This window comes from Tiliqua scincoides, chromosome 5 (genome assembly GCF_035046505.1).
Source record: "Tiliqua scincoides isolate rTilSci1 chromosome 5, rTilSci1.hap2, whole genome shotgun sequence".
Classification (NCBI taxonomy): Eukaryota; Metazoa; Chordata; class Lepidosauria; order Squamata; family Scincidae; genus Tiliqua; species Tiliqua scincoides.
In genome coordinates, this window is record NC_089825.1 from 115,063,900 (window position 1) to 115,207,762 (window position 143,863).

Below are 143,863 nucleotides of genomic sequence, written 5' to 3' on the forward strand. Positions count from 1 at the left end.
ACATAATCCCATGCTGTTTCAAGAGGATGGGGGTGTAAAAGTGCCCTTCTTCCTGTCACCTCTTCCTCTCACGCTGCGGACAGGAAGTGGTAGGGTCCTATCCTTTTCAGATTTGAAATGAGTGGGGAACATCCTGCTCTTTTCAATACTGCAGTCAGCAATCATTCAATTAGGTCTGTGTGCACATACAGGTTGGCCCTCCTTATCTGCAGGTTCAGGACCCAAGGATTTGACATTACGCCGGTTCTAAACTACATCTGGGGGACCTCCCAGAACCTCCCAGATGCAACTGGAAGTACCTTCCAGCTGTGCCCAAGGAGTGCATGTTCTGAGGCACAGGGAGGCTGCATGGGGAGGCTTCTGAGATGCACTTCCAATTTGGCCTTGCATGGCCTCCCCACAACTCTGAAGACCTCCGGAAGGCACTACCGATCAAGTCTGAATGTCCTGCAATGCAAAGGCCCTCCTGTGCATCTCAGTATCCACAGGTTTGGTATTCATGGGGGTCTGGGAATGGATTCCCTGCTGATGTAACCTGTACAATATAACTTGCAGTGGTGGCATCAGAGGTTGACCACATCAGACAACAGTGAAAGGTCCTGCCAAGTTTTTTGTATGTTTGTTTATTTCTGTGTAATTCAAGGCATGCAGGAGAAACACACTGAAGCATGAATACATGAAAGCATAGAACACATAGAAGGTGCTAAGCACCTGCCTGGAGAGCGAAGGACCACACAGGCACCATGACTATTAGAAGAAATTCTGGGAAGGGGCCACAGATCCACTGGCTATGAAGGTCACTTTTCTGACCATTGGAAACATACCAACCTAACACACACAAACACACACACATTCAATTCTGAAAACTGTCCAATCACATCAGATGGTCCATCCTGGACCCTGCATATCTGAGGCATTCGTGTCACTCAATGTGCTGTCGGAGGCAGGAGGGAAGGTAGTCTTCATAACTGACATGAACCAAGATTCAGACGGACATGTCCTATGACAGAACACAAAACAAGAATTATGCAGAACACATCACATATTCTTTGTTTTGTCACTGATGTCCAGGTGAGCCAATGAACTCTTTGCCTCCATGCTGGGTGTTACAGTTTAGCTGCTATTTTCCTTTGACTGGGTCATCATGAGCCTACTTGTCATGCATGTCCTACAAAAAAAAATAATACAGAGAACATCAAGAAACATGTTATTCTCTTTTACTTCATCTTCTGCAGGTCATGTCTTGCACACACAAAACTCTAGGGAGATGATGTTCAGCTCTATCATTATCTCAAAGTCATAGGATTCTACCTCCTGCTTTCCAGACTCCTAAGACCATAATAAACACTTAAGACTCAAAGCCTATAAAAATTATCCAAATGTCATTTTGCACTGCATTGAATACCTCTGAACAGGTGGGGTGAAGCTCTACAGATATTTGAGAATTTCCCTCCACCAAGAAAACAAAGCCACTGAAGACACTGTATTGTATCAATGGAGATGTTTGGACTGAGAGACTGAGGGCCCAGTTTATGCCCTCAGTGCTAGTCCTCCATCTGTGCTGAGTCTCATCAACATGCTCCAAGGCGCACCTGTGATACCTACTGCTGGGCTGGTGCTGAAGCCAACACTGGTGCTGACTCAGTGACAGCCCGCCGTGAGCCAGCACTGGCTAGAGGCCCATCGTGTGCCACCTGGAGCTATGCATGATTTCTAGGTGGTGGTGAGTTGGGTCAGAGGGGAGGCATTATGTGGCAGGGGAAGGGCAGAGGGAAGGTAGGGTGGGGGGAGGGAGTGGGGTGGGGACAGCAAGCTCTGCTTCATCAGATCCAGGCTTCCTGACCCACCACAGAACCACGTTACTCTGCATTATCTAAATAGCCAGTTCAGAATCAAGTAGCCCCATTGCAGGGCATGCACCCTTATCTGTGGGAAGGGGACAAATGTTCTCTTCTGATGGGGAGCTGCAGGAAGCTGCTTGGTGTCCATTGGATGCAGCAGCAGTCATTTTGGCACTGCTGCTTCTCTGGGTGCCAGGCAGCTTGGATTGGGCTGTCAATGAACTGGGTAGTGATGAAAATTATCCATATGCCACCTAGAGCAAGGATGAGAGGCTCCATACCCAGCTGATGTTTGAGAATCTTGCTTTAACAAGATGCTTTAACAAGAAATTGTGCTGTACCAAGGGAGCTGTTGGATGACGGAATCTGAATATTCGGGGTGGCTGGTTCGTTTTGTTGCTGTCTCTTTCTGAGATTGTTCATTTGTCGCCAAGCAACAGCAAGACAGACATGGGGATGTGTAGCATGATTGACCCCTTTCAGCTCCCATATACATGTTACCAGATTGGACCCCTACTCATTGGGATGATTGCTACTCAGTTTGGCTGTACATTTGATGACATATCTTTCCGTGAACATCCTGAGGCAACATTTGTGGATGAACTTGTGTAAGTAATTCCTTCCTCCCCCACTCTACACCACTCAACAGACCACATCATGATTTGGGTCACCCAAATCAGACACTAGCAACAGATCCATACCCACCCAAGGGCCCACCCAGACTGATTCACCTCTCTACTAATATGAGAGTAATGGTGGTAACACCCAAAATGCCATAGGTGGGCAATTTTTGAGGCCAGTTCAAGGCTTTGCCAGAAGCCCCCTAGTAACCTGGGATCAGCACTGTTCATAATCCATAGGAAAGGAGCATAAGTGCTTGAATGCTCCCAAAACTGTATATGATATTTTTAGGATGTGTTGAGGCCTCCCAGCAGCCTTGTAAAACAGTGCATTTGTGATTGGCTAGTACATGATGATCTGGGTATTTTCCATATGCTGTTGGCAGGGATGCTTATTATTTTGAAGTCTCTCTTCTTTGGCTTGCTTGGTGATACCTTGAGGTGGAACCATGTTCCCAAAAACACATGGATTTTAAATCCACCCACCATAACAAAATGTGACTGGGCAGATCTGCCCATTGTAAGCATATCTTCAACCTGGACATTACAAATAGCTCTGTTTTCAAATACTAGGGAGGACTGCAGAACTTGAGATATATCTATTTTTGCTTGTCTTTTTATCTTGTGCTTTGAATTTTTATTAGCTTAAAACCTGGGGGGGGGAAGTAGCTGTAACTACCGTATTTTTCGCTCCTTAAGACGCACTTTTCCCCCAAAAAAAGTGGGGGGGGGAAAAGTGTGTGCGTCTTATGGAGCGAATACTGCAAAAAAAAAAAGAATACTCTGCCCGCGGCCCCGCCCCCTGCCCGCTCTGCTCAGCTTCCCAGGAAAGCGTGGGTGGGGTGGCAGTCTTGCTGATCAAGCCCATGTGTCTACTCAGAAGTAAGTCTCAGAGTCACTGGGGCTCACTCCCAGGAAAGCGTGGGTGGGGTGGCAGTCTCACTGCCCAATCCTGTGCATGCCTACTCTGAAGTAAGTTCCATTAGAGTCAGGGGGGCTTACTCCCAGGAAAGCCTCTCCCCCCCCCAAGCCCCAATATTTTTTTTCCTTGTTTTCCTCCTCTAAAAACTAGGTGCGTCTTATGGAGCGAAAAATACAGTGTGTATGATGTAGGATACTCTCAGATATAAGCTACATGGACCATCTTATATATATTGTATTGCTTCCTTCAGTGTATTCCCAAAGAAGTATCAGAATATCTTGTCCCTCAAATTTGCTGTAAAGGAGATCAATGAGAGCCCAAAGATTTTGCCCAACGTCACTCTTGGTTTCCGCATTTATGACAGTTTTGAAAATGCAAGGATGACTCAACAGAACACCCTGAAACTTCTTTCCAGAGGGAAAAGGATTGTCCCCAATTTCAACTGTGACATGCAAAGTAATCTGATAGCAATCATTGGGGGAGTTGATTCTGAAATCTCACTCTACATGGCTACTCTTTTAAGCATCTACCAGATTCCACAGGTACAGTAGATGTGTGGACTATGAGACTTTTCTTGTATGATATTTAACCTTTGACAGCATATTCAGGACTTTTGACTTTCATTCACTCTTTTTGGAAGTGAGTTAGCTGTGACTGATAGAAAAGAGGAATTATCTGTGGGTGATGTTCTGCTCCATGCATTTCATGAGTTCACAGAAAATTCATGTCCAAATTACATATCTACGGATTCCGTTATCTGCTATTCCATGTATACCGGGGATGCCCTTTAAAAAGTTAGAAAGTGAAGGAGAAGGCTAAAAATCACTGTTCCTACCATAGCACAGTGAAACTACTGCATTGTAAAGGCTGCGGGCAGTCTTCTGTGTTGACTGCAGACTCTTCCTGATTGCACCAGGGTGCCTCCCTTCCCCCAATGTCACCCCAGAATGCATCCCAATGCATTCTCTTCCTGGTCACAATGTATTCTGGAATGACATTGAGTGAATGGAGGCGCCTCAGAGTGACCAGGAAGAGGCTGCAGGCGGCTTGGAAGACCAACTGCAGCGTTGAACACACATTGGTTTAGCTGCACTATGGTAGGAACAGCTATTTTTAGTCTTCTTCACTTTCTAAAGCTTTTAAAATGGTGTCCCAGGTATTTGTGGTATCCACTGGGGGGTTGATTGGAGGATGCAGTGTTCACTGTGTTGGCATGGCTGCATTAATGCTGGAAAGTTGAATAGGATTGGGACCTTAATATATTTTTTTTAATGTTTGGAGGATAAATTTTACTCCAGGTTTCATTTTTGTAGATCGCCTACTGTGTTTTTTCTCCATTGAGGAGTGTTAAAATCCAGTTTCCTTCCTTCTACCGAATGATTCCCAATGAAGAACATCAGTACGTGGGAGTTGTCCAGCTACTTGTGCATTTCCAGTGGAAATGGATTGGGATCATAACCGCAGATGATGATGATGGAGTGACATTTGCACAAACTGTCACGGAAATGCTTTACCAGAAGGGAATCTGTACTGCCTTCAGTGAGAAAACACCACTTATGTCCCATACTTTTCAGATACTACAGTCATTGGAATCAATTCAGGCCAAAAGGATTTTGATTGCCAACTCCAAGGTGAAAGTTTTGGTTGTAAATGCAGAGACTCAGACCACAGCATGGTTGATTTGGTTCATATATTTCCATTCAGTCAGTGAAGATATTGCAGTCACTTCCATAACAAAGGTATGGATCATGTCAGCCCAGTGGGATTTCTCATCCCAGTCAATGCACAGAAATTTTGATATCCGAGTCTTCGGTGGTGCCTTGTCTTTTGCAATTCATTCAAATGAAGTGCTGGAATTTCCAGAATTCCTCCAGATCATCCATCCTCAGTTAGAAAATGGGGATGATTTCATTCAACTCTTCTGGGAAAAGGCATTCAACTGCTTATTTTCTGATTCTCCCGCGTTTAGTGAAAGCAGCAATATTTGTACTGGTCTAGAAAAGCTGGACAGCCTCCCTGGGATTCTTTTTGAATTGAGTATGACCGGACAAAGCTACAGCATTTACAATGCAGTCCATGCCATAGCACATGCTTTACATAGGATGTATACATTCAGATCCGAACTTAGTACAAAGGTGCACAGAGCTAGACTGAATCCCCGGGATTTTCATCCTTGGCAGGTAATCTTCCCCACCCCACCAGGAAGCCTCTATTGATTTAGGTGTCACCAGTGTCCACCAGATCCAAACCCCTATCCCAGGCTTGACACACCCCTGGCAGGCTCCTCAGATCTATGCCAGCAGAACAGGTGGAGTAGATCTGAGGGCTCTCATATGACACCCTGTTGTGGCTGCAAAGTGATCTATGGAAAGTGGAAGGAAAAGGATAGTTTCCTGACTCAAATGAATGCACAATTGACAAAGGCATAGCAGGCAGAGCAAGGCAACAGCCAATTGGAGGGACCATTTGCTAGACTGAATAGGAACAGTTGCTAAACCTTCCTAACCATAAGATATGCAACGCTTTAAAAAGGTGAAACTGCCCAATTAGCAGAATTAACACTACCTAGTAGTAACTATTAATGTTTAAATTCCATTCTTTAAAGAAGGATCTTCCAAGGGAAGGACAGAATTTGGTGGAACCCTCTCCTGCCATCCCCTTCCCCTTCCCGAGGTTTAACCACCCCCAGGCCATCATCCCCCGCCCAGTTTAACCCCTCCTTGCCTTCCCCCACTTTCCTCCTGCCCTCCCAGCCCAGAAATATTTCCCTGCCACTCGGTGAAGGACTTCCAAAAGGCATGCTTCCAACCAACATGGAGGCCCAGGATCAACTGGCTTTGGCTGCCCTGATGGCACAGTTCATCTCCCAGCCTCTTCAACATGCCTTACAAAACATTTATGAGGGCCTTTGCCAGGGCAGCAAGTGAGAGACTGACTGGCAATAGAATTGGGCTGTCATTTCTTTTGTCTGTAAACGCATTAATGGCAAGTCATTCTTTTTCCTATTACTTCATACTATGAGATTCTGATTAGGAAATAAGTGAAGAAGAGAAAGTTAGAGTTAGGTCAGACCAAGAACTAAGAAATAAAGTATCTAAAGTATTTGGGATGGTGTTTGTCTTAAATAATGCAAGTACACAAAACCTTCAAGGATTTGATGCTTGTCAATATCAGTAGGAATTACTGCCCTCCCTCCAATTTTTCATCACTTTTTAAACTGTGTTTTCTCTCCCTCTAGCTTCACCATTTCCTGCAAAGCATCTCATTTAACAACAGTGTGGGCGATCTGGTGTCCTTTAATGACAATAGAGAATTAGAATCTGGATTTGATGTTATCAACTGGGTGATTCTTTCAAACCAATCCTTCTTAAGAGTCAAAGTAGGAAGGATGGATCCACAGGCTTTAGCAGGCCAAGAATTCACAGTTCGTGAGGAGACCATCACATGGCATCGCACGTTTAATCAGGTGAGAGGGGACCAAGTGTTCAACCGTTGAAAATTATGGCAACTGCTCTGTTACGAACCTTTGATAACCCTCCCATTTGGTTAAGGTATTCCACTTATTACCATTCTGAACTGCTGAGAATATTTTGCCACTATTGGTAGGACGAAAAGAATTTTTAAAAAAGTTAGTTTATGATGAAAGTTAAAAGTGTTGTCAGTTTTCACATGCTCCAAAATGTGTGGAAATTGGAATTTAAGGTGGTCACCTTGCTTTCCATAACAGTGAAGACTTTGTACTGTTGTCTGTGTTTGGAAATTTGGATCCATTCATCCACATTTTACCTGAGACCTTCAGCTCAATATTGGGAAGGATTGGGAAGGATCGGTGGCATCCCTAGAGGGGGATGCAAAGCACTAAGTTTGGGAGCCTCACTGCAGTGTGCAAGAGGCCTCCCCTTCTCAGCCATTTCGGGGGGGGGGGATACAGAAGCGTATGCCACTGGGAAGAATGCATCCAGGCTGAAATTCAATGACACAGATGACCAAAGGCCCAATCCTATCCAATTTTCCTGTGCCAATGCAGCCATGCCAATGGGGTATGAACTGCATCATGCGGTGGAAGGAGAATCATAGAGGCCTCCTCAAGGTAAGGGAATGCTTGTTCCCTTATCTTGGGGCTGCACTGCCACTGCATCCATGCTGGAAAGTTGGATAGGATTGTACCCCAAATCATTTGCAAGACATATTCCTGATAAATTTCAGCTTGTGCACTTCTGTAAGACACAGCACTGCTAATAGTACTCACTACATAGTGAAATATCCAGGAAGAAATTCCGCAAGAACGACACCACAATGATTTGCCAGAAACAGACTGGTAAAGGAATGTGCCATCAGACTGGGATCTGACACATTTCATTCAGTAATCGTCATCAGTTACTACAAGACAAGCGGCTTGAATGCTGTCGTTGTGTGTTGTTTATAAGACAGAAGGCCCAAGACTGTTCCATTTGGTTTCTGTATAGGTGCGACCCATTGCGATGTGTAATGACCACTGCCATCCAGGCTTCAGCAGGAAGAAGAAGGAGGGGGAATTGTTCTGTTGCTATGACTGTGCTCCGTGTCCAGACGGGAAGATTTCTGACCATAGAGGTAGGAGACACAAGGTCAAATACCACATGCAAAGCATCATTCCAGTATTGTATCTTTTCTTTACTACCAGGTCAAGTCTCCCAAAAACAAAACTAAAAGCACAAAGCCAACCAACCTATGTCTGGGGGAATTTTTACTGCTGGAAGTCTCCTTGTTTGTTCCCCTTGCATCAGGTTAAATCCAGAAGCTGCAATGGGTCAACTCTGACCTGCACTGGCGGTATTGTTGGTGCAAATCTGAATTGATCCATTCATGCAGATAGGCCCAGGAAGGGGGATAAGATATGGTGAGTGCCGGCACTGCCAATATTGCCCCACACTCCAGTCCATTTTGCAAACCCCCACACTCATCCACACCCTCTCTTGCCCCATTCCACACAACCCCACCCTCTTCCACCTCTGTGCTGGATTTACCTTGTCCGGTGGTCCTTCTTGTAACTGCCGGCACACACAAGAAGGCTCTGGCCTTCTCGCCCTTGTGCTGACTAGAAGTGCTGTCCGAAAGCACTTTATGGCACCTTTGTGACAGTGCACGTTGGTGGAGTGTGCACTCTACTTACAAAGTGGGGGGACAAGAATGTCTCCAAAATGACTCGGTTTTCCCATTTATTGCAAGTTTCCTTGTAGAAATGAATATTTATCTTAAAACCTGCAAACTGTCCTATAATTCTATTATGTTTTACTGTGTCTAGAAAGAGAGAACAGTACCAGACATAGATAAGCACAGTTAATGTTTATATAGATTGATGTTTACTAGCAAGTGTGGAAGATTGCCAGGGACTGAGATCTGGGAAGTCTTGACTCTTTTGATCAGTGTAAAGCAGTGAAATGAACATGCATTTTGGAGGAAGAAGCCCTGGGACTGGGATGACAATCATTTTGATTCTGATGGAAGAGAATATATGTAAGGAGAAAAATCTTGTACAGATAAATGGTTGACGTAGGATCTCGCCTATTCTCAGATATGGACGATTGTTTCCAATGCCCTGAGGACCAGCATCCAAACAGGAATCGACAGCAGTGCATCCCAAAGCTTCAAAACTTCCTCTCATTCAAGGAACCCCTGGGGATCATTTTGAGTTTCGTAGCTCTGTCATTTTCCCTGGTCACAGCACTGGTATTGAGACTTTTCATCAAGAATCAGAACACACCGATTGTGAAAGCCAACAACCGGGACCTCACTTACTCTCTCCTCATCTCTCTATTGCTTTGTTTCCTTTGCTCTTTGCTCTTTGTTGGCCAGCCTCAAGCAGTGACCTGCTGTTTAAGACAAACTTCTTTTGGAATCGTCTTCTCAGTGGCTGTTTCTTGTGTGCTGGCAAAAACCATCACTGTGGTTCTGGCTTTCTTGGCCACCAAGCCAGGAAGCAGGATGAGGAAGTGGGTGGGATCAAGACTGGCCAACTCCATTGTTCTTTTCTGCTCCCTGATCCAAATCATGATCTGTGCTTTGTGGCTCTGCACTTGTCCCCCGTTCCCAGATATTAACATGTACTCGCTTGCAGGAGAAATCATCATGGAATGCAATGAAGGCTCAATCACCATGTTTTATTGTGTACTGGGGTACCTAGGAGTTCTAGCTATTGTCAGCTTCACTGTGGCTTTCCAGGCCAGGAAGCTGCCACATAGTTTCAACGAAGCCAAGTTCATCACTTTCAGCATGTTGGTCTTTTGCAGTGTCTGGCTGTCCTTCATTCCGGCATATCTGAGCACCAAGGGGAAATCCATGGTGGCCGTGGAGATCTTCTCCATCTTGGCCTCTAGTGCTGGATTACTCTGCTGTATCTTTTTCCCCAAATGCTACATAATTGTCCTGAGGCCTGATTTGAATAGTAAGGACCAGCTCATCAAGAGGAATTAGCAAGAATTTGTTTCTTGCTACTCAGATGCCAGTGCCCTTCCCTGCTACTGCTCCTGTGCACATAGTGCTCAGTGACATACTTCCACTGCTTCTGGAGCCCAGGTCTACCTGCCTGGAAAAGGTGGCTCCAGAGGGCAGTCTCAGAATGAGAGCCCAGGTCTACTCAGCACATAGTTCCGTGCTTCAAGTACGGGCACGAGCCCAAGTCTACCCTTCTAGAAGAAGTGACTGGGAGCCCCGGTCTACCTGGCAGGTAGATCTGGGCTTCAGGTCTGGATGGGAGTCCAGGTGTACTCAGCACATAGTTCCGTGCTTCAAGTCCGGGCACAAGCCCAGGTCTACCCTCCTGGAAGAAGTGACTGGGAGCCCAGGTCTACCTGGCAGGTAGATCTGGGCTTCAAGTCAGGATGGGAGTCCAGGTCTACCTGCGTGGAAGAAGTGGCCCCAGGAGGCAGTCTCAGAATGGGAGCCCAGGTCTAGCAGGCAGGGTAATGCAACAATGATGTAAGGGAACAAACATTGCCTTACCTTGAGGAGGCCTCCGTGATTGTCCCCCAACTGCAGGATGCAACACATGCCCTACTGGCACAGCTACACCAGTGCTGGAATATTGGTTAGGACTGTGGCCGAAGTGACACCAAGTGGAGAAGCTGTCATCAGGAACTGGAAGGACAATGGGATTGATATTCCCTCCCTGAACACAATCCCCACAACTGCACCATCCAGGAACAGCTTTCAAGGAAATGAGCAGCAGGAAGAAGCAAGTAGTCATTGCACAAGTAGCCCCTTCTGCCCACTTACACACCTCCACCTTCCCTCTAGGCCCTACACTGGTGGGTATTAGGATCAGTAGATCCAGTCCTCCGTTCTATCTTGGCCAGGAAAAGGAAAAGGATTGTGAGCAGAAGGAGTGCTTAGTACCTTGATCTGGGCTTCAAGTCTGGGCAGGAGCCCAGTTCTACCCAGCCAGTTGAAATTAATGTAGTGTTCATGCCCCCCCCCCAAACACAAACATTTATCTGTCCCTTTGACACCCCACCCCCAGCGGAGGTGACACAGGTTAGCAAGGTTAGTATCACCTTACTAACACCTTATTAGTTCCATGCTGTATAATAATAACTCATTGGCTCTTTGAATAATCAGTCTCATTGATAGTGGAATGCAAGGAAGCTCTTTCATTATGTTTTACTGTGTGCTGTGTTACCTGGCATCTCTGGCTTCCATAAGTTTTGCTGTGGCTTTCCAGACCAGGAAGTTGCCAGACAGTTTCAATGAAGCCAAATTTGTCACCTTTAGCATCTTGTTCTTTTGCAGTCCTTCATTCCAGCATATCTGAACACCAAGGGAAATCCATGGTGGCTGTGGAGGTCTTCTCTATCTTGGCCTCTGGTGCTGGATTACTGGGTTGTATTTTTCCCCCCAAATGTTATATAATTATTCTGAGACCTTATTTCAATAGCAAGGACCAGCTCATCAAGAGGAAGCAGCAAGAACTTGTTTCAAATTATTGCTTTACTCCATGCTATAAATTGAACTTTATCTGGAGGCCATTTCAGAAGTGGTTTTTCTGTTATTTCTCCTACTCTTGAGGGCTGTCTCTAGCAGGACTCCTTTTATTCTGGGGAAAAGGACTGTGTATATTTAACAACCATCTTTTTGTTCTCTTCTTTTTAATTAGTATCATTTGTTTTCATCTACATACTGCCCAATTCTAACAATTGTTCCACAGTGATCCAGTAGGGCCACTGCAGACTCTGCTGCATCCAGTACATGTTTAATGGCTGCTGGTTTACAATACTCTATGAAACCCTTGATTTGGGGTGGGGCCTTGAAGATGGTTTGTGGCACACATAGAGAGGTGAGATACCTTTTGTAGAAGATTTTCTACAACGTGTCTTATGGCACGCTTGCGACAGTGTGCAGCAGCATGAACTCTATACACAGTATCTCTAAAAAGACCCCAAGATGATTGGGATCAGGTTGGTGAATTCCTCTGTGTGCCCCCAACAGAAACCACATAATCCAATGCTGTTTCAAGAGGATGCATGTGTAAAACTGCCCTTCAGCAATCATTCAATTAGGTCTGTGTGCACATACAGGTTGGCCCTCCTTATCTGCAGGTTCAGGACCCAAGGATTTGACATTACGCTGGTTCCAAACTACATCTGGAGGACCTCCCTGAACCTCCCAGATGCACCTGGAAGTACCTTCCAGCTGTGCCTAAGGAGTGTGTGTTCTGAGGCACGGGGAGGCTGCATGGGGAGGCTTCTGAGATGCACTTCCAATTTGGCCATGCATGGCCTCCCCACACCTCTGAAGACCTCCGGAAGGCACTACCAATCATGTCTGAATGTCTACTGAAGGCCCTCCTGTGCATCTCAGTATCCACAGGTTTGGTATTCATGGGGGTCTGGGAATGGATTCCCTGCTGATGAAACCTGTACAATATAACTTGCAGTGGTGGCATCAGAGGTTGACCACATCAGGCACCAGTGAAAGGTCCTGCCAAGTTTTTTGTATGTTTGTTTATTTCTGTGTAATTCAAGGCATGCAGGAGAAACACACTGAAGCATGGATACATGAAAGCATAGAACACAAAGAAGGTGCTAAGCACCTGCCTGGAGAGCGAAGGACCACACAGGTACAATGACTATTAGAAGAACTTCTGGGAAGGGGCCACAGATCCACTGGCTATGAAGGTCACTTTTCTGACCTTTCATTGGAAACGTGTCGTACCAACACACCACACACACACACACACACACACACACACACACACACACACACACACAGTTCAATTCTGAGAACTGCCCAATGACATCAGATGGTCCATCCTGGACCCTGCATATCTGAGGCATTCGTGTCACTCAATGTGCTGTCGGAGGCAGGAGGGCAGGTAGTCTTCATAACTGACATGAACCAAGATTCAGACCGACTTGTCCTATTACAGAACACAAAACAAGAATTATGCAGAACACATCACATATTCTTTGTTTTGTCACTGATGTCCAGGTGAGCCAATGACCTCTTTGCCTCCATGCTTGGTGTTACAGTTTAGATGCTATTTTCCTTTGACTGGGTCATCATGAGCCTACTTGTCATGCATGTCCTACAAAAAAAAAAATAATACAGAGAACATCAAGAAACATGTTTTTCTTTTTTACTTCATCTTCTGCAGGTCATGTCTTGCACACACAAAACTCTAGGGAGATGATGTTCAGCTCTATCATTATCTCAAAGTCAAAGGATTCTACCTCCTGCTTTCCAGACTCCTAAGACCATAATAAATACTTAAGACTCAAAGCCTATAAAAATTATCCAAATGTCATTTTGCACTGCATTGACTACCTCTGAACAGGTGGGATGAAACTCTACTGATATTTGAGAATTTCCCTCCACCAAGAAAACAAAGCCACTGAAGACACTGTATTGTATCAATGGAGATGTTTGGACTGAGAGACAGAGGGCCCAATTCTATGCTCTCAGTGCTAGTCCTCCATCTGCGCTGAGTCTCATCAACATGCTCCAAGGCGCACCTGTGACACCTACTGCTGGGCTGGTGCTGAAGCCAACACTGGTGCTGACTCAGTGACAGCCCGACGTGAGCCAGCACTGGCTAGAGGACCATCGTGTGCCACCTGGAGCTATGCATGATCTCTAGGTGGTGGTGAGTTGGGTCAGAGGGGAGGCATTATGTGGCAGGGGAAGGGCAGAGGGAAGGTAGGGTGGGGGGAGGGAGTGGGGTGGGGACAGCAAGCTCTGCTTCATCAGATCCAGGCTTCCTGACCCACCACAGAACCACGTTACTCTGCATTATCTAAATAGCCAGTGCAGAGTCAAGTAGCCCCATTGCAGGGCATGCGCCCTTATCTGTGGGAAGGGGACAAAGGTTCCCTTCTGATGGGGAGCTGCAGGCAGCTGCTTGGTGTCCATTGGATGCAGCAGCAGTCATTTTGGCACTGCTGCTTCTCTGGGTGCCAGGCAGCTTGGATTGGGCTGTCAATGAACTGGGTAGTGATGAAAATTATCCATATGCCACCTAGAGCAAGGATGAGAGGCTCCATACCCAGCTGATGTTTGAGAATCTTGCTTTAACAAGATGCTTTAACAAGAAATTGTGCTGTACCAAGGGAGCTGTTGGATGACGGAATCTGAATATTCGGGGTGGCTGGTTCGTTTTGTTGCTGTCTCTTTCTGAGATTGTTCATTTGTCGCCAAGCAACAGCAAGACAGACATGGGGATGTGTAGCATGATTGACCCCTTTCAGCTCCCATATACATGTTACCAGATTGGACCCCTACTCATTGGGATGATTGCTACTCAGTTTGGCTGTACATTTGATGACATATCTTTCCGTGAACATCCTGAGGCAACATTTGTGGATGAACTTGTGTAAGTAATTCCTTCCTCCCCCACTCTACACCACTCAACAGACCACATCATGATTTGGGTCACCCAAATCAGACACTAGCAACAGATCCATACCCACCCAAGGGCCCACCCAGACTGATTCACCTCTCTACTAATATGAGAGTAATGGTGGTAACACCCAAAATGCCATAGGTGGGCAATTTTTGAGGCCAGTTCAAGGCTTTGCCAGAAGCCCCCTAGTAACCTGGGATCAGCACTGTTCATAATCCATAGGAAAGGAGCATAAGTGCTTGAATGCTCCCAAAACTGTATATGACATTTTTAGGATGTGTTGAGGCCTCCCAGCAGCCTTGTAAAACAGTGCATTTGTGATTGGCTAGTACATGATGATCTGGGTATTTTCCATATGCTGTTGGCAGGGATGCTTATTATTTTGAAGTCTCTCTTCTTTGGCTTGCTTGGTGATACCTTGAGGTGGAACCATGTTCCCAAAAACACATGGATTTTAAATCCACCCACCATAACAAAATGTGACTGGGCAGATCTGCCCATTGTAAGCATATCTTCAACCTGGACATTACAAATAGCTCTGTTTTCAAATACTAGGGAGGACTGCAGAACTTGAGATATATCTATTTTTGCTTGTCTTTTTATCTTGTGCTTTGAAGTTTTATTAGCTTAAACCCTGGGGGGGGAAGTAGCTGTAACTACCGTATTTTTCGCTCCTTAAGACGCACTTTTTCCCCCCAAAAAGTGGGGGGGGGGAAAGTGTGTGCGTCTTATGGAGCGAATACTGCAAAAAAAAAAAAGAATACTCCGCCCGCGGCCCCGCCCCCTGCCCGCTCTGCTCAGCTTCCCAGGAAAGCGTGGGTGGGGTGGCAGTCTTGCTGAGCAAACCCATGTGTCTACTCAGAAGTAAGTCTCAGAGTCACTGGGGCTCACTCCCAGGAAAGCGTGGGTGGGGTGGCAGTCTCACTGCCCAATCCTCTGCATGCCTACTCTGAAGTAAGTCCCATTAGAGTCAGGGGGGCTTACTCCCAGGAAAGCCTCTCCCCCCCCAAGCCCCAATATTTTTTTTCCTTGTTTTCCTCCTCTAAAAACTAGGTGCGTCTTATGGAGCGAAAAATACAGTGTGTATGATGTAGGATACTCTCAGATATAAGCTACATGGACCATCTTATATATATTGTATTGCTTCCTTCAGTGTATTCCCAAAGAAGTATCAGAATATCTTGTCCCTCAAATTTGCTGTAAAGGAGATCAATGAGAGCCCAAAGATTTTGCCCAACGTCACTCTTGGTTTCCACATTTATGACAGTTTTGAAAATGCAAGAATGACTCAACAGAACACCCTGAAACTTCTTTCCAGAGGGAAAAGGATTGTCCCCAATTTCAACTGTGACATGCAAAGTAATCTGATAGCAATCATTGGGGGAGTTGATTCTGAAATCTCACTCTACATGGCTACTCTTTTAAGCATCTACCAGATTCCACAGGTACAGTAGATGTGTGGACTATGAGACTTTTCTTGTATGATATTTAACCTTTGACAGCATATTCAGGACTTTTGTCTTTCATTCACTCTTTTTGGAAGCGAGTGAGCTGTGACTGATAGAAAAGAGGAATTATCTGTAGGTGATGTTCTGCTCCATGCATTTCATGAGTTCACAGAAAATTCATGTCCAAATTACATATCTACGGATTCCCTTATCTGCTATTCCATGTATACCGGGGATGCCCTTTAAAAGGTTAGAAAGTGAAGGAGAAGGCTAAAAATCACTGTTCCTACCATAGCACAGTGAAACTACTGCATTGTAAAGGCTGCGGGCAGTCTTCTGTGTTGACTGCAGACTCTTCCTGATTGCACCAGGGTGCCTCCCTTCCCCCAATGTCACCCCAGAATGCATCCCAATGCATTCTCTTCCTGGTCACAATGTATTCTGGAATGACATTGAGTGAATGGAGGCGCCTCAGAGTGACCAGGAAGAGGCTGCAGGCAGCTTGGAAGACTAACTGCAGCGTTGAACACACATTGGTTTAGCTGCACTATGGTAGGAACAGCTATTTTTAGTCTTCTTCACTTCCTAAAGCTTTTAAAATGGTGTCCCAGGTATTTGTGGTATCCACTGGGGGGGTTGATTGGAGGATGCAGTGTTCACTGTGTTGGCATGGCTGCATTAATGCTGGAAAGTTGAATAGGATTGGGACCTTAATATATTTTTTTTTAATGTTTGGAGGATAAATTTTAATCCAGGTTTCATTTTTGTAGATCGCCTACTGTGTTTTTTCTCCATTGAGGAGTGTTAAAATCAATTTTCCTTCCTTCTACCGAATGATTCCCAATGAAGAACATCAGTACATGGGAATTGTCCAGCTACTTGTGCATTTCCAGTGGAAATGGATTGGGATCATAACCGCAGATGATGATGATGGAGTGACATTTGCACAAACTGTCACGGAAATACTTTACCAGAAGGGAATCTGTACTGCCTTCAGTGAGAAAACACCACTTATGTCCCATACTTTTCAGATGCTACAGTCATTGGAATCAATTCAGGCCAAAAGGATTTTGATTGCCAACTCCAAGGTGAAAGTTTTGGTTGTAAATGCAGAGACTCAGACCACAGCATGGTTGATTTGGTTCATATATTTCCATTCAGTCCATGAAGATATTGCAGTCACTTCCATAACAAAGGTATGGATCATGTCAGCCCAGTGGGATTTCTCATCCCAGTCAATGCACAGAAATTTTGATATCCGAGTCTTCGGTGGTGCCTTGTCTTTTGCAATTCATTCAAATGAAGTGCTGGAATTTCCAGAATTCCTCCAGATCATCCATCCTCAGTTAGAAAATGGGGATGATTTCATTCAACTCTTCTGGGAAAAGGCATTCAACTGCTTATTTTCTGATTCTCCTGCGTTTAGTGAAAGCAGCAATATTTGTACTGGTCTAGAAAAGCTGGACAGCCTCCCTGGGATTCTTTTTGAATTGAGTATGACCGGACAAAGCTACAGCATTTACAATGCAGTCCATGCCATAGCACATGCTTTACATAGGATGTATACATTCAGATCCAAACTTAGTAGAAAGGTGCACAGAGCTAGACTGAATCCCCGGGATTTTCATCCTTGGCAGGTAATCTTCCCCACCCCACCAGGAAGCCTCTATTGATTTAGGTGTCACCAGTGTCCACCAGATCCAAACCCCTATCCCAGGCTTGACACACCCCTGGCAGGCTCCTCAGATCTCTGCCAGCAGAACAGGTGGAGTAGATCTGAGGACTCTCATAGGACACCCTGTTGTGGCTGCAAAGTGATCTATGGAAAGTGGAAGGAAAAGGATAGTTTCCTGACTCAAATGAATGCACAATTGACAAAGGCATAGCAGGCAGAGCAAGGCAACAGCCAATTGGAGGGACCATTTGCTGGACTGAATAGGAACAGTTGCTAAACCTTCCTAACCATAAGATATGCAACGCTTTAAAAAGGTGACACTGCCCAATTAGCAGAATTAACACTACCTAGTAGTAACTATTAATGTTTAAATTCCATTCTTTAAAGAAGGATCTTCCAAGGGAAGGATAGAATTTGGTGGCACCCTCTCCTGCCATCCCCTTCCCCTTCCCGAGGTTTAACCACCCCCAGGCCATCATCCCCCGCCCAGTTTAACCCCTCCTTGCCTTCACCCACTTTCCTCCTGCCCAACCCAGCCCAGAAATATTTCCCTGCCACTCGGTGAAGGAATTCCAAAAGGCATGCTTCCAACCAACATGGAGGCCCAGGATCAACTGGCTTTGGCTGCCCTGATGGCACAGTTCATCTCCCAGCCTCTTCAACATGCCTTACAAAACATTTATGAGGGCCTTTGCCAGGGCAGCAAGTGAGAGACTGACTGGCAATAGAATTGGGCTGTCATTTCTTTTGTCTGTAAACGCATTAATGGCAAGTCATTCTTTTTCCTATTACTTCATACTATGAGATTCTGATTAGGAAATAAGTGAAGAAGAGAAAGTTAGAGTTAGGTCAGACCAAGAACTAAGAAATAAAGTATCTAAAGTATTTGGGATGGTGTTTGTCTTAAATAATGCAAGTACACAAAACCTTCAAGGATTTGATGCTTGTCAATATCAGTAGGAATTACTACCCTCCCTCCAATTTTTCATCACTTTTTAAACTGTGTTTTCTCTCCCTCTAGCTTCACCATTTCCTGCAAAGCATCTCATTTAACAACAGTGTGGGCGATCTGGTGTCCTTTAATGACAATAGAGAATTAGAATCTGGATTTGATGTTATCAACTGGGTGATTCTTTCAAACCAATCCTTCTTAAGAGTCAAAGTAGGAAGGATGGATCCGCAGGCTTTAGCAGGCCAAGAATTCACAGTTCGTGAGGAGACCATCACATGGCATCGCACGTTTAATCAGGTGAGAGGGGACCAAGTGTTCAACCGTTGAAAATTATGGCAACTGCTCTGTTACGAACCTTTGATAACCCTCCCATTTGGTTAAGGTATTCCACTTATTACCATTCTGAACTGCTGAGAATATTTTGCCACTATTGGTAGGACGAAAAGAATTTTTAAAAAAGTTAGTTTATGATGAAAGTTAAAAGTGTTGTCAGTTTTCACATGCTCCAAAATGTGTGGAAATTGGAATTTAAGGTGGTCACCTTGCTTTCCATAACAGTGAAGACTTTGTACTGTTGTCTGTGTTTGGAAATTTGGATCCATTCATCCACATTTTACCTGAGACCTTCAGCTCAATATTGGGAAGGATTGGGAAGGATCGGTGGCATCCCTAGAGGGGGATGCAAAGCACTAAGTTTGGGAGCCTCACTGCAGTGTGCAAGAGGCCTCCCCTTCTCAGCCATTTCGGGGGGGGGGGATACAGAAGCGTATGCCACTGGGAAGAATGCATCCAGGCTGAAATTCAATGACACAGATGACCAAAGGCCCAATCCTATCCAATTTTCCTGTGCCAATGCAGCCATGCCAATGGGGTATGAACTGCATCATGCGGTGGAAGGAGAATCATAGAGGCCTCCTCAAGGTAAGGGAATGCTTGTTCCCTTATCTTGGGGCTGCACTGCCACTGCATCCATGCTGGAAAGTTGGATAGGATTGTACCCCAAATCATTTGCAAGACATATTCCTGATAAATTTCAGCTTGTGCACTTCTGTAAGACACAGCACTGCTAATAGTACTCACTACATAGTGAAATATCCAGGAAGAAATTCCGCAAGAACGACACCACAATGATTTGCCAGAAACAGACTGGTAAAGGAATGTGCCATCAGACTGGGATCTGACGCATTTCATTCAGTAATCGTCATCAGTGACTCCAAGACAAGCGGCTTGAATGCTGTCGTTGTGTGTTGTTTATAAGACAGAAGGCCCAAGACTGTTCCATTTGGTTTCTGTATAGGTGCGACCCATTGCGATGTGTAATGACCACTGCCATCCAGGCTACAGCAGGAAGAAGAAGGAGGGGGAATTGTTCTGTTGCTACGACTGTGCTCCGTGTCCAGACGGGAAGATTTCTGACCATAGAGGTAGGAGACACAAGGTCAAATACCACATGCAAAGCATCATTTCAGTATTGTATCTTTTCTTTACTACCAGGTCAAGTCTCCCAAAAACAAAACTAAAAGCACAATGCCAACCAACCTATGTCTGGGGGAATTTTTACTGCTGGAAGTCTCCTTGTTTGTTCCCCTTGCATCAGGTTAAATCCAGAAGCTGCAATGGGTCAACTCTGACCTGCACTGGCGGTATTGTTGGTGCAAATCTGAATTGATCCATTCAGGCAGATAGGCCCAGGAAGGGGGATAAGATATGGTGAGTGCCGGCACTGCCAATATTGCCCCACACTCCAGTCCATTCTGCAAACCCCCACACCCATCCACACCCTCTCTTGCCCCATTCCACACAACCCCACCCTCTTCCACCTCTGTGCTGGATTTACCTTGTCCGGTGGTCCTTCTTGTAACTGCCGGCACACACAATAAGGCTCTGGCCTTCTTGCCCTTGTGCTGACTAGAAGTGCTGTCCGAAAGCACTTTATGGCACCTTTGTGACAGTGCACGTTGGTGGAGTGTGCACTCTACTTACAAAGTGGGGGGACAAGAATGTCTCCAAAATGACTCGGTTTTCCCATTTATTGCAAGTTTCCTTGTAGAAATGAATATTTATCTTAAAACCTGCAAACTGTCCTATAATTCTATTATGTTTTACTGTGTCTAGAAAGAGAGAACAGTACCAGACATAGATAAGCACAGTTAATGTTTATATAGATTGATGTTTACTAGCAAGTGTGGAAGATTGCCAGGGACTGAGATCTGGGAAGTCTTGACTCTTTTGATCAGTGTAAAGCAGTGAAATGAACATGCATTTTGGAGGAAGAAGCCCTGGGACTGGGATGACAATCATTTTGATTCTGATGGAAGAGAATATATGTAAGGAGAAAAATCTTGTACAGATAAATGGTTGACCTAGTATCTGGCCTATTCTCAGATATGGACGATTGTTTCCAATGCCCTGAGGACCAGCATCCAAACAGGAATCGACAGCAGTGCATCCCAAAGCTTCAAAACTTCCTCTCATTCAAGGAACCCCTGGGGATCATTTTGAGTTTCGTAGCTCTGTCATTTTCCCTGGTCACAGCACTGGTATTGAGACTTTTCGTCAAGAATCAGAACACACCAATTGTGAAAGCCAACAACCGGGACCTCACCTACTCTCTCCTCATCTCTCTATTGCTTTGTTTCCTTTGCTCTTTGCTCTTTGTTGGCCAGCCTCAAGCAGTGACCTGCTGTTTAAGACAAACTTCTTTTGGAATCATCTTCTCAGTGGCTGTTTCTTGTGTGCTGGCAAAAACCATCACTGTGGTTCTGGCTTTCTTGGCCACCAAGCCAGGAAGCAGGATGAGGAAGTGGGTGGGATCAAGACTGGCCAACTCCATTGTTCTTTTCTGCTCCCTGATCCAAATCATGATCTGTGCTTTGTGGCTCTGCACTTGTCCCCCGTTCCCAGATATTAACATGTACTCGCTTGCAGGAGAAATCATCATGGAATGCAATGAAGGCTCAATCACCATGTTTTATTGTGTACTGGGGTACCTAGGAGTTCTAGCTATTGTCAGCTTCACTGTGGCTTTCCAGGCCAGGAAGCTGCCACATAGTTTCAACGAAGCCAAGTTCATCACTTTCAGCATGTTGGTCTTTTGCAGTGTCTGGCTGTCCTTCATTCCGGCATATCTGAGCACCAAGGGGAAATCCATGGTGGCCGTGGAGATCTTCTCCATCTTGGCCTCTAGTGCTGGATTACTCTGCTGTATCTTTTTCCCCAAATGCTACATAATTGTCCTGAGGCCTGATTTGAATAGTAAGGACCAGCTCATCAAGAGGAATTAGCAAGAATTTGTTTCTTGCTACTCAGATGCCAGTGCCCTTCCCTGCTACTGCTCCTGTGCACATAATGCTCAGTGACATACTTCCACTGCTTCTGGAGCCCAGGTCTACCTGCCTGGAAAAGGTGGCTCCAGAGGGCAGTCTCAGAATGAGAGCCCAGGTCTACTCAGCACATAGTTCCGTGCTTCAAGTACGGGCACGAGCCCAAGTCTACCCTTCTAGAAGAAGTGACTGGGAGCCCCGGTCTACCTGGCAGGTAGATCTGGGCTTCAGGTCTGGATGGGAGTCCAGGTGTACTCAGCACATAGTTCCGTGCTTCAAGTCCGGGCACAAGCCCAGGTCTACCCTCCTGGAAGAAGTGACTGGGAGCCCAGGTCTACCTGGCAGGTAGATCTGGGCTTCAAGTCAGGATGGGAGTCCAGGTCTACCTGCGTGGAAGAAGTGGCCCCAGGAGGCAGTCTCAGAATGGGAGCCCAGGTCTAGCAGGCAGGGTAATGCAACAATGATGTAAGGGAACAAACATTGCCTTACCTTGAGGAGGCCTCCGTGATTGTCCCCCAACTGCAGGATGCAACACATGCCCTACTGGCACAGCTACACCAGTGCTGGAATATTGGTTAGGACTGTGGCCGAAGTGACACCAAGTGGAGAAGCTGTCATCAGGAACTGGAAGGACAATGGGATTGATATTCCCTCCCTGAACACAATCCCCACAACTGCACCATCCAGGAATAGCTTTCAAGGAAATGAGCAGCAGGAAGAAGCAAGTAGTCATTGCACAAGTAGCCCCTTCTGCCCACTTACACACCTCCACCCTCCCTCTAGGCCCTACACTGGTGGGTATTAGGATCAGTAGATCCAGTCCTCCGTTCTATCTTGGCCAGGAAAAGGAAAAGGATTGTGAGCAGAAGGAGTGCCTAGTACCTTGATCTGGGCTTCAAGTCTGGGCAGGAGCCCAGTTCTACCCAGCCAGTTGAAATTAATGTAGTGTTCATGCCCCCCCCAACACAAACATTTATCTGTCCCTTTGACACCCCACCCCCAGAGGAGGTGACACAGGTTAGCAAGGTTAGTATCACCTTACTAACACCTTATTAGTTCCATGCTGTATAATAATAACAACTCATTGGCTCTTTGAATAATCAGTCTCATTGATAGTGGAATGCAAGGAAGCTCTTTCATTATGTTTTACTGTGTGCTGTGTTACCTGGCATCTCTGGCTTCCATAAGTTTTGCTGTGGCTTTCCAGACCAGGAAGTTGTCAGACAGTTTCAATGAAGCCAAATTCATCACCTTCAGCATCTTGTTCTTTTGCAGTCCTTCATTCCAGCATATCTGAACACCAAGGGAAATCCATGGTGGCTGTGGAGGTCTTCTCTATCTTGGCCTCTGGTGCTGGATTACTGGGTTGTATTTTTCCCCCCAAATGTTATATAATTATTCTGAGACCTTATTTCAATAGCAAGGACCAGCTCATCAAGAGGAAGTAGCAAGAACTTGTTTCAAATTATTGCTTTACTTCATGCTATAAATTGAACTTTATCTGGAGGCCATTTCAGAAGTGGTTTTTCTGTTATTTCTCCTACTCTTGAGGGCTGTCTCTAGCAGGACTCCTTTTATTCTGGGGAAAAGGATTGTGTATATTTAACAACCATCTTTTTGTTCTCTTCTTTTTAATTAGTATCATTTGTTTTCATCTACATACTGCCCAATTCTAACAATTGTTCCACAGTGATCCAGTAGGGCCACTGCAGACTCTGCTGCATCCAGTACATGTTTAATGGCTGCTGGTTTACAATACCCTATGAAACCCTTGATTTGGGGTGGGGCCTTGAAGATGGTTTGTGGCACACATAGAGAGGTGAGATATCTTTTGTAGAAGATTTTCTACAACGTGTCTTATGGCACGCTTGCGACAGTGTGCAGCAGCATGAACTCTATACATAGTATCTCTAAAAAGACCCCAAGATGATTGGGATCAGGTTGGTGAATTCCTCTGTGTGCCCCCAACAGAAACCACATAATCCAATGCAGTTTCAAGAGGATACATGTGTAAAACTGCCCTTCAGCAATCATTCAATTAGGTCTGTGTGCACATACAGGTTGGCCCTCCTTATCTGCAGGTTCAGGACCCAAGGATTTGACATTACGCTGGTTCCAAACTACATCTGGAGGACCTCCCTGAACCTCCCAGATGCACCTGGAAGTACCTTTCAGCTGTGCCTAAGGAGTGTGTGTTCTGAGGCACGGGGAGGCTGCATGGGGAGGCTTCTGAGATGCACTTCCAATTTGGCCATGCATGGCCTCCCCACACCTCTGAAGACCTCCGGAAGGCACTACCAATCATGTCTGAATGTCTACTGAAGGCCCTCCTGTGCATCTCAGTATCCACAGGTTTGGTATTCATGGGGGTCTGGGAATGGATTCCCTGCTGATGAAACCTGTACAATATAACTTGCAGTGGTGGCATCAGAGGTTGACCACATCAGTGAAAGGTCCTGCCAAGTTTTTTGTATGTTTGTTTATTTCTGTGTAATTCAAGGCATGCAGGAGAAACACACTGAAGCATGGATACATGAAAGCATAGAACACAAAGAAGGTGCTAAGCACCTGCCTGGAGAGCGAAGGACCACACAGGTACAATGACTATTAGAAGAACTTCTGGGAAGGGGCCACAGATCCACTGGCTATGAAGGTCACTTTTCTGACCTTTCATTGGAAACGTGTCGTACCAACACACCACACACACACACACACACACACACACACACACACACACACACAGTTCAATTCTGAGAACTGCCCAATGACATCAGATGGTCCATCCTGGACCCTGCATATCTGAGGCATTCGTGTCACTCAATGTGCTGTCGGAGGCAGGAGGGCAGGTAGTCTTCATAACTGACATGAACCAAGATTCAGACCAACTTGTCCTATGACAGAACACAAAACAAGAATTATGCAGAACACATCACATATTCTTTGTTTTGTCACTGATGTCCAGGTGAGCCAATGACCTCTTTGCCTCCATGCTAGGTCTCACAGTTTAGCTGCTATTTTCCTTTGACTGGGTCATCATGAGCCTACTTGTCATGCATGTCCTAGCAAAAAAAAAAAAAAAAAAATACAGAGAACATCAAGAAACATGTTTTTCTTTTTTACTTCATCTTCTGCAGGTCATGTCATGCACGCACAAAACTCTAGGGAGATGATGTTCAGCTCTATCATTATCTCAAAGTCAAAGGATTCTACCTCCTGCTTTCCAGACTCCTAAGACCATAATAAATACTTAAGACTCAAAGCCTATAAAAAATATCCAAATGTCATTTTGCACTGCACTGACTACCTCTGAACAGGTGGGGTGAAACTCTACTGATATTTGAGAATTTCCCTCCACCAAGAAAACAAAGCCACTGAAGACACTGTATTGTATCAATGGAGATGTTTGGACTGAGAGACAGAGGGCCCAATTCTATGCTCTCAGTGCTAGTCCTCCATCTGCGCTGAGTCTCATCAACATGCTCCAAGGTGCACCTGTGACACTTACTGCTGGGCTGGTGCTGAAGCCAACACTGGTGCTGGCTCAGTGACAACCCACCGTGAGCCAGCACTGGCTAGAGGACCATCGTGTGCCACCTGGAACTATGCATGATCTCCAGGTGGCGGTGAGTTGGGTCAGAGGGGAGGCATTATGTGGAAGAGGAAGGGCAGAGGGAAGGTAGGGTGGGGGGAGGGAGTGGGGTGGGGCAAGCAGAGCTCTGCATCATCAGATCCAGGCTTCCTGGTCCACCACAGAACCGCGTTACGCTGCATTATCTAAATAGCCAGTGCAGAATCAAGTAGCCCCATTGTGGGGCATGCACCCTTACCTGCGGGAAGGGGACAAATGTTCCCTTCTGCTGTGGAGCTGCAGGCTGCTGCTTGGTGTCCATTGGATGCAGCAGCAGTCATTTTGGCGCTGCTGCTTCTCTGGGTGCCAGGCAGCTTGGATTGGGCTGTAAGTCCACTGGGTAGTGATGAAAATTATCCATATGCCATCTAGAACTGCGATAGTTAGTTGGCAACCTTCAGTCTTGGAAGACTCTGGTATCGCGCTCTGAATGAAGGTTTTGGCACAGCGTCTAATGTGGCTGATCAGGCCGATTCGGGAGTGACAATCCCTTCCCTACTGGGAGCAAGTGCAGTCTGTCCCTGGTCTGTCTCCCTGGCTATGGACCTTCCTTCTTTGCATCTATGCCTCAGTCTGTTGGCCAAGTGTCTCTTCAAACTGGGAAAGGCCATGCTGCACAGCCTGCCTCCAAGCGGGCCACTCAGAGGCCAGGGTTTCCCACCTGTTGAGGTCCACTCCTAAGGCCTTCAGATCCCTCTTGCAGATGTCCTTGTATCGCAGCTGTGGTCTACCTGTAGGGCGCTTTCCCTGCACAAGTTCTCCATAGAGGAGATCCTTTGGGATCCGGCCATCATCCATTCTCACGACATGACCAAGCCAATGCAGGCATCTGTGTTTCAGCAGTGCATACATGCTAGGGATTCCAGCTCGTTCCAGGACTGTGTTGTTTGGAACTTTGTCCTGCCAGGTGATGCTGAGGTTGCGTCGGAGGCAGTGCATGTGGAAAGCATTCAGTTTCCTCTCCTGTTGTGAGCGAAGAGTCCATGACTCGCTGCAGTACAGAAGTGTACTCAGGACACAAGTTCTGTAGACCTGGATCTTGGTATGTTCCGTCAACTTCCTGTTGGACCAGACTCTCTTTGTGAGTCTGGAAAACGTGGTAGCTGCTTTACCGATGCATTTGTTTAGCTCTGTATCGAGAGAAAGAGTGTTGAAGATCGTTGAGCCAAGGTACACAAAGTCATGGACAACCTCCAGTTCATGCACAGAGACTGTAATGCAGGGAGGTGAGTCCACATCCTGAACCATGACCTGTGTTTTCTTAAGGCTGATCGTCAGTCCAAAATCTTGGCAGTCCTTGCTAAAACGATGAGAACTAGCTAGAATGAGAACTTGCTAGAACGGGGATGAGAGTCTCCAAATCCAGCTGATGCATGAGAATCTTGCTTTAACAAGAAGCTTTAACAAGAAATTGTGCTGTATCAAGGGAACTGTTGGGTAACGGAAGTCTGAATATTCAGGGTGGCTGGTTCGTTTTGTTGCTGTCTCTTTCTGAGATTGTTCATTTGTCGCCAAGCAACAGCAAGACAGACATGGGGATGTGTAGCATGATTGACCCCTTTCAGCTCCCATATACATGTTACCAGATTGGACCCCTACTCATTGGGATGATTGCTACTCAGTTTGGCTGTACATTTGATGACATATCTTTCCGTGAACATCCTGAGGCAACATTTGTGGATGAACTTGTGTAAGTAATTCCTTCCTCCCCCATTCTACATCACTCAACAGACCACATCATGATTTGGGTCACCCAAATCAGACACCAGCAACAGATCACATACTAGCAACAGATCCATACCCACCCAAGGGCCCACCCAGACTGATTCACCCCTCTACTAATATGAGAGTAATGGTGATAACACCCAGTATGCCATAGGTGGGCAATTTTTGAGGTCAGCTCAAGGCTTTGCCAGAAGCCCCCAAGTAACCTGGGATCAGCATTGTTCATAATCCCTAGGAAAGGAGCATAAGTGCTTGAATGCTCTCACAACTGTATATGATATTTTTAGGATGTGTTGAGTGCTCCCAGCAGCCTTGTAAAACAGTGCATTTGTGATTGGCTAGTACATGATGATCTGGGTATTTTCCATATGCTGTTGGCAGGGATGCTTATTATTTTGGAGTCTCTCTTCTTTGGCTTGCTTGGTGATACCTTGAGGTGGGAACCATGTTCCCAAAAACACATGGATTTTAAATCCACCCACCATAACAAAATGTGACTGGGCAGATCTGCCCATTGTAAGCATATCTTCAACCTGGACATTACAAATAGCTCTGTTTTCAAATACTAGGGAGAACTGCAGAACTTGAGATATATCTTTTTTTGCTTGTCTTGTGCTTTGAAGTTCTATTAGCTTAAAACCTGGGGGGGGGGACGTAGCTGTAACTATGTATGATGTAGGATACTCTCAGATATAAGCTTCATGGACCATCTTATATATATTGTATCGCTTCCTTCAGTGTAGTCCCAAAGAAATATCAGAATGTCTTGTCTCTCAAATTTGCTGTGAAGGAGATCAATGAGAGCCCAAAGATTTTGCCCAATGTCACTCTGGGTTTCCACATTTATGACAGTTTTACAAATGCAAGAATGACTCAACAGAACACCCTGAAACTTCTTTCCAGAGGGAAAAGGATTGTCCCCAATTTCAACTGTGACATGCAAAGTAATCTGATAGCAATCATTGGGGGAGTTGATTCTGAAATCTCACTCTACATGGCTACTCTTTTAAGCATCTACCAGATTCCACAGGTACAGTAGACTTGTGGACTATGAGACTTTTCTTGTATGATATTTAGCCTTTGACAGTATATTCAGGACATTTGTCTTTGATTCACTCTTTTTGGAAGCAAGTGAGCTGTGACTGATAGAAAAGAGGAATTATTTGTGGGTGATGTTCTGCTCCATGCATTTCATGAGTTCACAGAAAATTCATGTCCAAATTACATATCTACAGATTCCGTTATCTGCTGTTCCATGTATTCCGGGGATGCCCTTTAAAAAGTTAGAAAGTGAAGGAGAAAGCTAAAAATCACTGTTCCTACCATAGCACAGTGAAACTACTGCATTGTAAAGGCTGCGGGCAGTCTTCTGTGTTGACTGCAGACTCTTCCTGATTGCACCAGGGTGCCTCCCTTCCCCCAATGTCACCCCAGAATGCATCCCAATGCATTCTCTTCCTGGTCACAATGTATTCTGGAGTGACATTGAGTGAATGGATATGCCTCAGAGTGACCAGGAAGAGGCTGCAGGCGGCTTGGAAGACCAACTGCAGCGTTGAACACACATTGGTTTAGCTGCACTATGGTAGGAACAGCTATTTTTAGTCTTCTTCACTTTCTAAAGCTTTTAAAATGGTGTCCCAGGTATTTGTGGTATCCACTGGGGGGGTGATTGGAGGATGCAGTGTTCACTGTATTGGCATGGCTGCATCAATGCTGGAAAGTTGAATAGGATTGGGACCTTAATATTTTTTTTTTTAATGTTTGGAGGATAAATTTTACTCCAGGTTTCATTATTGTAGATTGCCTACTGTGTTTTTGCTCCAGTGAGGAGTGTTAAAATCCAGTTTCCTTCCTTCTACCGAATGATTCCCAATGAAGAACATCAGTACGTGGGAATTGTCCAGCTACTTGTGCATTTCCAGTGGAAATGGATTGGCATCATAACCACAGATGATGATGATGGAGTGACATTTGCACAAACTGTCACGGAAATGCTTTCCCAGAAGGGAATCTGTACAGCCTTCAGTGAGAAAACACCAGTCCTATCCCATACTTTTCAGATGCTACAGTCAATGGAATCAATTCAGGACAAAGGGATTTTGATTGCCAACTCCAAGGTGAAAGTTTTGGTTGTAAATGCAGAGACTCAGACCACAGTATGGTTGATTTGGCTCATATACTTCCATTCAGTCAGTGAAGATATTACAGTCACTTCTATAACAAAGGTATGGATCATGTCAGCCCAGTGGGATTTCTCATCCCAATCAATGCACAGAAATTTTGATATCCGAGTCTTCGATGGTGCCTTGTCTTTTGCAATTCATTCAAATGAAGTGCTCGAATTTCCAGAATTCCTCCAGATCATCCATCCTCAGTTAGAAAATGGGGATGATTTCATTCAACTCTTCTGGGAAAAGGCATTCAACTGCTTATTTTCTGATTCTCCCGCGTTTAGAGAAAGCAGCAATATTTGTACTGGTCTAGAAAAGCTGGACAGCCTCCCTGGGATTCTTTTTGAATTGAGTATGACCGGACAAAGCTACAGCATTTACAATGCAGTCCATGCCATAGCACATGCTTTACATAGGATGTATACATTCAGATCCGAACTTAGTACAAAGGTGCACAGAGCTAGACTGAATCCTCGGGGTTTTCATCCTTGGCAGGTAATCTTCCCCACCCCACCAGGAAGCCTCTATTGATTTAGGTGTCACCAGTGTCCACCAGATCCAAACCCCTGTCCCAGGCTTGACACACCCCTGGCAGGCTCCTCAGATCTCTGCCAGCAAAACAGGTGGAGTAGATCTGAGGACTCTCATAGGACACCCTGTTGTGGCTGCAAAGTGATCTATGGAAAGTGGAAGGAAAAGGATAGTTTCCTGACTCAAATGAATGCACAATTGACAAAGGCATAGCAGGCAGAGCAAGGCAACAGCCAATTGGAGGGACCATTTGCTGGACTGAATAGGAACAGTTGCTAAACCTTCCTAACCATAAGATATGCAACGCTTTAAAAAGGTGACACTGCCCAATTAGCAGAATTAACACTACCTAGTAGTAACTATTAATGTTTAAATTCCATTCTTTAAAGAAGGATCTTCCAAGGGAAGGATAGAATTTGGTGGCACCCTCTCCTGCCATCCCCTTCCCCTTCCCGAGGTTTAACCACCCCCAGGCCATCATCCCCCGCCCAGTTTAACCCCTCCTTGCCTTCACCCACTTTCCTCCTGCCCAACCCAGCCCAGAAATATTTCCCTGCCACTCGGTGAAGGAATTCCAAAAGGCATGCTTCCAACCAACATGGAGGCCCAGGATCAACTGGCTTTGGCTGCCCTGATGGCACAGTTCATCTCCCAGCCTCTTCAACATGCCTTACAAAACATTTATGAGGGCCTTTGCCAGGGCAGCAAGTGAGAGACTGACTGGCAATAGAATTGGGCTGTCATTTCTTTTGTCTGTAAACGCATTAATGGCAAGTCATTCTTTTTCCTATTACTTCATACTATGAGATTCTGATTAGGAAAGAAGTGAAGAAGAGAAAGTTAGAGTTAGGTCAGACCAAGAACTAAGAAATAAAGTATCTAAAGTATTTGGGATGGTGTTTGTCTTAAATAATGCAAGTACACAAAACCTTCAAGGATTTGATGCTTGTAGGAATTACTTGTAGGAATTATTGTAGGAATTTGATGCAGTAGGAATTACTGCCCTCCCTCCAATTTTTCATCACTTTGTAAACTGTGTTTTCTCTCCCTCTAGCTTCACCATTTCCTGCAAAGCATCTCATTTAACAACAGTGTGGGCGATCTGGTGTCCTTTAATGACAATAGAGAATTAGAATCTGGATTTGATGTTATCAACTGGGTGATTCTTTCAAACCAATCCTTCTTAAGAGTCAAAGTAGGAAGGATGGATCCACAGGCTTTAGCAGGCCAAGAATTCACAGTTCATGAGGAGACCATCACATGGCATCACATGTTTAATCAGGTGAGAGGGGACCAAGTGTTCAACCGTTGAAAATTATGGAAACTGCTCTGTTACGATCCCTTGATAATCCTCCCATTTGGCTAAGGTATTCCACTTATTGCCATTCTGAGCTGCTGAGAATATTTTGTCACTATTGGTAGGATGAAAATAGTTTTTTTTACAAAGTTAGTTTATTGTGAAAGTTAAAAGTGTTTTCAGTTTTCATGTGGTCCAAAATGTGTGGAACTTGGAATTTAATGTGGTCACCTTGCTTTCCATAACAGTGAAGACTTTGTACTGTTGTCTGTGTTTGGAAATTTGGATCCATTCATCCACATTTTACCTGAGACCTTCAGCTCAATATTGGGAAGGATCAGTGGCATCCCTAGAGGGGGATGCAAAGCACTAAGTTTGGGAGCCTCACTGCAGTGTGCAAGAGGCCTCCCCTTCTCAGCCATTTCGGGGGGAGGGGGGAACAGAGGCGTACGCCACTGGGAAGAATGCATCCAGGCTGAAATTCAATGACACGGATGACCAAGGGTCCAATCCTATCCAATTTTCCTGTGCCAATGCAGCCAGGCCAATGGGGTATGAACTGCATCATGCGGTGGAAGGAGAATCATAGAGGCCTCCTCAAGGTAAGGGAATGCTTGTTCCCTTATCTTGGGGCTGCACTGTTGCTGCATCAGTGCTGAAGAGTTGGACAGGATTGTACCCCAAATGATTTGCAAGACATATTCCTGATAAATTTCAGCTTGTGCACTTCTGTAAGGCACAGCACTGCTAACGGTGCTAACTACATAGTGAAATATCCAGGAAGAAATTCCGCAAGAACGACACCACAATGATTTGCCAGAAACAGACTGGTAAAGGAATGTGCCATCAGACTGGGATCTGACACATTTCATTCAGTAATCATCATCAGTGACTCCAAGACAAGCGGCTTGAGTGCTGTCGTTGTGTGCTGTTTATAAGACAGAAGGCCCAAGACTGTTCCATTTGGTTTCTGTATAGGTGCGACCCATTGCGATGTGTAATGACCACTGCCATCCAGGCTACAGCAGGAAGAAGAAGGAGGGGGAATTGTTCTGTTGCTACGACTGTGCTCCGTGTCCAGATGGGAAGATTTCTGACCATAGAGGTAGGAGACACAAGGTCAAATGCCACATGCAAAGCATCATTTCAGTATTGTATCTTTTCTTTACTAGCAGGTCAAGTCTCCCAAAAACAAAACTAAAAGCACAATGCCAACCAACCTATGTCTGGGGGAATTTCTGCTGCTGGAAGTCTCCTTCGGGTAAGGGGAGATTGTTCCCCTTGCATCAGGTTAAATCCAGAAGCTGCAATGAGTCAACTCTGACCTGCACCGGCAATATTGTTTGTGCAAATCTGAATTGATCCATTCAGGCAGATAGGCCCAGGAAGGGGGATAAGATATGGTGAGTGCCGGCACTGCCAATATTGCCCCACACTCCAGTCCAGTCTGCAAACCCCCACACCCATCGACACACTCTCTTGCCCCATTCCACACAACCCCACCCTCTTCTGCCTCTGTGCTGGATTTACCTTGTCCGGTGGTCCTTCTTGTAACTGCCGGCACACACAAGAAGGCTTTGGCCTTCTCGCCCTTGTGCTGGCTAGAAGTGCTGTCCGAAAGCACTTTATGGCACCTTTGTGACAGTGCACGTTGGTGGAGTGTGCACTCTACTTACAAAGTGGGGGGACAAGAATGTCTCCAAAATGACTCGGTTTTCCCATTTATTGCAAGTTTCCTTGTAGAAATGAATATTTATCTTAAAACCTGCAAACTGTCCTATAATTCTATTATGTTTTACTGTGGCTAGAAAGAGAGGACAGTACCAGACATAGAAAAGCGCAGTTAATGTGGATATAGATTGATGTTTACTAGCAAGTGTGGAAGATTGCCAGGGACTGAGATCTGGGAAGTCTTGACTCTTTTGATCAGTGTAAAGCAGTGAAATGAACATGCATTTTGGAGGAAGAAGCCCTGGGACTGGGATGCCAATCTTTTTGTTTCTGATGGAAGAGAATATATGTAAGGAGAAAAATCTTGTACAGATAAATGGTTGACGTAGGATCTGGCCTATTCTCAGATATGGACGATTGTTTCCAATGCCCTGAGGACCAGCATCCAAACAGGAATCGACAGCAGTGCATCCCAAAGCTTCAAAACTTCCTCTCATTCAAGGAACCCCTGGGGATCATTTTGAGTTTCGTAGCTCTGTCATTTTCCCTGGTCACAGCACTGGTATTGAGACTTTTCGTCAAGAATCAGAACACACCAATTGTGAAAGCCAACAACCGGGACCTCACCTACTCTCTCCTCATCTCTCTATTGCTTTGTTTCCTTTGCTCTTTGCTCTTTGTTGGCCAGCCTCAAGCAGTGACCTGCTGTTTAAGACAAACTTCTTTTGGAATCATCTTCTCAGTGGCTGTTTCTTGTGTGCTGGCAAAAACCATCACTGTGGTTCTGGCTTTCTTGGCCACCAAGCCAGGAAGCAGGATGAGGAAGTGGGTGGGATCAAGACTGGCCAACTCCATTGTTCTTTTCTGCTCCCTGATCCAAATCATGATCTGTGCTTTGTGGCTCTGCACTTGTCCCCCGTTCCCAGATATTAACATGTACTCGCTTGCAGGAGAAATCATCATGGAATGCAATGAAGGCTCAATCACCATGTTTTATTGTGTACTGGGGTACCTAGGAGTTCTAGCTATTGTCAGCTTCACTGTGGCTTTCCAGGCCAGGAAGCTGCCAGATAGTTTCAACGAAGCCAAGTTCATCACTTTCAGCATGTTGGTCTTTTGCAGTGTCTGGCTGTCCTTCATTCCGGCATATCTGAGCTCCAAGGGGAAATCCATGGTGGGCCGTGGAGATCTTCTCCATCTTGGCCTCTAGTGCTGGATTACTCTGCTGTATCTTTTTCCCCAAATGCTACATAATTATCCTCAAACCTGAGTTGAACAGCAAGGGCAGACTATTGAGGAAGAGTATTTAACAATGCACACATTTTATTAGTTTGCTTATGTATTAAACTTAAATTGTGATTTCTTTTAGTTTTATAATTTAGTTTTTTTAAAGTTTATTATGAAAAATTGTTTACAAAGAATAAAACAGAATATTACACCTCAATAGCAAATCTTTGCATTCCTGTCCCTGAACCCACCAACTATAACAATCAAAGAGGAATGAAATAAAGAGCTGCAGAAATATACGAAATTTACATCAGACAAAACGATACACAATTTAATGTAATTTAATCTTAGCTCTAGAGTAAATTGTCAAAATGTGTCTTGGACATCACACGTGGCGCTTTCACATGTGGTTCTTTACTCAGTGTGTGGTTGGTCTGTGGAACTCCTTGCCACAGGATGTGGTGACGGCATCTGGCCTGGATGCCTTTAAAAGGGGATTGGACAAGTTTCTGGAGGAAAAATCCAGTACGAGTTACAAGCCATGATGTGTATATGCAACCTCCTGATTTTAGAAATGGGCTATGTCAGATGCAAGGGAGGGCACCAGGATGAGTTCTCTTGTTATCTGGTGTGCTCCCTGGGGCATTTGGTGGGCCGCTGTGAGATACAGGAAGCTGGACTAGATGGGCCTATGGCCTGATCCAGTGGGGCTGTTCTTATGTTCTTATGTATGACTCTAGAACAGTGGTTCACAATCTCCCCCGAGGGAGTTGGGGACCACCTAAGTGCTTGGGCGTGGGACTATGGCAGCAACATGATGCCAAGGATTGCACCACTGCCAGGGACAAAGGAGCGTTTTCTACATTATCCAGCAGTGGTGCCAGACTCCAGGGGGTGCAGGGAGCCCCATGGACACCTCCACAGGGCTCCCCAAACCTCTGAATACCTGTGGTTTCCAATCACTTATTTTGGTGAAGTGGAAGCTTGAGAAGTCCTGTGGAGACTTCCTCAGGGCACACCGCACCCCCATTTCTCCAGAGACTGGTGCTGCTGCCAGGTAAGGAAGAAAATTCCCCTTCATCCCTGGCAGCGGCATGATCTTTGGGACCACATTGCTGCCATCCCTGCAGGGCATGCCTCTTCAGGGGGAATGCCCTGCTTCTGGTTCCCCTGGTGGGTCGTGATCCACCGTTTTGGGAACTGCTCCAGACAGTTGTCTAGACTCTGTGCTGGTCTTGCTCTGTCCTGCTGTTGCTCAGAACCTCCTCCCTAGATATCAATGATGTATCATTTCATACCTGCCCTCAAAAAACTACCAGGGCCATAAGGTGCCATTGGAAGGACCACACCTGTTTCATGTGGCATTTTGATTGCTGAGTGGATATTTGGCCTCTATTCCTCTTAATGCCTTGTTTGATGTTTTACCTGTTGTGATACTTTGTACTTCCTTATGAAGCTTTGTAAGCCACCTTGAGCATTTGCTTTGGCATGGGAAAGGCAGGATATAAATTTATTAAATGAAGTAAATAAATAAAGGAGGGAGATTTGGCTGACCGTCAAGAACTGCTGAAGAGATTAGAACAGCAGGGAACGGAGAGGGAAAGTGGCAAAAAATATAAACATAAGACCAGAGCAAAGAGAAAGAGAAGAGCCTACTGAGGCATGGAGAAGCTCTCTCTCTCTCTCTCTCTCCTCTTCCTCTCCACCAGTGGGACATCACTTTGGAAGCCAGTGAGGCAAAACCTGTGCCCTGCAGTGCCTTTCTGTTTTCACTGGGTAATTTTGCACAATGTGAGGATCGATCTGCACCTTTCCCAGGTCGTTCTTGTCAACTATGACTTTGGAGAAACTTACTCTGCCCTTCTAAGAGGCCTTACAGTTCTGCTGCTACTTTTTCCTCACTGGTCATCTTGAGCCTATGAGCTCCTACGAAGTTACAGGAAACTGTAACAAACATGTTTTCTTTTCTTCTTCTTCTTTAGCAGGTCGCATCTTGCACACACAATCCTCCAAAGAGATGACATCCAACCCTATAATTATCTCAAAGCAGTAGAATTTTCCCTCCTGCTTACTAAACCCCTCAGGGACAATCAGTAAAGCCACAATCAATAGTGAAGTATGAAAGCTTCTAAAATACAATCCGTATGTCTTTCTATCAGGGTGGCAGACCCCAAACAGGCCAGGCTGTAATCATCAGATTTTTGAGAATTTCCCTCTACTAGGAGAATACAGAGCCATTGAAAAACTGTGTGGTATCAGTGGAGATACAGGATGAGAGTCTGAATATCCCGAGGAGGTGGCTCATTTCCTCTCCTGCTTTTCTTTCCGTGCTGATGCCTTCATCTAACAACAAAGCAGACCCTGCTATGTGTACCATGATTGATCCCTTCCAATTTCCATATACATATTATCAAACAGGGGTTTTGATCATTGGAGTGATTGCTACTCAGTTGGGCTGCGTATTTGATGAAATATCTTTTAGGGAACACCCCAAAACTACATTTGTTGATGAAATGTTGTAAGGAATTCAATTTTTCCCCCTCTACCACACAATAGTTTAGGGACTGCATTAGAGGTTGGCACTTAGACATCCCACCAGTCTGGGTTGACCTCTCAACCCAAAGTACTAGTTGTGGCACCCAATGTGTCATCAAGGGGATGGATTTGAGGCAACAATGAAGGCCCAGTGAACAGCCCTGTCCTATAGCCCCTAGGAACCTGGGACTAGTCATAACTGCTATACAAAAGTCAGACAAGTGTTTGAATACCCAGAAAACCACGTTCATATGGTGATACTGAAGATTCATTTAGAATTGTTATATAGCTTTTTATGCATTTGTGATTTCTTGCTGCATCATATTTTTGGTGTATCCCACATTTTGCTGTGTTTTTCTTGTTCAGTGTATACTCTATGTTTTTGGATTTCTCCTCCTATATATTTCAACATTTTCTACCAATTTCAGTTCCAACCCTTTACCAGTCCATCTTGCCATCTCCAGAAGTTCTCTACCTCCCATCTGAACTTTGCCCACCATATTTCTGAGTCACTTTTTATGCTTTCATTCATGGCCACTGCCCTTCTACACTGTAGTATTTCAAACCTTTGATTGATACTGATCAGGTTTAAATCACAGAAGTTTTATCTTTCTCTGACTATTCTTTATGAGTCTCTCTTCTTTGTCCACAATGTGATTAGCTTGCTAATATCATCAACAATGCAGGAGCTACAAACTATAGCTTTCGAAGCATCTGAATTGAGATCCCCCTCACCAAATGGAATAAAATGGGATGAGCCATCCATTTCAAAGATCATTTTAGACCAATGTATTTTAATAGGAAAGTGAGAACATGCTAGGCTTAGCAATTCCATGAAAAGCAACAGGATTGTCACATGCTTTACTCTGGTTGGATTCACATTTTGTTCCCCAAAATTTTTCAGGAGACCCTACCTGTACATTTCTTACATTGTAGGGTAAGGAAGAAAAAGTTATCCGGATATTTAAAAATATCTAAGTGCTCAAATGCTAGGAAAGGAGCGTTTGTTTTTTTTGGTCTTGCTTTCTTTGGGTTTGAAGTTGTTTTGATTTAAAACCTGAAAATATCTGTAGCTGTGATGGTGTAAAATGTGATATGCTTTCAGACATGTGCATCCATGTTGACTATCCATCTTTTATATATATATTTTATATATATATATAAGAGTTATCTTATGTGTTCTTATCTTATATTATATGTTATATTATAAGAGTTATCTTATATTATTATATATATAATGTAACTCTCCCTTTAGTGTACTCCTGAAGAAATATCAACATATCCTGTCTTTGGAATTTGCTGTGAAGGAAGTCAATGAGAATCCTAAGATCTTGCCCAATGTCACTCTTGGCTTCCAGATTTATGATAGTTTCATCAATGCGAAGATGACTCAGCAGAACACCCTGAAACTTCTGTCCAGTTGGAAAAGGATTGTCCCCAACTTCAATTGTCACCTGCAAAATAAACTGATAGCAATCATTGGAGGGTTGGACTCTGAAATCTCCCATTACATTTCTACTGTCTTAAGCATCTACAAGATTCCACAGGTACAATGAGCTTCTTCAGTCTGGTGCATGAGTTTGGAGTACAACTTCCCCAACCAGTAGAATATTTAACCTTTTAAATGAACAGGACTTTGTACTTCTTTTTATTTTTTTTAAAGAAAGTGATGTGCAGTTGAGAGAAAAATTGTTTGTTGATGGTGCTCTGCTCAGTCAATTTCACAACTAGTTCAGAGATCTTCATGTCCAACTTATGTGTTCTGCTGAATTATGTGGCTCTGCATCAAATATCTTCTGTGTTCCATTATCACTAGTGTTGTTTAGGTGTATACGGAGTGGAGCAAATTTGAGTTGCCCTGTGACTAAAATAGTTCACCATCCATCTGCTTTGTTGATCATCAGAGCCTCCCTGTGCCATAGCAGTCAATCTTTGTGCAGGCTGTTTGCGGTGGAGATATGTATGAGTATAGACAAAGCACTGGGATTTCTTGGCATTAATCCACAGTGTTTGCTGTCCACAAACAGCCTATGGATGGAGATCCCCCAGCCCATGTTTTGTTTTGGAATTCTTCAGGATGCTGCTCTCTGCCAGGAAACAAGAAAGGAAGGGTGCATCTCAGAAATCAGCACCACCCAATCTGCAAAACAGTGGGAATAATGAGCAAATATTTTGCACAGTTTTGAGCTTGCAGTGATAGAAGGGAAACAAACCTGAAGGGCAATCCACCCTGCCCAATAGTTAATGATCAACAGCAGCATAACAATGAATGATGAGAAGCATTGCAGTACATAATTGAACATAGATTCTTCACATCAATAATTTCAAAGAATATAAATAGGTAATGGGTGAAACGCTGCTGAATTTAGTTATCTATGCAGGAAAAAGAACAAAAACTTATATGGACTTACCTGAAAGTATGTCCCATTGAAATAATGGAACTTACTTTTGAGCAGAAACTCACAGGACTGAACAGTCATGAACTGGACAACTCCATAGGTTAAATTCAGTGGAATTGAAATGCAGGTGTCTCAGAGGAGATCCAGTAAATTATTTTCATGTTTTTTCCTACCTAGTATAAATTACTACAAGTTCCAGGAAGGTGTAATCATTCGGGAGTGGGAAGATTCAGTTTCCAACTGGAAGAACCTGGAAGATCCGGGTTCAAATCCATGCTCAGCCCTGAAACTTCCTAGTGAACTTGGTCCAGTCACTACCTCACAGCATCACCTTCTCACAGGGTTGTTGTGAAGACAAAAGGAGGGAAGGAACCATGTATACTACCCTGAGCTCCTTGCAGGAAGGGTGGTATAAAAATGTGATAAATAATTTCACTCCCATGGATAGCGACAGTGAATCATTATAGTTTAGCATAAGTTCTTTGCTCATTATAATAATCTGTTCCATTTTCTTAGATTGCCTACTGTGTTTTTGCTCCAGTGAGTAGTGTTAAAACACAGCTTCCTTCTTTCTACCGGATGGTCCCCAATGAAGAGCATCAGTACTCAGGCATTGTCCAGCTACTTCTCCATTTCCAATGGGTGTGGGTAGGGATCCTAACAGCAGATGATGATAATGGAGAGAAGTTTGTACAAACTCTAAGAGAAATGTTTTACCAACATGGAATTTGCACTGCCTTCAGTGAGAAAACACCACTCCTCTCCCACACATTCCAGCAGCCGGAGTCATTAGAATCTGCCCAGATCCAACGTATTATGATAACCAACTCCAAGGTGCAAGTATATGTTGTAAATGCAGAGCCTCAGACCATAGCATGGTTGATATGGTTCATGTATTTCCACTCAGTAAGTGAAGATATTGCAGAGATTTCTGTTGCAAAAGTGTGGATCATGACAGCCCAATGGGATTTCTCATCGCAGTCAATGCACAGGCATTTTAATATCCAAGTCTTTGACGGCACCTTGTCTTTTGCAATTCATTCAAAGGAAGTCCCAGAGTATACAAAATTCCTTCGGATCCTACACCCTAACTTAAAGAAGGGGGATGATTTCATTAAAGTCTTCTGGGAAAAGGCATTTGATTGCTTATTCTATGACTCTCAGGAGCTGAAGGATAAAAATGATATTTGCACTGGTCAAGAAAAGCTGGAGAACCTCCCTCGGTTTCTGTTTGAAACGAGCATGACTGGCCAAAGCTACAGCATCTACAATGCGGTCCATGCCATAGCACATGCATTACATAACATGTACACATTGAGGCGGAAACACAGCACAATGGTGGACAGTGTTAGATTGGATCCTACAGATTTTCAGCCTTGGCAGGTGATTTTTTTTTCTCACATTCATGAGCACAGAATTTAATGCTAGCTGTCACTCAGTTTATAAAGTGTACCAGCATACTCAAATCCACAAAAACCATTGTGCGCATCTTCCCTTTAAAACTTGCATTTCTCCCAAGCATGAATGATTTTTCTGCTCCAAGAACATTGCAGAAATACAGAAGTTAAAATGTTTCCCATGTTTGCTCCTCTTCTGCATCATTTGATAAAGCAGTTAAAGTTGCTGCAATGTCTAGGATCCCTAGAGCCTTCCAGCGATTGTGGATGTCTAGATATACATGGGAGGACCATTTACTCCAGCAATTATGGTTGCCTTCATTCAGACTACAGTTGGCCCTCAGCATCTGTAGGGGTTTTGTTCCCAAAACCCCTGTGGATGCTGAAACCTGTAGATAAGCAAATCAACAGGTCTGGGCACTCACCTGACCTCTGGACATGAACGGAAGTGCCTTCCTGTCATGTTTGGAGGTGGTCTGAGGCCCAGAGAGGCTGCATGCACCCCCCAGGCCTCAGGACACCCTCCGGAGGTGTTGGAAGGGTACTTCTGTTATTTTTTTCCAAAAAGTGGACGTGCCCTTTTGACAACTTCTGGAGGCATGTTCTGACACCAGGAGAGGCTGTGGCAGCCTCTCCAGGCCTCAGAGTACCTCCAGACACAACCAGAAGGTGCTTTTGATCACATCTGGGAGGTCAAGTGGGCTCTCCACTGTGGTTTTGGAACCCATGATGAATCAAATCCATGGGTTTGAAACCCACCTGTATTCTCTAAGGCTATAAAGACACTAATGATAACTTTTCTCCCCATCATTAAATATTAAATATGAGTAGAAGCGGTGGCCACAATTGTAGAGTTAAATGGAACTAAGAAATAAGAGCTGATGTAAAAAAGGTGCGTGGAGAGGGATTGTTCTTAACTTGCACAAGAGCAGAAAAATGCTTCAAGGAACAGATGCTTGCAAATAGTATAAATGATATATATATATATATAAAATGATTTTTCATCATGTTGTAAACTCAGTGTTTTTCCTTTCCCTTCTAGCTCCACCCATTCCTGCAGAGCATTTCCTTTAACAACAGTGTGGGGGATCTGGTGTCTCTTGATGCAGACAGGGAATTAGAAGCTGGATTTGATATTATCAACTGGGTGACGTTCCCAAATCAATCCTTCCTAAGAGTCAAAGTAGGAGAGGTGGACCCACAAGCTTTATCAGGCCAAGAATTCGCTGTTAATGAGGAGGCCATCACATGGCACAGCATGTATAACCAGGTGAGATATGACGCACAATGGAAAATTATGGAAACTACTCTGTTATTAAACCTTGATAATCCCTCCCACATTGCTAAGGGATGCTATTTAGCGCAGAGCTCCTTAAGAATATTTTGTCATTCATATATTTAAAAAAAAAACTTTGGTTAGCGTTAGTCCAAGAAGCATAGACAATTGGGAGATAAGATGCTTACTGAAACTGTCACATCAGTAAGGGAACTGTGTATTCTTTCACATTTGTAAATGAGACACCATCCAGCCACACTTTGCCTTCATCTTTCAGCTTAATGTTTTCCTGGGAAGGATCTATCCAGGCAGAAATTCAGCAAGTGAGGATTACCCAATCACTTGAAGACAATATGCCTGCTGAACATCTTCCTGATATATCTCTTACAAGCTGCAGTGCTTCCCCAAAATGGCACTCATTACTCCATTTAATGTCCAGGAAGAAATTTAACTGGATCAACATCCACCACCCACAAACTGAGATCTGATACATCTTATTCAGTAATCATCTTCAGCCACTCTAAGATAAGCACCTTTGGTGCCAGAGCAGGACACAGTACACTGTTTACAAGGCAGAAAGCCCAATATATTTTTCTTGTTTGTTTCTGTATAGGTGCAGCCTGTTGCTGTGTGCAATGACAACTGCCATCCAGGCTATAGCAGAAAAAAGAAGGAGGGGGAGCCATTTTGTTGCTATGATTGTGTTCCATGTCCAGATGGAAAGATTTCTGACCGGAAGGGTAGGAAATACAATGCACAGTTTTATATATGATCTACCATATTGGTACAAATAATTGGTCTTCCTTTACCACTAGTACACCTGTCAAAAGCAGGAAGTACAGTTTCTGATTGCATCAGAAGCCTCAGGTCAGTGTTAGGTCCACTGCTGAAGTCCACATTGACCCATGTCACCGGATTGGGCTGCGAATCCAACACTGGGCCCTATATGCCCACCCTTGCCCCACCTCCCACACTGGCTTACATACTCTGGCATGTGCCGCTCCTTGCACTGGCACCCTACCCTGCTCTATTGCTGCTACATAAGCTGCTACATACAGCCTCTAGTGCTGGATTACTGACTTGTATCTTTTGCCCCAAATGCTTTGTAATTGTCCTGAGGCCTGAACTGAATAGGAAGGCCCAGTTAATAAGGAGGAATATTTAAACATGTGCATGTTTTGTTAATTTTCTTGTGTATTAAACAATCCAGATTTTTGTTTTAACCTTTAACATTATTGTGAAAATAGATCCTTTATAATGAATAGAACAGTACCTCTGCATATTACATCCTCTAATTCAGTGGTTCTCAAACTTTCCAGGAGTTTTACTCCTAGGGTAATTCTTTGCTGGGGAGGGAGTGAGGACAGTGATGCAATCCCCAGGAACTACAATGAGGAAGTGCTTTACATGCACATTTTTTCAACATTCTAAGCATCAGGAAGCCCTGCAGAGAGCTGCATATGGCTCCCCACACCTCCTGCAACATAATATAGCTACTTGTAAGTAAAAGCATCCCCTTCCATCCCTGTTAAAGGGGCTGGGGGAGTTTTACACAAGCTGGTGGGCCACGACCCACCAGTTTAAAAACCAATGCTCTGACCTGCTCCCAGTCATGTCCACGTAACCACCAACTATGACAGTCATTGTGATGATAGTTTATAGTAGATAGGAAACACTGTAATGCAGTGCTTCTCAAACTGGAGCATCGCGACGCCCCAACCAGAGAGCTCCGGCCTCTGCCCCCTTACTAAATTGGCAGTGGTCATGAATGTGATTTTGAGGGTCTCTGCTGCATGGGAAGCCCTTCAGAGGCTGGTACAGGGGTTTCTTGCACCCCCGGGAGGCTGCCATAGGCTCTGGTAAGTGACAGAAAGCCCCTGTGCCCCTTTAAAGGGGCACGGTCCAGTGGGTTGCGTCACTGCCTTCCCCTTGCCCCAGCACACACTTACTGTGACTCAAAGTCTCCCTGAGAGTTTGAGACCCGCTGCTGTAATGTACTAGTGAATTTCAAACAGGATCCATAAAATTGTGATGGTGTACTTTTTTCACAGTTCACTCAGTGGCATTACTAAGGTGTGCAGGGGTGCAGGCCACACCAGGTAACACGCATGGGGGGGTGACACCATTACTGCTCAAAATTGTTTAAATCTTGGTGTTTTTGAATAATACCATCATGTTATATATCAATTAAGGCATAATTTCATGCAGATGCAATGGAAAAAACTCTGTTGAAATATCTCTAGTCTATCAAAAGTTGTAACAAAAAAACCGGAGTGGGTGGGGCAATGGTACATCACCACGCCCACTGTCCAAAGCGTTGCCCCATCCACTGCATGGGAGGAGGTACATCATAGGGGTGACATGCTGATTTCCCGCACCGGGTGGCCCAGGAAAGATGCTCACAGATTTGTATCTCCCAACATTCTCCCTGAGATGTCAGTGGAGCAAGCAAGATCTATTAAAGAGTCAGCCAGGCACATATGACTTTTGGCAGCACCGCCCGCATCTCATGCAGGCAGGGAGTCCAGATGAGATTTTACAATGTAAAATCCTAAGAAACTTCCAGGCGTCCTTCTTTGGCTCCTGGGCTACCTTTTTGACCCTGGGCCCAGGTACAAATTACCCCCTGTACTGCACTCTTATGGGTCCTGCCTCATCTCTCTCTCTCTCTCTCTCTCTCTCTCTCTCTCTCTCCCCCTCTCTCTCTGTATGTGTGTGCGTGTGTGTGTGTGCGCACATGCGTGCATTCATGGGAAAACAAGCAATGAGCTTTCTTATCTGTCTCCTTCAAATGTTCGCTCTCTTTAAAAAAAAACAACCAAAAAGGAAAACAAAAAAGAACAAAAGAGAAAGTTCCAAGAGTGTGTTTAAGAGGATACATACTTTATTAGCAGTGATAAAGGTGTCCTGGTAGTCATTGTACCTGTGGAATCTTGTAGATGCCTAAGAGAGTAGCCATTTGTAAGAAATTTTCAGAATCATGTCCACCAATGATAGCCATTAGAGATGTTTGCTTGTGACATTTGAAACTGGGGATAATCCTCTCTGAACCAGAAAGAAGCTTCAGGGTGTTTTGATGAGTCGTCCTTGTATTTGCATAACTGTCATAGATGTGGAACCCCAGGCTGATATTTGGTAGGATCTTGAGGTTCTCATTAACCTCTTTCACAGCAAATACCAAGGAGAGGATGTGCTGGTAGGTTTTGGGAACTGCACTAAAGACAAAGTTACATTACGTCAAAGGGAGGTATCAAACACCTGTGATGCATTCGCTTGAGAGCATGCTATTGTGTACATTATTATACGAGGGTCGCCCAGAAAGTAATGCACCACATTTTTTTTCTCAGCCTACAGTAATGGTACGAATGCGAAACTTTAGATATACATTATTTGAATTTTCAGGAGTGCGCACACAAATTTTTGGTTTCTTCAGACAGATAGCATAGCTGCAGCAGTGTTTCGAAATGGCGTCTGTAAGTGATGTACGTTACAAGCAGCGTGTCGTCATTGAATTTCTCACTGCAGAGAAAGAAACTGTTGGGAACATTCACAAACATTTGTGTACAGTTTATGGAGAATCTGCAGTCGACAGAAGTACGGTTAGTCACTGGGCACAGAGGGTGAGGCCATTAGAAGGCGGTTCGGCAGAGCTCCAAGATTTGCAGCGTTCGGGGCGGCCATCCACAGCTGTCACAGCTGACAAGACGCAGTTTGCTGATGTGCTTATTCGCGAGGACCGACGCATAATGATTAGGCAGTTGGCGCTGAAGCTGTCAATCAGCAAAGGAAATGTGGATGCAATCATCCGTGCTCTTGATTACTCAAAAGTGTGTGCACGATGGGTTCCGCACTGTCTTACGGTGGACCACAAATCTCTCAGAAAAAACATTTCTTCTGAGTTGCTGAAACGTTTTGAAGATGAGGGAGAAGCGTTCTTGTCCAGGATTGTGACAGGTGATGAAACCTGGGTTCACCATTTTGAGCCCGAAACAAGACGACAGTCGACGGAACGGCATCATCCTCAATCTCCACAGAAGAAAAAATTCAAAGCAACTGCTTCCACCGGTAAGGTCATGATCACTGTGTTTTGGGACTGTGAGGGTGTCATACTCATTGATGCGATGCCAAGAGGCAGCACCATTAATTCTGAAGCTTATGTGAAGACATTAACCAAACTCAAGAAGCGCTTCCAGCGACTTCAGCACCATAACAACCCAGGTGAATGTTTGATTCAACATGATAACGCTCGGCCTCACACAAGTTTGAGGACTTCGGAACACATCACTAAACAGGGTTGGGCTGTGTTACCCCATCCACCCTACAGCCCTGACCTAGCCCCCTCAGACTTCCACTTGTTTGGGCCATTAAAGGATGCTGTTCGCGGAAGACATTTTGAGGATGACGAAGAGGTGATTCGCACAGTGCAGAAATGGCTTTGTGACCAGAACAAGGAGTGGTACCGACAGGGCATACATGCCCTTGTGTCTCGCTGGAGGAAGGCCATAGAACTGGATGGAGATTATGTGGAATAATAGGGAGTGTAGAAGAAACATCATTCTTTCTTGTGTGTAAGTTTCATTGTGTTCAATAAATAATTGTTGAAGAAAAAAAATGTGGTGCATTACTTTCTGGGCGACCCTCGTAGCTGAGAACATGACTACAACCAAAATGCACACATCATCAAACCAACTGAAAAACACCAAAGAGAAAACACACGCACCCTCCAGCTTTATCAGTTATGGCCCAGTCCTACCCAACCTCTGTTCTAGTGAAGCACACATTCCACTGGTACAGGCTGTCACAAATGTGCCATAAAGCATGTTGGGACAGCGCAGTAGTGAAGCCGATGGGAAGGGCTGCAGCATCCTGCCAGTGCCAGATCCAGATGGAGCATGTGCCAGAGTAGATAAGGGCTGCTCTAAGTAGCACAAGGTTAAAGGAAGGGTAGGGAGGGGCAGAACAGGTGGAGGATAATGGCAATGGGGAAGACTGGGCAGATAGGCCTCGGTGGGGGGCAGGATTGGCGGCAGTGGTTCACGCCATATCCTATCCCCTTTCCAGGTCACATATGCTGACATGAGGCAACGTGGATTTGCATCAGATATTTAGCAGGCTCAGTTGCCCCTTTGTGGCAGCTGGAGCTTACCCAGTGGCAAGTGGATAAATGTCCCCTTACCTCAAGCAGCCAGCATTGAGTACCTCAACTCCCTAATAGAGTTTGCACAGGCACTACTGAATCAGCATGGAGAAGGTTGGATCGAATTGTTTAGTATTGCCCATTCTCATTTCCTACCAGCAGCCACACACTGGAGTTAGATATTCCAAGTCAAATAAGAACTGCCTGAAAGATTGGGTGTTGCGGTATAGGCCATAACATGAAAGAATGGACAAAAAGGTCAGGAAATCAAAATGAGAAAAACATCTAAGAACATAATACGGAAGGAAGTGCGTGTGCAATTTGTAACGAGTCTGTTAATAAGACCAAATGCATCTTCGGAAATGAAAGTCATAGACAGTTTCCTTATTAAAGCTCATCTACGAATGTTGACTTTGGGTGTTCACTGAAGGTTAAGTCATAAAAGAGACAGACGTATTGACAATTGCTCCAATGATTAGTTCCGCTGTTTGAGAGTACTGGTACGGAAGTTGGAAAGGGTCAATCATGGTACAAATCACATCTTTAGCCGTGCTGTGAGTTTGCAGCCACAGCCAAAGAATTAGCAGCAGGAAATGAAAGGCCCCCAACACCTGTGAAGGAATCTTGATGCCAAATGCTCAGTTTCTTTCTCTCTCTCATCCACCGTCAGCCAGGTTACAACATCCTGCTCTCAATGGCTTCCACTTATTTTGCTAAAGGGAGATGTCTCATATCAGACAGGTATGGTTTTGTCTTCTGACAGCCACCTGCTCCAGTTCCGAATGGCACTGGGAGATTTTGGAACAGCTTTTAGACTGTTGTTGTGTTTGTGACACTGAAGAACGATGCAGCATTTGAAGAGATAGAAGGTGGTGCCTAGTAATTTTGAATAATTAGGGAGTTCTGAGTCATTTCCCCAAAGTAGCTTGCTGAGTAAAATGCAACTTAAGGAAGAAAAGAGCAGATAAAACTGAGTTCAATGTGGACAGTTTTGGAATCTGTAGATTTGACCATCCATGGGGGGTGGGGGGGGGTGGACAGTTTCTGGTACTGTCACCCCCGTGCTTTAAAAAAGCATTCCCTTTAAAAACATTTGTTAAAGTTAAAAAAAGAAAAGCATTCTTTACCTTAGCACCACGAGCCACACTGACTGCAGAGCAGTTTCTGATGGTCCTGAAAGCCACGTCCAGTTTGTAGTGAGGCTCTGGTGTGCTTCAGAATGCATCGCAGAAGCATTTGGGAATCACTTCCACAATTTTTTCTGAGGCAAGACAGGGCCAAGGGATGGTGACACAAGTCTCAGCACGACCCGGAAATTGCTTCTAGGACTGCCAGAGACTAAGGTAAGGTGCTTTTGAGGTGCTTTTAAAACTTTTTTTTAACTTTTAAAAATATTTTTAACATCAACCCCAGTATCTGCAGATATTGGTATCCGTGATAGGTCTGGGAATAGATTCCCCACAGATACTGAGGGACTACTGTATAGGATTTCAGCCTTAAGAACAAGTAAAACTGTACACTTCTCAGAGTTACATTGCTTTATATTTCTTCCAGTTCTCTGATTCTTGCTGTTCAAACCACAGAGCATATCATCATAGGATAAGGGGGGGAAAAACACCCAAGGAGATAATGCAGAATCTATTGTTTGTTGGCAACCTTCAGTCTCGGAAGACTGTGGTATCGCGCTCTGAAAGGTGGTTGTGGAACAGCGTCTAGTGTGGCTGAACAGGCTGATTCAGGAGTGATAATCCCTTCCACACTGGGAGCAAGTGCAGTCTGTCCCTGGTCTGTCTCCCTGGCTATGGGCCTTCCTTCTTTGCCTCTTAGCCTCAGACTGTTGGCCAAGTGTCTCTTCAAACTGGGAAAGGCCATGCTGCACAGCCTGCCTCCAAGTAGGCTGCTCAGAGGCCAGGGTTTCCCACTTGTTGAGGTCCACTCCTAAGGCCTTCAGATCCCTCTTGCAGGTGTCCTTGTATCGCAGCTGTGGTCTACCTGTAGGGCGCTTTCCTTGCATGAGTTCTCCATAACAGAATCTAACAGAGTTCTCCATGAAGAATCTAATAACAGAATAAGGCAGTCATTGAACAAAATGATAGTAAAAGAAGAAAAGTCGATTTCAAAAGAACAAAATATTTTAAAAGCTCATAGACACTGTATATGGCACAGCAATTATGTAATTATTGGACGGATTTATGGGGGGAAAGTCCATCACAGGTTGCAATCCATGATGACTATGTGCAACCTCTGGGTTTTAGAGATACTGTCTTGGGTGGTTCTGAGCATCTTGTGGGCTACTGTGAGATATGGAAGGGCCCTTGGCCTCATCCAGCAGGGCTCTTTTTATGTTCTTATGACATGGTTATTAGTTTTTAAAAATGATTTTGATTCACCTCAACATAAATGTCTGTTTTGCCCCCAAACTGTTTGGTATTTAAAGAAAGATTCTATTTTTAAGCAGCACAATAAGCACTTAACATGTCAAGCTACTTTAGATATGTCACACTTGTACTCGTGTTAATAATTTGAATTGAGTGTGCTTCTACCAGACAGTGTGCTAGAGAGCTTGCTGGCAGTTTTCATCTAGGCCTGGAATTCATGGAATTTGAATGACTTTGAATGGAATTTGAATGAATTTGAGTATCTCACAGAAAACACTATTTTTTAACCCTTTGCCACTTGAACTATCATGGCAGAAACTTCCTTTTTAGCAAGACCACCCCTGACCACAGTAACACATATCTTCAGAGATACTATTGTGATTGAGATACTATTGAGATACTGATTGTACTATTGTGTTAAATTCACAAGTTTTGTATGTTTTGCATTGATTCTTTGCTTGCTACCAAACCTGGCAATGGTAGGGAAGTATGTAATTTTTTTTTCTAAATTGAGTTCAGGCACAAGCCTAACCCCTTATGACAGTGCTTTCCAGCACTGACTTAAAGGCAATACAGCTCTGAGGTAAGGAAACAAACATTCCCTTGCTTTGAGGACGCATCTGTGAGTGACACCCAACTGCAGGATGCAGCACATGTCCCATTGGCACTGCTATACCAGTGCTGGAAAGCACTGACATAAGGGGTTAAGATTGCGCCCTTAGTCTCCAACTGTTATAAAAGTATCTGAAACTAATTTCTCCTAATTATCTGGTCCTTGCTGTTCAGCTCAGGTCTCGTAATTATGTAACATTTACAAGATAAGCTACAACCCAGTATAGCAGCACTAGAGGCCTAGATGGAGACAGGAACTTTACACTTAAAAAGCAGTTTAAATTTATTAATGTATGTTAATTTAGCATTGTACAAATGTATAAATGTACATAAATTTAACATTGTATAAATGTACAGTCGGCCCTTGTCATTCGTGGGGGTTCTGTTTCCAGAACCCCTGTGGATGACGAAATCTGTGGATAGTGAGATCCAGGGGTGGCCTTCCTAACAGACCTCTGGACCTGAGCAGAGGTGCCCTCTGGTTGCATCCAAAGGTGTTCTGAGGTGAGGGGGAGCCATACTCAGAATCACAGTGTCTCAGAAGGCCTGTATAAGGCCTCTGAGAGACACTTGAGGTTTTTTTCAAAAAAACTGGCATCAGACAGGCTACCTCATATCCTGGAGGGCCAGCTGGAGGTCTCTAAGGGTGCAATCCTAACAGCGGACTGGGTTGGTACAAGTCCCTTGCAGCAACCCAGGAGGGTCACAAACATGCCATAAGGCTGGGCCGGTGTGCATCCGCATGCCAGCCCGTGGAGGTTGAATCCAGCCTCTGTGCCAATATGGGGAGGGAGCCTTGCGTCAGTCAAGTTCAGCCGAAGCAAGACTTGGGTGGGCAGGGAGGAGGCGAGGAGGAGGCGGCAGGGAGGCATTCTGGGGTGGGTGGAGGGCAAGTGGAGGGTGGTTCCAGGAGTGGGCAGGCCGGGAGCGGGAGGCCGAAGCAAGACTTGGGGTGGGCAGGGGAGGAGGCGAGGAGGAGGCAGGAGGGAGGCATTCCGGGAGTGGTTCCGGGAGTGGTTCCGGGAGTGGTTCCATTCCGGGAGTGGTTCCGGGAGTGGGCAGGCCAGGAGCGGGAGGCCGAAGCAAGACTCGGGGTGGGCAGGGAGGAGGTGAGGAGGAGGTGGGAGGGAGGCATTCCGGGGTGGGTGGAGGGCAAGTGGAGGGTGGTTCCGGGAGTGGGCAGGCCGGGAGTGGGAGGCGGGGCTGAGATCCAGCTGTTATACCAAATTCCACCCCATTCCAGAACGGCGTGGGGCAGCTTGGGAGGTGGCACAAGTCCGAGGAGATCCGTAGGAGCTGCAGTGGTTTACCTGGCCAACTTACTTGCCAACAAGCCTGGGAACAATAGGAGAATTTGTAAATAGCCTGCTTGGATTCATTCCCATTCAATACAAATGTATCTGAAACAAGCGCTCACTAATTCCACTAATTCCTCCTAATAAGCTGGTTCCTGCTGTTCAGCTCAGGTCTAAGGATAATTATATAGCATTTGGGGAAAAAGATACAAATCAGTAACCCAGCACCAGAGGCTAAGATGGAGAATATCTCCACAGCCACCATGAATTTTCCCTTGGTGCTCAGGTAAGAAGGAACAAAGGACAACCAAACACTGCAAAAGACCAACATGCTGAATGTGATGAACTTGGCTTCATTGAAACTGTCTGGTAATTTCCTAGTGAGGAAAGCCACAGTGAAGCTGACAAGAGTCAGAAATCCCAGGTAGCCCAGGACACAATAAAACATAGTGACTGAGCCTTCATTGCATTCCATTATGATTTCTTCAGGCAGAGAACTCATGTCCCTATCTGGAAAAGGAGGTTCAGTACACAGCCACACTGCACAAATACCACCTTGAATCAGGGAGCAACCCAGTAGAATTGGGTTTGCCAGTCTTTTCCCCACCCATTTCCTCATCCTGGACCCTGGCTTGGTAGCCATGAAAGCTAGGACCACAGTGGTGGTTTTGGCCAGTAAACAGGAAACAGCCCCTGAAAAAACAGTACCAAAAACCATTTGTCGTAAATAGCATGTCAGTGCCTGAGGCCGGCCAATGAATAACAAGGAACAGAGGAAGCAGAGCATTAGGCAGGCGAGAAGGGAGAAGGTGAGGTCCCGATTGTTGGCTTTGACGATGGGTGTGTTCTGGTACTTGATGAATATTGCAAGCACTGAAGCTGCAATCAGAGAAAAAAATAAAGCCAGGACAGCCAAAGTCATCCCCAAAGGTTCTGTGAAAGAGAGGAAATTTAGACCCTTGGGAAGACATTGATCTCTGTTCTTGTTTGGAAATTGATCTTCTGGACATTTGATACAGTCATCCATGTCTGAAAAATAGAACAAACACAATTTCAATCTGCCAGACATGCTATCATTTTCATATATCATCCTATGTCCAAGGAAGTAGATAGTCTTGCATCCAATTTGCATTTCTTATGCCTGGCATTCTTCCCTCAACCTACCTTTCTTTGAAATACTTCTTCATTCCAAACATGAATATGGAGTCATTGGAGTACCTCCTCCCAATAGCATGTACAGGAAATAATGAGCTAATCTCAGTTCTCCTGCTCTAGGATTCTTCCTTCCTAGCTTGTGGAATTCCATCCTATCTTATCAGTGGTTTTTAAACTTTCTAGAGAACCTAGAAGCTGCTGCCTGATTTATAAATGCCCATCCATGTGGCTGTAATGGTGATTGGGTAGCAGTGTTCCACCCCCCAGTTGTAGCTTGTTTAACCCTTGAAGCACATAGTGTCACAGGTTGAACCCAGACCTGACAGGTAATTTACTGGCTGCACAGTAACAGGCCTGAAGCCTTGGCCAAACCAGGAGTGCACAGCATCCTGGGAACTTCATGCTGATGCAATATCTGGTGATATTGCATCAGGTGAACTCATGTGTGTGTGTGTGTGTGGCAGCAGCTGCACAGTAAGTACCATGTTTCCCCGATAATAAGACACTGTCTTATTATTATTTTTGGACAGAAAAACACCAGAAGGCTTATTTTCAGGGGAGGGCTTATTTTAATGAACATTGACAGCAATTTTAATAAACAGGTAAATGTGAACAAATCATGCCCCCTGAGTTCTTCTTTTATCCTCCATTATGCCCCCTGAGTTCTTCTTTTATCCTCCATCATGCCCCCTGAGTGTTTATTTTATCCTCCATCATGCCTCCTGAGTTCTTCTTTTATCCTCCATCATGCCCCTTTTATCCTCCATCATGCCTCCTGAGTTCTTCTTTTATCCTCCATCATGCCCCCTCACTCCCGCTTACATACCGGGTTTTTATGTTGTCCTGCCTCAGCTCTCCTCTGCGGCACTGCTCTCAATGGCGCCAGCAAGCAAATCACTGGGGAAGAACAGGATGACACACTCACTGCTGCAGCTCTGATTGGATGCAGCTCGGAGCGCGGCGTGTGTTTCACCCGGGGGGGGGACGGTGCATACAGAGGGTACTGTAATGTAGCGTGTAGCGCAGGGGATCACCTTCACTACAGTAGCAATCTCAATAGGGCTTATTTTCGGGGGAGGGCTTATTTTAGAGGAATCTTACACAGTAAGGGGAGGGCTTATTTTCGGGATAGGTCTTATTATCGGGGAAACACGGTATGACTGTGCAGTAATGTCCAAGGCTGTGATTGGCTGCAAGAAATATAAATGTCCAGCAGAGGCAAGCAAGTGTGTGGGAGAAGCAGAGCATTGTGAGCCGGAGGCTACATTGGTTGGAGAGTGGATCGTGTACCATTTGAACTACTTGGACTTGTAAATATCTGTACATAAGTAAAGGAGGAGTGTGGAGGAGAACTTCTGCCTCTGAGTCTTCCTTGTGGATGGGGGTGCTTGTGGTTCAGCCATGAGGCACAGAAACATCAAGCTGCTGTGCATAGCAGCTCGTAACAGGTTATGGCCCAGCACGCAACAGCTTATAAACTGAGAGCACAGAAATTTACGTTTGCTGTGCCAAGTTTTGCCCTAACCAAAACACCCCGGTGAGTCTGTTGAGCGTCGTTTATCTCAGAGACCTTCGTACAGAACTGCATGATGGCAGCAGTCCAACGATATCCACTGACAAGGCTGAATGAGCACAATTACAGGGGCTGGGCTGTGAAAATGAAAGCCCTGCTTGTGAAACAGTCGCTGTGGGCAGTGGTGGACACTGCAGAGCTTGAAGAGCACAGCGAGGAAATGACCAACGCTAATGAGCAAGCGCTGGCCACAATCATTTTGGGTCTGGAGGACTCTCAGCTTCTACACATCCGCGGCTTGGAGTCAGCGCACCAGTGCTGGGAGGCACTCTGTGCGGTGTACATATCTGACTCGGCCGTGTCGAAGGTTAGCCTAACAAGACGGCTGTACCGTAAGCGCCTGGAACCTGGCACGAGCATGACTGACCATTTACATGCCATGCGGCAGCTCTGCACCGACCTTGAGGAATGAGGATTGCAGATTTCTGAACTGCAACAAGTTTTTATAATATTGTCTTCCCTCGACAAATCGTATGACACGATGGTGACGACCTTGGAAGCCCTCCCAGAGCGGCAGCTAACTCTGTCCTACCTAACTGGCAGGTTGATGGAGGAGGAAATGAAGAGGGCTGATAACCGCTGGGAGCGTGGGCTGACTGCCAAGGCAGTCGTTCGTCGTTCAGCTGGTGGAGCAGGAGAGCGCACAGTAGTGGCTGCTAGACAGCGGAGCCAGCCAGCATGTGGCCTGCGAGAAGGAACTGTTTACGTTCCTGAGACAAACGACAAAGGCTACGGTGAACTTAGCTAATGGACTCAACTCCCCAGTGCACGGGAAGGGCACAGTTACAGTGCCGGGATTCGATGGGTCTATATGTAATGTCTTGTTTGTACCTGAGCTCAAGCATAATTTATTGAGTGTTGCTGAGTTAAACAGAGAGGGGTACCATGTAACATTTGATGAAGGGAAATGTATAATTAAGTGTGGTGATAAGACTTGTGCGCAAGGCACGGAAAGAGGTGGCCTTTATGTACTTGACAGAACACCAGTTAAAGGAGCCACAAACCTCTGCAGAAATGAGGCAGAGCATGACAGTTGCTGTCATATTTGGCACAGGAGACTGGGACATCCGTCCTATGCTATTCTAGAAAGAACGGTGCAGAACGCCAGTGGCATAAAGTTAAAGGAATGCCAAAAATACCTTGATTGCCAAACCTGTAAAAAGGTGAAATCAAAGGCGTGTCCTGTCAACAAGAGAAGTGACAGACAAACGGACAGAGTGTTTCAAGTGGTATCTGCAGATTTGATCGGGCCACTTGATAAGTCCGTGGGGGGAGCAAAGTATGCCCTGATTTGATCGATCACCATTCCAGGTTCAGTTTCTGTTATCCACTTAGAATCTTACAGCATCCGTGAATGGGTAAAGTTCGTGGAACAAAAATATGCCAGGAAGGTTGGGGAATTGCAGACCGACCGAGGCACAGAATTCACATGTGCAGACTTGGAAAGCTGGCTAAAAGCACAGGGCATACGCCACAGGCTTACAAACAGGGGAGTGCCTGCAGAGAATGGCATGGTGGAAAGACGTAATGGGTTATTGCAGACTAAGATGAATGCACTGTTGTCTGATGCAAATTTAGGCAGACGTTATTGGGCTGAGGCCATGCAGACTGCAAACTATTTGATAAATCGTCTGTGGACGTCTGGCATTGGCATGACACCATATGAGGCTTTATATGGTAAACCCCCGTCTCTAAGACACCTCCAAACTTTCGGTGTGTCTGCCTGGGTCCAAATCCGCAAGGGACAACAAGCTGGGAGTGAAACGGAAAAGCTGACATTTCTGGGCTATGACACTGGCTCAAAGGCTTACCGTTTCTGTGACAGGAATTGTAAATTAACAATCTCCCGGTCAGCGGTATTTAATGAGTCCGAGGGGTGGAGAAGACTCTCAGCCAGAGAACCAGAGAACAGCTCTGTATTGTTGCCTGGAGCGCCAGCCGGCGATCTGCCAAGGCAGACAGATAAAAGCAGGCAGGAGGGGAGGCAAAGTGCTGATTTAACCCTGAAACTGCTGAATTTAGAGCCAGACTCTGAGGAAGAAACTAAATCTGACATACCGAGGCGTTCAGAAAGGGCAAATAAAGGAATGCCTCCCAGTAGGTATGGTTATGATGGTGAAACAAATTTTGTCACTATATGTAATGTGAAAACAGCAAAAGAAATTGTGAAGTGTAATAAATTGCATTACATGCCCTGGGAAAGAAAACGTAAACCAACGTATGTAACAAGATGTGAAAAGATGTATGTAAATGAAATACTGAAATGTACCCACTGTAATGAAAATGTTGCCTTGCTGGAGGGAATTGTAACCATGAATGTAAATGCACTGCACAGCCAGAAATTAGGAGGGGTGTCACAGGTTGAAACCAGACCTGACAGGTAATTTACTGGCTGCACAGTAACAGGCCTGAAGCCTTGGCCAAACCAGGAGTGCACAGCATCCTGGGAGCTTCATGCTGATGCAATATCTGGTGATATTGCATCAGGTGAACTCATGTGTGTGTGTGTGTGTGTGTGTGTGTGTGTGTGTGGCAGCAGCTGCACAGTAAGCATGACTGTGCAGTAATGTCCAAGGCTGTGATTGGCTGTAAGAAATATAAATGTCCAGCAGAGGCAAGCAAGTGTGTGGGAGAAGCAGAGCATTGTGAGCCAGAGGCTACGTTGGTTGGAGAGTGGATCGTGTACTGTTTGTACTACTTGGACTTGTAAATATCTGTACATAAGTAAAGGAGGAGTGTGGAGGAGAACTTCTGCCTCTGAGTCTTCCTTGTCGACGGGGGTGCTTGTGGTTCGGCCGTGAGGCACAGAAACATCAAGCTGCTGTGCATAGCAGCTCGTAACACATAGCCTAATCTCCACTGTTGGGTTTTGTGAATCACCCAAAATTGGGTCACAACCCACTGGTGGGTCCTGGACCCACAGTTTGAGAACCACTGTTTTGAATGCATTGTGCCATGTGAGAGATTTTTGTAATAGAAAAGGATCTCCAAAATCAATCAATCAATCAAGCAAGCAAGCAAGCAAGCAAGGGCTTGCTATAGGCCAGGGGTGTCCAAACGTTTTGGCAGGAGGGCCACATCATCTCTCTAACACTGTGTTGGGGGCCTGGAAAGAAAAAGAATTAATCTACATTTCAAATTTGAATAAATTTACATAAATGAATTGATTAGAGATGGAACTTATATGAATGAATGAATGGTCTTGCAATAGCTCAAGATCTATAAAAGGCCATGCGCAAAGCAAGGCCAGCCTTTCCTTTGCTGCCACTGCTGCATCATAGCTGTGAAACAGCAAGCAGTGGAGGGACCCCTCATCCCACAGTTCATGCGAGAGGTTGAAGAGTTGGCCGTCATGCTGAGAGCAGTTGCATCAGGCCAGCGTGGGCTCTAGCAAGTCTCTGGAAGGCCAGAGGCTCATTGGAGACTGGGGGGCTCCCTGAGGGCCATATTGGGAAACTTCAAGGACCGCAAGTAGCCTCAGGGCCAGGGTTTGGGCACCCCTGTTATAGGCTATCACTTTCTGAAAGTCACAAATGGCTTTCCATAAATGTATGGTGCCATATGCGATTGGACCGCTGCATGACAGTGAGATAGCTGAGGCTCACCTCAGTAGGTGAGTTGGCAGGGTGGGCAGGATAGCTGGTTGGCTGGCAACCTTCAGTCTCGAAAGACTATGGTATAAGCCTACAGCACCCGGTATTCCCAGGCGGTCTCCCATCCAAGTACTAACCAGGCCTGACCCTGTTTAGCTTCTGAGATCAGACAAGATCAAGCATGTGCAGGATAGCTATAACAGGACATAATGGGAGATGAGCCGGGGCCGGAGGGGATGGAACTCAGCATGGGTAACTTGCAGCAGATGCTATCCTCTCTGGTGCCTGCTCCCATTCTCTTCTTAGACTTGCATGAGCTAAAAAGCTGGTGCAGGTCCAAGGAAAACAATTGCTGGTCAAAGGGCTTATGGATGGGTAAGGGAAAATATTTTCTCTTTTCCCTTCCAAGCATCCCACCCACCAACCCACCCCCACCCACCATAGCATACAGCATCAGCCCAATTAGGTTCATGCTTCATGCTTTGGTGGGAAAACCCATAGGATTGGGCTGTTGTGGGTGGGGACAGTAGAAGGACTGCCTTTGGGTATGAGACATGGCTTGTTTGAGTGGGAAGTTTAAATCAACAGTCCTATTCCATCTAAATCTTCCTGCTGATACAGCCATGCCATTGAACTGCATATTGCTTCCATGGGGGGGGGGGGGAGTTGCAGATGCATCCTTGGGGTATATGAACTATTGTTTGCTTATCCCAAGGAAAACCTTCACAGCTGCATGGGACTCCTCAAATCTACACCCGCAATTTCACAGGCATAAATCTGAGTAATGATGGTGGTAAGGAGAGACAATGGGCTAGGATATGGCTGCACACAAGTGCTACCAATCCTGCCCCTGTTCTGCCTCCCTCCCCACCAATTGCTGCCCCTAGGAACTCCTTTTTCCTCCCCCTTTCTGCCCCCTGTTGCCATCAGACTCACTTTTTCAGGTTCGCTGTCATAAATTCTTCAATGTGGCAGCTCAATCTTGAATAGAATTGAGCCATAAGGATACAACCCTATACACATTTTCCTGGGAGTAAGTTCCATTGTAGTCAATGAGACATACTTCCAAGTAGACATGTGTAGGATTAGGCACTCCCTTAGAGTCATGTTTCAATGTTAGAATGTTTTCTCCACTGCTAGCAAGGCATGGAAAAGGAAAAGGATTCTGATGAATTAACAAGTATAGGCTGAGATTATTAAGTTTTGCCAGTAGACTTTGGGAGTTCTGCCATATTTAGATTTGTTTTATCAGCATACGTTGAAAAATGATGGCTAAGAAGATGGGATTTGATTATTTGTTCTCTGCATACAACACGTTAAGAGTCAGTGCCATTGCTGGATTGCATTTATCTCCTTTATGTTTTGAAGCACAGAAATTGAGATAAAGATAAATCAAGAAGAGACATTCTACTGCGTATTGTTTGTTCCACTTCCCATTATGTCTCCTACCCTTCTGGTCTGAAATCTTCCCATCAGGACATGGCTCACAATTGTAGCAACAAAATGGCTCTCCCTCTTTCCTTTCTCTGCTGTAACCAGGATGGCAGTTGTCATTACACACAGCAAGGGGCAGCACCTAGTCATAAAAACAAAATGCATTGTCCTCAGTCAATAAGGTTAACTGTGACCATATTTGCTTCTCTTGGTGGAAAGGATTAGAGAAGAATGAAAATGATCACAGACTAATAAAGGTGGAAAATTTAACAATGGGCACGTGAACAGATTTTCCAAAATAACAATTTAGGCTTCTAATGTTGAAAGAACACCGAACCGTTTCCAAATTAATGACTTCTAAGTGCAATCTGTCCTAGAAATGTGTGCTTAGCATTGCAGACTTTAGGCCAGCTCCTCTGAACATTGCTTGATTTCAAGTTAGTGGAGTTGCTAGGAGGGTGCAATGGGTGCGAACCTCAGTGGTGATGCTCATGAGGGGGTGACACCACTGCTGGCCAATATTTTTTTTTTTAATTTTGGTATTTTTAAATAATACCATCATGTTTTATATCAATGGATGTGCAATTTCATGCAGAATGTGATGAAACAACCCGTGTTGAAATATCTCTATTCTATCAAATGTTATAGCCCCAAAACCAGAGTGGGTGGGGAGATGGTGCATCACCATGCCCACTGCCCGGGGCATTGCCCCACCCACTGCATGGGAGGAGGTCCATCATTGGGGTGACGCACTGGCCTCCTGCACTGGGTGAGTCAAACCCTTGTGATGCAACTGTTCTAAGTGCAATGTGCGCCTAGAAATGTGCGCTTAGCACTGCAGACTTGAGGCTGACTCCTCTGAACATTGCTTGATTTCAAGTTCATAATTATGGAAGTGCCACCACATCATATCCCTCCAATACAAATTTCTTCTGTCAAATGGTTGCACTCTGATAATATTGGGCAAAAATGGGATGATTGGTGAAATGTGAAGACACAATGTGTCTTATTTATAGTGGCAAAATGGCTGAAGTCCATCCTGAGGGCTATTGTTGGGATTCCACAAGAATCAAGAGTGGGTGGGAGAATGACATGAGCTCAAAAAATTCCCAATTAAGATTGCCACCTTAGAACTCATAGGTGGATCCTACCTGATTAAACACGCTATGCCATGTGATGTGCTCGTCAATAATGGTGAACTTTCCTCCCAGCAAAGCTTCAGGGTCCATCCTTCCTACTTTCACATAAGAGAAGGACTGGTTTGGGAAGGTCAGCCAGTTTATAATATCAAATCCAGCAGCTAATTCTCCATTCTCATCAAAAGATACCAAGTCCCCAGCACTGTTGTTAAATGAGATGCTCCTCAAGAAACGATGAAGCTAAGAGTGAAAAGGACAACTAACCATTTTTACCAAAGTTTGGATTTTTCCCCCATTTTTGTTGGCTGGTTTGTTTGTTTTACCCTTTGCTTGAATATTTAAAAGTAGCAGTTGCTAGAAGTGTGTAGATTTCTTGCTCTGCCAAACTTTGGTATCAAGCTATAAGATCGATGGTCAATTGTATCAATGTTATCAATCAAATGGTGGTTGGCAACCTTCAGTCTCGAAAGACTATGGTATAAGCCTACAGCACCAAGTATTCCCAGCCAGTCTCCCATCCAAGTACTCACCAGGCCTGACCCTGCTTAGCTTCCGAGATCAGACGAGATCGGGCATGTGCAGGGTAACAATTGTATCAATTAAGATACTCCAAAAATTGAAAATTCTCAGAAGTATTTTTGCCAAAAAAAGCTTTGATGATATTTTTACTCAAAACACTAACATTCACAACAAGAACCATGTTATTCATCAAGCATATGGAAAATTTGTCTTGCCTAACAACTCTCTAAAACAATTCAATTTAAGTTGGCTTAAACTGTATGACCCCCTGTCTTACCATCACCACTGCAGGATTCTGGGGCTTCAGCTGTGTGCAGCCCAGGTGCACAGAACAGTGGCCCAACTTTCATGCCAACATAAATGACTTCACACTTCCGGAATGCCAGAACCATGGAGGCTGGAATTTTTTTTTCCTCCAGTAATAACTCAAAACAAGAAAGTTGTCTTGCATTAAAAAAAATTACCTGCCATGATTGAAGATCCTGTGTCTTTCTGCCCTTCATTTCTCTTAGGTGGGCTCTGGATGAGAACATTTTATGCAAAGCATCTGCTACAGCATGGACTGCATTGTAGATGCTGTAGCTCTGGCCAGTCATGTTCATTTCAAAAAGAGTCCGAGGGAGACTCCCCAGCTTCTCTTGCCCAGTGCAAATATCACTGTTCTCCTTGTCCTCTGCAGGATCAGAAAATATGCAGTTGAATACCTCCCCCCAGAAGATCCTGATGAAACCATCTCCATTCTGTGAGTTAGGATCTAAGGTCCAAAGGAATGCTGGAAACCCCAATACTTCATTTGAGTGACTCATGAAAGACAATGCTCCATCAAAGATTTGTATTCCAAAATTTCTGTGCATTGCATGTGATGAAAAATCCCATTGGGCAGTCATAATCCACACTTTACTTAGAGAAGACTCTTTTGTACCTTCTAACAGTGTGTAGGTATATATCAACCATTTGAAACCATCTATGGTTGGAGGTTCTGCATTTATGACATATACGTTGGTATTTGACCTGCTTAATGCAATGGCCTTTGCCATAAGGGGTTCTTTTGATTGCAGAGTTTCTAGTACATCTACCAATTGCATAACCTGAGATAAGGCTGGTATTTTTTCATGGAAGGCTGTACATATGCCATGCTGGAAAAGCATTGACATCAAAGTCTGGACAAACTTTTCGCCATTCTCATCATCTGATGCAATGATGCCAATCCATGTCCACTGAAAATGCTGAAGTAGGTGGACAATCCCTCTGTACTGGTACCCTTCATTGGGAACCATCCTATAGAAGAAAGGAAGCTGGGCTTTAACATTCTTCACTGGAGCCAATACACTGTAGGCAATCTAAGCAAAAAGAATACAATTTAAAAATGTAAGGTTTTTCTTGCAACCCAATCCTAACCTGTGTTGGAACAGACAGGCCACAGTGGCCTGTGCTGTATCCAGTGCATTTTAAAAGGTGGATGGAGGTCAATTCAGAGTAAGGGGATATTTTTCACTCTTCTGGGGCTACTTTGATTCTGCAGCAGCTATTTTGCTGGCACAAACCTGAGCAGTTTGTGTAAGACTGCCCAGACTGGGAGTGGGTTAGGATTCAGTGTGCATTGCCTCTGCCGATCCCACCCCCCTCCTGGATCTTATCCTCCCCTGTTCCACCCTCTCCCTAAGGCACCCCTTTTCCCCCTCTGTTCTGCCCTCCCATCACCCCCTATACTAGCCTACCCCAGCTGGTGCAAACATACCCCATTCAGATGGTGTGGAGTTTAGATCTGGCCTTTGTGAATTGGCACAGGCCTCCATGCCAGCCTAGCTGACTCCTGCATGTTTCCAGCACTCAAGAGCCTGTGCAGGGGGCCCGATCCAGCTCAACTGGCTCTTTGGATGGAGTTCCTAGAGTATTTCATACCTACTTTGAACTAACCATTTACTGTGAACAGTAAATCAAAGACAATATAAACAGCAAACACATCATTTGCCCCCTCACAAATGTACGCGTTCAAGGAGTACATAAGTGTTTTATTTTATTTTCATTTTTTACGTTGAAACATCCTAGAGGGACAGGTACGAACTTTCTATGTTATGTCCATGAAATCTCTATTTCTCATGCACTTTTTCTTTAAAACAAACAAACAAAAAACCCTGTAAGACCTGTTTCTTTTTTCAGGTCCTCATTCCCCTTCCTTCTTCTCTCTTTCACAAAAAGAATGAAAGAGATGAAATGAGTCTGATTGTATGAAAAAAGGCACGTATAAGCAGAAATAGAAAACCCTCATGGCATCCACATTCACTGTACCTGCGGAATCTTGTAGGTGCTTAAGAGAGTCGCTATGTGAAGAGAGATATCAGAGTCAAGCCCCCCAATAACAGCGGGCAGATTCTTTTGCTTGTTGCATTTGTAACCAGGGACCATCCTTTCTTCGGTGGAAAGAAGTTTCAGAGTGTTCTGATGAGTCATCTGTGCATGCCTGTAACTGTCATAAATGTGGAATCCCAAACTGACATTTGGTAAGATCTTGGGGTTTTCATTGATCTCCTTCACACCAAATGCCATGGACAGGACATGCTGGTAGTTCTTTGGTAATACACTGAAATTAGAGTTGCAACATGTGTGAGACAAATATTCAATCTTTTTTGAAGAGAGAGATCCTTCCCATGTATCTAATCTTGGAATACTCTCTCTCTCTCTCTCTCTCTCTCTCTCTCTCTCTCTCTCTCTCTCTGTACAGGGTTAGCATGTGTATCAGACCGCATCTCTGTAGGACTTGTGCCAACAGAATAAAGATGGTCAAAGGATGGTCAAAGTACAATCTCCTAGATCAGTGATTCTCAAACTTTTTGCACCGGGACCTACTTTTTAGCATGAGAATTTGTCAGGACCAACCAGAAGTGATGTCATGACAGGAAGTGACATTATCAAGCAGGAAAAATTTTTTACAATCCTAGGCTGCAATCCTACCCACGCTAACCCAGGAGTACGTCTCATTGACCATAATTGTTAAAAGAATGTACATAGTAGCTTGTTAAAAGTACAGTTCTGTAACATTTCCCCAAATGCAGTCACATACCACGATAGCATCAAGTCTATTAAAAATAAAATATTGAAATGCATGGGGACCCACCTGAAATTGGTTTGCAACCCATCTAGTGGGTCCCAACCCACAGTTTGAGAACCACTGTCCTGGGTGATAAAGAAGAAAGCCTAGCAATGCAGTCTCTTATACAGGTTTACTTGGAAGTAAGTCCCATTATATGCAATAGAGCCAGGTAAGTAGGGTTTCCAGATACAAAGGGGGACAGAAAACCTATTCCTCAACTATTGTATAGAAGAGGGCATTTTGGCAGATGCAGCTCAACATTAAACCCAATGGAAGGGTTTAAAAATTTGCGCCTGCCAAAATGCCCTCTTCTATATAATGATATAGGCACAGCATTCCCCTTTGTATCTGGTAATCCTACAGGTAAGTGCATATAGAATTTCAGCCTTGGGGTCTAACATGTAAATGAATGGACATAGATTCCTCCTCCCCATCAATGCTGATGAAGAACCTTTAAGCTTCTTCAAAGATTGTATCTGGAGAGTGAAGCTACAATTCTATCTACACTTACTTGGGAGTAAACCCCACTGACTAGAATAGGATTTACTTCAGAGTAGACATGCCTAGTATTGGACTCTGCATTCTCAACATGCTGGTGCTTATGTCACATTTGTCAAGAAGCATTTGACTAAGTGCATGCTGTTTGAGTAGACCAAAAATGCCTTACTAAAGTTCGTCCATCATCTTTGTTTTTGGGTTCGCAACGAAGGAAATGTCATCAAACATGCAGCCAAACTGGGTAGCAATTGCTCCAATGCTCAAGTCCCCTTTCTGAAAATACTTATAAGGAAGGTGGAAGGATTCAGTCATGGTACATAAGCCAGTTTCTGCACTGCAGTCAGTTTGAGTCCACCACAGAGAAAGAATGAGCTGCTGGAAAATCAACCTCCACATGACTGAGACCAATGTAACTTTGATTTTGCAGTGCCTCTCTTTTTATCCACCATGGGCTCCGTTACAACAGTCTTCATTCAATCACTCCAGATTGTTCAGTTAAAAAGAAACTGCCAAAGATCAGACTCGTGCAGGCCTTCCTTTTCACAGTCCCTCACCCCAGCATGGACTGGCACAGGATTTTCACCCTATGTTACAGATGACGTTTATGGCCATGGGCAATTCACAAGGGCTTGGCAAGGTGAAGGATGACTCAATTTTGAAATAATTGTAGGTTCAGGTAATTTCTCCAGAGTACTGTGTAGTGTGAAGCAAGGGGAAAAAATATGTCTATCAGATCTGTTAGAGAAAAGTAAAAATTAGACCCCAGATGGCAGCCCAATCATAACCTGAGCCGGCACAGGAGGGCCATAGGTATCCAGTACAGGTAAGGAGGCTGGAGGTTTACTCACAGTAATGGGATATTTCTTCCCTTATCCCAGTGGTTCTCAAACTCTCTGGGAGAGTTTGAGAGCCACTAAGTTCTTGCATGGACTGGAGGGAGGAGGCAGCAGGGGCGGGGGAATGCGGTGGCATGATCCCCAGGATTGTGCTGCTCAGGGGGGCTGCAGGGGCTGTACGTGTACCCAAGCCCCTGCAGTCTCCCGGGGGTGCAGGGAGCCTGGTGCAACCTGCAGCAGGGCTCCCCACAGCAGTTAAAGTAGATGCGGAGCGATTGCGCCCTGCCTCCGCTAAAGTGGAAGTGGAGCATGATCGCGCCACATCTACTTTTACGGCTGCGGGGAGCCCTGCTGCAGGTCATGCCAGGCTTCCCGCACTCCCAGGAGACTGCAGGGGCTTGGGTGCATGTACCCAAGCCCCTGCAGCCCCCCTGAGCGGTGCAATCCTGGGGATCGTGCCGCTGCCTCCTCCCTGTCTCCAGGCTCCCCCGCCCCTTAAGGGGGCAGGGGCCAAGGCCCGCAGGCTGGGGCGTCGCAACACCACAGTTTGAAAAGCCCTGCCTTATCCTATATTCAGCCCCAGTCTGCCTAATGGGGCTGCTGGGATCTGCACCAGCTACGTAGCTGGTGCAAGTCCAAGACGTTCCATGTAGGGCTTCCAGTGTCAGGAGAGAGGATAGGAGATGGTGGAGGCCTCCTTTGCAGATCTTGCCCCCTCCTGAAGCTGATCAGCCTCAGTTACACTTTCCCTCCACCTAGAAATGCCCCCCCTTCCTGCCCCCATTCATTCATGCTACAAATGCTCTCTTTGGCTTTTTCTTTCATGGTCATCATATTCATACAGGGCTTTATGAAGAAAATAAAACGTTTGTGAGGATGTTAAAATCAGTGACACAAATTAGTCATGACTAAGTCATAAGAACATAAGAAAATAAGAACAGCAGCACTGGATCAGGCCATAGGCCCATCTAGTCCAGCTTCCTGCATCTCACGGCGGCCCACCAAATGCCCCAGGGAGCACACCTGATAACAAGAGACTTGCATCCTGGTGCCCTCCCTTGCATCTGACATAACCCATTTCTAAAATCAGGAGATTGCACACACACATCATGGCTTGTAACCCATAATAGATTTTTCCTCCAGAAACTTATCCAATCCCCTTTTAAAGGCATCCAGGCCAGATGCCGTCACCACAACCTGCAGCAAGGAGTTCCACAGACCAGCCACATGCTGACTAAAGAAATATTTTCTTTTGTCTGTCCTAACTCTCCCAACACTCAATTTTAGTGGATGTCCCCTGGTTCTGGTGTTATGTGAGAGTGTAAAGAGCATCTCTCTATCCACTTTATCCATCCCCTGCATAATTTTGTATGTCTCAATCATGTCCCCCCTCAGGCGTCTCTTTTCTAGGCTGAAGAGGCCCAAACGCTGTAGCCTTTCCTCATAAGGAAGGTGCCCCAGCCCCGTAATCATCTTAGTCACTCTCTTTTGCACTTTTTCCATTTCCACTATGTCCTTTTTGAGATGTGGCAACCAGAACTGGACACAATACTCCAGGTGTGGCCTTACCATCGATTTGTACAACGGCATTATAATATTAGCTGTTTTGTTCTCAATACCTTTTCAAATGATCCCAAGCATAGAATTGGCCTTCTTTACTGCCGCCACACATTGGGTTGACACTTTAATCTAGCAGTCCACCACCACCCCAAAATCTCTCTCCTGATCCATCATAGACAGCTCAGAACCCATTAGCCTATATGTGAAGTTTTGATTTTTTGCCCCAATGTGCATTAATTTACACTTACTTACATTGAAACGCATCTTAGAAACTAAGTCCTCTTAGTTTCTAGTTTTAATGGGACTCCATCAAGACTAACAGCCCAATCCTAATCTGGGTTAGTGTAGGTGCAACAACTGCTGCACTGGTAAGCACTGAGTGGTACAGGGATGGAGAACAGAGGAATGAAGGAGATGTTTCAGGGTGGAGGTAGGTGGGTAGGAGGGGGCAGTTCAGGCCCAGGAGGGGGATAGGGATTGTAGGGAAGGCCTCCTTGGACTCTCAGTCCTGAAAGTTATATATGGGGCTACTCAGACTTGTTCTAGTGATTCAGCTGGTGCAGATTTGAGTAGCCCCATTGGGCAGACTGGGGCTCAACATGTGGTGCTCCAAGAAGACCTCTAGCCTGCTCACTTTCAGTGCTGGATATGCCATGGGCCATATGACCCTGCTGCCCCAAAGCTGAACAGGATTGGGCTGTAACTTTCTTTGCATTCAGTCTATGGTGTGTGAGAAATTGTATGTAAAACAGATCTTGGTATTTTAGTCTGCAAGTCTGAATGCAAACTCTAGGGTGAAAAACAACCCCAGGATAGGGGAAAACATTTTTTTCCCCCCTCTGCATTTGACCAGCTCTGCCTTGATCTCCTGTCTCTACCTATTGAGATCAGCTGAGACATTCCATTGTTACTAGAATTCAACCAGAATGTGTAAATGAGAGCAGCTGTGCCCTGGTGATTGAAGAGGTAGTCTCTCTGGTTGCAGTTACATCCTTTCTAATAGTCAGTTATTCGGTAACATTCCCCCCCCCCCAAGTTGCTTTCTGAACCTAGTGCCAGCTGTGCTTCCTGGATGTGAAGAATTATATCTAATTACAGCTCTTGGCTTGAGTTCCCATTTCAGATCTCTCTCTGGGAGTTTGCTCTGAAGTGCAAAAACACTGCTGTTAAACACAGGTAATGGCCAATATCACTCAGTATGCCAGACCACAGTCTTGGCCTGCAGACTCAATGCAGATTAGGAAGTTTCTTCAAAACCTTCCAACTCAGGTCACTAACCCTTGTGGTGCTGAGAAGTGATAGCAATGATCAAAGTGGTAGAAACCTTTTAAAATATTTTAAAATATAGGAACTTGTTGTGACACCCCCCCACAGCTGAGTCCCATAGCTACATCCAAATAAGATACAGTAATTAAAAAAAAAATCAACTCTAAATTCCTTCATTCAGCTGAGTTCTTTTCCTACCACTTATTTCAACTTTGAAACTTAATATATTCCATTTCTCCCCAAAGTCTTGGAACAGGATGCAAGAGTTGAAAACAAAAAGAGAAACATTGGAGAAAAGGATAAAAAATTTCCCAAATAAATATCAAAGGTATATGCGAATGCTAGCCTGTTTATTCAGAAGTAATTTCCACTGTGTTTAAAAGGGAATTGGACTAACTGATGAACTACATGGCTATCAGTGACTACTAGTCATGATGGCTAGTTCTCCAGGTTCAGTAGTGCTTTGCCTCTGAATACCAATTGTAGGGGATCAATGGCAGGAGAGAAGTGTGCCTTTCTGCTTGTGGGTTTCCCAGATGTTTATGTCAAAATATCTGCACTTTTGGGGGAATTTGCCTTTCCTTTGCAAGTTACAGTGTGATGGTCCACAGCACACTTTTTGAAAGTCAGATCTGATCTGGTCACAGTAATGTTTAGTTGGCAACCTTCAGTCTCGAAAGACTATGGTATCGCGCTCTGAATGGTGGTTCTGGAACAGCGTCTAGTGTGGCTGAAAAGGCTGATTCGGGAGTGACAATCCCTTCCACACTGGGAGCAAGTGCAGTCTGTCCCTGGTCTGTCTCCCTGGCTGTGGGCCTTCCTTCTTTGCCTCTTTGCCTCAGACTGTTGGCCAAGTGTCTCTTCAAACTGGGAAAGGCCATGCTGCGCAGCTTGCCTCCAAGCGGGCCGCTCAGAGGCCAGGGTTTCCCACCTGTTGAGGTCCACTCCTAAGGCCTTCAGATCCCTCTTGCAGATGTCCTTGTATCGCAGCTGTGGTCTACCTGTAGGGCACTTTCCCTGCATGAGTTCTCCATAGAGGAGATCCTTTGGGATCCGGCCATCATCCATTTTCATGACATGACCGATAGTTTGGTAATATTGCCACTGGATGATTGCAACATGTAATATTTGGGATTGACTTGAGAAAGTGTGGAAGTGTTTCAGGGTTGTGGCCGTGGTTTTGGTTCTGTCTGGAGCCTACCATCAGGAGTATATAACACCAATTCAGTATCAGTTGCATTGCTTCACTGATTGTGATATATAAGGACCTGTAATTGCTGTAAATGGATTTGCTGCTATACAAAGCTCAATATATTAAAATTAATTAATTTCCTCTTATTATCTTATTCTTGCTGTTCAGTTCAGGCCTCAGAATAATGATGTAGCATTTAGGGAAAAAGATACAACCCAGTAACCCAGCACCAGAAGCCAAGATGGAAAAGATCTCCACAGCCACCATATATTTTCCTTTGGTGCTCAGGTAAGAAGGAACAAAGGACAACCAAACACTGCAAAAGACCAACATGCTGAAAGTGATGAACTTGGCTTCATTGAAACTGTCTGGCAACTGCCTGGCTAGGAATGCCACAGTGAAGCTGAGAATGGCCAGAATTCCTAGGTAACCCAAAACACAGTAAAACATAGTGACTGAGCCTTCATTGCATGCTAGTATGATTTTTTCCGGTACAGAGTGCATGTCCACATCTGGGAATGGAGGAGCAGTGTAAAGCCACACAGCACAGATACAGGCCTGAATCAAGGAACAGCCAAGAAGAATAGAGTTGGCCAGTCTTTTCCCCACGCATTTCCTCATCCTGGACCCTGGCTTGGTGGCCATGAAAGCCAAAACCACTGTGAAAGTTTTTGCCAAGACACAAGAAACCGCCACTGAGAAGATGATTGCAAAAGATGTTTGGCGTAAAAAACATGTGGCTTTCTGAGGCTGGTCAATAAACAGCAAAGACGAGAGGAAGCAGAGCAGTAATGAGATGAGTAGAGAATAGGTGAGGTCCCGATTGTTGGCTTTGACAATGGGAGTGTGCTGGTTCTTGATGAAAACTCCAAGCACGAAAACTGTGATCAAAGCAAAAGACAGGCTCAGTAATACTAAAGTGATCCCCAAAGGCTCTTTGAAAGAGAGGAAGCTCAGAGTCTTGGCAAGGCATTGATCTTGAGTCTTGCTTGGGTATTGATCTTCTGGGCATTTGAAACAGTCGTCCATATCTGAAAAGCAGAAAAATACCAGTTCAGTCCAAGAAAAGCCCTCCAGCTGTTAATGCAGATGGGGACGGGGCAAGTTGGAGCGCAGTTTAAAGGCTGGCGTCCATGCTTTCCCAGCCTCTTTGTTCCTTGGCAGCAGTGGAACCCACCCGCCTGCCCTTAAAACACAGTCAGAAGCCTAGCTGGTTGGCTTTTGGGGCCGGGTAGGAATTTTTTGGCTTTCCCCCTGATTGGTGAAGCTTTTTTCGCCCCTGACTGTCCCCTTGGGGTTCTTGTGGATCTTTCAGCCAAGTTGGCCGTGTCTGGCAGGGTAGTGCGAGAGCTGGAGGAGAAGTAGGGAACCGGTGTCTACCTTGAGGCAAGCAACAGGCCGAGTTAAGGCCAGTGCTGAGCCCCGAGGCTACCTGGATCGGGGGCAGCCTGGCTTGACCCCAGAATGGAATTGGGATGCTCACCTTCGTGGTTCCCCAGCTCAGGGTGGGCAGAACAATTCAGCTGGCTGGACCCCGTTTCCAGGGGTTAGTGATGAAGAACCTGGGGGAGCCTTGGGCGAGCTCAGGTTCTGAGTCAGGGAGGTTTGCCCAAAAGGAGGGCTTAGACAGGAACTGTCTCCTCCTAGTTAGGTGCCCGCACTAAAGGGGGGTGGAGTATAGTCAGGACCTGTTGCATTGCACCAATCGCTGCACAGCCTTGTAATGGAATAAATCATGGCCCTGTTTCAACCAAGTATTTTGTGTCATGCATGCTTGTGGGGGGATACCTGGGCAAGAATGCGAGCATTTCCATATGTTGTTTCCCGTGAGACGGTTTAGATAATCTCCCAATGTCTTATGTCTTAATCCTTTGGCTTAAATGTTTGTTTACTCCCAATACAATACTCAAAATGCCTTAATATATCAGAGAAAATATTGTAAACAACTGTAAACTAGTGATATATATGTATATAGTATATACAGTACATAAAATTATTATTTATTTACATACAATAAAGAGAATATAAATATAAATATAAATATATATAAACAGTAAATAAAAGGGTACATATACAGTATATATTTTATTCACTGTATTAAGACACCCGGTGGCTAACTAGTCCCCCCTCCCCCTACACACATTTTTTTCCCACGTGATGTGCATACATTAGTATGTATGTGTGAGGGGGGAGGAGGAATAATTAACCAGAGGGTATCTTTTCAAAATATATGGTAGCCTTATATATGGTAGCCTTATATCTCCAAATATTCATTGCCAGCGTATATTAAAGCATAACAATGAAAATGCAGCACCATGCTTTCAATGCTCATAAGTTAAGGAGGCTATCTGCCTCTTGATTTGACTTTCTTTCCCATTTCCTGGATCAATCAGCCAGAAAGGTTGGTTCTTTGAAGCTTCTCTTCACAGTTTGGTATTTCAATGTGTTCATTATTATTCTACTGAATTTTCTTCCATTCTTCTCCCTGTTGTGTATCTACTGTGTGTAATCTATTAATTTCTATGTTGATTAACCCCCGACTGGCTAGGCTGAAGGCCAAGTGATATATTGCTCTAAACGTGAAATATGGCCTGGTATGTTTGTTCAATTGCATCATGTGAACCATGATGAGTAGAAAGAACCATGCCAGGGAGTTAGGCATGTTTACACTTGGTCCTTCCTTCAGTTCCACTTCTAGTCATGCTCCCCATGAACTGTTTTAAAGTGAAAAACCACTGATGTTGGCTTTCAGTTGGAGCCTTTTTACTCTTTAAAATGGTATTGGGGCAGACACAATCAGGAGTCGAACCACAGCAGGGAAAATTCATAAAGCTGCACCTCCTGTTTTGGTTCTTCTGCCACTCATAGGCCTCCATGATCTCAATCCTATCCAATTTTCCAGGACTGCTGCAGCTTTATCAATGGGGTGTGTGCTCCATCCTGTGGTAGGGGAACAGTTGCATAGGCCTCCTCAATGTATGGGAGCATTTGTTCCCTTACCTCAGGGCTGCATTGCGACTGCACCAGAGCTGGAAAGTTGGATAGGATTGGGCCCCATGTCAGTATTTCATACCATAGCAACTGTTACCCTGCAGATGTCTGATCTTGGAAGTTAAGCAGGGTCAGGCCTGGTTAGTACTTGAGTGGGAGACCACTTGGAAATACCGGGTGCTGTAGGCTTATACCATAGTCTTTCGAGACTGAAGGTTGCCAACCAAGGAAAAGGAACAATAGACCATGCCATATATTTTGGCTGGCATGCAACATGGTCCTAAGTTAAAAATGCTCTACAGGGCCAATTTGAAAAGGGATCAAAAAATCTACTCCTTTCTAAACATGACCTGCCTTGGCTGGATGAGCGAATCTTTGACAGATCTGATGCAGAGGCCCTGAAAATGCAACTACATACCTAACAATTGCTGGATAGCCCTCTCTCACTGGATAGTTCCTAAAAGCATATTGGCTAGAGTCTTGCATCATCATCATCATCATCATCATCATCATCATCAAGCTTGGTAAAACTGTCTTACCATACAAAGTAGGAAGAGAGTTCATCACTACCGCCACCACCATCACCACCACTACCACCTCCACTGCCATTCACATTTCTTTGGTGTTACATGTGTGTAACACACTAAGGATCTGTAAAATGATGGGATTATCTTTCATCCCTGAACTATTCTGAAGACTTGAACTGGTGGTAAGGAAAAATCAATGAACTATATTATACAGTAAATCATTCATAACATCAAACATCGCGTCTCCTACCCTCCTGGTAAGAAATCTTCCCATCTGCACATGGCACACAATCATAGCAGCAGAATGGCTCTCCCTGTTTCATTTTTCTGCTATAACCCAGATGGCATTTGTCGTTACACATAGCAATGGGCAGCACCTATACGTAAAATAGGAAAATACTCTGAGAGTGAATGATGCAACCACAGAGCTGAAACAAAGCATGTCTACTTGGGGCAAATGACCAGAAATATCCCAGGGTTCTACTCCTGTCAAAACCTCCCCCCATTCTAGGGTTCTACTCCTAACAAAACATCCCCCCATCCAATTAGGCCATACTTGTGCTCCTCCTCTCAGAATACTAAACAGGAGTGGACAAAGTCTCCTTGGAGTTAGGCTTTGGGGAAGGTTTTAGAATTCACTGCTTGAGTGTCCTACTGGGTCAAGAATTTGAAATCAATGAAGAAAATGAAGGTCAAAGTTAGGACATAAACTGAAAAAGGAGCTGCAAGAGGGCAAGGTCTTAGGTTTATGTGATTCTCCTCCCATCTTGAAGATTTTTCCTCCATAAAGAGGTCAATGAACACTATTTTTAATTTCATTTTTAAGGGGGGGGGGGGGTTTGGCTGAAAAATCCACAAATTTTTTGCATTAATTCACTTGATGGAACATGGCTGGCTTCTTCCCCATCTCCCTTCCCTGTGTACCCTGCTGAATAAATTCACTTGGTGGGATGGACAGGGCTGGTTCCCCACCCTGTGATCCCACCTTCTCTGTTTGAACAGGGGCACAATTTCAGTGCTTGCCTTGGGGACCATTTTCCCTAGATATACCACTGATCTCACCTGATTAAACAAGGTGTGCCATGTGATCACCTCTTCATTAATGGTGAACTCTTGGCCTGGTAAAGCCTGTGGATCCATCCTTCCTGCTTTTACTTTGAGGAAGGATAGGTTTGGGAAAGTCACCCAGTTGATGATATCAAATCCAGCGGCTAACTCCCCATTCTCATCAAAAGACACTGTGTCCCCAGCAATGTTGTTAAATGAGATGCTCCTCAGGAAAGGGTGAATCTGAATTGAAAGAGGCAGAGGCAGAGGTGAGGTGTTGTTTTTGTTTTTAGGGGAGGTGGGTTTTGTTTAAGCATTGGGAAGCCCAATCCTAACCAGTGCCAATGCAGTGGGGCTGTGTCACCCACATTGTATCCTACCCTGACTAGGAGCAGGTTGGATATCTCCATGGGCTAGGGGGCATTTATTCTCTTACACTTGGTAAAGCTCCAGTCTGTACAGTGGGGTTATTTGTATCTGTGCCAAGGGGCAACAAATGTCCCCTTGCCCTGAGGAGACCTCCAGCATAGGAAATCTGTGAGTAAGACGCAAGGTGGGCTGCACTAGACCTACTGTATCAGCCTGGAGGGGTAGGCTAGGACTGGGTTGTGCAATCCTGAAGAGCAGCTGTCAAAACATCCAAACATCTTCAAGTGCAGTGACATCAAGGGAGGTACAGGGGGCACAGGTTGCACCAGGTGAGGTGCATGGGGGGGTTAACACCACTACTGGCCAAAATTTTCAAAATCTTGGTATCTTCAAATAATGCCATCTTGTTATATATCATTTGATGTGTGATTTCATGCAGAATGCAATGAAACAAATCACACTGAAACATATATATTCTATCAAACGTTATAGCAAAAAAAAAAAAAAAAAACAGTGGGGGTGGGGTACCATGGTATCATGATGTACCATGATGCATTTCTTGCAAATGAAATGCATGGGTCATTTCCTTGCCCACTGCATGGGAGGAGGTCCATCATGGGATGAAGTGCTGGCCTCCCGCACTGGGTGACGTAATCCCTAGTGAAGCCACTGTTCAAGTGTAATGTATAACTTCCACTTATATATATAGCCAATACTATAGCCAATCTACCCTTAAATGGGTAGCCAATCTACCCTTAAATGGTGCTCTCTGTTGAGATCTTCAGCCAGTGAGAAAGGGAAGGCCTTTGAACATTGGAGAAATTGAAAGAAGGAAATTTTAAGGGAGAAGGAAAATGGAGTAAAGACTTGGGTCTGTTCTTTGAATCTCTGAGTTCACTGTACTCAAGAACTGACAAGAGAGCTGCTTTACAAATGAAATATTACCTGAGAACATTGCAGACTTGGGGGAGCTAGTTTGTATTTGCCCACCACTGCTCCAAGGCTGGACTTGGATCCGTACATCTTATGCAAAGCATGTGCTATGGCATGAACTGCATTGTAGATACTATAGCTTTGGCCAGTCATGCTCATTTCGAAGAGCGTCCCTGGGAGATTTTCCAGCTTCTCATGACCAGTGCAAATATCTTCCTTGACCTCCTCAGAATCAGAAAATAAACAAGCAAATGCCCGTTCCCAGAACTGCCTGATAAAACCATCTCCGTTTTGTGAGGCGAGAATCGGGTGACGGATCTGAAGGAAGTTTGGAAACCCCGGGACTTCACTGGAGTGAATTGCAAAAGACAGAGCACCGTGGAAGACTTTCACAAACAAATTGTCAGAGTCTGTCAGTGATAAGAAATCCCACTGGGCTGTCAAAAGCCACACTCTACCTACAGCAAACTCTGTAACACCAGCATACACTGTGTAGAAATATATCATCCACTTCAGATATGTTATGGTCTGAAGCTCTGCACTTACAATATAGACTTTGACTTTGGTGTTTGTTAGTAAACTGATCTTTGCTACCATCTCACTTAATGCTTCTGTGCTGTCTATTAATTGTTTTACTTGAGATAGGACTGGTGGTTTTTCACTAAAGGCTGTGCAGATGCCATGTTGCAAAAGCATTGGCTTCAACGTATGTACAAACTTTTCTCCACTGTCATCATCTGATGCAAGAATTCCGACCCATGTCCATCGGAAATATTGTAGTAGTTGAACCATCCCCCTGTATTGATGCTTTTCATTGGGGACCATCCGGTAGAAGGAAGGGAGCTGGGTTTTGACATTGGTCACTGGAGCTAATACAGAATAGGCAATCTAAGCAAAACAGAATCAATTTAAGTTCTTGAGGTGAAGAACGTATCAGGTCAAATATTTGCTAAGCTGAAACCCAGTTGTGAATTCTGAAGCAAATGACCCCTTCATATGTCTTTACATGAAAAAGATATGACATAACACTGTAACAAAATTTGAATAATTTAGTGTTTATCTGAGTCAAGGTTTATTAATTTTGATACATTTCAAAAAAATGCTGCTATTTTTGGCATAACATCAATAGTTTAGCTCAGTGGTTCTCAACCTGTGGGTCCATGACCCACCAGTGGGTCATGGCCCAATTTTTGGTGCTTTGTGAAACAGATAGTGTATATTATTCTATGTGCATCAAGAGTTAAACAACCTGCTACTGGGGGGGGGGGAGCACTGCTGCCCAATCACCATTAGAGCAGCTGGTAAAGTGAAATTATTTTTTTAATGGGTCCCAATGCAGAAAAGTTTGAGAACCACTAGTTTAGCCACAATTGATGCCATGCAGTTGCATAGTATGATTTGTATTACAATGTATTAGGCAGGGCTTTTTTTCTCATGGAACGTGGGGGGACAGAGTTCCGGCACCTTTTTGCAGGGGCATTCCAGGGGGGAGCAAAACAGAGGCATTCGCTGGGTGGGTGCTGGAGGTGCAGGGTGGTCGGGTGCCTGACCCCTGCCTGACCGCACAATGACCCCCTCCTGCCCCCATCCCCAAGCTCTCACCTGAGCCCAGCCCGCCTCCCCTCCCCCTGCACTCTGCTTCCCTGCGCAGCTTCCAAGCTGGTGGAGGGCGTGGGGGACACATGCCGACACCGAGGAGGAGGACGGACAGCCAGGTAGCCAGTCAGGGAGACGGGCTGCAGCACCCACAGAACATCCAAGTACTGGCTTGGCGGAGGAGGAGGGGAAGGAAGCTGGCTGGTGCAGCTCCCATGCCAATCTGCAGCACAAGCCTAGGCGTGCCTACTGAGAAGTAAGTCTCATTGTGGTCAATGGGGCTTGCTCCTGGGAAAGGGCGCATAGCCTTGCAACCTGAGAGCCCAAGCTTATGCATATCTACTCAGAAGTAAGTTCCATTGTATTCAATGGGGCTTACTCCCAGGGCTTACTCTCCACACCTTCCTGGGAGGAAGCCCCACTGCCTCTAGTGAGACTGACTTCTGAGGAGACAGCCATAAGCTTGGGCTCTGAGGCTGCAGTCCTCTCCACACTTTCATGGGAGGAAGCCCCACTGCCTCTAAGCACATAAAAAATATTTTATTTCTCCAATAAAAAATTGTTTATAAATAAATAAATAAATAAAAGATTAACAAGTTGTGAGTTCCTGCTTTTTTTTTTCTTTTTTTTTTTTTTTTTTTACAAAAAAGCACTGGTATTAGGCATTTGCATCCTGCAAAAACTCTCCCTGTCCTGACTGGCACTTACATTTCTGCCGCAGCACCATGTCTAATGCACTCCATTACTGTACAGGGACTCTCTGGACAGTCACATTTTCCCAGCAATGTCCTAGCATGTTGTACAGCAGGATGTCTGGACAGATGTGACTGCCCAGAGCATCCCTGTACAGCAATGGAGTGCAATAAGATGTGCGCTGTGGTGGAACAGTAAGTGCCACTCACAGGGGGCAGGGATTAGGCAGGGTTCTGGACCTGGCCTGCAGGCCGGGAGTCTAGAGAGCCCTGTATTTGGCAATAGGACAGGTAACAACACAAAATTTAAAATAATGGGGAAAGTTTTGATGCTACAAAACCAAACCATTAATATTACTGTTTGAATCAGTAGCACTAAATTATAAAAGAAACATTAAAAATTCAACATAAACAATTTTTATGTTACACAGTGTAATTTAATGACAAATAAACTTAGTTCTGCCATCATCTTCTTGCAAAGTACAAGATCATGTTCTTCACTCTGGAGATTTTTGGGAGATGAAACATGCAATATTTTTTTTTTTAATTTTGCACTCTCAGATACAATTCTCGCTTTCAAAAGAACTAGCAAAATCTACTTATTTTGTATCAATTACACACCCCTCTTCCTTCCCCTCTTTTTCACAAAAAGAATGAGAAAAGAGGAATATAGGTGTAAATAGGACAAATACCATCAGAGATGAGAATGCTTAATGGTGCACACTCTCACTGCACCTGTGGAATCTTGTAGATGCCTAGGAGAGTCGCCATTTGAAGGGAGATTTCAGAGTCAAGTCCTCCGACGACAGCTATCACATCCTTTTGCGTCTCGCATTTGAAGTTGGGAAGAAGCCTTTTCCGGGTGGACAGAATTTGCAGGGTGTTCCGATAAGTCATTCTTGCATTTGTGTAACTGTCATGGATACGGAACCCGAGACTGACATTTGGTAGAATCTTGGGGTTCTCATTGATCTCCTTCACAGCAAATACCAGGGATAGGACCTGCTGGTAAATCTTTGGAATGACACTAAGGAAAGAATTGCATGATGTATGAGATAACTGTGCCAACCATTGACTAGCCTATGTTCTGAGTGCTCACCATTGTGGATCTCATCATATTGTTAAGCTGAATTTTATAAATCCATGAACCTATACATGCAGGAGAAGCAGAAACACTGATTATTTTTCACTTCTGAGCCCATAGATACATGCTTTATTTCTAAGCAACGTTTCTCCATTCTTTTCCCCCCTCCTTCCTTTTCAGACTCTTTTTTTTTAAATGTAAGAGTCATTGACACAATTTAAACAAAGTTAAGCATCTGTCATGTAGTAGCAGAGAGACTAGAACAACCAATAAGAGAAGAATCTCTCCTCACACTGGTGAATTCAGGTGTCCATCATACCTTCCTTTCTGTAAGCAGAACTGCAGGAGTAAGGACCTGATCATATCAGGCCCTCACTGGTCCAATGCCGGCGCTCGGTGTCATAGTGATGCATGCCTGCATCCTACAGTGTCATGTGCTGTCAGGCATACCTACAACACTTACCACTAGTACAAGCTCAGCACAAGCCCACACTGAACCAGAGCTGGGCGGAAGCTGGCTGGAGCTCCGGGCAAGCGCTGGGCAGTGGAATGGTGAGTGGGGTTGGGGGGAAGCATTGTGGGGTGGGGAGAGGGCAAGGAGAAGATGAGGCAGGGGTGGGAACAGGGTAGGAGGAGTGCAGAGATGGTGGCAGGCTCTGCCACTGTATCCTGACCCCCCTCCCCTCCTGGCCTGGGAGACTTGACACAAGTCTTCTCAATTCTATGTCTGCTCAATAGCAGGCAGAGATTTGAGGATACCCAATGGGGCTACATGGGTCTTACCCAGGGCAAGGGATTGTAAGCTCCCTTATCCCAAGGAGACCTGGTGCTGCTTCCCAGCTCCACTGGATCCAGCGGGCGCCATTTTAGCACCACGGCAGCCCTGAGCTTTGGATTGGATGGGGCTGTTAGTCAGTTTCACACATACTAGAGTTTTGTGATGACTTTAGTGCTGCACATATCGATACAGACACTGAACAGGAATCCAGAAAGTTAAATGAGCTATGAATCAGATATAGAAAGAGAGGCAAGTAACAGGTTCTAAATGACTAACAAGATATGTTATAGCTCCCCCTACTTTTGGAGTCAACCGTTCACATATTTCAAGACTATACACTGGTGCAGCTCTGCTCCCATACAGTAGCCTCTCCACCACTTAAAACATGGCTCCATGAAAATAAGGCTGGTTATTAAGTATTGCAAAAACATTGGTAAACCTGCAGTTACCATCGACTATCTCTGGACTACTTAAAACATCACAGAAAATATATAGATAAGCTAAATCATGACCGTCGCATTGCATCTGATCATTGTCAGCAACTAAAATCAGGGATATAGTTTGGTCAAAAGTACAGAGTCATAGATTACAATCAAAGGAAATGAATCTTTGTGGGTTTTAAATAGAATGTAAAATACATAAATATCAGAATTAATCCCAGCATCTATTATTGCTAGAATAAAGCATCCTTTATTCTAGCAATCACAGGTGCTGGGATACATTCTGATATTTATGTGTTCAATGACAGGAGTTGAATTTGTGGAGGTGGGATTTGGGGCCCTGACATTATCTGGAATTATTTTTTAACAAAAATAGAAGATAGAAAATATTGAAAAGATTTTGAGTGGGAAGATGAATAGGAAGGAAGAAGTGGAAGAAATAGAATATGAGAAAGAGGAATATACACCTACAAAAGGGATAGAAAAATCCTAAGCACCTCATGTAGAAACAAATGCACCTACATTGTTAACCAATCTTGTTAACCAATCTAAAGGCATCTTCAAAAGTCAACTGTGAACTATGTCCTGAAAATATTGGTGTACGTATGACATATTTGTAACTTATATATTTGTAATCTGGCCATGTTCAAGATCTCGAGGGGGGGGGAAATATCTTTCTTACAGGAGCTCATCCATTAAATTTGTTTTGGGATGTTCACTGAAAGATATGTTGTCAAAGATGCAGCCAAACTGACTAGCAATTGCTCCAATGATGAGGTCCCCTTCCTGATAATACTTGTGAGGAAGCTGGAAGGGACTGATCATGGCACACATCACATTTTCCGCTTGACATGCAGTTTGAGGAAGCCACAGCCAAAGGAAGAGCGTCAGCAAGAGAATGATGCCTGACATCTGGGGGGAATTTCTGTCGCAGGCTGTCCAAATTCATGTAATATTTGTCATCCACCAGACTGGTGTCAGCGACCATCTGTCAGCCTGGTAATAGCATCCTTCCTTTGATCACTCCACATTTTCTAGTAAAGGCAAGCTTCCAAAGATCAGAATACAGTAATGCTGTTCTGAATTTCTGCAATCCCCTTCCCCGGTTCTGAATGCCACTAGGAAGTTTTATTCATGCCGAATGACAGTATTATTGATTGAGCTTGCGACCTTCAGAAAGTCCATATGGGGTCTGGCAAGATGGAGCATGACTCCTGTAATTTAAGATAATTGCAGGTTCAAACTCTCCGGGTTCAGCTCTCCAAAGTATGTTGTGCTATGCTATTATTTACAGGAGTCAAGCTGGGTTAAAATGTTTGTTATGATAAGCTAGTGGGACACAAAAGATATTATCAGAAAAGATAACCACACTGGGAAGCAGTGGTGTTCCTGGAGAGGGGGCAAAACACTAAGTTTTTTTTTAATCAGAAGCAGCAACGCCTGTGTAAAGTGCCTCTCCCCCTTGCCTTTAGAGCCAGTCTTGGCTGCAAAAGCCTTTGATTTGATTCGCTCTGAAGGTAAAGGGGAGGGCACTTTACACAGGGGTCACTGCTCCTGAAAAAAACAAAAAACAAAAAAAAACTTAGTGTTTTGCCCCCTCTCTAGGAACGTCACTGCCGTGAAGGCAACATCTGGTGACTGAAGGGGTCTGTGAATCTTCACAGAACACATTGTAAAACACATTGGGCAGGAGGTCTGGTCTAGAGGGTAGAGCCTCCATTTGCCTGAAGATAACATCCACAAGGTAGCCAGTTCGAGGCCACTGGCACTGTGTGACCTTGAAGCAGCTGACAAGCTGAAGCCGAGCTATTCCATCTGCTCTGAGCGCGGGAGGATGGAAGCCAGAATGTGAAACCAGATCAGAAGGAAACATCTGAATGTTGTGGTTCTTGAAAGATAGAACCTTCTTCCAATTGTAAAAATCCCTACGGGGATTTAAATTGCCTGCCTATGTAAACCGCCTTGAATAAAGTCTAAGGAGAAATCTGAGGACCAAGAAAGGCGGTATAGAAATACCTGTATTATTATTATTATTATTATTATTATTATTATTATTATTATTATTATTATTAAAAACCCCAATGAAAAATGGTGATTTAGACTAGCCTGCCAATGTAAACCACCTTAAATGCTGTCTAAAAAACAGAGAAAAGTGATACTATGTTTGTATGCATGCATGTGTGCATGCGTGTATGTATGTAAGTATGTATGTAGGTTCAAGATGACCCAGAGATAGAAATGGAAGAGGAACAATAAGCTTCTGGGCTGGAAGCAGAGAGGAATCCTTATATTTGGAATATAAATATCAGCGTTCTCACTCACTGGCCTCCTGTCTGCTCCTTGTCTCATTGTCAAGAATAGTGCATAGGCCTTGATTAATGTTTAGAAGCTCGAGTTTTTCCCTAAGAGCTGGTACATCTGCATCTTATTTGCATAGACAGGTTGTTGTGTCAGTAGGTTGACAACAGTTCTATATATGCATGCAGTGTGATTCTCCTAGGAAGAGACTGAGCTGTGAAATATGCTGTCGATCTGTCATCTAAAGGTGAAGCCACACGAGTATGATGTCCAAAAAGTAGCAAAGTCAACACTCAACAATCACATTGCATATTTTATGCTTTATTGTGACATAAGCATTCAAAGAACTAGAGTCTAATTCATCAAACAAATCAACTGTTTACCTTAGTTGGCAGAAACACGAACATATACACGCACAAACATGTACTTATCAAGAAAGGAAAGTGTAAAGGGAAAAAGCTATGACATGTAACAGCCCAATCGTCTCCTTCTCCCAGGAAAAGTCCCAAGCCCCAATATTTTGCCGGCACAGACTTGAGAGACTCCTTGTTGAGCTGGCAGGAGCTCAGGATCTGGGAGAGTCCCTCCCCCACCCCACCCTGGTTCCTACACCCACTCCGCCCTTCCCCACCCTGGCACACCTCCCTCCCTGCCCCAAGGCCCTCACTGCGGCCCAGAGCTCTTACCTAGCTGGGCCAGAGCGGGTGCTGACTCAGCACAGAGTGTTGTGTACATGCCTTAGGCTTAGAGCATGCTTGCAACACCCAGCGCCTGCTCTGGCCCAGGTCAGGATTGGGACCTATGCCTGACATTTATCTGCAAAGGAGAAATATATTACAATATCTGATATTTTTATATTTTAGTTTAGAATTAAGGTGTTTTAAATTTTAACATGTGTTCTCAAAACATGTGAAAATGGCAACTTGGGAGGAGGCTTACTTTAACTTCCATGCCATGTGCATCAGAAATATTTTGCACAATCTTTTATATTAACCTTTACAAATTAGGATGTTATGGGATTAAACAGTATTCTCCCAGAATCATCACCTAGAACTGATGCTTCCGTGCTTCCAATACAGAAATAAACTGCTTCCAATCCCAGACCCAACCTAATCTCAACTCCAAAATACTAATATACATCTTGGCAGGCAGAGCTCCAGCATGCACTTTTAGAATGCTCAAAAAAGCTCTCCTGTCTGCCCTGAGCCTCTTACCAGTGTTTGTTTCATAGCATTTGGCTTCCCAATCCAGAAGTATCTGGCGATGATGTCCTCACCACTCACTTCTGGTGGTACTTCCATTAGTTGGACCTTGCAAAGTGGTACAGTGGGGGACAAACATTGAGAAATGCTGTCCTAAGTGGTGCCACTGATTTCTCAGGTTGCATTTATTATGTATCACTGCAAGCAGCCTGATACCCTGCAGCCTGAAATTCTGGGTCATCAGATGATGAGAATGAACTTTATACTACAAAAAAAATAATCCGTTTGAGTTGCGCAGACGTTTCACTGTATCAGTGGTTCAAAAATTTTTTAGAGGCCTGATTTATAAATGCCAAGGGTTGTGTCTATAATGGTGCGTAGGCAACAGTGCTGTCCTGCTCAAGTAGCAACTTGTTTAACCCTTGATGTACAGAGCCTCATCCGATCTGTCGGTTTCATGAACCACTACTGGTGGGACCTAGAGCCATAGTTTGAGGAACACTTCACTATATCACTAATATTATTGCCATTTAAAAAAAAACCCTTCTCATACAGTAGACCCAAAATATTTAAGTAATGTGGACTAAAGTCACTTCTGGGGCTCCTCCAGGATTAGGGCCCTGAAGCTTTTTTTTTTTTTAGTTTCATAGTAGATCCACCCTTACCTCTCCCTCTCCATTTCTGTTATTTTTATATGCTTCAGTCCTATACCAGCAAAATCACTGGCACAGGACTGAGAAGTCCTTTTGAGCAGCTGCATTGGTAGGGGGTGGGTGAATTTAGCTAGAATTGGGCTGTACGTTATTGTCAGGTTCTTCTCTAACACTGGCAAAACAAACATTCTGCCAGTGCAAAGCGCCTTAAAGCAGTCATGAAAGACACTCCAGAAGCATGTGAAGTTGCACAGCAAGGCCAGAGCCTTCCCACACACATCAGAAGATCTTTCTAGATGCACCAAGGCAGATAGTAGGGGAGGTGGGGCAGATTGGGAGAGAGTGAAATAGGGCATGGAAGGGGGAAAAGGGTGGTAACAGGGATGGGGGAAGGTTGGATTGGTTCTGGGAAGGGGTCAGGTTCAGTGGCAGTAGTGGCCACCAAATCCTAGCCCCTTCTTGGACCCAATCCTGTGGCCCAGGTCCATGCCATTTTGGTGTCACTACATGGGGGGGGGGGGGGTTTGGACTGCACAAGTCACAACATGTATTTTCTTCCCTTCCTTCACTGAAGAAGTTGTCTAGCCCTGCATAATATCTTGGAGTTATTATACTGAAAGCTGTTATTACCCCAAATGGGGATGAGTCATCCTCCATCCTCTGTCTTGGTAAACCCCTCATGGGTTCTGAAAGTCACAAACATAATCAATAGCCACATCTGAAGGTTTAAAAAAGTTTGTCTGTGCCATCAATATCTGGGATTAGAGATTGTGAATTGGCAGGGCTGCATCAACCAGAGCTTCAGTTTTTCCCTTTATCAAAACATTTGGGGGTGTGTGTGTGAACCAACCTAACAGGGAAGAAGCAGATGTTTTGTGTTTGATTTCCTGCAAGATGGCTGGGATATTTCCCTTGTTTCAGCTCACTCTTTGGTTGGATTTATCTCAAACTCATCTCAAAGCACAAACCGTGATCTGCCGTGTGACTGATCCTTTCCAGTTCCCACACAAGCGCAATCAGAGAGGGGATGTGATCATTGGAGCCATTGCTACTCAGTTTGGCTTTGTAACGGATGAAATATTTTTCAATGAACACCCAGAAACCAAGCTGATACGTGACTTTTTGTAAGGAAATACTAATTTCCCTCAATGACACTAGATCTTATCCACAATGAATGTGTCTTATAATCACTTTTGGTTAAAAAAAAAAGTATAAATATTTCTTTTTCCATTGGCTACTTGGAAACTTCCTTTCTTTCTCCTTTTCCCCATTTGTTTTCCTCATCTTCATCTGCCATGCAAAATTATTTTGAGTCCCCTGATTTAATTATTCTGATTAATTCACATCTCCTTTCATTCATTTAAGGCTTATATGTCAGATTCCACACCATTTCAGAACTCCCCAGCCCCAGCCAAGTTCTCATTCAGTCTCAGTCCTTTTCAACCACACATGCTCAACTACAAGCTGCTGTTTTTAGCAGTATATCATTATATTGCATTTGAAGTCACTTGGAGTTGCTATCCTTTAAGTATGTTGTATGACTCTACTATCATGAAACTATGCACTCATTTTTTGTTGTTTAAAAAAAACATAAACCTCCCATTGTAATGGGATGGCTTGCTTTTTCCCTTTAGGTTCAGTAATGAGTGGAGAGATTCTATTCTTGCCTCTTCTTGTTGTTACCATCTGCAGTCTCTCTCCCTGCACCCATGCTTTTCTGAGACAGTGCTTCTCTGAACACTGAGTGTCAGAGGAGCTGACTGGGAGCTCTTACCCATGCACCTCCGAAATGAGCACTCCAGACAAAGGTTTGAGATAAAGGGTCACTTTATTCATTACTTCCTGTTTCATTGTGATAACTGGAAATGCCCATTTTTTTTCGTTTGTTCCCACTTACAGAGGCTATAGGAGCCCTGCAGAGGGCTTCCCAGACCCCCCCCCCAGACCCTGAGGATTGCAGCATTGGCTTCAGGTAAGTTAAAACCCCCTCCCATCCCCAGCACAGCACTATCCTAGGGATCGCGTTGCTGCCTTCCCCTCCTCCCCACCCCTTAAAAAGGCAGGGACAAGTGCTTCCCTCACTAGTGGGTCATGACCCACCAGTTTGGGAACCACTGGTCTAAATTCACATCTGCAGCTATGACGATGCATACAGTGGCAAAAAGATGCCTCATGGAGGATTAAACAACTCTCTTATTCATAAGGTATGGTGCTTTGTGTCTGTGTGTTTTTAGTATATATCCGAAGAACTATCAACACATCCTCTCATTTCTATTTGCTGTGAAAGAGGTCAATGAGAACCCCAAGATCTTACCCAATGTCACCCTGGGCTTCCAAGTTTACGACAGTTACTCAAATGCAATTATGACTATGACAAACACCCTGACACTTGTCTCCAGCTGGGAAAAACTGACCGCCAACTTCAAATGTGGCCTGCAAAGGAATCTGATTGCTACCATTGGGGGACTTGACTCTGAAACCTCCCTTCAAATGGCAACTATTTTAGGCATTCTCAGGATTCCACAGGTAAAAAAATCTTGATCATATAACTAATTCTCAGGATCATTCTTGGAAATGAACACATACCTTAAGTGGTAGAACAAAAGAGATACTCCATGACTGTCTCAAACAAAGTGCTAAATGAGCATCAATTAGAATGAAATTGGTAATGAAAGAGCTAACTTTATCATTAAATTGTATCTTATTCCTTTAGTGCAAAAGCAGAAAGAAATCAACCACTGCATTATCTAGCACTGAGTTCCATCTCTGCAGGTGCAAGCCCTTATTTATTACAGTAATCGTGGTTTTCCACCTCATTTACATTTAAGCCATTTATTTTTGTTTAGATTGCCTATTCTATATTAGATCCTGCAAAAAATATAAAAAAGGAACTCCCTTCCTTCTACCGAATGGTCCCCAATGAAACACATCAGTACAAAGGAATTGTAAAGCTCCTGTTACATTTTCAATGGACGTGGGTTGGCCTCATTGCAACAAATGATGAGAATGGAGAAACGTTTGTTCAAACCTTGATACCATTGCTTTCCAAACATGGCATTTGTACCGCTTTGAGTGAAAAACTGCGAGCCTTATCGGGACTCATAGAGTTAGCACAATCCACGGAGAGCATTGATGTACAGAATCCCTTTGTGGCTCAGATCATTTCAATAGCCAAATCCCAAGTCAACATATACATTGTAAATGCAAAGCGTCACACCACAGAGTCTTTGAAATGGATGATATATTTTTATACATTGTTAGAAGATATAACCAGTTCTTCTATAGGTAAAGTCTGGATTATGACAGCCCAGTGGGATTTCTCATCTGGAGTCTTGCAAAGAGCTTTTGACATACAAGTCTTCCATGGTGCCTTATCTTTTGCCATTCACTCCAGGGATGTCCAGGGCTTTTCAGAATACCTTCAGATCCTTCATTCAGATCCTACGTTACAGAAAAGAGATGGTTTTCTCAGGATCTTCTGGGAGCAGGCATTTGACTGCTTGTTTTCTGATTCTAATGAGAAGGAGAGCAGTGAGACTTGCACTGGGCAAGAGAAGCTGGAGAGCCTCCCTGGAACTCTTTTTGAGATGAGCATGACTGGCCAGAGCTACAGCATCTACAATGCGGTCCAGGCCATTGCGCATGCCTTGCAGAAGACATACTCATTGAGACCCAGACCAATTTTGGAAAGAAGTATACTGACATTCCCAAATCTGCAACAATTTCTGGTACGTAATATTCATTTATTTTAGATCTATATCCTTTCATCCTTCATGGAATTATGGAATTCAGTGTGGTGTACACAGTATCTCTCAAGCAGTTGCTTTTCCAGCTACTAAACATGTAAACACTTTAAGCAGTCACCACCATAGTGCTTGCTCAGTGCATTCAACTTCCCTTTTCATTTGCAACTCTACCTCCACGCTCTGCATGTGACCCTGATTCTTACTTGCCATATCTTGTATTGACAGTGAGTAGCCTGATTAAAAGAACATGTATATTGTCTTTTAAATGAAAGGATGGGCAGCCCAATCCTGAGCTTCCCAGCATTTGGAGGAACAGCAGCGCCAAAATAGCAAATGTTATGCCCCGTGGGTGCTTGGAAGCAGCCAGAGGTCTCCTCGGGGGAAGGGGGCTTTTGTCCCCAGGCCTCACAATTCAGCTTCTCATGTCTGAGAAGCTCCTCGCCACTGAATGCCTCCCCCCACCCCAAAAACCCACAATGCCACCTCGCCAAGCTGTGGCCCCTCCTCCCTGGCTGCCATCGACGTGCCTTACAGTACACTTGCAACACCTAGCGCTGGCACTGGAGCTCAGCTCCAGCACTTGGAGAGGCTAGGATTTGGCCCTGAACAAAACCAAACAACCTCCCCACCAGAGCCCCAAATTGAAACATTTGTAAAGGCTGCCTTTCCTTCTTGCATTCTAGGTTAATACTGTTCTGGGGAGCATCTCATTTAACAACAGTGCTGGTGACATGGTGTCTTTTGAGGAAGGTGGGGAATCAGCAGCTGGATTTGATCTTATAAACTGGATTACCTTCCCCAACCAAACCTTCCTGAAAATCAAGGTTGGAAGGATGGATCCACAGGCTTTGTCAGGCCAAGAGTTTAGCATTAATCAAGAAGCCATTACGTGGCACAGCACATTTAATCAGGTCGGTTCCATTCATAGGTCCTAAAATGCATAGCGAGATGGGAAAGTGTTCTATTACAAGCTCACCCCACACTTTTTGTTGCTGTTGTTGCAAATTCAAACTCTTTTAATGCCTTACATCATTTATGCATCTGAAGGCCTTAGGAGTGGACCTCAACAGGTGGGAAACCCTGGCCTCTGAGTGGCCTGCTTGGAGGCAGGCTGTGCAGCATGGCCTTTCCCCGTTTGAAGAGACACTTGGCCAACAGACTGAGGCAAAGAGGCAAAGAAGGAAGGCCATAGCCAGGGAGACAAACTAGGGACAGACTGCACTTGCTCCCAGTGTGGAAGGGATTGTCACTCCCGAATCGGCCTTTTCTGCCACACTAGACACTGTTCCAGAACCACCATTCAGAGCGTGATACCATAGTCTTTCGAGACTGAAGGTTGCCAACTGAACTTGCCTTCCCAATACCACTGGGATATGAAGATGCCTTACGTGATGGACATGGGCTGAATTCCCTTTCTGACTAAGTGTAATTCCTTTGGTTTCCAGAATATTGGGAACAATGAAGCACAGGAGAGCAAGGCAGGAGTAGGGATGGTTTGAATGCAAGTGGTCAAAAATTCAATGTGAGGCTGAGCAAACATATGCAAGGGTTCATCATCAAGCCTCTGCTACTGTCTTGCAGTGTATAATAACAATTTCTTGGCAGTATTGCGTCTCTGTAGTACCACCCAGCTAAAGTGGTCCACCTGAGTGGTACAGGCAGTTCTTGAACTGGTACCAGAAGTGTTTTGAAGGTAACCTCAGAGATAAACTATGACTGTGTAATTACGCTATTCTGGAACAAACCTAATTGTGTCTTCTCCAACTTTGGTTCCAGTGTGGTCAACATATGGATATGATCAGAACCCTGTCTAGTACTGTTTTGATGAGTACATTTATGATGAATGGATTTCAGTTTCTGTGACTTGAAAATAAGAACAATGTATGGGCTACATGTCATCTGTTCAACTTTTGCCCTTCATGGCAGGGCCAGCCACTCAGGACCAATTACTGGCGTCACTAGGGAGGTGCCGGGAGTGCACCAGGTGACACACACAAGGGGTGTGTTAAAAGTTTGACCATTCTGTTCAAATCATCAGGGTGGATAAAACATACTGACCCCCTTCTTTGGACACAAACTGCATGTCATACACCAGACAACGGAAACATGGACAGTACTTTATGCTTTTGCTGAAGTAAGAATACTGATTAAGAACAAGATGGAACTCTATAGCCTTATATGTCAGCTAAGATTTGCTTAGCAATGTGTCACTGAGGCCCGAATCCTACCCAACTTTCCAGCTCTGACATAGCTGTGCTAATTGGCCATGGGCAGCATCCTGCAGTTGGGGGCAGTAACAGAGGCCTTCTCAAGGTATGGGAATGTTTGTTTCCATAACTCAGAGCTGCATTGCACTTATGTCAGTGCTGGAAAGTTGGGTAGGATTGCGCCCTAAGCCTGTGTCATGCCTGGTTAACAGATGCAGATGGCTTGAGATTGATCAGTAATATTCAGTTACTGCGACACCCTTATCCAATGTGGTAGCCCATCCTGTTGCTTATTTTGCTGATCTGAAATTGCAGCCGTGAGATTCTCAATCACTGTCCTTGAAGAATACATGGAAGATTTCATTGTTATATCGTTCTGATTTCTTGAAACACAAATACCAAAGCCTAACATGTTCTCCTTTGTTTATGGATAGGTGCTGCCCCTCGCTATATGTAATGACAACTGCCTCCCAGGTTACAGCAGAAAAAAGAAAGAAGGGAAACCCTTTTGTTGCTATGATTGTGTTCCTTGTCCAGATGGGAAGATTTCTGAGCAGAAGGGTAGGAGAGGGAACTGCCATCATTATGTGCTATACACTTTATCAGTGGTCCCCAAACTTGCAACCACTGTGTAACAAAAACACGATCCCCCTTTGGACCCCAGCTTACAGTTCCGTCTCTGCACGGCTTGTCCTCTGAGTAGATCTGGGCACTGGGATGCTCTGGAAAGTCATGTCTGTTGCCTGGTGTCCCAGAAGACTGTGCAACAGGATGTCTGGGCAGATGTGACAGCCCAGAGCATCCCGGTACCCAGATCTACACAGAAGACAAGCAGCGTGGAGGTGGAATGGTAAGATTCACTCACAGAGCAGAAAGCTACCTCAGACTTGGCCCTCAGGGCAGGGCTTGGAGGAGCCTGCTGTATGATACTTTCCATTAGTTTCCTGAGGCTGCCAAAGTTCAACTCCAAAAGTATAGGGATGAGGGTGCAGTAATATGAGGAAGTGAGTATGAAGATGAGTCGCATGTTAGTTGAATACAAGACTGAAAATCACTTGTATTCCTGGGGGGGCAAAACACTAAGTGGCTCCTGGCCACTGGTATAAAGCGGCCTCTCCTCCTTGACTTCAGAGCCAGTCACGACTGCAAAAACGTTCTGGTTCTGCAGGCGAGCAGGAGGGGCCCCTTTCCACCAGCAGCCTGAAGAAACCTAGAGGGCAGTCCAGGAGCACTCCTGGGCTGACACAAGTCCTTCGCGTCGGCCCAGAGGTATTGCAAGAGTGCTGTGAGGCACTTTTGTATCACTGCGGGAGTCAGGAGGATGGCGCATGGGTGTGTGTCAACCTCCAGTGGACAAATCCATCCCTGCTGTGATTTTTTTGGTGACTCGCAAGACGAATTTTTCTATGGCCGTGCTTCGCAAGACGAATTTTTTTTCCTTTTTTTTTTTTTTGGTTTGTTTTAAATCGCATTTCGCAAGATGAAAATTTCGCAAAACGAAACAACTCACAGAACGAATTAATTTCGTCTTGCGAGGCACCACTGTACCTTTCATTAGTTTCCTTATGCTGCCAAAGTCGCCTGTTAGTTGAATACAAGACTGAAAATCACTTGTATTCGGGGGGGGGGGCAAAACACTAAATTTCTGCAGGCTCCTGGCCACTGGTATAAAGCGGCCTCTCCTCCTTGACTTCAGAGCCAGTCACAACTGCAGAAACGTTCTGGTTCTGAAGGCGAGCAGGAGGGGCCCCTTTCCACCAGCATCCAGGTGCCTAAGAAACCTAGAGGGCAGTCCAGGAGCGCTCCTGGGCTGACACAAGTCCTTCGCGTCAGCCCAGAGGTGTTGCAAGAGTGCAGTGAGGCACTTTTGTATCACTGCGTGAGTCACAAGGATGGCACATGGGTGTGTGTCAACCGCCAGTGGACAAATCCATCCCTGTTGCACCAGTGAAATAGTAGGTTTGAATCCGCCGAGTCAGGCTGGCACAGGAGTCTGGGGAGGGTGGGAAGAGGGTGGCATTCCAGGGTTGGGGGAGGAGAGTCTCTCAAGTCTGCACCAGCAAAATGGCAGGCGCATACTTGAGAAGCCCCATTGCAGGGCTTGGGGATTTCCAGGGGGAAGGGGATGAAATTCCTCTGCAAGGAGACCTCTAGCAGCTGCCATAGTGCTGCAGGATAAAAGAGCTGCTTTGGTGCCACTGCACTTGGTGGTGGTGCCCCCTTTGAGACTGGGCTGTTACTCCCCCTGGGAGCCTGAGGATTCACTGCACTGGATGCATTGATTTAGGAATCAAGGAAGAAAGCTTCTTTGCCTCTATCCTCTCACCTGAAGCTAATGAAGTCTGTTACCAGGTCTGCCTCCACACATGTTAACTGGTACACACGGGAGAACACCATCTTGTGTGCTGGCAGCCTGTGTAGTGGCCAATGACACAGCTCAGTGTTTCAGCAGGGAAGGATGAGGAAGGTGAGGGTGAAAGGGGCACCAAACCAACTTGTATTGTGGGGATCATTTAATAAGAGGGACAGGGGATCGATATAAAGAAAGTAATGTTGCTTTGCCATTCACCAAAGTCTAAGCAACTGCTGTCTATGCAGTGAGGAGAGGCACACGTGCCCCTACCATAGTCCATGTGAAAGAGCTGCACCCACTTTCCGATTCATCATGATTTCTGCAGGCACAGTCACGGACGAGGTTCCAACTCTCTTCCATGGACTACAACAATGGGGGGGCAGTCTGCCTCCCCTGACTCCCCTCAACACAAGTCCATGTATGAGACTAGGGGCCCACTACCCCTATGTTCTAGTTTTAACCAGTAGGATACAGCAGCCCGCCGAGAGGGGTACTATAGCCTCAACAACTGGACCGCTCTGTTGTCACCGCTATTCAGGATCGCACTGCTGCTGCCTTCCTGTGCCAGCTCAAGGGGGGGTTGCATCCGAGCAGGGCGCCTGAGCACTTCCTGCCCCACTGGATATGCCACCCTTCTGAAGATGCCAAAGATCCCCACGCAAGGCGGGGGAGAGCAGACAAAAACCACTGCCAATGCACTGGGGGGGTGTAGCCAGGCCCTCTAAAAGCCCCTTTTTGCCACCCCCACAAGGGACTCCGCTGAGGAGTCAGTACAAACAAAAAAGGGGAGGGCAGAGCAGCAGTTGATAGGCTCCAGGTGGGAGGAAAGCAGCACCCTCCAAAAGGCCCCCGAAATAGCCCCCCAATCCAGGAGTGCCCACAGCTGGGGGCAACACAGAGCCAAAATGGTGCCGGGCTTACTCGCCACATGGTGTCATGCAGCACTCAAAATGGCTGCCGCTCCTTAGCGCGTTGGCCGCAGTTGCCCCGCCTCCCAAGTCGGCTGAGAGGAGGCTTCCCCCAGTGCTCGCGTAGCGTAGCCTGTGCGGTGCCCAGAGCCCACAGCCTTGGCTGTGAGAGGCGCCTACTGCCTGCTCTCTCTGCAGGGCAGCCTCAGCCTACACGCAGGGCTGAGGGCAGAGGTGGGGCTGGAAGCATGCCTCGTGCCGCTCGAGCCCCATCCACAGGGCAGCCTGCAGTCTTGGCTGGAAGAGGTGCCTGCTGCCCGCTCTCCCTGTGGGATAGCCCAAACCTGTGCAAGGGGCTGAGGGCAGAAGCGGGGCTGGAAGCGTGCCTCGCACTGCTAAAGCCCCATCCCCAAGGAAACCTCCCACCCGCTCCTGGATAAGCGTCCACTCGGTCACTTGTCAGGAGCGGACTGAGCAGCCCCTTATGCACACGCGCCTGGGCTGCTCTCCCATCCCACCCCCTTCAGCCAGCCTGCCAATCAGCTGGCAGCAAACCCCTGCTGCCGGCTGATAGGGGGAAAAACCTGGCAATCACTGACAGCCCTAGTGGCGCAAGGACAAAGAGGGAAGAGAAGGCGAGAAAAGATGTAGGGAAATTGGGGCCCAATCCTATTCAACTATCCTGCTCCAATGCAGCCATAACAATGGGATGTGGGCTGCATCCTGCAATGGGGAGGCAGTGATATAGGCCGGCTCCAGGTAAGGGAATATTTATTTCCTTACCTCGAGCCTGCATTGTGGCTGCATTAGCCTAGAAAATTGGATAGGATTTGGCCCTTAGTTAGAATATGCTGGGGGACTTGGCATATAAATAGAAGATAAATATAATAAGTCTTAAACACCTCTTAAAAGTGATGTTGTTTTGTATGGTTTCCGAGGAATCTGGTGTGCCATTGTGAGATACAGGAAGCTGGACTAAATAGGCCTTTGGCCTGATCCAGCAGGGCTCTTCTTATGCTCCTCCATTCTTGTGTTCTACTTAGCTCTCTTCAAGTTGATATTAGTGTCCAGGACTAATTAATACACCAATAAATAATTGACCAGTACAATCTAATATACTGCAAACAGCGTTTCAAGTCCATTTAAATATGTCACAATACCTCTGGGGTCCATTCCTGCAGCAAACTAAAGGAAGTTAACCCATTGCAAGTGACTGAGGGATTCTCACAGTTTTTTTTTTTTTTTTTTTTTTCTGGTTTTCAGACATGGATGAATGTTTCAAGTGTCCAGAAGACCAATTTCCAAACAGGAAGAGAGACCAATGCCTTCCCAAGGAGATAGTATTCCTCTCTTTCACAGAACCTTTGGGGATGGCATTAGTGTTCTTGACTTTGTCCTTTGCTCTGATCACAGCTTTGGTGCTGGGGATTTTCATCAGGAATAAAAACACTCCCATTGTCAAAGCTAATAATCGAGACCTGACTTACACTTTGCTGGTCTCTCTATTGCTCTGCTTTCTCTGTACTTTGCTATTTCTTGGCCAGCCGCACAGCATAACCTGCTATTTACATCAAACTGCCTTTGGTGTCATTTTCTCAGTGGCTGTTTCTTGTGTTTTGGCTAAAACTGTCACTGTGGTTCTGGCTTTCATGGCCACCAAGCCAGGATCCAGGATGAGAAAATGGGTGGGGAAGGGACTGGCCAACTGCATTGTCCTTTCCTGTTCCCTGATTCAAGTTAGCATTTGTGCTGTGTGGCTGTGCACTGCTCCTCCATTCCCAAATTTGGACACAGATTCTCTGACTGAAGAAATCATAATGGAATGCAATGAAGGATCTGTCACTATGTTCTATTGTGTTCTGGGCTACCAGGGATTTCTGGCCTTTGTCAGTTTCATTGTGGCTTTCCTAGCCAGGAAGTTACCAGACAGTTTCAATGAAGCCAAGTTCATCACTTTCAGCATGCTGGTCTTTTGCAGTGTGTGGCTGTCTTTTGATCCATCATACCTGAGCACCAAGGGGAAATTCATGGTGGCTGTGGAGATCTTCTCCATCTTGGCTTCTGGTGCTGGGTTACATCTTTTTCCCCAAATGCTACTTCATTATTCTGAGACCTGAGTTGAACAGCAAGAACCAGCTAATCAGGAGACATTAGTATGACCTCCAGAATGCTGCCTGATGCCATCTTGACAACAGCACCTCTGCAGTGCCTCACTTCCGCCATAGTGAAATTATTTTTGTCACTCTGGAATGATAACTTTAGAACCAAGATGGAGTTTGGAGAATGTACTTGTTTTGGAAAATGAGGTCATTGGCAACCGTGTTTTTTTAAATAAATAAAGGTTTGCTTCATGTGAAATGAAACTTCTGAAAACTAACCCAAACCAGTTTCACAGAGAAAGTTTACACAACTGGGCAGCCCAGTCTTAATGTGGTGTTATGTCTCCAAAAGCTGTTTCTGGTGGTGTAATGCACTTTCCAGCTATTGCACCACAGCAAACGGAGAGTGGACAGGAAACACGCTTTGGTGCCAATAAGTTGGTGCAGGGGGGTAGGAGGGCAGCATTGAGGGTGTGTAACAGGGCAGGGGTGGGCAGAATGGGGAGACAATGGGGCAGGGAAGAACAGAACCAGGAAGGGTGTTGAGTTGGGGGCAGCAGCATTCACCAAATCTTAACCCCCTGCCCTGGCCTGATCTGCCTTCACAGGTTCACTCAACTGGTACAGGTCAAAGTAGACAGTTCCCCCCCTCAGAGGCATACCCCGGGTTAGGGAACCAACGTTTCCTTAAGCGGAGGAGACCTCTGGGAACTTCACCTAGAAGAATGCAGCATGCACTCCAGTGGCCTGGCTGCATCAGTGAGAGGTGAAAGGATTGGAGTGGACCACTAGTCTTTTGATAGAAATTGGAGGTAGAATTAAGGGGAGAACATCATTGACATCTCTACAAGAATTAGGTCATCATGACCAACAACCTGCTGTTCTACCATTTCTCACTGTGGGCCCTCAGGTGGGTGTGGGTGTGATGGTAGTGATGATGATGATGATGATGATTACTTCTAGCCCACTTTTCAACATATAAAGTTCATAAACTGGTTCACAGAGCAAACTGTATGCAGCTCTAGTTTACAAAATGTCTCCATGACCTAAAAAGGAATTTGTCTAAAATGAGCATAGAACCTACCAACCTTCTACCATACCAAATTGAACCAACCAATATTTTCTTGTCCTCCTTGGTTGAAATGATTATGTCACCTTCACAGTATTCTGGAGGGATTATTTTGAAAGCTGCAATCACGACAAATTGTAAGGAGTCATCCTCCATCTTGGTAAGTCCCTTGTGGGTTTTCTGGCATAATCAATAATTCATCAATTTGCAAGACAGAGGGAAAAGGTTGCCTGAGAATGTTGCAGATTAGGAAGAGCCAGTCTACCTCTGCCCAATCTTCTTCTGAATTTGGGTTTGAATGAGTCTGTGTGTTGTAATATATGTGCAATCATATAAACTGCATTGTAGATACTGTAACTTTGGCCAGTCAAGCTCATTTCAAAATAAGTCCCAGGGAGATTCTCCAGCTTCTCTTTCCTAGTGCATATATTGCTGCTTTCCATGTTCTTCTCAGAATTAGAAAATAAACAGTTGAATCCCTGTTCCCAGAAGGCCCTGATAAACCATCTCCTTTCTGTGACTGAGGTTGTAGGCTCTGTAGGAATTGTGAAAATCCTAGAACCTCATTGGAGTGAATTGTAAAAGAGAGGGCACCATGAAAGATTTGTACATCTAACCCTCTATGTGCTACCATTGATGAGAAATCCCACTGGGCTGTCATAATCCACACTTTACCTATTGAAGTCTCTGGAATGCTTTCAAGCATTGTGTAAAAGTATATAATCCATTTCAAGCCATCCGTGGTTTGAGGTTCTGCATTTACAACGCATACTTTGAGTGTCAAGTTGATCAATGAGAAGTCCTTGCCCACAACAGGGTCTATTACTCGCACAGTCCTGATTGATTGTGCCGTCACTAGAGCTTGAGATAGTGCAGGAATTTTGCCTGTGAAGGCTGTACAGATGCCATGAAGAGAAAGCATTCCCGTCAAGGTCTGCAGAAACTTTTTCTCCATTATCGTCATCTGATACAATGATCCCAATCCATGTCCACTGGAAATGCAGGAGAAGATGCACAATCCCTCTGTACTGATATTCTTCATTGGGGACCATCCGGTAGATAGAAGGGATCTGCATTTGAAGGTTCATTACCAGAGCCAATACACAATAGGCAAACTTAAAAAAAAAGTATTTCAAATATGCATTAAAAATAATATAATGATATCTGAACCCCTTGATCCCCTATTACACTATGAAATCTTTCATCCTTTCTTCTCTGATGTCAGCATTTATGGTAGCTTCTTTTTGAATTGCAATGTTGTTCCCAGTGAATTTTTTTCTCCTTTTCTTGCTAAGGTACAAGAGAGTTTCTGCAAGTCGCCATTAAATATCAGACGTTGTAGAACAGTGTTTCTCAGCCAGTGGAACTTGTACCACCAGTGGTACTTGAGGTGGTGTCTGGCGATACTTATGGGATCCTCAGATGACTGCCACCTGGCAGTGAAACCAACAGCACAATGCAACAAACAGTGCGCAACCTGGCAGTCTCCATCATGCACTTTTTGCATACTTGATAAATCCCTCCTATCTAACCTGAGCCTCTTACTTGTGTTCATTGCATTGCATCTGGCTCCCAATCCAGAAGTAACTGGTGATACATATACATGGTGATACATATACATATACAGTGGTACATATACATGCTACAATAGGTGAACCTTGCAAAGTGGTACAGCGGGGAATAAACATTGAGCAACACTGTTATCGAATACTTCTATTATCTGTCTCTCTCTGTACTAGTTTTCTGTGTGATGTACTTTATATTTGTCCTTATCCATTTCTTTAATGGAGAATTCATAGGGAATTCCTTACCTTATGCTTCCACCCTATGTTTCCTTAGGCTTGTGGATTTTGAATCTGTGGAAGAAAGACTAGAACACAAAAGAAATAAAATGATCTTCCCCTTTTATTTGAACTCAGGTTCCCATCTGACATTCCTTACAAGGTGTTTCATATCGCATTTGGTTGGCTACCATTGCAAAAATATTATAAGCCATGATCTTATCATTCATCATCACTGCACAACTTCAAAGCCTAACAAGGACTATACGGATAAGGGGTCATGTACTCATTACATTGCAATGCAACTTTATAGTATAGGTCAGAGAAAGCAGTGATAGCAAAAGAAAAACCATGTACCACCACTTCCTGCACTTCTCAATTTTGTAAAAAAAAAAAATCTGCAAAGAAATAAAACTATTTTATTTGGTTTTTATTATTTAATCGGGGGTGCATGGATATTTACTGTGGCTGCATCTGCTGACACTATACCATCTATATCACCCACCTAGTACGCTTTTGTAATTTGTAGTGCATCTTGCAAAATTTCTGCACTTCTAACTTTTAGAAAACATCGAAATTCATGAAAAAATAAAATTGTTTTCTCCCACCTTTAACTATGATCTAAATACAGTTTCATAGTTGAGAGTCAAAAGAACAGAATCTGTATATGATTCGGTATGATTCAAGGACATGCGATGTGGGGGAAGCAGAGCTACCCTGTTGCTGTCCACGGAAAAGCACCACAGCTGCCCCATCTGCTTACACCCAAGGAGGCTCTCCTTACACTTGAGAAATCGGGTGTAAGGAGAGCCTCCTCGGGTGGAAACTTGGGTGTAAAGATAGCCTCGTCAGGTGTAAGCAGGCAGAGAAGCTGCAGTTCTTTTCCATGGACAATAACAGGGCAGTTCTGCCGCCTGTAATGTCCATGGCGGGAGGAGGCTCTGCCCCTGGGTGCATTACTGAGCGCAGGGGGCTTACCCTGTCGATGAGGGTTGGTCAGCTGCGGAAAAAAGGATGAGAGGCAGATACAGCTGGTCTACACAGACAGTTTACTTGCATCAGCTGCTTTACATTCATGGGGCCTGTTACGTCACAGGCCACCGTACCTCACTTGTGCCGTCGTCATCTGATAGACTCTTTCCCCAACCCTTCCCGCTCCCTTGCGGTTCCAGGCAGAGCTCTCCAACTGGTATCTCTTGGCCAGGGGTAGGGATTCTCGAGAGCTGTCGCACTGGTGTTCAGGGTCAGACTAGCTGACCTTAGGAGGGCCCCAGGTACCTCTCTGCTTGCCCTTTGATCAGCTGGCCACCCTCAGGTATAGTTGGCTGCAAGTCCTTGTCTCTGTTACCCCAGCTCTCCTGGAGCCACCCCCAGGGCCCAGGCGGGTCCTGGGTCTGGGAGATCCCCCTCCCAGCCCCCTCTTTCCAGGGCTGCAGATAGCACAACCCCTTTGGGGGTCTGGCCTTTCCCAATTAGGCCAGGGTGGCTATCCCCTTTGGCCTTCCCTCTGGCCTTACTCCCCTCTGGAGAGGATCCACCTCTCTCTAGGCTTCCCAGGCTCCTTATGAAGCCAGTCTTGGGTTTGGCCAGTTCCACCCCTTCTGACCACATGGCTGCTTGTTGCTCCCAGCTGGTATTAGGCCCTACTCCCAGGTAGGTGTCCTGCCTGGGACCCCAGTCCTGGCAGTACTCAGGCCTTACCCCCGAGGAGGCCCCTACCCCTGAGGAGACCCCTGCTCCAGAGGAACTCCTGGCCATCGGGGCTGGGCCCCAGTGACAGCGCCCCTTCCCCCGCACCGCATGTCCCTCTAGGATTCAGCAGATGGAAGTATCCAAATGTAGTTCAAGATCTGTAGCTGCTGGAGTAAAGGTTAGAAAATGATAGCACTGGAAGTCATAGTGGTGGGGGGGACACTGTTGCTGTTTGGATTCCAGAAGCCATAAATTCATGGAAAGGATACAGAGTTTCATTCATCAAAATGAAATAGGAAGAATGTTAAGAAAGATTCAAAATACTGTTTCATATAAATAGAGGAAGAGAAAGAACAGAAAATAAAGGGGGGGAAGAAAGGAGACAAAGTGTCAGACACCTTGAGTAGAAAGAAATACGTATATAATATTATACAGAAACCTTCTAATAAGTCTGTATATTACAGAAAGGGGGCATATGCAGACTGTGTTCTGAACATGTTCTTTGTCATGGGTATTGCCTGACCTACTGTGCATTATGGAGCAAAATGATTTCCTTACTAAAGTTCGTCCACCTGCTTTGTTTTGGGATGTTCGCTGAACAAAATGTCATCAAATATGCAGCCGAACCGAGAAGCAATTGCTCCAATGATTAGGTCCCCTGTCTGATAATATTCATGAGGGAGCTGGAAAGGATCGGTTCTGGTACACAGAGCAGTATGTGCCTTGCAATCAGTTAGAGGAAACTTCAACCACAGAATGAGCAGCAGCAGCATCCAAAATTGTCCCTCCATCTTGGACTCATCTTGACTCAATCTAGTTTATCTCCACTGTCCAGCCATAGCCTGGATGCAACGGCTTGGGGGTGCTGCTTGTGTACTCTGATACTGTGCCACTCCCGTCTTGCCCGAAGCCAGGCATTCAGATCTCCGCAAGCAGCAGCAACAAGCTGCAGGGTGTGTTATGTTCAGTCAGGAGGCAGAGACATGATCCCTGCAGGAGGGGTGGAGGGAAATGGTTAACTTTTTCGGGGGGGGGGGGGATTTGTTCTCCCTCCCTCCCTGTAGGTCCACCCATGCCCATGATGTGAAGGGGGGGTGGGTTTCGTTCTGGCAGGGGATTGTACGGAAGGAACTGATCAGTGTGTTGTGCACTGCTGCCTTCACTTGAAGAACAGCAAGACTTTTGTTTACTGATGGAATGGTCAGGGACATCAGGAGAGTGTTTAAAGGGAACCCTGACACACACACACACAAACCCCTGCAGCAGCTCTGTTTTTTCCCATGGAGCCGCAGCTGACTTTTTCTCGGAAAGGACTCAGTACCCAAGTCATTTTGAGTCCCCAAAATGCTCTGGGTGACTCAGAAAATCTGCCCCTTACGACTCATTTTAAATCGAGTCATGGCGGTGGAGACTTGTGACTTGACTCGAGTCAAGCCACACTGAATTCTCTCATCCCTGAACAGCTCCAAAACGGCAGATCAAGGTGGCACTGGAAGAGGAGATAAGGAGGTGGGCTCTGCCTCACCTACTTGAGTGGGAGGATAAAGCAAGGAGCCTTCTGCTGCCCCAATGTTTGGAGGAGCAGAGTTGCTCCAGTGGTGAGGTTTGGCTGCAAGGAAAGATGGAGCATTTCTTACCTGCTCACTACTGCCCACCCCAATTCACCACTCAACATTGCTGTTACAGGCGGCTTCATGGAAAGACCAACCAGAAACGAACCTCATAAAGAGAAGATTATTTGAGTCAGAATAGGCCATGAGGCTGTGAGTTCACAGAAAGTGTGAACGTGTGGTAGATTTACATACCGCTTTCTCATTGACTTGCCCAATGAGTGAGAGTCTTTCAGAACCAAGGCAGTTTACATAGGCTCCATTGATACAAATGGAGTTTTTACGATTAATGTTCTAGAACTCTTTGTTTCCAGATGCCTTCCCTGTGGTCATAATGTGTGGTCATTATTCTTTTGCTATACACATTATTCTTTCAACAGCAGGAGCAGCTGCAAATCAATCAGGTTATTATTCATCCTCGGCAGCTGACTTCCACACTCCTCTGCTTTGCAGCAGCTTATCACAGTGATTCCTTTGTCCTCTCACAGCCTTGTGATTACACTGACCCCTTGTGGTTCTGACCTCCCACTACAGCTTTGGCAGCTGCTTTGGTCTCCTTCCAAGGCACAATGAGAATTGCTCCCACTTTGCTTCTTCGGGTAGGGCAACAGCTTAACCTCCTGACTGCACCTCCTGCCTAAAGGGTAAAAAGTTTCTTGGCTCCCAGTCCCCCCCTTTTGACCCCAGGCCCTGAGCCCAAGTACAATGTATCCCCTGCATGCCCCCCTCAGAGGCCCTGGTTGAGACTGGTTGAAATCTGAAATTTCTACTTTTAATTTATTCTAGACTGGTGTTTTTCAATATTTGCTGTACCACTTCTCATAGTTCACCTTTTTGAAGTACCACTGGAAGTAACTGGCGATGACATTGTTACCAATTACTTCTGTGTTGGGAGGCCAGATGTGACATGACAAATACCAGTAAGAGACGCAGGGTGAATGGGAGGGCTTTTACGAGTGCAGAAAGGCATGAATCATAGAATCATAGAGTTGGAAGGGACGCAATAGGTCATCTAGTCCAACCCCCTTCCTTAGGCAGGAAATGCTTTGGACCCTCACATTGCTGTTTGTTGTGTCTTGTTCCTGGTCTTACTGATGGCAGGTGTCCAAGGGTCCCGCAAGTACTACCAGATACCACCTCTAGTAGCACTGGTGGTACCCATACCACTGGTTGAGAAACATTGTTTTTGACCATAATTCCACAGAACGTTTCAACTATGCCCAACTACCACCATTCCCCAAAGAGTGGTTTCTAGGTTACTGTTCATGAATACTATATGCATGTTTCAATCCTATGCACTCACATACCAATGAGTAAGACCTATTTAATGCAGTAGCACTTACTTCTGTTTGTATTATTAAGAAGATTTTATTATAGTTTCACAAGTCTCAACGTCTTAGAGAAAAACTTTTGTTTACAAGAAAAGTCACACTAGAACTGACTGGAAAAGACAGAGTGAGTTGAAAGCCCCAAACATGTAAAGTTTTACAAGGACCTCCTTATTAGCTGATCTTTGCTGTTCAGCTCAGGTCTAAAAATAATTATGTAGCATTTGGGGAAAAAGATACAACCCAGTAGCCCAGCACCAGATGCCAAGATAGAGAAAATCTCCACAGCCACCATGAACTTCCCTTTGGTGCTCAGGTAAGATGGAACAAAAGACAACCAAACACTGTAGAAGACCAACATGCTGAAAGTGATGAACTTAGCTTCATTGAAACTGTCTGGCAACTTCCTAGCGAGGAAAGCCAAAATGAAGCTAACAATGGACAAAAAGCCCAGGTAACCCAGCACACAATAAAACATAGCGACTGATCCTTCATTGCATTCAATGACAATTTCTTCAGGCAGAGAATGCATGTCCACATGTGGGAAGGGAGGATCAGTGCTTAGCCAGATAGCACAAATGATAGCCTGAATCAGGGAACAACCAAGAAGAATAGAGTTGGCCAGTCTCTTCCCCACCCACTTCTTCATCCTGGATCCTGGTTTGGTGGCCAAGAAAGCCAGAACCACAGTAATGGTTTTGGCCAAGATGCAAGAAACAGCCACCGAGAAGGTAACACCAAAGATCATTTGTCTTAAGTAGCACTTTAGTGACTGAGGCCAGCCAATGAAAAGCAAGGAAGAGAGAAAACAGAACAATAAGGAGACAAGCAGAAAGTATGTGAGGTCTCGGTTGTTGGCTATGACAATGGGAGTGTTCCTCTTTTTGATGAAGATTCCGAGCACCAATACAGTGATTGCAGAAAAGGACACAGCTAGCAATACTAAAATGACCCCCAAAGGTTCTGTGAAAGACAGGAAGTTTAGCTCCTTGGGAAGACACTGGTCTCTGTTCTTGCTTGGAAATTGAGCTTCGGGACATTTGAAACAGTCATCCATGTCTATAAACCAAAACAAAGACCGTTAGAATTCATCTCTGTGAAGCTTGCAATGGTAGCTCATTCCATCCCCCTTGGAAAGGAGATCAATTTCATTTCTCATGTGGAGGTGGGGGACCCCTGGAAATCAAGAAGAGGCTTTCCATCAGCTGTGGTGGACAGTTGAATTGGGCAGAGCTTGCATGGGCAATTTGACAGTCGGTTGAGTTTCCTGAGCCTCATGTTAAACAGTGTATGCACCAGGATTCTATTGGTTCCTTCTCAACCCACCTTCTCCTATTCTCTCCTCAGACTAAAAAAAAAACAACAATATATCTGGCATGGGTTCAAAGGGACCAATAAGCCACCAGGAGGCCTACACAAATAGAAAATATTTTGCTTACCTTTGGCCAGTTTCCTGATTGCCCCCCACCCTTTGGATGCAGTGTGAACTCTGTCAGTGTGGCTGCATTGTCAGTAATGGTGGGGATAGGACTGAGCAGTTACTAAGAAGATTTAGTAAAATAACATCTTTACACATCAGGGATGCAAATTAGGGTTGCATTTGGTTAGAAATTTAAATGTAATCACTTTCCTAACCTTGACAAGTAAATGTCAGTAGTGAGGATCTTTCTGATACCATCACACCTCAGTAAGTGTTTTCTTTATTGAAAAATTGGGGTAATGAAGAGGGAATGTTGTTGTTCCCTTAGGAAAATTACTTGCTGTTGTAGGTAAGCAACACTAACTGTGTTATCAACATCCCTGATAGGTTTTGAAGATGTGAATTGGTGGTCAAGAAAAACTAATGGAAGTTCTTCTACAATGTCTACTTCTTAACACTTCACATTATGCCTCCTACCCTTCTGGTCTGAAATCTTCCCAACTGGACACGGAACACAGTCGTAGCAACAAAATTGCTTCTCTTCCTTCTTCTTTCTGTGGTAACCCGGGTGGCACTTTTCATTACACATTGAAATGGGCAGTGCCTAGCCACAAACAGAGGACAACATAGATGGCTATGGTACCTTCACAAAGCACTCTACTAAGGCAACATCCAAGTCAGGGATGTGCAGTGGGTGGGGACTTAAAGACTCCGGCGGGGAGGCTATCCCTCCCCTGCCTTCCCAACCACCACATGTCCCTGATTGAATCTACTTCTCATCTTTTTAGGAAGGTGAAGTTTTGTTTTGTTTTGTTTTTTTAAAGAATGGAGGTATTCAGAATTTAGTTGACATTGAAATGTGTACAGGCGAATAGGCCTTGCAGTGGTGTTTCAAAGAAGACAGAAGAAAGCTTCAGTGAAATTATCTGGTTTTTGCCAGACCTTTGTAAGGGGAGTTACTGGGAAGTTCAGTGTTAAACAATTCCATGGCAGCAAAATAAGTACAAGAAGCAGTAGGATGGGGGGCCATGTTTGGTGGGGAAGGCATAATGTCATAATAGATGGCATAATCGATAAGTTCCCAGATGTTGGAACTGCTGTTAACTAGTCACAGAATCCTTCTAATTCTTATGGCCCAATCCTAAGGGGTCAGAACAAGTGCTTTGACAGCATAAACCCCTTCATCACACCAAACAACCAGGTTCATACTATGGTGGATAGTTGACGCCTACCAGAGCAGGCAAACACACACAAGGTTCTGGAGGGAGGGAAGGGAGGAAGGGGTGGAATGGGATGGGGTGGACAGAACGTGGATGGTGATGGGGTGGGGAGGAGGGTGGATTGAATCTGGGAGAGGGGTAGGTTTGGGGACAATGATGCCCGCTGAATCCTAACCCCCTTCCAAGGGCTAAGCCACCTTCCTAGGTCAATCTGGAATTTGACCACTTATCAGAAGTCCAAGTTAATCCATGGCAGCTGCTACGGCTTATCCCGGGGCAAGGGCTTACCTCCTCCCTGAACCGAAAGAGGTCTCAAGAGGCCAATCTTCCCCCCCCCCCGGTTGGGATACAATAGAGTCTATGTTAGTGCCACTGCACTGCCATGCAGGGAGTTAGGATATGGTCGGTTAGTGAAGCTACCTAACTAGGCCACAGAATTTCATCTTGTTCTTAAGTACCTCTCTTATATCAGTGAAAGCATTATGTATGGGCCAGTTTCCAAGCGCAAGGAAAGCATCTGGGATCAAGGGCATGAAGTAAAGAGGCGAAAAATGCCGATACGTCCTGTGAACATTTGAAGAGTAGAGTCAAACATTTATTTTCATTTCTGTTTGGTTAGACATATAGTTGGGCAGTATTGGACTCAGCTAGAGAACGTACGACTGAAAGATGTGCTTAGCAAAAAGGTCGTGGCATGACTTTGAAGGTACCTTCCTATCACCAAGTCTGGAGATCACATACCACTCAGAAAAAGATTGGTTGAATGACATTACATAAGAACAGCCCCACTGGATCAGGCCATAGGCCCATCTAGTCCAGCTTCCTGTATCTCACAGCAGCCCACCAAATGCCCCAGGGAGCACACCAGATAACAAGAGAACTCATCCTGGTAACACTAGCAGAAAATTATTGCTTCCTTATTGCCATCACTACAACACCACAGCCTTGATAATTCTGATTTCTGTTGATTAAATTCGCATTCATTTCACTGCCTCTTTCTGTCAAATTTTCTCTTACGATCCCATATTTCTTCATCCAAAGTTTCCAAGAAAACCAAAGAGCTGGAAATTCCCCACTTAGTGGGGAAGGGTATCTACTATCCAAGCCAGCTCCATATTCAAAGAAGTTGTGATAGCAGTATTTAGAAGGTACCACAAACCAGGTAACAAATAGATTCAGCTGACCAGGACAAGTTCACACAGCAATGCGGATGGAGGGTTATTCAAGAGCAGTACTTGACCACATTCCTATTTAGCTATGTATTTTATAATATACAGAAGAAGCCCACCTGATTAAACATGTTGTGCCATGTAATGGCCTCCAAATTAATAGTGAACTCTTGGCTTGGCAACACCTGCGGATTCATAGTCCCTACTTTGACTCTTAAGAATGTTTGGTTTGGGAAAGTGACCCAGTTGATAAGATCAAATCCAGCGGCTAATTCACCATCCTCATCAAAAGATACCGTATCTCCAGCACTGTTGTTAAATGAGATACTCCTCATGAAATTATTAAACTAAATGGAAAGAAGCAAGGGGATGGTTATAAACGTTAGAGTTTGAGGGGATGAATATGGTAAAATAAATAATTAGAGGGTACCAGAGAAAGCTGCAGATTTGGAGAAACCAATGACTGTGATCTGAACCTTTGCTGGAACGAGTAAGCCTTATGTAAAGCACGTGCAATGGCATGGACAGCATTGTAGATGCTGTAGCTTTGGCCAGTCATGCTCATCTCAAAAACCGACCCGGGGAGGCTCTCTAGCTTTTCTTGTCCAGTGCAAATATCATTGTCCTTGTCCTCATCGGCTTCAGAAAAGAAGCAATTAAATGCCTGTTCCCAGAAGTTAGTGAGAAAATTGTCTTTTTTGTCTGAGTTAGGATGCCGCATCTGAAGGAATTTTTCAAAACCTGGGACTCGACTGGAGGGAATGCCAAAAGACAAGGCACCATGGAAGACTTGTATATCGAGACCCCTGTGCACTGTCAGTGACGAGAAATCCCATTGGGCGGTCATAATCCACACTTTTCCTATGGAGAGATTGGCAATACCTTCCAGCATTGTATAAATGTATATTTCCCATTTCAAACTATCGGTGCTCTGACGCTCTGCATTCAAAATGTATATGTTGATGGTGGAGGTGATCAGTGAAAGCACCTGTGCAACAAAGGGATTTGTTCCTTCTTCTGTGGTTGCTATCCCAAACTCTGCAAATTCTATAGTTTGAGATAAGACTGGAAGTTTCTCAGTCAGGGCTGTACAAATTCCATGCTGGAACAGCATCAGCCTCATGGTCTGTATAAATTTTTCTCCATTATCATCATTCGATGCAACAAGCCCAACCCACGTCCATTGGAAATGCAGAAGGAGGTTTACAATTCCTTTGTACTGATGTGCTTCATTGGGGACCATCCGGTAGAAGGAAGGGAGCTGGTTCTTGACATTGACCACTGGAGCTAAAACACAATAGGCAATCTAAGCAAAAAGAAGCATAATCTAAGAAATAATGCCATAATGAGGTGGAGAGCTAAAAGAGAACCATAACAAATGGGACCAAGTACCTGCTGAGAAGAAACCCAGCAGATTCCGCAGAAGTTTGTTAATGTTTTTACACTTAAGAAACTTGAGGTGATTTAATGGTGAATTATTCTCAATCTCTCATTATTTGCACAGCAATTCCTTCTTATGCTAAGGGTGCAATCCTAGCCAACTTTCTAGCACTGACATAGCTGTGCCAGTGGGTCATGTGCTGCATCCTGCAGTTGGGGGGCAGTCATGAAGGCCTTCTCAAGGTAAGGCAATGTTTGTTCCCTGACCTCAGAGTTGCATTGCCCTTACCTGGGTGCTGGAAAGTTGGTTAGGATTGTGCCCTAAATTTCAGACAGTCCTGGGCTATTTTTTTTTGTTCCTTCTTTCTTTCCAGGGAGCTTCTTTAGTTCTTATATCGCTGAGCAGAGAGTCGTGTGGAAGCAGCACTCACAGTTCTAAGCTCATATCTAAAGCAGCTCCATTGTTTCTTGTTCTGTTACCCACAAATGCAACCTGTGAAATCAGTGGCACCACTTAGGACAGCATTTCTCAATGTTTGTCCCCCACTGTACCGCTTTGCAAGGTCCAACTAATGGAAGTACCACCAGAAGTGACTGGTGAGGACATCATTGCCAGATACTTCTGGATTGGGAAGTCAAATGCTATGAAACAAACCCTGGTAAGAGGCTCAGGGCAGACAAGAGAGCTTTTTTGAGCATTCTAAAAGTGCATGCTGGAGCTCTGCCTGCCAAACCGAGCTTCCTACTGCTGCTTATTGCATTGCATTGCTGGTCTCATTGCCGGGCTGTGAGATTCTGGGGGTCCTGCGAGTACCACTGGATATCAACTTAAGTTCCACCAGTGGTATAAGTACCACTGGTTGAAAAATACTGGCTTAGGACATTTCTCTTCAGATATTTTATTCACGATTTAGGTTATCTGGTGAAGTATCTGGTGTGCTATTTGGGCAGAAATAGCTTTAAAAAAACAAACAACTATATCTATATAGTTCACTTAACCTGTGGAATCTTGTAGATGCCGAAAACAGTTGCCATTTGAAGGGAGATTTCAGAGTTCAGTCCTCCAATGACAGCTATCAGATTATTTTGCTTGTCACATCTATAGTTAGGGACCATTTTTTCCCAGCTGGAAAGAAGCCTTAGAGTATTCTGAAGAGTGACCATTAGATTTAGGTAACTGTCATAAATGTGGGAGCCCAGGGTGACATTGCTTAAGATGTTGGGGTTCTCGTTAATCTCTTTCACAGCAAAGATCATGGACAGGACATGTTGGTAGTTCTTCAGTATTATACTAAATAGTAAAATTAATTCACATATAAGACAAGTGGCCATCTCTTGAACACATAGAATCATTTCTTCTCTAGAAGCATTTAAAAGCTTTTTAAAATATTCCTTTATTTCTCCTGCTAACTCAATGTAATAAGAAACATACCAGGTAAACAAAAGAAGCAAAAACAGATTGATAATTTAGGGCCAAAGCCTATCCAACTTTCCAGACCTGGTGTAGCAGTGCCAATGGGGTGTGCGCTATAACCTGTAGTGGGAGGGTAGTTATGGAGGGCTTAACAAGGTATGGGAATGTTTATTCCCTTGCCTTGGGGCTGCATTGCAGCTGCACTGGCACTGGAAAGTTAGATAGGATTGGGCCCTCAATTGTTCAGTCTTTCCAAACTTCAAAAAAAATAAAAAATGGATACACTTTTCTAGACAATGTACCCCCCCCCCATCCTTGCATTGAGAAATTTGTAACCTGCCTTTTAAAAAAAAAAAAAAAAATGGCATAATTCAGCCAAGGTTGAGCACATCAACTGACTACCAAAATATTTATCCCAATATTTCCTAACTTCCTTTTCTTCTGTCTCCAGCCACCCACTGCAGGAAGATTTGACAATCAGCTTCTCTAATTATTGATGCGCATATAAGCAATCATGGTCGTGGGAGGAGAAATTTGAACACAACAGTTAGAACAGAATCTCTGCTCTCACTGAATTTATTAACAAAAAAAAATGGACATATACATTTCTTGCAATAGATCTTGCTTAAGAGCAAAAGGGAACAAAAAGAGATAGTTTTGGTCCATGGACAGACACAACATTACATTAGAAAACTAGGTGCTTTATAATAGTGGTTCCCAAACTGTGAGCCACAGAAACCAGCCAGGGGAGCTGCATAATCCTCATGAAAAATCCACTGCCCTGCACAGCATATAGGATTGTAGCTCTAATGGGGAGCTGCAGTCAGTGGCCCAGTAGGTCAAGGGAGCCACCAATCTAAAAAGTTTGGAAACCACTGCTTTATGGGATTTAAAGTTGTGCATTATGATTCAAAGGATGAAAACATCAGCATGTAGTTCATCATCTGTGACTCAAGCAGCACTGAAAGTGACAGTCACTGAATAGCATGGTGAAAGTGAGGGAAGGCTGATGTTGCGTGGAAACCAATACAAAAACCAGAAGTGCATGAAAGGAGACAAAGTGAGAGGATGAAGATGAAATAGCAAGGAAGGAGGGAGAGACACAAAATAATGTGTATTTCAAAAGGGTCACCTGCACGCTGTTTTGTGAACATGCCAGTGACTGCATGACATTTTCATTGTAGATTAGGTCTGGGTTTGCTGCATGTACTAATGGTGGGAGGGGGGAGAGAAAAGAAAAGAAGAGCTTCCTTACACCATTTCATCTATCAGCTTTGTTTTTGGGTGTTCACGGAAGGAAATTTCATCAAACATGCAGCCGAACTGAGTAGCAATGGCTCCAACGATGACATCCCCTCCCTGAGAATACTTGTGTGGGAACTGGAAGAGATCAGGCATAGCAGACAGAACAGCTTGTGGTCTGAGATGAACTGGGGGGAGCTGCAGACAAAGAGTGAGCTGAAACAGAAGAAATATCCCATTCATCTTGGGAAAGGTTCATGCAGAACTTTGCTTTCTAGCTGATTGGTTGGTTCACGCACCCATTTTCAAGGACGCTCAATTTGTTTGATAAAGAGGAAAGACTGAAGATCTGGCTGGGGCATCCCTGCTTGTTCACAGATCTCAAGGGTCCCAGATCTCAGTGCCACAGGGCGCTTTATTTAAACCCTCAGTACTTCATTGTTTCTTGTGCTCATGACCTCAGAAAACCCATGAGGGATTTACCAAGATAGAAAATGACATCGTAATATGTGGAAATTACAGCTTTCAAAATAGAAACTCCAGAGTACAGTGCAAGGTGAGACCTTTCCAACAAGGGAAGAGAGCAAATATGTGTTGGCTCTTGCACTAACTAGTATGATGCGGTGGTTTACTTTTACATTGTGATCCCTTGTGGTACAGGAAATCATCCCTATTGTTCGGTTGGGGAGCGTTTAAAGTTCATTACCCCAACACCTGCAATAAAGACACCAGACTTTGGCTTGGATGAAAATGGGCCACTTTATTAAACTTTAACTGCAGCAGGGCAATAATACTGAACATCAATCGTGCGGGGCCATATGGGGGAAATGGTCCTAGCCGTCTGCCTCCCCCTGCGTTCTCATTGGGCGTACTACCTGGCTCGAGGCCCCAGCCTTCAGATGCCAGCTTAGGTCTGTCACCGCCACCCCCAAAGGGGGGCAAGGCAGCTGGACTTCAGGCTAGTCGGCCGAGCTGCACCATCCTGTCAGTCCAGGCAAGGGGTTTGCCTGCCTGCCTCCTGGAGCCGGTCAGGCATCATGGGAGCGGTTCAGACTTACCCTCACCCTGCTGCCTTGGATAAACACCGAGCCAAGTACCTGCCTACCCAGCCCCGCACGTACCCTGCCCACACTGGGAGTGACCAACCCAGGCTAACCTAATAACCGCACCACCCTTTGCCAGTCTGAGGTAGGTGAAAAAACAGCCATCCAAGGTCCAATCAGGCTGACTGCAAAAAATTCCTACCTGGCCCCCGAAGGCGACCAGTTAATCCCAGACTGGTTAACAGGGTGGGTGGGCGGGGTTGCCAGCCGGGAGCAAACTGAGCTCCAACCAGAGCGCGTGCTCCTTGCTGGAGCTCAAGTCCCGCCTCCCCAGCCGCTTCGCCCAATCGCGGCTCAAGCCTCAGCCCTGGAGCACAAAGCGGGGAGGGGGCAATCGACTGCTAGCGCCTGATTGGCGCCAACAGCTGTTCTCATCATCTGATGACCCAGAATTTCAGGCTGCTTTCAATGATCTATTTGTTATGAAATTGGCAATGCCCTTACTGGCCTTGCCACTCCCCCCTGTCCACGGCCAAAACATGAGAGTCATGTCAATATTCATGGTGAGACTGGTCTTGATTAGTGTTGAGAAGCTACATCCACCATAGAAAAGCTCCATCTACCTCTTGGACTGTTTCAGTACATTTTATTACACTGCAAATTTCACTACACTAACTTTGGTATTGCCCCCTTCTGGTTATAGTTTATCATCACAATAAACCAGTGGTTCCCCAAGAGTGTGTTGCAATGACCTGGGGTGTCATGAGGCACTCCCTGGGACGTCACACAGCACTAGCTGGAAAGTAAGGTAATATATATATATTATATATATATATATTCTTACTTACTTCCACATAGGCTTGGGGCCTTCTCTCTGTGGGAACCTCTGGCCTGGGCACCTCTTCTTCCTTCTTCCCCTCAGGGCACAAACACCACACAGATCACCACAAACGGCCTGCTGCCCTACAGCTTCTCACTTGGGGTCATCCAGTCGTGACAATAATAAGTCCCAGCATATTGTGCAAGAGGAGATACTTACAGCAAAGGAAGAGAAGAAAGTATTTGTTGACTCTCAGTGTAACTAGCGTGCTATGAGGGACACACAAAATGTTCTCTTTTAAATTGTGAGCCAATGTGGGACAGGGAGAGCCCAATCCCGACTAACGTGCCCAACATCAATGCAGCTGCACCAAAGTTATGCGCATCTTATCCTTATCATGTCAGCAACTGTTACCCTGCACATGCCTGATCTTGTCTGATCTTGGAAGCTAAGCAGGGTCAGGCCTGGTTAGTAGTTGGATGGGAGACTGCCTGGGAATACTGGGTGCTATAGGCTTATACCATTGTCTTTTGAGACTGAAGGTTGCCAACCAATGACAGGTAGAACCCAAAGTTCTGTGTGAGACTTCCCCAGAATGACTTGGATAGTTCTCCTGTTCCAGCTCACTCTTTGGCTTCAGCTCTCCAAAACTTTTCCAAATGCACACACGGGTATCTGCGCTGTGACTGATCCTTTTCAGTTCCCACACAAAAATTATCAGAGAGGGGATGTGGTCATTGGAGCCATCACTACTCAGTTTGCCTGCCTGTTTGATGAAATCTCCTTCAGGGAACACCCCAAAGCAAAGCTGATAGATGAATTGCTGTAAGGAAGTATTTTCCCCCCCTCTCATTTACATGTCCTGTACCACATGTAATGAACAATCAATATGTCTAACAATCACTGACATGATAATTATGGATATCCATATCCATTATCCATTATGGATAACTGTCGGGGCCCCTCCCAGATGCCCTGACTTACCTGGGAGCAGGCACCCCATGCCCAGGGTAGGGAGGCTTCACTGGCCCCAAAGGGGGCAAAGCCTGTTGGCTCCCCTCACCCAGCCAGAGGGGGCTGGCAGGGCAAACAAGGATCACAGAAGGAAACAAGCCAGGAACAGGAAAGGCCTTTTCTGCCCCACCTGGAGGAAGGGGAGGGGCCAAAGGGGGCAGGCTTGCTCCATAAAACAGGGAGGCCAGGGATGAGAGGTGGTCAGTGTGAAGCAGGGAGCTGTGAGGTCAACAGCTCCTGCTCCTAGGCCAGGTTTGGCAGCTCTGCTAGGGAGGAGGATAAGGGTGCTGGAACCCCCTCTCCCTCCAGCCAATCTGAGGCCTCCCTGGGGAGGAACAAGCCTGTTCCAGGCCCCTCCAGGGGAAGGCCCCTACAATAACATAGGCCAAATTACAAACAACATCTGGGTATTCATATCCTTTCAGTTATATTGGTCAATTTCCAATCACAGCCTTTTCAGCCACACTAGACACTATTCCAGAACCACCATTCAGAGCGCGATACCATAGTCTTTCAAGATTGAAGGTTGCCAACTGTTAAACTACTACTCTAAACTTTTATCTGTGAAGCTGTACTGGGACAAAGAGTGCAATCCAAACCTGCAGTTTGGCCGGCCCAAGTCCCTTGGGCTGACCTGGGAGGGTTGCAAATGTGCCGTAAAGCACATTTGTGCCTCCTCGAGGGGAAGCCATGCTGGCGTTCTGAGAAGCACCATACTGCGGAGGCTGACAGAAGCCTTCGCACTGGCTTCCCCTCTGCCACTTTTGTCGGCCCACCTATGCCAACACAAGTGGAAAAGGTAGGCGTGCGGGTGGCGGGGAGGTGGAGGGAGGGAGAATTCCTGGGTAGGGGGAGGGAGGGAGGGTGATGGGCGGCCCCAGTTATGCCGGATCCCATCCCCCATCCCCGGGGAGAACGGAGTGGCTTGAAGCTGCTCTGTTCTCCTTGGACTTGCGCCACCTCCGGAGGTGGTTAGTACTTGGATGACCAAGTCCAAGGAGACCCATTGTGGCCAGCAGCCCTTACGCACGGGTAAGGGGAAAAGTTTCCCCTTGCCTCTGGCTAAGCCACTGCTGGCCACAATCCTGCACTGGATACAGAGCAGGCCTCTTGGCTTGCCTGTTCTAGCACAAGTTAGGACTGCGCCTTAATTTTATCTTTCAACTTTGAATTCCAAGAACCTTTATTGGCATACATAATAAATAAATAAATACACGGTCGCAATAAGCCCACTGACAAGACACAAGAAACAGACCACAAATAAAGTGCATGCTCAACGTACCAATCAGGGCTACCTTAAACTGTTAAAGACAAAAATGTTTGCAAGAAACTTGGCAACAAGCGATGTTGTTTCTTGCGAAAAGTCGTGTAGAAGAAATGCTGCTAGAAAATGGAAGGGGCCAGAGTAGCTAGAAAAAACAGGGTCTAGAATAGAGCGGCGGAGCTTGCGAAACGTGGGACAGACGCAGGGATAATGAATAACAGAATCAGGCTCAATGCCACAACGGTTACAACACCTTTGATCAAAGGGTATCCGCAAGTAGCGACCGCTCAACACTGCAGAAGGGAAGATATTCAGCCAGGCTAACATAAAAGCCCTCCTCTCGAGGGGATCCGTAAGAGAATAAAAATAAGAATATCGACTGGCAAAGGAAGGAAAAATACCATAATACATAGGGGAACAAACCTGATTCAGATCAGATGATAACCATAAAAATTCAGACTCACCAAGTCTTTCATAAATAAGAGATAACGCCTGATTAAAATCACTGTTGAGAAGCGAGTCTAGAGAAATACAAATAGATGCTAGTTATCTTTCATGTCTACTGTTAACAGCTAGTCAATACATTGTCATGGGCAGAATGTGATTGTCCTTTTAGTTTATTAAATTCACCAGTCAGAGGACAGATTCCATCCTTCCTGGTGAGATCAAGTCTCATCCACTACAGCCATCCTTTCTTCTGCACACCATTTATTTGATCACTGATAGACTGTGAGCTCTTCCTCCTATGTAGCAGATGGAAGAGAAAATGGCCCAGCTGTCTGACCTGGTACTGGGTACCTGGTACCTGGCAGCCACTGGCGTTCCTGGGGGATGGGTGCAAAATGCTAAGTTACTTCAGGTGCCTGGCTAATGGTATAAAGCAGGTCCTTTTGTTTTTGCAGTTGCAACTAGCTCTGAAGGCAAGTTGGAGAGACCACTTTACCTAGGTACCTGGAGAAACTTAGTATTTTGCACGCACGCACACACACACACACACACACACACACACACCTGGAACATCAGTGCTGGCAGTTTATTATAAAATCTCATGTGATATTGTAATTATATATCCCTCATTGCATTGAGCATGAAAAGCTGGAAAGCAACAAAATAAAAAAAAAAGTGTATTGATGTGCTTAGAACTTAGGAAAAGTTACACTACTGAAAGTAGTTTTTGCCTCCCTCATTTTACATGGCCTTTGGGTATCTATAATCCAGCTGAGTGCCATTTGCAGCTATGATGATGAATCCAACTGCAAGCTGTCATGCAGATTCTTCAGGATGGGTTGGATATATGTCTTATACATAACATGTTATTTATTTAATCTTTAGTGTGTTTCCAAAGAACTACCAACATATCCCCTTCTTGTTATTTGCCATGAAGGAGGTCAACGAGAATGTTAAGATCTTAGCCAATGTCAGCCTGGGGTTCCAAGTTTATGACAGTTACTCAAATGCAGTGACGCTTATTCAGAACACCCTGAGACTTCTTTCTGGTTGGACAAGGACAATCCCCATCTTCAGTTGTCACCAGCAAAAGAATCTGATAGCTGTCATTGGAGGACATCACTTAGAAATCTCACTTCAGATGGCAAATATTTTAGGCACCCACAAGGTTCCACAGTAAATTGTGTGTGTCGGAATGTTTGTTCATCTTTGGTAATTCTTATACTGTCCAGGATTTCCTGAAAGTGACAGAGAAATAAAGACCAAAAAAAGTTATTCTAAAGCAAACATAGGTCTGCCACTTCTTTTTCTGTTGGAATTATTTGATCCTGATCAGGACAGATAGGAATGTTTGAAATGGAATGTTTCGGACAGGAACATTGTAAATTTGCTAATAATTTCTACTAGTAGAATTATTTTTTGCAAGAAGATGGTGGAAAAAAAATGATTCATTTACCATTACATTATTTCACATTCCTTTCAAAACATTTTGAATCATTTGCTACCTCTAGGTTTCAGCTCAGCAAGTATTTAGCTGATTTATTTTCCACTTTGTTGTGAAATTTATTCTTGCTTTTTCGTTCTTGCTTAGATTGCCTATTGTCTGTTAGCTCCAACAAGAACTATTTAATCCCAGCTCCCTTCCTTCTACCAGATGATCCCAAATGAAGCACATCAGCACAAAGGAACTGTGACCCTCCTATTGCATTTCTAATGGATATGGGTTGGGCTCACTGCTTCCCATGGTAATAATGGAGAAAGGTTTGCGCAAACCATGATAACCATGCTTACCCAATATGGCATTTGTATAGCTTTGAATGAGAAACTTGCGGTCTTATCTGAAACTCTCAATATAGCACAATCCACAGACACCATAGATGCAACAAATCCCCTTGTGGCTCAGATCATTTCACTTATGAACTCCAAGGTCAATGTATACATTTTAAATGCAGAATATGAGAAAACCACTTTTTTTTTTTTAAATGGATGATATATTTTTATACAATATTGGTAGTTGCTTCTGATACTTCCATAGGCGAAGTGTGGATTATGACAGCCCAGTGGGATTTCTCATATCTGCCAATGCAGAGGTACATTGCTATACAGACCTTCCAAGGTGCCTTGTCTTTTGAGATTCACTCCAGGGAAGTCCAGGGTTTTTCAAAATTCCTTCAGAACCTACATCCTAAGTCAAACAAGAAAGATGGTTTTCTCAGGTTCTTCTGGGAGCAGGCATTTGACTGCTTATTTTCTGTTTCCAATGAGAAGGAGAGCAGTAAGACTTGCACTGGGCAAGAGAAGCTGGAGAGCTTTCCTGGGATTCTTTTTGAGATGAGCATGACTGGCCAGAGCTACAGCATCTACAATGCAGTCCATGCCATTGCACATGCCTTGAAGAAAACGTACTCTTTCAGACCCAAACTCAGACCAAGGTTGGAGAAAAGTGTTTTGGCATCTCCCAGTCTAGAGCTTTCTCTGGTACCTTTTTTTGATTTATTTTATCACATTTATATTTCAACTTTCTCCCTTAATAGCATTCAGTGCATTGTACTTGGGGTCCCAGGCAATTAGTCATCCACACACCAGGCCTAAACCTGCTTAGCTTCAGCAAGGTAGCTGCCTCAGGTATCCTCAAGAGGTCCCCAAGCAAACGCCAGATTCTACTGTTTATAAATTTCCTCTCTGTTCCTTTCATTCCAGGTTCATTCTTTCCTGAAGAGTATCTCATCTAACAACAGTGGAGGGGACATGGTGTTTTTTGATGAAGATGGAGAATTAGCAGTAGGATTTGACCTTATCAACTGGGTTACCTTCCCAAACCAATCCTTCTTAAAAGTCAAAGTTGGACAAATGGATCCACAGGCTTTGCCGGGCCAAGAGTTCACCATTAATCAAGAGGCTATTACATGGCACAACAAGTTTAATCAGGTGGGTTACATCTATCAACAGGAAGAAAGTAAACAACACATTAATGCGCTTGGCCTGTACATATGCCATAGACTTATCTCCAGTGCACGTGTTACATGAGTCCAATCCTATTCTTTTTCCGCCACTGATGCAGCAGCACCAAAATGGCTCCCCACACATCTGCACGAGGGCAGTTGCGGAGGTGTCATCTTGGTAAAGGAACCATTGTTCCCTTACCCAGGGGTAAGCCTCCAAAACATTGGGGGGAGGGGGGTCTACTCAGACCTGCATTAGCTAAATAGCTGGCTAAATAAAGTGGACCTCTGCCATGGGATCAGGCATGGGAAGGGAGTTAGGATACAGCAGCCATCATTGTTGCTGAACCCACCTCCTTCCTAGACCTGATCATGCCATCCTATTCCTTCCCCCTGCCCCCGTCAACATATTGTTTCGGATACCCCTGTCCACCACTTTCCACCCTCCACCCCCCCACCGGTCATCCCACCATCTTGACAGCATTCCCAGCAGTGCAGTTTTTACAACTTTTACAACTGGCATTGACTGCTTTACTGCTGTCAGCACCAGCGAAAGAGACATTGCCCGGATCAGATCGGATTTGGCCATTTAAAACACACCTTGTAAAGGTGGGGTTCTACCCATGTGAAGGAGTTTGGCAATCAGAAGTGTGGCAACTGTAGGGGGAAAGCAACTATCCATATTACTAGTCTGGTCCTTTGCTCTCCAGGCAGGCACTTAACAGCTGGTATACTTGTTTCAATGTATGTCTTCTGCATCCCATTAATCATAGGAAATTCACAAGAATAAAAAATGGACCAGATAACAAAATCAGACGACCACATGGAGACTTTTTTGGGGTAAATTTTTTCTTTTATAGTTCAAACACAGTTGGATATCTGCTTCTTCACATGCTCTGTAAATCTGTGCAGTGTTCAGTATTCTACATCCACTAGCTTCCTCTTCCTTCCATTGTTTTATAACACCCTTTTCCCAAAATACAAAGGTAACTTGCAGTTTACCTCAGTAGGGTTCCTTCTGAAGGTTCAAGCATCAAGTATGTTCCCCTTTGTTTATGGATAGGTGATGCCCCTTGCCATGTGTAACGATACCCACCTGTATACCAGACTGATTGGTCTATTTGGTCTGTCAGGTGAATATACACGACTTACACTCAGGTTTTTTTTTTCCTTTTTTTGCCTAGGAACTGTACCTGCTCCCTCATGGAGTGATAAGGCCCTTGAGAGGGTAAGATACACAAGAACTAAATTGGGAACATGCATTTCTTACTCACTGGGTGTGGTTGGCCAACAAACCTGGAGTTGAAGGTTAACAAGGTCTGAAGCGCAATGGCTGGTGGCTGTGCCTGTCGGACAAGAGAGAGGCCACTGTTCTCTGGCATTGGTGAGCTGGAGGTGGGGGAAAGTGGTGGGAGAATTGGGACAATAATTGCCAGGGAGGGGGGAGCACCTGGTGGGAGGAGGTGGGGTGTGTGGATCTTGTGGCAATGGTGCATGCTGAATCCTATTACCGCTTGTTAAAACCTCCCTGTTCCTCTTCCCTGCTGGGAAATATGCCATCAAAATAGGTGGCATAGAGGAGAGCCATGGGTGGCCCAAGCCTATGTGGAAGTAAGTAACAATATATATATAATATATATATATTACCTTACTTTCCAGCTAGTGCTGTGTGACGCCCCAGGGAGTGCCTCATGACACCCCAGGTCATTGCAACACACTCTTGGGGAACCACTGGTTTATTGTAATGATAAACTATAACCAGAAGGGGGCAATACCAAAGTTAGTGTAGTGAAATTTGCAGTGTAATAAAATGTACTGAACCAGTCCAAGAGGTAGATGGAGCTTTTCTATGGTGGATGTAGCTTCTCAACACTAATCAAGACCAGTCTCACCATGAATATTGACATGACTCTCAAGTTTTGGCCATGGACAGGGGGGAGTGGCAAGGCCAGTAAGGGCATTGCCAATTTCATAACAAATAGATCATTGAAAGCAGCCTGAAATCCTGGGTCATCAGATGATGAGAATGAACTTTAAACTCTCCCCAACCGAACAAAAGGGATGATTTCCTGTACCACAAGGGATCACAATGTAAAAGTAAACCACCGCATCATACTAGTTAGTGCAAGAGCCAACACATATTTGCCTCTCTTCCCTTGTTGGAAAGGTCTCACCTTGCACAGTACTCTGGAGTTTCTATTTTGAAAGCTGTAATTTCCACATATTACGATGTCATTTTCTATCTTGGTAAATCCCTCATGGGTTTTCTGAGGTCATGAGCACAAGAAACAATGAAGTACTGAGGGTTTAAATAAAGCGCCCTGTGGCACTGAGATCTGGGACCCTTGAGATCTGTGAACAAGCAGGGATGCCCCAGCCAGATCTTCAGTCTTTCCTTTTTATCAAACAAATTGAGCGTCCTTGAAAATGGGTGCATGAACCAACCAATCAGCTAGAAAGCAAAGTTCTGCATGAACCTTTCCCAAGATGCATGGGATATTTCTTCTGTTTCAGCTCACTCTTTGTCTGCAGCTCCCCCCAGTTCATCTCAGACCACAAGCTGTTCTGTCTGCTATGCCTGATCTCTTCCAGTTCCCACGCAAGTATTCTCAGGGAGGGGATGTCATCGTTGGAGCCATTGCTACTCAGTTCGGCTGCATGTTTGATGAAATTTCCTTCCGTGAACACCCAAAAACAAAGCTGATAGATGAAATGGTGTAAGGAAGCTCTTCTTTTCTTTTCTCTCCCCCCTCCCACCATTAGTACATGCAGCAAACTCAGACCTAATCTACAATGAAAATGTCATGCAGTCACTGGCATGTTCACAAAACAGCGTGCAGGTGACCCTTTTGAAATACACATTATTTTGTGTCTCTCCCTCCTTCCTTGCTATTTCATCTTCATCCTCCCACTTTGTCTCCTTTCATGCACTTCTGGTTTTTGTATTGGTTTCCACGCAACATCAGCCTTCCCTCACTTTCACCATGCTATTCAGTGACTGTCACTTTCAGTGCTGCTTGAGTCACAGATGATGAACTACATGCTGGTGTTTTTATCCTTTGAATCATAATGCACAACTTTAAATCCCATAAAGCAGTGGTTTCCAAACTTTTTAGATTGGTGGCTCCCTTGACCTATTGGGCCACTGAGAGCAGCTCCCCATTAGAGCTACAATCCTATATGCTATGCAGGGCAGTGGATTTTTCATGAGGATTACGCAGCTCCCCTGGCTGGTTTCTGTGGCTCACAGTTTGGGAACCACTACTATAAAGCACCTAGTTTTCTAATGTAATGTTGTGTCTGTCCATGGACCAAAACTATCTCTTTTTGTTCCCTTTTGCTCTTAAGCAAGATCCATTGCAAGAAATGTATATGTCCATTTTTTTTTATAATAAATTCAGTGAGAGCAGAGATTCTGTTCTAACTGTTGTGTTCAAATCTCTCCTCCCACGACCATGATTGCTTATATGTGCATCAATTAGAGAAGCTGATTGTCAAATCTTCCTGAAGTGGGTGGCTGGAGACAGAAGATAAGGAAGTTAGGAAATATTGGGATAGATATTTTGGTAGTCAGTTGGCTTGATATGCTCAGCCTTGGCTGAATTATGCCTTTTCCCCCCTTTTTTTTAAAAGGCAGGTCACAAATTTCTCAATGCAAGGATGGGGGTACATTGTCTAGAAAAGTGTATCCATTTTTTTTAGAAGTTTGGAAAGACAATTGAGGGCCCAATCCTATCTAACTTTTTAGTACCAGTGCAGCTGCAATGCAGCCCCAAGGCAAGGGATAAACATTCCCTTACCTTGTTAAGCCCTCCATAACTACCCTCCCACTACAGGTTATAGCGCACACCCCTTTGGCACTGCTACACCAGGTCTGGAAAGTTAGATAGGCTTTGGCCCTAAATTATCAATCTGTTTTTGCTTCTTTTGTTTACCTGGTATGTTTCTTATTACACTGAGTCAGCAGGAGAAATAAAGGAATATTTTAAAAAGCTTTTAAACGCTTCTAGAGAAGAAATGATTCCATATGTTCATGAGTTGGCCACTTGTCTTATATGTGAATTAATTTTACTATTTAGTATAATACTGAAGAACTACCAACATGTCCTGTCCATGATCTTTGCTGTGAAAGAGATTAACGAGAACCCCAACATCTTAAGCAATGTCACCCTGGGCTCCCACATTTATGACAGTTACCTAAATCTAATGGTCACTCTTCAGAATACTCTAAGGCTTCTTTCCAGCTGGGAAAAAATGGTCCCTAACTATAGATGTGACAAGCAAAATAATCTGATAGCTGTCATTGGAGGACTGAACTCTGAAATCTCCCTTCAAATGGCAACTGTTTTCGGCATCTACAAGATTCCACAGGTAAAGTGAACTATATATATATAGTGTTTTTTTTTTTAAAAGCTATTTCTGCCCAATGTTGCAAATATGCAACAGGGACCAAATGTGAACACCTGTGGGCTGGGAAAAAATGGGTTAGACTGTACTTGTACTTGTTAGCACACAAGATACTCAACCCAAATCACGAATAAAATATCCGAAGAGAAATGTCCTAAGCCAGTATTTTTCAACCAGTGGTACTTATACCACTGGTGGAACTTAAGTTGATATCCAGTGGTACTCGCAGGACCCCCAGAACCTCACAGCCTGGCAATGAGACCAGCAATGCAATGCAATAAGCAGCAGTAGGAAGCTCGGTTTGGCAGCCAGAGCTCCAGCATGCACTTTTAGAAAGCTCTCCTGTCTGCCCTGAGCCTCTTACCAGGGTTTGTTTCATAGCATTTGACTTCCCAATCCAGAAGTATCTGGCAATGATGTCCTCACCAGTCACTTCTGGTGGTACTTCCATTAGTTGGACCTTGCAAAGCGGTACAGTGGGGGACAAACATTGAGAAATGCTGTCCTAAGTGGTGCCACTGATTTCACAGGTTGCATTTGTGGGTAACAGAACAAGAAACAATGGAGCTGCTTTAGATATGAGCTTAGAACTGTGAGTGCTGCTTCCACACGACTCTCTGCTCAGCGATATAAGAACTAAAGAAGCTCCCTGGAAAGAAAGAAGGAACAAAAAAAAATAGCCCAGGACTGTCTGAAATTTAGGGCACAATCCTAACCAACTTTCCAGCACCCAGGTAAGGGCAATGCAACTCTGAGGTCAGGGAACAAACATTGCCTTACCTTGAGAAGGCCTTCATGACTGCCCCCCCCCCACTGCAGGATGCAGCACATGACCCACTGGCACAGCTATGTCAGTGCTAGTAAGTTCGCTAGGATTGCACCCTTAGCATAAGAAGGAATTGCTGTGCAAATAATGAGAGATTGAGAATAATTCACCATTAAATCACCTCAAGTTTCTTAAGTGTAAAAACATTAACAAACTTCTGCGGAATCTGCTGGGTTTCTTCTCAGCAGGTACTTGGTCCCATTTGTTATGGTTCTCTTTTAGCTCTCCACCTCATTATGGCATTATTTCTTAGATTATGCTTCTTTTTGCTTAGATTGCCTATTGTGTTTTAGCTCCAGTGGTCAATGTCAAGACACAGCTCCCTTCCTTCTACCGGATGGTCCCCAATGAAGCACATCAGTACAAAGGAATTGTAAACCTCCTTCTGCATTTCCAATGGACGTGGGTTGGGCTTGTTGCATCAAAAGATGATAACGGAGAAAAATTTATACAGACCATGAGGCTGATGCTGTTCCAGCATGGAATTTGTACAGCCCTGACTGAGAAACTTCCAGTCTTATCTCATACTATAGAATTTGCAGAGTTAGGGTTAGCAACCACAGAAGAAGGAACAATTTCCTTTGTAGCACATGTGCTTTCACTGATCACCTCCACCATCAACGTATACATTTTGAATGCAGAGCGTCAGAGCACCGATGGTTTGATATGGGCAATATATATTTATACAATGCTGGAAGGTATTGCCAATCTCTCCATAGGAAAAGTGTGGATTATGACCGCCCAATGGGATTTCTCGTCACTGACAGTGCACAGGGGTCTCGATATACAAGTCTTCCATGGTGCCTTGTCTTTTGGCATTCCCTCCAGTCGAGTCCCAGGTTTTGAAAAATTCCTTCAGATGCGGCATCCTAACTCAGACAAAAAAGACCATTTTCTCACTAACTTCTGGGAACAGGCATTCAATTGCTTCTTTTCTGAAGCCGATGAGGACAAGGACAATGATATTTGCACTGGACAAGAAAAGCTAGAGAGCCTCCCCGGGTCGGTTTTTGAGATGAGCATGACTGGCCAAAGCTACAGCATCTACAATGCTGTCCATGCCATTGCACGTGCTTTACATAAGGCTTACTCGTTCCAGCAAAGGTTCAGATCACAGTCATTGGTTTCTCCAAATCTGCAGCTTTCTCTGGTACCCTCTAATTATTTATTTTACCATATTCATCCCCTCAAACTCTAACGTTTATAACCATCCCCTTGCTTCTTTCCATTTAGTTTAATAATTTCATGAGGAGTATCTCATTTAACAACAGTGCTGGAGATACGGTATCTTTTGATGAGGATGGTGAATTAGCCGCTGGATTTGATCTTATCAACTGGGTCACTTTCCCAAACCAAACATTCTTAAGAGTCAAAGTAGGGACTATGAATCCACAGGCGTTGCCAAGCCAAGAGTTCACTATTAATTTGGAGGCCATTACATGGCACAACATGTTTAATCAGGTGGGCTTCTTCTGTATATTATAAAATACATAGCTAAATAGGAATGTGGTCAAGTACTGCTCTTGAATAACCCTCCATCCGCATTGCTGTGTGAACTTGTCCTGGTCAGCTGAATCTATTTGTTACCTGGTTTGTGGTACCTTCTAAATACTGCTATCACAACTTCTTTGAATATGGAGCTGGCTTGGATAGTAGATACCCTTCCCCACTAAGTGGGGAATTTCCAGCTCTTTGGTTTTCTTGGAAACTTTGGACGAAGAAATATGGGATCGTAAGAGAAAATTTGACAGAAAGAGGCAGTGAAATGAATGCGAATTTAATCAACAGAAATCAGAATTATCAAGGCTGTGGTGTTGTAGTGATGGCAATAAGGAAGCAATAATTTTCTGCTAGTGTTACCAGGATGAGTTCTCTTGTTATCTGGTGTGCTCCCTGGGGCATTTGGTGGGCTGCTGTGAGATACAGGAAGCTGGACTAGATGGGCCTATGGCCTGATCCAGTGGGGCTGTTCTTATGTAATGTCATTCAACCAATCTTTTTCTGAGTGGTATGTGATCTCCAGACTTGGTGATAGGAAGGTACCTTCAAAGTCATGCCACGACCTTTTTGCTAAGCACATCTTTCAGTCGTACGTTCTCTAGCTGAGTCCAATACTGCCCAACTATATGTCTAACCAAACAGAAATGAAAATAAATGTTTGACTCTACTCTTCAAATGTTCACAGGACGTATCGGCATTTTTCGCCTCTTTACTTCATGCCCTTGATCCCAGATGCTTTCCTTGCGCTTGGAAACTGGCCCATACATAATGCTTTCACTGATATAAGAGAGGTACTTAAGAACAAGATGAAATTCTGTGGCCTAGTTAGGTAGCTTCACTAACCGACCATATCCTAACTCCCTGCATGGCAGTGCAGTGGCACTAACATAGACTCTATTGTATCCCAACCGGGGGGGGGGGGAGATTGGCCTCTTGAGACCTCTTTCGGTTCAGGGAGGAGGTAAGCCCTTGCCCCGGGATAAGCCGTAGCAGCTGCCATGGATTAACTTGGACTTCTGATAAGTGGTCAAATTCCAGATTGACCTAGGAAGGTGGCTTAGCCCTTGGAAGGGGGTTAGGATTCAGCGGGCATCATTGTCCCCAAACCTACCCCTCTCCCAGATTCAATCCACCCTCCTCCCCACCCCATCACCATCCACGTTCTGTCCACCCCATCCCATTCCACCCCTTCCTCCCTTCCCTCCCTCCAGAACCTTGTGTGTGTTTGCCTGCTCTGGTAGGCGTCAACTATCCACCATAGTATGAACCTGGTTGTTTGGTGTGATGAAGGGGTTTATGCTGTCAAAGCACTTGTTCTGACCCCTTAGGATTGGGCCATAAGAATTAGAAGGATTCTGTGACTAGTTAACAGCAGTTCCAACATCTGGGAACTTATCGATTATGCCATCTATTATGACATTATGCCTTCCCCACCAAACATGGCCCCCCATCCTACTGCTTCTTGTACTTATTTTGCTGCCATGGAATTGTTTAACACTGAACTTCCCAGTAACTCCCCTTACAAAGGTCTGGCAAAAACCAGATAATTTCACTGAAGCTTTCTTCTGTCTTCTTTGAAACACCACTGCAAGGCCTATTCGCCTGTACACATTTCAATGTCAACTAAATTCTGAATACCTCCATTCTTTAAAAAAACAAAACAAAACAAAACTTCACCTTCCTAAAAAGATGAGAAGTAGATTCAATCAGGGACATGTGGTGGTTGGGAAGGCAGGGGAGGGATAGCCTCCCCGCCGGAGTCTTTAAGTCCCCACCCACTGCACATCCCTGACTTGGATGTTGCCTTAGTAGAGTGCTTTGTGAAGGTACCATAGCCATCTATGTTGTCCTCTGTTTGTGGCTAGGCACTGCCCATTTCAATGTGTAATGAAAAGTGCCACCCGGGTTACCACAGAAAGAAGAAGGAAGAGAAGCAATTTTGTTGCTACGACTGTGTTCCGTGTCCAGTTGGGAAGATTTCAGACCAGAAGGGTAGGAGGCATAATGTGAAGTGTTAAGAAGTAGACATTGTAGAAGAACTTCCATTAGTTTTTCTTGACCACCAATTCACATCTTCAAAACCTATCAGGGATGTTGATAACACAGTTAGTGTTGCTTACCTACAACAGCAAGTAATTTTCCTAAGGGAACAACAACATTCCCTCTTCATTACCCCAATTTTTCAATAAAGAAAACACTTACTGAGGTGTGATGGTATCAGAAAGATCCTCACTACTGACATTTACTTGTCAAGGTTAGGAAAGTGATTACATTTAAATTTCTAACCAAATCCAACCCTAATTTGCATCCCTGATGTGTAAAGATGTTATTTTACTAAATCTTCTTAGTAACTGCTCAGTCCTATCCCCACCATTACTGACAATGCAGCCATACTGACAGAGTTCACACTGCATCCAAAGGGTGGGGGGCAATCAGGAAACTGGCCAAAGGTAAGCAAAATATTTTCTATTTGTGTAGGCCTCCTGGTGGCTTATCGGTCCCTTTGAACCCATGCCAGATATATTGTTTTTTTTTTTAGTCTGAGGAGAGAATAGGAGAAGGTGGGTTGAGAAGGAACCAATAGAATCCTGGTGCATACACTGTTTAACATGAGGCTCAGGAAACTCAACCGACTGTCAAATTGCCCATGCAAGCTCTGCCCAATTCAACTGTCCACCACAGCTGATGGAAAGCCTCTTCTTGATTTCCAGGGGTCCCCCACCTCCACATGAGAAATGAAATTGATCTCCTTTCCAAGGGGGATGGAATGAGCTACCATTGCAAGCTTCACAGAGATGAATTCTAACGGTCTTTGTTTTGGTTTATAGACATGGATGACTGTTTCAAATGTCCCGAAGCTCAATTTCCAAGCAAGAACAGAGACCAGTGTCTTCCCAAGGAGCTAAACTTCCTGTCTTTCACAGAACCTTTGGGGGTCATTTTAGTATTGCTAGCTGTGTCCTTTTCTGCAATCACTGTATTGGTGCTCGGAATCTTCATCAAAAAGAGGAACACTCCCATTGTCATAGCCAACAACCGAGACCTAACATACTTTCTGCTTGTCTCCTTATTGTTCTGTTTTCTCTCTTCCTTGCTTTTCATTGGCTGGCCTCAGTCACTAAAGTGCTACTTAAGACAAATGATCTTTGGTGTTACCTTCTCGGTGGCTGTTTCTTGCATCTTGGCCAAAACCATTACTGTGGTTCTGGCTTTCTTGGTCACCAAACCAGGATCCAGGATGAAGAAGTGGGTGGGGAAGAGACTGGCCAACTCTATTCTTCTTGGTTGTTCCCTGATTCAGGCTATCATTTGTGCTATCTGGCTAAGCACTGATCCTCCCTTCCCACATGTGGACATGCATTCTCTGCCTGAAGAAATTGTCATCGAATGCAATGAAGGATCAGTCGCTATGTTTTATTGTGTGCTGGGTTACCTGGGCTTTTTGTCCATTGTTAGCTTCATTTTGGCTTTCCTCGCTAGGAAGTTGCCAGACAGTTTCAATGAAGCCAAGTTCATCACTTTCAGCATGTTGGTCTTCTACAGTGTTTGGTTGTCTTTTGTTCCATCTTACCTGAGCACCAAAGGGAAGTTCATGGTGGCTGTGGAGATTTTCTCTATCTTGGCATCTGGTGCTGGGCTACTGGGTTGTATCTTTTTCCCCAAATGCTACATAATTATTTTTAGACCTGAGCTGAACAGCAAAGATCAGCTAATAAGGAGGTCCTTGTAAAACTTTACATGTTTGGGGCTTTCAACTCACTCTGTCTTTTCCAGTCAGTTCTAGTGTGACTTTTCTTGTAAACAAAAGTTTTTCTCTAAGACGTTGAGACTTGTGAAACTATAATAAAATCTTCTTAATAATACAAACAGAAGTAAGTGCTACTGCATTAAATAGGTCTTACTCATTGGTATGTGAGTGCATAGGATTGAAACATGCATATAGTATTCATGAACAGTAACCTAGAAACCACTCTTTGGGGAATGGTGGTAGTTGGGCATAGTTGAAACGTTCTGTGGAATTATGGTCAAAAACAATGTTTCTCAACCAGTGGTATGGGTACCACCAGTGCTACTAGAGGTGGTATCTGGTGGTACTTGCGGGACCCTTGGACACCTGCCATCAGTAAGATCAGGAACAAGACACAACAAACAGCAATGTGAGGGTCCAAAGCATTTCCTGCCTAAGGAAGGGGGTTGGACTAGATGACCTATTGCGTCCCTTCCAACTCTATGATTCTATGATTCATGCCTTTCTGCACTCGTAAAAGCCCTCCCATTCACCCTGCGTCTCTTACTGGTATTTGTCATGTCACATCTGGCCTCCCAACACAGAAGTAATTGGTAACAATGTCATCGCCAATTACTTCCAGTGGTACTTCAAAAAAGTGAACCATGAGAAGTGGTACAGCAAATATTGAAAAACACCAGTCTAGAATAAATTAAAAGTAGAAATTTCAGATTTCAACCAGTCTCAACCAGGGCCTCTGAGGGGGGCATGCAGAGGATACATTGTACTTGGGCTCAGGGCCTGGGGTCAAAAGGGGGGGACTGGGAGCCAAGAAACTTTTTACCCTTTAGGCAGGAGGTGCAGTCAGGAGGTTAAGCTGTTGCCCTACCCGAAGAAGCAAAGTGGGAGCAATTCTCATTGTGCCTTGGAAGGAGACCAAAGCAGCTGCCAAAGCTGTAGTGGGAGGTCAGAACCACAAGGAGTCAGTGTAATCACAAGGCTGTGAGAGGACAAAGGAATCACTGTGATAAGCTGCTGCAAAGCAGAGGAGTGTGGAAGTCAGCTGCCGAGGATGAATAATAACCTGATTGATTTGCAGCTGCTCCTGCTGTTGAAAGAATAATGTGTATAGCAAAAGAATAATGACCACACATTATGACCACAGGGAAGGCATCTGGAAACAAAGAGTTCTAGAACATTAATCGTAAAAACTCCATTTGTATCAATGGAGCCTATGTAAACTGCCTTGGTTCTGAAAGACTCTCACTCATTGGGCAAGTCAATGAGAAAGCGGTATGTAAATCTACCACACGTTCACACTTTCTGTGAACTCACAGCCTCATGGCCTATTCTGACTCAAATAATCTTCTCTTTATGAGGTTCGTTTCTGGTTGGTCTTTCCATGAAGCCACCTGTAACAGCAATGTTGAGTGGTGAATTGGGGTGGGCAGTAGTGAGCAGGTAAGAAATGCTCCATCTTTCCTTGCAGCCAAACCTCACCACTGGAGCAACTCTGCTCCTCCAAACATTGGGGCAGCAGAAGGCTCCTTGCTTTATCCTCCCACTCAAGTAGGTGAGGCAGAGCCCACCTCCTTATCTCCTCTTCCAGTGCCACCTTGATCTGCCGTTTTGGAGCTGTTCAGGGATGAGAGAATTCAGTGTGGCTTGACTCGAGTCAAGTCACAAGTCTCCACCGCCATGACTCGATTCAAAATGAGTCGTAAGGGGCAGATTTTCTGAGTCACCCAGAGCATTTTGGGGACTCAAAATGACTTGGGTACTGAGTCCTTTCCGAGAAAAAGTCAGCTGCGGCTCCATGGGAAAAAACAGAGCTGCTGCAGGGGTTTGTGTGTGTGTGTCAGGGTTCCCTTTAAACACTCTCCTGATGTCCCTGACCATTCCATCAGTAAACAAAAGTCTTGCTGTTCTTCAAGTGAAGGCAGCAGTGCACAACACACTGATCAGTTCCTTCCGTACAATCCCCTGCCAGAACGAAACCCACCCCCCCTTCACATCATGGGCATGGGTGGACCTACAGGGAGGGAGGGAGAACAAATCCCCCCCCGAAAAAGTTAACCATTTCCCTCCACCCCTCCTGCAGGGATCATGTCTCTGCCTCCTGACTGAACATAACACACCCTGCAGCTTGTTGCTGCTGCTTGCGGAGATCTGAATGCCTGGCTTCGGGCAAGACGGGAGTGGCACAGTATCAGAGTACACAAGCAGCACCCCCAAGCCGTTGCATCCAGGCTATGGCTGGACAGTGGAGATAAACTAGATTGAGTCAAGATGAGTCCAAGATGGAGGGACAATTTTGGATGCTGCTGCTGCTCATTCTGTGGTTGAAGTTTCCTCTAACTGATTGCAAGGCACATACTGCTCTGTGTACCAGAACCGATCCTTTCCAGCTCCCCCATGAATATTATCAGACAGGGGACCTAATCATTGGAGCAATTGCTTCTCGGTTCGGCTGCATATTTGATGACATTTTGTTCAGCGAACATCCCAAAACAAAGCAGGTGGACGAACTTTAGTAAGGAAATCATTTTGCTCCATAATGCACAGTAGGTCAGGCAATACCCATGACAAAGAACATGTTCAGAACACAGTCTGCATATGCCCCCTTTCTGTAATATACAGACTTATTAGAAGGTTTCTGTATAATATTATATACGTATTTCTTTCTACTCAAGGTGTCTGACACTTTGTCTCCTTTCTTCCCCCCCTTTATTTTCTGTTCTTTCTCTTCCTCTATTTATATGAAACAGTATTTTGAATCTTTCTTAACATTCTTCCTATTTCATTTTGATGAATGAAACTCTGTATCCTTTCCATGAATTTATGGCTTCTGGAATCCAAACAGCAACAGTGTCCCCTCCACCACTATGACTTCCAGTGCTATCATTTTCTAACCTTTACTCCAGCAGCTACAGATCTTGAACTACATTTGGATACTTCCATCTGCTGAATCCTAGAGGGACATGCGGTGCGGGGGAAGGGGCGCTGTCACTGGGGCCCAGCCCCGATGGCCAGGAGTTCCTCTGGAGCAGGGGTCTCCTCAGGGGTAGGGGCCTCCTCGGGGGTAAGGCCTGAGTACTGCCAGGACTGGGGTCCCAGGCAGGACACCTACCTGGGAGTAGGGCCTAATACCAGCTGGGAGCAACAAGCAGCCCTGTGGTCAGAAGGGGTGGAACTGGCCAAACCCAAGACTGGCTTCATAAGGAGCCTGGGAAGCCTAGAGAGAGGTGGATCCTCTCCAGAGGGGAGTAAGGCCAGAGGGAAGGCCAAAGGGGATAGCCACCCTGGCCTAATTGGGAAAGGCCAGACCCCCAAAGGGGTTGTGCTATCTGCAGCCCTGGAAAGAGGGGGCTGGGAGGGGGATCTCCCAGACCCAGGACCCGCCTGGGCCCTGGGGGTGACTCCAGGAGAGCTGGGGTAACAGAGACAAGGACTCGCAGCCAACTATACCTGAGGGTGGCCAGCTGATCAAAGGGCAAGCAGAGAGGTACCTGGGGCCCTCCTAAGGTCAGCTAGTCTGACCCTGAACACCAGTGCGACAGCTCTCGAGAATCCCTACCCCTGGCCAAGAGATACCAGTTGGAGAGCTCTGCCTGGAACCGCAAGGGAGCGGGAAGGGTTGGGGAAAGAGTCTATCAGACGACGACGGCACAAGTCTGTGTGAGGTACGGTGGCCTGTGACGTAACAGGCCCCATGAATGTAAAGCAGCTGATGCAAGTAAACTGTCTGTGTAGACCAGCTGTATCTGCCTCTCGTCCTTTTTTCCGCAGCCGACCAACCCTCATCGACAGGGTAAGCCCCCTGCGCTCAGTAATGCACCCAGGGGCAGAGCCTCCTCCCGCCATGGACATTACAGGCGGCAGAACAGCCCTGTTATTGTCCATGGAAAAGAACTGCAGCTTCTCTGCCTGCTTACACCTGACAAGGCTATCTTTACACCCAAGTTTCCACCCGAGGAGGCTCTCCTTACACCCGATTTCTCAAGTGTAAGGAGAGCCTCCTTGGGTGTAAGCAGATGGGGCAGCTGTGGTGCTTTTCCGTGGACAGCAACAGGGTAGCTCTGCTTCCCCCACATCGCATGTCCTTGAATCATACCGAATCATATACAGATTCTGTTCTTTTGACTCTCAACTATGAAACTGTATTTAGATCATAGTTAAAGGTGGGAGAAAACAATTTTATTTTTTCATGAATTTCGATGTTTTCTAAAAGTTAGAAGTGCAGAAATTTTGCAAGATGCACTACAAATTACAAAAGCGTACTAGGTGGGTGATATAGATGGTATAGTGTCAGCAGATGCAGCCACAGTAAATATCCATGCACCCCCGATTAAATAATAAAAACCAAATAAAATAGTTTTATTTCTTTGCAGATTTTTTTTTTTTTACAAAATTGAGAAGTGCAGGAAGTGGTGGTACATGGTTTTTCTTTTGCTATCACTGCTTTCTCTGACCTATACTATAAAGTTGCATTGCAATGTAATGAGTACATGACCCCTTATCCGTATAGTCCTTGTTAGGCTTTGAAGTTGTGCAGTGATGATGAATGATAAGATCATGGCTTATAATATTTTTGCAATGGTAGCCAACCAAATGCGATATGAAACACCTTGTAAGGAATGTCAGATGGGAACCTGAGTTCAAATAAAAGGGGAAGATCATTTTATTTCTTTTGTGTTCTAGTCTTTCCTCCACAGATTTGCTTCCAGGTCAGGCTTACCTGAGAGGTGCTGGTCAGAGAATTGGATTTGGGTTGCTTTCAATCAGGTGCTTCATGAGGGTATCTTTGATCTTTGTCTCTGACATTGTTACTCTTTCTTTAGTATGATGTCAAAAAACTACCAACATGTCCTGTCCTTGGTGTTTGCTGTGAAGGAGATCAATGAGAATGAGAAGATCCTACCCAATATCAGCTTGGGGTTCCACATTTATGACAGTTACTACAACGCAAGGATGACTCATCAGAACACCCTGAAACTTCTTTCCTCTTGGAAAAGGATAGTTCCTAACTTCCAGTGTGATAAGCAAAGGAATCTGATAGCTGTCGTTGGGGGACTCGATGTTGAAATCTCTCTTCACATGGCTATTCTCTTAGGGGTCTACAAGATTCCACAGGTACAATAAGCATGTTTAGGTCATGAAACTTTTTCATCTCTGATTATTTTTGTCCTTTTAACATATACATTCAGAGGAACTGCAGGAGCAGTTTTTGCTTCCATTGAACTGTTTTTGTTGTTTTGGATCAAGTTTGTTCATACCAAACTTTTCATCCAAAGTTCGGAAATACCTTAAAACAGTGGTTCTCAGACTTATTTATTTATGTATTTTTCACATTTTTATACTGCTCTTCCTCCAAAGAGCTCAGGACGGTGTACACAGCTGCTCCCCTCCTTTTGTCCTCACAACAACCCTGTGAGGTAGGTGAGGCTGAGAGAAAATGACTGGCCCAAGGTCACCCAGGAAGCTTCATGGCTGACAGTCCACATCCCAAACCACTACACCACCCTGGCTCTCTTTTCAAAGGCCCTAGTCTGCTCTCAGAAGCTAAGCAGGGTCAGGCCTGGTTAGTACTTTGATGGGAGACTGCCTGGGAATACCGGGTGCTGTAGGCTTATACTGTACCATAGTCTTTCGAGACTGAAGGTTGCCAACCAGAGAGGCTGCTGCCTGATTTATCAATGCCTAGAGGTTTGGTTATAATCCTGATTGGGCAGCGGTACTCTTCTCCAGTAGCAGCTTGTTTAACCCCTGATGCACATAGCCTATTTACCCTGCAAACCTCCAAAAATTGGGCCACTGGTGGATCCTGGACCCACAGATTGAGAACCATTACCTTCAAAGAAACGACTGACATTCAGGAGCTATTTGTGGTTTCAAAATCCACAAGCCTAAGGAAACATAGGGTGGAAGCATAAGGTTAGGAATTCCCTATGAATTCTCCATTAAAGAAATGGATAAGGACAAATATAAAGTACATCACACAGAAAACTAGTACAGAGAGAGACAGATAATAGAAGTGTTGCTTGATGTTTATTCCCTGCTGTACCACTTTGCATGGTTCACCTATTGGAAGTACCACTGGAAGTAACAGGCAATGATGTCATCACCAGTTACTTCTGGATTGGGAGCCAGATGCAATGCAATGAACACCAGTAAGAGGCTCAGGTTGGATAGGAGGGATTTATCAAGTATGCAAAAAGTGCGTGATGGAGACTGCCAGGTTGCGCACTGTTTGTTGCATTGTGTTGTTGGTTTCACTGCCAAGTGGCAGTCATCTGAGGATCCCATAAGTATCGCCAGACACCACCTCAAGTACCACCGGTGGTACAAGTTCCACTGGCTGAGAAACACTGTTCTACAACGTCTGATATTTAATGGCGACTTGCAGAAACTCTCTTGTACCTTAGCAAGAAAAGGAGAAAAAAATTCACTGGGAACAACATTGCAATTCAGAAAGAAGCTACCATAAATGCTGACATCAGAGAAGAAAGGATGAAAGATTTCATAGTGTAATAGGGGATAAAAGTGGTTCAGATATCATTATATTATTTTAAATTCCTAATTAAATGCTTTTTTTTTAAAGTTTGCCTATTGTGTATTGGCTCCGGGATGAACCTTAAAATGCAGATCCCTTCTATCTAGCGGATGGTCCCCAATGAAGAATATCAGTACAGAGGGATTGTGCATCTTCTCCTGCATTTCCAGTGGACATGGATTGGGATCATTGTATCAGATGACAATAATGGAGAAAAGTTTCTGCAGACCTTGACGGGAATGCTTTCTCTTCATGGCATCTGTATAGCCTTCACAGGCAAAATTCCTGCACTATCTCAAGCTCTAGAGACGGCACAATCAATCAGGACTGTGCGAGTAATAGACCCTGTTGTGGGCAAGGACTTCTCATTGATCAACTTGACACTCAAAGTATGCGTTGTAAATGCAGAACCTCAAACCACAGATGGCTTGAAATGGATTATATACTTTTACACAATGCTTGAAAGCATCCCAGAGACTTCAATAGGTAAAGTGTGGATTATGGCAGCCCAGTGGGATTTCTCATCAGTGGTAGCACATAGAGGGTTAGATGTACAAATCTTTCATGGTGCCCTCTCTTTTGCAATTCACTCCAATGAGGTGCTAGGATTTTCACAATTCCTACAGAGCCTACAACCTCAGTCACAGAAAGGAGATGGTTTATCAGGGCCTTCTGGGAACAGGGATTCAACTGTTTATTTTCTAATTCTGAGAAGAACATGGAAAGCAGCAATATATGCACTAGGAAAGAGAAGCTGGAGAATCTCCCTGGGACTTATTTTGAAATGAGCTTGACTGGCCAAAATTACAGTATCTACAATGCAGTTTATGTGATCGCACATGTATTACAACACATAGACTCATTCAAACCCAAATTCAGAAGAAGATTAGGCAGAGGTAGACTGGCTCTTCCTAATCTGCAACATTCTCAGGCAACTTTTTTCCTCTCTCTCGCAAATTGATGAATTATCATGTAAGTTACCATTGCACTTTGTATTTTACAGTCTTTAGCCTGTGCTGATCAGTTTGCCAGCACAGTGGGGCCACCCACAGAGAAAAGGTAGCAAGTCTGTGGTAGCAAGACTGATCAAGCTTAGCAACTTAAAATTAGACCACCCAGAGGAGGAAAATACCCCCCCCTGAATTATTCCCGAGAACTGCACCTGTGTGCTGCAGCCTCGTTCAATTCCACAATCTCTTGGCTAGATGCTCTTGGCTCCTCAAAGGAGTGTGGTGTGGGACATGTTTGTGTGTTATAAAAATGGTTGTGAAGACAAAGAAAGAGAGCCTGGTGCTCCACAAAATAAGTAAATAAAGACCAGTTCAGTATTAGAAGAATTGGACTCAGAAGAAAGAAGAGAAGGGGGGGAAACGATTGGCCAAGCTGGGTTGGTCAATTTGGACAGAAAATCCGGACAGCAAAAGAATGGCTGCCATGGTTGCTGGGCTTTGCAAAGGAGCAAAAGGCTTATCGAAGCCAAACACAAATCATGCAGCAAGCACAGCTGAGCCCAGATGATAGCCACCCATTTGGCAAATTCTTGTTTAACTGGCATAAAGGAGTTTCTGCCACTGGCTCCATCTGCAGGTAGTAGATAGGGGTGGAATTGAGGCAGTGACGCATCTAGAGGGGGTGCAGAGCACTAGGTTTTGCAGGGAGCTTCACCACAGCATGCAAGCAACCCTTCTGCCTCCCCTTTGAAACCATTCCAGGTGGTGAAAACAAAACAGAGGCGAATGCAGGATGGAGTGCATGGGCAGTCAAGCAGGATGCCTCCAAAGGGGAGGGGGAGGTGCCACTTTAACATAAGAACATAAGAACAGCCCCACTGGATCAGGCCATAGGCCCATCTAGTCCAGCTTCCTGTATCTCACAGCGGCCCACCAAATTCCCCAGGGAGTACACCAGATAACAAGAGACCTCATCCTGGTGCCCTCCCTTGCATCTGGCATTCTGACATAGCCAATTTCTAAAATCAGGAGGTTGCACGTACATATCATGACTTGTAACCTGTAATGAATTTTTCCTCCAGAAACTTTCCAATCCCCTTTTAAAGGCATCCAGGCCAGACACCATCACCACATCCTGTGGCAAGGAGTTCCACAGACCGACCACACACTGAGTAAAGAAATATTTTCTTTTGTCTGTTCTAACTCTCCCAACACTCAATTTTAGTGGATGTCCCCTGGTTCTGGTGTTATGGGAGTGTGTAAAGAGCATCTCTCTATCCACTCTGTCCATCCCCTGCATAATTTTGTATGTCTCAATCATGTCCCCCTGAAGGAGATTTCATCAAAGAGGCAGGCAAACTGAATAACAATGGCTCCAATGACCACATCCCCTCTCTGATATTTTTGTGTGGGAACTGAAAAGGATCAGTCACAGTGCAGATACCCGTGTGTGCATTCGGAAGAGTTTCAGCGAGCGGAAGCCAAAGAGTGAGCTGGAACAGGAGAACTATCCAAGTCATTCTGGGGAAGTCTCACACAAAACTTTGAGTTCTACCTGTCGTTGGTTGGCAACTTTCAGTCTTGAAAGATTATGGTATAAGCCTACAGCACCCGGTATGCCCAGGTGGTCTCCCATCCAACTACTAACCAGGCCTGACCTTACTTAGCTTCTGAGATCAGACAAGATTGGGCATGTGCAGGGTAACAGTTGCTGACACGATAAGGATAAGATGCGCACAACTTTGGTGCAGCTGCATTGATGTTGGGCACGTTAGTCGGGATTGGGCTCTCCCTGTCCCACATGGGCTCACAATTTAAAAGAGAACATTTTGTGTGTCCCTCATAGCATACTAGTTACACTGAGAGTCAACAAATACTTTCTTCTCTTCCTTTGCGGTAAGTATCGCCCTTGCACAATATGCTGGGACTTATTATTGTCACGACTGGATGACCCCAAGTGAGAAGCTGTAGGGCAGCAGGCCGTTTGTGGTGATCTGTGTGGTGTTTGTGCCCTGAGGGGAAGAAGGAAGAAGAGGTGCCCAGGCCAGAGGTTCCCACAGAGAGAAGCTCTGACCTGACTTCAGGCATCTCCTCCCCCACCTTTAAAGGGATTGCTTCAGATCTGGGTGCCCTGAGGGAAAGAAGGAAGCAAGGGTGCCCAAGCCAGAGGGAGCTTCTATCACAGGCTCCTGCAGAGAAAAACTCTGGCCTGAGTTTTTTGTAGTTTAAAAAAAAAATGTTGTAGAAATTCTTTTTTCCCCGCTTAATTGACATTTTCAACAAGACATAAAACTAAATAAATACAAAAAAGGAACAAGAATGACATGTCCGTTTGCAGAAGCATATAGTATCAAACACAGATACACACACACACACACACACACACACAAACATATACTAAAACAATAACACATGACCTTCTGTCATTTCTTTAACATTCTCATTTTAGCAGAACACCCTGCTGTGCATTTTATTACATTTTCTTTTTAACCCATTTTTGCCTGGCCCACAGGCGTACACGTTTGGTCCCTGTTGCGTATATGCAATGTTGGGCAGTAATGGCTTCGCTGCCCAGTTCTAAGTAAAACTGAAGCTTATCATGGGTGCTGAGTGATGGTCGCTGAGATGGTACGAGTTTCTTGGTAGTTTCTTATAATGGGAAATTTGCTCCTAACAGGTCCATATACTGGACAATAGCAAATGTCCTACATACTTAAAGGCTGTACACACTTTCCTGGGAGTAAGTTTTAATGTGCTCAAAGGGACTTCTTTTTGAGCAGAGATACATAAGCTAGGGTTGGAAGTCAGACTAATGTCTCCTAATTAGCTGATCCTTGCTGTTCAGTTCAGGCCTCAGTACAATTATATAGCATTTGGGGAAAAATATACAACCCAGTAATCCTGCACTAGAGGCCAAGATACAGAAGACCTCCACAGACACCAAGGATTTCCCCTTGGTGCTCAGATATGCTGGAATGAAGGATAGCCAAACACTGCAAAAGACCACAATGATTTCTTCAGTCAGAGAGTGCATGTCCAAAGCTGGGAATGGTGGAGCAATGCTTAGCCACGCAGCACAAATAATGGCCTGAATCAGGGAGCAACTTAGAAGAATAGAGCTGGCCAGTCTTTTTTCCCACCCACTTCCTCATCCTGCTCCCTGGCTTGGTGGCCATGAAGGCCAGAACCACAGTGAAGGTTTTGGCCAAGACACAAGAAACTGCCACTGAGAAGACGAGACCAAAGGCAATTTGTCTTAAATAGCAGGTCATTCTGTGAGGCTCCCCAAGAAACAGGAGAGAGCAGAGGAAGCAGAGCAATAGAGAGCTCAGCAGAGAGTAAGTGAGGTCCCGATTGTTGGCTATGATGATGGGGGTACTCTTTTCCTTGATGAACATTCCTAGCACCAAAGCTGTGATCAGAGAAAAGGACACAGACAAAAATAATAATGTGATCCCCAAGGGTTCTGTGAAGGAGAGGAAGTGTTTCTCCTTGGGAAGGCAGAAATTTCTGTTCCTGTTTGGAAATTGATTTTCTGGACACTGGAAACACTCATCCATGTCTGAAAAGCAGAACAAAAGACTTTAAGAATCTCTCCATCTCTTGTGATGGCAAACTGCCTCCCTTGCTGTATTCATGTCTGTTTCACGCCCGTAACGGGTAGATCAGGGCACTTACCATCCAGCTGTTGTATGCATTGCAAGGCTCACAGTGAGGAGCAGTGAGGGAGGTCCCAGAAGCTTTCCTCATTGATCTTGCAACCCTTTCAAGCATACAAGGGGTTAGAGAGTGCTAAATCTGACCTTTTCTGGCTCACAAATATCTCTGGGCCTGCAATGTCAGTAGCGTCCCTTAGTGGTTCTACATCCCTTGGAAGCTTCCAAGGTTCAGATTCTTCCTTTTGCCCACATCTTCTTCGAAACTTGCAAGGGGCAATGGAGAAGCTTCCATTCTAAGCCAAGCTGAAAGCACATGTAGTGAGACCCAGGTAACCATGGATCCAGCATCCACAGATTTGACTTACTGCAGATGCCAGATGATACCAAGGTCCCAGTGTAAATGTGTTTAAAAACAAGTGCCAGAACCCACATTTCTACTTTGACTCAGCAAAACCACACCAAGGTTTCCAAGGTTCTCAGGGCTAAAAATAACTCTAAGGACCCACTTCTGTGTCGGACAGGGAGTCCTCTCTTCTCTGAGCATCACCCCAGAATGCATCATTATAGACGCTATACCACATTCAACCACTTGATGTAGCTGAATGGAATGGAATGGCCTTCCTGGACTTGCGCAGACAGCAGTGCATCCAAGATTGGCTGAGATGCTCCTGTGATGTTTTATGCAAGTGGACCTTGGGGGCCCACCAGAGTACCACACAGATAGGTTAATCATCTGAGTTATCGGCTTCATTGGTTTTGGAGATGTGAATTGGTGCTAAAGAAAACTAATGGAAGTTCTTCTACAGTTTCTAGTACATATTATGTCTCATACCCTTCTGGTCTGAAATCTTCCCATCCGGACATGGTTCACAATCATAGCAACAAAAAGGCATCCCCTCCTTCTTTTTTCTGTGGTAACCTGGAAGGCAGTTGTCATTACATACCGAAAGGGGCAGAACCTATCCATAAAGAGAGGAGAAAGTATTTGGGGGGGGGGCATGAATACTGAGCTGCAGGTTTTGAAAGTCCTGCAACTGGCAATGAGAGTGGGGTCATTCCATGTCAAGTGTTCTAGGGCTCCCCGCGCGACCGTCACACATTTTAATGAAATTTTGTGTGTAGAGTCCCACATGTCCCAAATGAACTTTGGTAAAGTTTTAGGTTCGCCGGTGGAATACTTGTGAAGATATAGCCATTTGTTTGACCCCATGCTGTGACCGTGTTCAGTACGATTGTGAGATTTTGACAACTTTGAGACATAATATCTCCCTTGTTCTTTTTTCAAAACAAATGAAACTTAGCAACTTTATACAACCTTTAGCGCTCTATTTAATGAATAAACTAATAAACTAATGGAAAGAGCTAGGAGGCTGAAATTACATATTTGAAAACAAGGTTATATTGGGATATTATGCACTAAATTTAACAATTATTACTTAATTATTGCTGGAGCTATTCAACATTAAACTTTGGAATTTTTTGGAGCACTGATTTTTTCAGTCAACTTTGTTGCAATTTTAACCACTTTAGACATGCTCAACAAAAAGTGTTATTAGTTTCATTAAATAGAGCCCAAAAGTCTCAATTGTTTTGAAAAAAAGAGCAAGGGAGATATTATGTCTCAAAGTTGTCAAAATCTCGCAATCGTACTGAACATGGTAGCAGTATGGGGTCAAACAAATGGCTATATCTCCACAAGTATTCCACCGGTAAAACCGAAAAGTTTACCAAAGTTTGGTTGGGACATGTGGAACTCTACATACAAAATTTCATTAAAATCCGTGACGGTCGCACGGGGCACTTTTCAAAAACTATACCACTTGACATGGAATGACCCAGTGGAGAGTTTAGAACTCCATGCTATTACTGGAGATGGAAACCCTGAGCTGTCCAACCAGCCACATTTGTAACCTAAAGGTGCACAAGTAGAGGGACTTCCGTACTCAAACGAGCCACAACTTAATTAACAACTGCAGCATGGTTTTACACAACATTTAATTCTTCCCCTAAAGCAAGAGAGCTGAACCTGTTTGGGCTCCAGAATGTCCCCATCCCTTATTGCCTTTGCCTACGGGAGTCCACTGCCTGAAAGAGTAGCAGGCCCCAAATTTATGTACCCACTTTCCACTCTCCTATGGACAAGGAAACCTTACCTCCATATTCATCTCTGGAGCCCTTGAGGAAGTTCAAGGCGATACAGCCAAACAGCAATGAGCAACCACTCATTGTAGAGGCTTTCCCCAGGATAAGAGAATTATACATTTTGCCATTTTGCTAGTGAAGAACCAAGGAGAGTGAGGGAGATGGAATGGAGCATGGACAGGGACTGGACAGGGAGTGTGTGTGTTGAGGCTGGGAAGGGGACTGTATGAATAGCAGTGGCACCACCAATGCCCTGTCCCCTTCTGAGCCTCAATACACCTTTCCACTGGCGCAGGTCCAAGCAGACCCCAAAGTGCTGGCACAGGTCTGAGTAGACCCATTCAGCAGGTGTTTAGCCAAGAAGGGCAGGAGCTAAGAATCAGTAGATCACACTCCTCAGATCACCATGTCTGCCTCCTCAAGTCACATAAAGTGAAACATCTCCATTCCAGTATCTTTTCTGAACATACCTAGAGGCTGAGCATAAAGCCGCCCAAGCTGTAGAGCACACAGGTGAGTTTGTTCTGGAAAAGGCTTGGCAGCAGTGTGCCCCTGAGGGTACCTTTGTACTATTTGTGAATATAGTTCAAGAAAACCTGTGCAACTCAGAAAAGCTGCACAGATATAATTGTGACCAAAAATTGTGGTTCTCCACTGCTCTCACTATAGCGGCTTAAGCTTAATAAAGAGTTCCACCTTTCTTTCTTTCTTTCTTTCTTTCTTTCTTTCTTTCTTTCTTTCTTTCTTTCTTTCTTTCTTTCTTTCTTTCTTCATAATGAATTTTTGGACAATTGCATATAACTCACTTCACTCACTGCTCCGTTGATCCAATTTTCTTAGAGAACCAAACTACCAAATGCTTCAAATTTTGAAATAACGATAATAATTATTTTAAAATAATAAATTCCATGCTTAAAATTTCAAAATAAGGATTTAACTGATAAGATTTCACCTGGAAGTGTGAGGTACATCATTAAAGGTCAGTACCGACACTTTTTTCCATTTGGCTTTGCATTTAACAGCCTAGGACTGGAACCCACCTGATTAAATCTATTGTGCCACGTAATGGCCTCCTGATTAATGGCAAATTCTTGACCAGGCATAGCCTGTGGATCCATCCTTCCTATTTTGACTTTCATGAAGCTTTGGTTCGGGAAAGTGACCCAGTTTATAATATCAAATCCAGCAGTCAATTCACCATCCTCATCAAAAGATACCGTGTCCCCAGCACTGTTGTTAAATGAGATGTTCCTCAGAAAAGGATGAAGCTGGATTGAAAGAGCAAAGACAGACTTTAGAATTGGTGGGATTGGAAGAATATTTGGGATCATTTTGTTTTACCCTTCACTTTAAGGTTTTATATATACCTTGTGTTATACAAGTAACCAAGCCCTAAGGGTTAACTGTCAATAAATAATTGACCAGAGGACCAGAATCAGGGTCACACTGTGTAGGAAGTGGGTGTGGAAGTACAAAGGATAAGGTTAAGGAATACTCTGAGGATGCCTGCGTTGGGAAACCACCATCTTCCTTTAGATTCAGACCTGGATCCCAGTAGGGGGACTTCTGGAGAAATCACACAGTCAAGACATAACAGCAGCTTCTAGTTTTCTACTTCTCTCTCTTAGGGTGCAATCCTAATCCCTTATGTCATTGCTTTCCAGCACTGGCATAGCGGTGCCAATGGAACGTGAACTGCATCCTGCAATTGGATGTCACTCATGGAGGCCTCCTCAAAGTAAGGGAATATTTCTTCCCTTACCTCAGTGCTGCATTGCCCTTATGTTAGGATTGCACCCTTACTGAGCAATTGCCTAGTGCAAAGCCAACATACCGAACACACAAAGCATCTATGAAGGAATGCACACTGGTATAAAGCTGCACAGAGTTTCAATCGCTTTGTTTGTATCCATAGTTACAGAAACTCTCCTGCAAGGGCTGAATTGCATCCCTAAGATGCAAGGGGGGTGAAGAGGGGTGCTTGCACTTACGTTAACGTTGGTAGGGCTGCTGGTGGCTGCAGGAGGTGTGGGGAACCCTGCGCAGCCCTTCGCAGGATTACCTGAGGCTTAGAATCTTCAAAGGGAGTGATCGCAAAGCACTTCCTGTTTACAGCCTCCAGCAGCCCTACCAACATTAAAATAAGTGCAAGCACCCCCATTCGCCCCCCCCTTAGGGATGCGATCCTGGGGATCGCTTCCCTGCCCTTACCTATCTCCTTCAAAGACTTACTGAGTCTTTTTCAGGAGGCGCAAATCTGCATAGACCCATTAGGGCCATTGCAGCATGACACAGGGTAAGGGGAAACGTTTCCCCTTGCCTCAGGCTGTGCTGCTTTCAGCCCCAAACTTATGCTGGATGCATCACAGGCCCGCTGGCCTGCCTGCTTATGGCGCAGGTTAGGATTGCACTCTTAGCCTTCAATTTCTCTGACAACTGAAACACAGGTCTTGCTGCAACTAAGCAGGTCTAAGTCCACTTCATGGATTATCAAACCTCTGGGAACCAGAATAGAATAGAACTTTA

General features: G+C 44.8%; 7 protein-coding genes and 1 pseudogene across 7 annotated transcripts in view; 5 read left to right on the plus strand and 3 right to left on the minus strand.

The window, feature by feature from the left end:
* LOC136653297 (vomeronasal type-2 receptor 26-like) overlaps positions 1–9,836 on the plus strand; it is a 16,958-nt gene extending 7,122 nt beyond the window's left edge. The window contains exons 4-7 of the mRNA XM_066630208.1: positions 4,697–5,563; positions 6,622–6,849; positions 7,850–7,976; positions 8,938–9,836. Of these exons, the coding sequence (XP_066486305.1) occupies positions 4,697–5,563; positions 6,622–6,849; positions 7,850–7,976; positions 8,938–9,836 (2,121 nt within the window). The remainder of the gene's footprint in view (positions 1–4,696; positions 5,564–6,621; positions 6,850–7,849; positions 7,977–8,937) is intronic.
* An 8,717-nt stretch (positions 9,837–18,553) lies between these two features.
* Positions 18,554–21,618, plus strand: LOC136653298 (vomeronasal type-2 receptor 26-like). The gene is made up of 3 exons (XM_066630209.1): positions 18,554–18,631; positions 19,632–19,758; positions 20,720–21,618. The coding sequence occupies exons 1-3, from the start codon at positions 18,554–18,556 to the stop codon at positions 21,616–21,618; spliced, it is 1,104 nt and encodes a 367-aa protein (XP_066486306.1).
* Positions 21,619–33,092: 11,474 nt separating this feature from the next.
* LOC136653299 (vomeronasal type-2 receptor 26-like) lies at positions 33,093–33,993 on the plus strand (annotated as a pseudogene).
* A 17,076-nt stretch (positions 33,994–51,069) lies between these two features.
* Positions 51,070–64,253, minus strand: LOC136653300 (vomeronasal type-2 receptor 26-like). The gene is made up of 6 exons (XM_066630211.1): positions 64,111–64,253; positions 62,642–62,933; positions 60,817–61,692; positions 59,846–60,073; positions 58,710–58,836; positions 51,070–51,968 (listed from the first exon to the last, which is right to left on the minus strand). Exons 1-6 carry the CDS (start codon positions 64,251–64,253, stop codon positions 51,070–51,072), a joined length of 2,565 nt encoding a protein of 854 aa, XP_066486308.1.
* A 4,674-nt stretch (positions 64,254–68,927) lies between these two features.
* LOC136653301 (vomeronasal type-2 receptor 26-like) lies at positions 68,928–77,847 on the minus strand. The gene is made up of 5 exons (XM_066630212.1): positions 77,686–77,847; positions 74,692–75,550; positions 73,376–73,632; positions 72,564–72,690; positions 68,928–69,826 (listed from the first exon to the last, which is right to left on the minus strand). The coding sequence occupies exons 1-5, from the start codon at positions 77,845–77,847 to the stop codon at positions 68,928–68,930; spliced, it is 2,304 nt and encodes a 767-aa protein (XP_066486309.1).
* An 8,467-nt stretch (positions 77,848–86,314) lies between these two features.
* On the plus strand, positions 86,315–94,736 carry LOC136654307 (vomeronasal type-2 receptor 26-like). Its single transcript, XM_066631265.1, has 4 exons — positions 86,315–87,133; positions 87,835–88,062; positions 89,793–89,919; positions 93,883–94,736. Exons 1-4 carry the CDS (start codon positions 86,315–86,317, stop codon positions 94,734–94,736), a joined length of 2,028 nt encoding a protein of 675 aa, XP_066487362.1.
* Positions 94,737–102,355: 7,619 nt separating this feature from the next.
* Positions 102,356–103,255, minus strand: LOC136653302 (vomeronasal type-2 receptor 26-like). Its single transcript, XM_066630213.1, has one exon. The coding sequence runs from the start codon at positions 103,253–103,255 to the stop codon at positions 102,356–102,358; it is 900 nt and encodes a 299-aa protein (XP_066486310.1).
* A 23,881-nt stretch (positions 103,256–127,136) lies between these two features.
* On the plus strand, positions 127,137–128,036 carry LOC136653303 (vomeronasal type-2 receptor 26-like). Its single transcript, XM_066630214.1, has one exon. The coding sequence runs from the start codon at positions 127,137–127,139 to the stop codon at positions 128,034–128,036; it is 900 nt and encodes a 299-aa protein (XP_066486311.1).
* The last annotated feature ends 15,827 nt before the right edge of the window (positions 128,037–143,863 follow it).

Coding starts and splice junctions, on each gene's coding strand:
- LOC136653298 (XM_066630209.1), top strand. CDS start 18,554: ATGGATCCGCAGGCTTTAGCAGGCCAAGAATTCACAGTTCGTGAGGAG. Junction 18,632..19,631: donor GGCATCGCACGTTTAATCAG/GTGAGAGGGGAC, acceptor GTTTCTGTATAG/GTGCGACCCATTGCGATGTG. Junction 19,759..20,719: donor GAAGATTTCTGACCATAGAG/GTAGGAGACACA, acceptor GCCTATTCTCAG/ATATGGACGATTGTTTCCAA.
- LOC136653300 (XM_066630211.1), bottom strand. CDS start 64,253: ATGACTGAATCCTTCCACCTTCCTTATAAGTATTTTCAGAAAGGGGAC. Junction 61,693..62,641: donor GCACCTACAAGATTCCGCAG/GTACAGTGAATG, acceptor CTTTTTGCTTAG/ATTGCCTACAGTGTATTGGC. Junction 60,074..60,816: donor AGGATCTTCAATCATGGCAG/GTAATTTTTTTT, acceptor TTTCACTCTTAG/CTTCATCGTTTCTTGAGGAG.
- LOC136653301 (XM_066630212.1), bottom strand. CDS start 77,847: ATGACTTATCGGAACACCCTGCAAATTCTGTCCACCCGGAAAAGGCTT. Junction 75,551..77,685: donor GCATCTACAAGATTCCACAG/GTGCAGTGAGAG, acceptor TGTTTTGCTTAG/ATTGCCTATTCTGTATTAGC. Junction 69,827..72,563: donor GAAGATTTCTTACCAGGAGG/GTAGGAGACGCG, acceptor TCTGCTTTTCAG/ATATGGACGACTGTTTCAAA.
- LOC136654307 (XM_066631265.1), top strand. CDS start 86,315: ATGGTCCCCAATGAAACACATCAGTACAAAGGAATTGTAAAGCTCCTG. Junction 87,134..87,834: donor CAAATCTGCAACAATTTCTG/GTACGTAATATT, acceptor CTTGCATTCTAG/GTTAATACTGTTCTGGGGAG. Junction 89,920..93,882: donor GAAGATTTCTGAGCAGAAGG/GTAGGAGAGGGA, acceptor TCTGGTTTTCAG/ACATGGATGAATGTTTCAAG.
- LOC136653302 (XM_066630213.1), bottom strand. CDS start 103,255: ATGGATGACTGTTTCAAATGTCCCGAAGCTCAATTTCCAAGCAAGAAC.
- LOC136653303 (XM_066630214.1), top strand. CDS start 127,137: ATGGATGACTGTTTCAAATGTCCCGAAGCTCAATTTCCAAGCAAGAAC.